The sequence below is a fragment of the Littorina saxatilis genome, linkage group LG12 (genome assembly GCF_037325665.1).
Source record: "Littorina saxatilis isolate snail1 linkage group LG12, US_GU_Lsax_2.0, whole genome shotgun sequence".
Lineage (NCBI taxonomy): Eukaryota > Metazoa > Mollusca > Gastropoda > Littorinimorpha > Littorinidae > Littorina > Littorina saxatilis.
Window position 1 is genome coordinate 40304125 of NC_090256.1, and position 144179 is coordinate 40448303.

The following is a 144179-nucleotide window of genomic DNA, read 5'->3' on the forward strand; positions in this document are numbered from 1 at the left end:
CAATGCTGCGACTTTTCGGCTATCTCTGAATATATATGCAGCGAAAGGCAATGTGTTTTGTAAGGACTCCCAGTGCCGTGCTGACGTCCTCGGTGATCCATCACCAGGCATAAACAAGTGATGCGCCTTCCCTTCCTTCAAAAGATGAGACTCGATCTGCTTGGCTGCATTTGCTACCTCTCCTCTGCAGCCCAGGTCCAACAGAGTTTCCCTGAAACTGACAACAATTTATCAAATCATTAGTTAGTGTACATAGTCTGAAGCCACCTGAACACACGACAGCCATTTTCCTTCAGTTCTCCACTTATTTATACTATAGGTACATGTTTTTAATTTATTTACACTCATCCTCATGGTACTGAAAAAGTGCCATGAAAGGCAGAAAATAAGAAATAGAAAGTCAAACAGAATGAGGCAGAGCGATGTTAAGATATCAAATAACCAAAGGGAAGTAATCGCTCAATGCATACGACATGTGTAATAGAGTAAGCGAGAGTTGTACGGAACCTTTTCTCCTGGCACCTGAGAGAATAACAACCATTGAAATGAACAAGCGACTTTCATCCTCAAAAAAGGATGATCACCGCAAGCTCATATGCTCATCATTCTCCAAGGCACTCCAACTAACACCTACGTACACAGTCATATACAAGAACCAGCTTTTATTCTCGACCGGACTTAGTCCTTAGATCAAGACTGGTTTTAATCAGAACAAATTCAATGTTCATTTCAATGCTTGTTATTCTCTCAGGTGCCAGGAGAAAAGGTTCCGTACAACTCTCGCTTACTCTATTACACATGTCGTATGCATTGAGCGATTACTTCCCTTTGGTTATTTGATAAGAAATAGAAAATAAGGAGCTCAATATTAGCTGATTCTTCAAAGCTTCCTTCACATACAAAGTAACACACACATGAATACAAACACAAAGCCTGTATTACAACATAAGATAAAAATCAGGGACACATAATTCAGAAAACTTCCATAACACAAACATTTAAACCAGGAATGATGACACAAAGTGCTTTCCAAGAGTGTTATTTGTGACTGATCATGCCAAAACATCTTGACAGTACAGGCAAATACTGTGAAACTTATCTTACGTCCGGACGGACGGACGACTCGGGTGAGTACATAGACTCACTTTTGCTTCGCATGTGAGTCAAAAATCAGGGACACAGAATTCAGAAAACTTCCATAACACAAACACCAGGAATGATGACACAAAGTGCTTTCCAAGAGTGTTATTTGTGACTGATCATGCCAAAACATCTTGACAGTACAGGCAAATACTGTGAAACTTATCTTACGGGCAGCTAATTGTACAGTGGAACCTTGTATTGAAGAAACTAGCTTTCCAAGTTTTCAGTTCACAATGTATTTATGTCTAAAAACAATTCCATTTAAAGATGGTTGCTCTCATAGGACGTGATCTGCTTTCAGTATATTTTTATTTTTGTGTTAATAGTCAAGATCTTTTGAAAGGTAGGTTCCATTGTACCCACAAACGAAACAAGTGTAAAACACAAACACTCACCAGTAATATTATTTGAGGTTGATTTGTGAAACTCTACAGCAAAGGAACACATGGAACGTAAGTGGCTGCCAGGGCTCTCAGTCTGACTTTCCTTGTTTCAGTGTCTCTCATTTGTGTTGACAGCATCGATTAGCAGCACCTTGATAAGCTACACAAAAGAAAAGAACATTGTCAATAAATAATATCCTTTTACATCAGTTGGTCTTTTTTACATGTAAGTTCACGGATAAATCTAAAGTGCATTTCAGAGCCGTGTTCATCCCAGACACAGAGGACAATCAGCCAGTTAAACCTGCATGAATTCAAAATATATGTGGGTCAATATGTTATGGCCAGAAAACAATGTTGGTCTCAGAAAACCTCCGAAAACCCCTGAAAACCCCATCTAGACTAACTAAATCTATCTTCAAAGTGAAGTATTGGACATGCCTGTAAAAAGTAAGCCTGACTCGTGCTACATGCACCCTTATATTTGTGTTGAGAGCCGGATTATCGACGAAATCGATGCAACAATTTCAATGCAAGGGAGCTAGGTAACTACTGTTACTCAAAAGCACAAGTACTGATGACGTCATGTGATTAGTGCTTTCGCTCCTTCGTAAATCCTCGCACAAACACGAAAATAAAGCCATGAACTGTGAAAGTTGCAAATATAAGTCATGATTGCAAACATTATGTAACAAAACACGATCTAAGGACAAATGTTCTTATTTCTGATGAGGTTTTCGGGGGTTTTCGGAGAGAAGTAGTACCGCAATTTTGTATCTACAGAAATTCCATGGGGTCAAAACTATGGACATTGAACATACAGGCCTGGAGTCTGCATACCTGACCTATTATGACGGAGGCTGAAAATACTGTCAGACTCAGAGCACAGTTTAGGTTCATAAAACAACAAAAAAAGGCATCCAATATTTGAAATGCCGAAGCTTTTTGTCGAATAACATTGGTGCACAACCACAGCAATAACCAGGAATCAAGATAATATTTACAGTCAAGATTGAACATCTTCTTAGGCCTGTAACTCTCAAGTCTGACTATCCTGCTGAAAGCCTGAATAGCTGAGAAAAACAAAACAAAATCAAACATACCATAAGTGAAAGCCGCAGTCAACCCTTTTGCGGAACAGAAACAGAAAAGATCTCTCCACAGGGAAACATCAGGATGGTTGGCCATAACGTATGTACTGCAATCATAAACAGACACACTGTTACTCATTTAAAATCATAACTACTCACTTAGATACAGATACCTACAGACATCACCATTAAACACAGTCACATGCGTGCGCAAGTCAAAGGATTAGCCTGTGGTTTAAGCATGACATAGAGACTTCTGAGCTCTACATGTTCAGTCCAAAACACTGGTACTGAAGTAGGGACAACTGCATAAGAAGATGAAACCAAAGAGAAAAAAGCAAGCAAAAGCATTACTTACCTGTTCACAACAACGCATTGGTATGACCAGGTTAGCAGATAAACACAGCACTGGACCATTGTAAATGCAGGACTTGAAGTTCAATGGGTCCACTGAAAAAGAGATTGTGCACTTTGAAAAATCATAAACCTGGTATACTGGTAACCTTCGTGATAACAATCCTCTCCCTGCATGAATTCAGTTAAATTGAGTTTAACTTTAAATAATACTTGTCCTAACTAACATTTCTGATATGGAGTTTATCAATCACAGTCATTTTGAGTCAGAACTTCAACCCTGAAAATTACTGACTACAAAGACATTCATTGATTCAAATTTCAGCAAAATATATCATATTTTGGCTTGTATGTCATGTAACTCTGAAAAGTGAAAGCATAAATTACTGAAGTTTCATTCACACACACACACACACACACACACATACACACACACACACACACCCACAGTGACACATACACAGAAACACACACAAAAACATTCATCATCAAAGGAAGCCTTAATCATACCTTTGCAGAACAGAAACAGCCAAGATCAATTCCCAATAGGAAACATGGTCCGAATGGTCAGCCGCTGTGTACTGGAAACATAAGTGGCCACACTGTTACTTATTTTAATGTAACTCAGAATTACTCAGATAATTCCACAACTTACTAACATCACATAAAACACGCACACACACACAAGCCACATTATGAGTCTGTATGGTTAAAGCATGGAATAGATTATAGAGGCAACAAAAAACCTAAGTACACATATACCTATAATATGCCGTTCTTCAGAAGTGTTCAAATTAGAACATAAAGCCCCCAAAACCATCAGATACACACATTTTTACACAAAAAAGTAACAGAAAGCCAGAGTGATCTTTGAAATTTAAACTGCACACACAGCACAAAACACATACACTGTGTACATGAATAATAAAGAGGCAACTGACCTTTTCCAATTCAAGACAGCTGTGAGTGTGATGTTTCCATTGTGGGTGTCTCATCTCAAGGTGTGACATGTTACAACAGGATCCAGCTGGTATGCATCTGTAATAATTCAAATATCCTGCATACATCAGTACGCACTGTGCAACACAAACACATTTTATTTAAAACTCTAAGCATCGCTGTTTAAATTATAATTTGAGTCTTATGAGACAGTAAAACACACACCACTAACTATATGCAGTGGAAAAAACCCACAAAAAATACCATTGAACTTGAAGCTCGATCAGTAAATGAAATGATTTCTTTTTTGCCTGTGCGCTGAATTCCAAAGAATTTGAACTTGAGTGTAAAGTTAAAAATAACATACTACTAGACCAATACTATTTTTTCATCAGTGAGCAAACTACTTTGATCGACCAGTTTGGGTCACAAATAAGCAAACACACATATATGGCATTTCCAATACCCGGAAAAATAATATCTACTCGATTCTTAACTCGACTAGAACAGCAAAATACAATGCGCCCCATTCAATGCACATAACACTCAACTTAGAAGTTCAACTTCAACTTGTTCAAGGATAAAAAAAACAAAAAAACAAGAAATGTAGGTTGTTGGAAAGCTTGTTATTGACAAAACAATACATTCCACTCTCCAGTCACAGATATTTCGACCCAGCTGTCTTTTCAGTGCACAGATAAACCAATATTAATTCAACAGTAAAAGACTGACCCTTTCATTGTTTCAATTCGCATCACCAAACACTGACAGACTGAGACTGATCGAAGGTCAACTTCACGAAACAATTAGATCTAACTTGGCTGAAAACGGCGCCTCTGCACTTACCAAACCTTGATACGCGGTGCAGTGAACAGAATGCTTCGATACTATGCCTGCAAATACTTTCTTAAATAATGAAAACGTCAAAAATAGTGAAGAAACTTACCTGTCAAGCATTCCTGTCGTCAGCTGATTTTTGTTGACCGTTTCAGTATCGGGCTTGCAAAGGAACGAAAACAGAGTTGTTTCCCCTCGTAATAGCAGACGACATTGTCACTGCAATGCTGCTTTTACACTGATTCTGTTACTGAAACGCAGTTTTGACCTTTGTAAGTGTTCTCTCACACTGTATGCTACCTTTTAAATGCAGATCTACAGATTGTGAATTCTAGAGAGTCATCTACAAGCAAAACCAGTCGTGAGATAAGATTTCGAAAAACCGGAAGTGAAGATGTCGGAGCAAAATGTTTCGAAAAGAAATTAGCGCTGATAAAATATAAACATGAGTTTGAGTTTTCTGTGGGATCATCATCGATTTTCTTTCATTTTTCTAACTGAGAATTTGGCTTTTCTTTAATTTAAAAAGATTCAGAGGGACTGTGAGCTAAAAGATTGCACAGGCTAGGGCATCGTCGCCAACAGTAATGACGTCAAATCTTGGACCTAATATGGAGGTCCAAGGTCAAATGCAATAGAGCTCGTAAGGAACGCGTCACACAATGACGAGAAATATAGCGTCATAAAAAGCATGCGTATCGCATGCGAGACGAGTTACAAAATCGTATGCGTATCGCATGCGTTTTCACGCATGAAAGCATGTCGCATTCACGTATGCGATACGCACTCGACTCGAGTGCAGAAATCCGTGTTCGATTTTGTGCATGCGTGACGCGCTCGATTCGAGTGCAGAAATTCGTGCCGAGTGTTTTACGCATGCGATCCGAGGGTGCAATGTTTGCTGGGTAACCGTTAACTATTTTTCAAAAATCTGAAATGACTTTTAAGAATCAAAGAAAGATTCGCTAAAACGGTTGACTTCAGAAAATAAGCAATATTTTTCTGAACCATGAAATAAAAATCGAAAACTCCGTTTGATCTTTTATTTTGGTAGATTGATGACAACAGCCGGAACTGAAAGTACCAGAACCAAAAATTAAGGGCATTAATCAGGTAAACTAAGAAGATTGTCGTTCCTGGCGCGCACTTCACATGTCCGTCAAACAGTGTCCGAGTGAGAGAAAAAAATTTTTTTTTCGCAGTTCGACAGTATATGAGGCCCTTCTTCATATCAAAGTGTAAAGGTTGCTGAACGATGTTTTTCCTTTTTGCTTGTTTAGTTACACTTTAATGACGATGGACGTTTAATAATAATAATAATAATAATAATAATAATAATAATAATAAATGAGCATTTATATAGCGCAACATCATAACTTTACAATTATGTTCTTTGCGCTTGACACATTTAAAATTAAAACAGTTATACAAGCATTCATAGTCATAGTCAGCAACGTTAATTAAAAGCATACACCATCAAACATACATTACAAAAGATTCTTCCACTAACTAAGTAATAAACACATGAATAAAATAGGTAGTGAAAACAAGGAAATACCTATAACGAGTTTTGTGAAAAGTATCAAATCAGAACGAATTTTTTTGTAGTTATTTAGGATGTGTGGGAGCAATTAAAAAATATATAAGAACGTTTGATATTGTATTGGAGAATAACAGTATGATTAATGGTATTAAATCCGTGTCAGTCATTCATTCCCAAATGAAAGGAGCAAAATTGTATTATGATAAATTATTACAGGATGGAAAGCGTCCAAATTGACAAAATGGGAAGATAAATTAGAAGGCGATGTTGATTGGAAATTATGTTTTAAGTATGTAAAGAACATCTCTGAAGTGAAACTTAAATGGTTTCAAATACGAGTATTGCATAGGATTTTGTCAACAAATGTGATATTAAAACAAATGGGAGTTGTTGAAGACGTGATGTGTCATTTATGCAGAGATGTGAGGGATAGTATTCAACACTGTTTATGGGCGTGTCAGTATATACAGTCATTTTGGAATGATCTGTTAAATTATATTAAAAATGAATGTCACAATGTTGAGAACATTTCCTTTAATGAAAAGTTTATTTTGTTTGGTATTGATAAAAAAAATATTAAAAGTACGCTTAGTACAGTATTTGATTTTATAATATTAAATGCCAAATTTTTTATTTACAAGTGTAAGTATGCAAAAGTTGTTCCTACACTGGTTGCATTCAAAAGAGATTTGAGAAAAAGATATTTGGTAGAAGAATATTGAAGTAAAATTAATTTTAAGTGTAATAAATTTTTTCTGGAGTGGTACCCATTTAAACCTCTGATATTGTCAAATCATTGATTTTTGTTTTATCTTTGTTTTTGTTGTTGTTGTTGTTGAACAAGAGAAGGATATTCTATAATTATGTTGATCGTTATAATTTTTCTTTAAAATCCAGATTATTAAATATGGAGAGAACAGGATTTTGTTGCTATGAGTAGTTCTATCAAATAATTAAATAGAAAGACAAACAAGTCGCGTAAGGCGAAAATACAACATTTAGTCAAGCTCAGTCGAACTCACAGAATGAAACTGAACGCATTGCATTTTTTCCCGCAAGACCGTACACTCGTAGCATCGTCTGTCCCGCACCGCTCGTGGCAAAGGCAGTTTGTTTGTTCGTTCATGGGCTGAAACTCCCACGGCTTTTACGTGTATATCCGTTTTTACCCCGCCATTTAGGCAGCCATACGCCGCTTTCGGAGGAAGCATGCTGGGTATTTTCGTGTTTCAAAAACCCACCGAACTCTGACATGGATTACAGGATTTTTTCGTGCGCACTTGGTCTTGTGCTTGCGTGTACACACGGGGGTGTTCGGACACCGAGGAGAGTCTGCACACAAAGTTGACTCTGAGAAATAAATCTCTCGCCGAACGTGGGGACGAACTCACGCTGACAGCGGCCAACTGGATACAAATCCAGCGCGCTACCGACTGAGCTACATCCCCGCCCTGGCAAAGGCAGTGAAATTAACAATCCAGAAAAGCGCGGTAGCGGTTGCGCTGAGAAGGATAGCACGCTTTTCTATATCTCTATTCTTTTTATCTTTCTGAACGTGTTTTTAATCCAAACATATTATTTTTATTTTCTTTTTATTATTTTGGTGAGCTTATATAGCGCGAACCACAATTAACTGTGCTCTCCGCGCTTTACATATTAATTTCTGCCGTGTGAAATGGAATTTTTTTACAGACAGACAGACAAACAAACATTTTTTACACACAATATATAACGCATTCACATCGACCAGCAAACCTCAAGCCTGTTAGGCGAGCATTCACCTTTCGCGGCCTTTATTCCAAGTCACACGGGTATTTGATGGACATTTTTATCTATGCCTATACAATTTTGCCAGGAAAGACCCTTTTGTCAATCGTGGGATCTTTAACGTGCACACCCCATTATAGTGTACACGAAGGGACCTCGGTTTTTCGTCTCATCCGAAAGACTAGCTCTTGAACCCACCATCTAGGTTAGGAAAGGGGGGAGAAAATAGCGGCCTGACCCAGGGTCGAACACGCAACCTCTCGATTCCGAGCGCAAGTGCGTTACCACTCGGCCACCCAGTCCATATGTCAATCTATATGTTTTTGGAATCAGGAACCGACAAGGAATAAGATGAAATTGTTTTTAAATCGATTTCGGAAATTTAATTTTAATCATAATTTGTATATTTTTAATTTTCAGAGCTTGTTTTTAATTCGAATATAACATATTTATATGTTTTTGGAATCAGAAAATGATGAAGAATAAGATAAACGTAATGTTGGATCGTTTTATCAAAAAATAATTTTAATTACAATTTTCAGATTTTTAATGACCAAAGTCATTAATTAATTTTTAAGCCTCCAAGCTGAAATGCAATCCCAAAGTCCGGCCTTCGTCGAAGATTGCTTGGCCAAAATGTCAATCAATTTTATTGAAAAATGAGAGTGTGACAGTGCCGCCTCAACTTTTACAAAATGCCGGATATGACGTCATCAAAGACATTTATCAAAAAAATACGTCTGGGGATATCATACCCAGGAACTGTCATAAAAAAATTCATAAAGATCGGTCCAGTAGTTTAGTCTGAATCGCTCTACACACACACACAGACACACACACAGACACACACACACACACACACACACACACACACACATACACCACGACCCTCGTCTCGATTCCCCCTCTATGTTAAATCATTTAGTCAAAACTTGACTAAATGTAAAAAGGAAACGAGGATTATGTTTATATAATTCAGAAATGTGTTGAATTTGGGCTATGTAATTGTACGTTTTAATTTGCCTTCCTGTTTTGTTTTTGTTTTTACATTTAGTCAAGTTTTGACTAAATATTTTAACATCGAGGGGGAATCGAAACGAGGGTCGTGGTGTATGTGCGTGCGTGCGTGTGTGCGTGCGTGTGTGTGTGTGTGTGTGTAGAGCGATTCAGACTAAACTACTGGACCGATCTTTATGAAATTTGACATGAGAGTTCCTGGGTATGAAATCCCCGAACGTTTTTTTCATTTTTTTGATAAATGTCTTTGATGACGTCATATCCGGCTTTTCGTGAAAGTTGAGGCGGCACTGTCACGCCCTCATTTTTCAACCAAATTGGTTCAAATTTTGGTCAAGTAATCTTCGACGAAGCCCGGACTTCGGTATTGCATTTCAGCTTGGTGGCTTAAAAATTAATTAATGACTTTGGTCATTAAAAATCTGAAAATTGTAAAAAAATATAAAAATTTATAAAACGATCCACATTTACGGTTATCTTATTCTCCATCATTTGCTGATTCCAAAAACATATAAGTATGTTATATTCGGATTAAAAACAAGCTCTGAAAATTAAATATATACAAATTATTATCAAAATTAAATTGTCCAAATCAATTTAAAAACACTTTCATCTTATTCCTTGTCGGTTCCTGATTCCAAAAACATATAGATATCATATGTTTGGATTAAAAACACGCTCAGAAAGTTAAAACAAAGAGAGGTACAGAAAAGCGTGCTATCCTTCTTAGCGCAACTACTACCCCGCTCTTCTTGTCAATTTCACTGCCTTTGCCATGAGCGGTGGCCTGACGATGCTACGAGTAAAATGGCATTGCGTTCAGTTTCATTCTGTGAGTTCGACAGCTACTTGACTAAATATTGTATTTTCGCCTTACGCGACTTGTTGTTTTTACATTTAGTCAAGTTTTGACTAAATTAAAACCCTTAGGCTGGTTGTCGCGACATATGTTGCGCTACTTTACGTATACTGTCACCTGGTTGTCATGTCACCTGGTTGTCACAACATATGTCGCGCTACTGGCTCAGTCTGTTTGGTCGGTTCCGATTACCTCCCATGGCTGCGAAAACCTATATGACCGTTTTTTGTTATTTTTCTCTCTGTTATTGTTAATTCACCAGTGGCTATGTAACGTAACGTGTTACAGAATTGCACCAGTGTAAGGGTTAAATGTTTTAACGTAGAGGGGGAATCGAGACGAGGGTCGTGGTGTATGTGTCTGTCTGTCTGTCTGTGCGTGTGTGTGTGTAGAGCGATTCAGACTAAACTACTGGACCGATCTTTATGAAATTTTACATGAGAGTTCCAGGGTATGATATCCCTGGACGTTTTTTTCTTTTTTTCGATAAATGTCTTTGATGACGTCATATCCGGCTTTTTGTAAAAGTTGAGGCGGCTCTGTCACACCCTCATTTTTCAATCAAATTGATTGACATTTTGGCCAAGCAATCTTCGACGAAGGCCGGACTTCGGTATTGCATTTCTGCTTGGTGGCTTAAACATTAATTAATGACTTTGGTCATTAAAAATCTGAAAATTGTAAAAAAAAAAAAAAATTTATAAAACGATCCAAATTTACGTTCATCTTATTCTTCATCATTTCCTGATTCCAAAAACATATAAATATGTTATATTTGGATTAAAAACAAGCTCTAAAAATTAAAAATATAAAAATTATGATCAAAATTAAATTTTTGAAATCTATTTGAAAACAATTTCATCTTATTCCTTGTCGATTCCTGATTCCAAAAACATATAGATATGATATGTTTGGATTAAAAACACGCTCAGAAAGTTAAAACGAAGAGAGGTACAGTAAAGCGTGCTATGAAGCACAGCTCAACCGCTACCGCGCCAAACAGGCTCGTCACTTTCACTGCATTTTGCACTAGCGGCGGACTATGTTCAGTTTCATTCTGTGAGTTCTACAGCTTGACTAAATGTAGTAATTTCGCCTTACGCGACTTGTTTTCTTTTATGTTTGAAGATGCATATAGCATTTGTTTGTTTGTTTGTTTGTTTGCTTAACGCCCAGCCGACCACGAAGGGCCATATCAGGGCGGTGCATATAGCATAGTCTTGTATGTCTGATGGTATTTGATGTTGATGTCTGATGTTGTTGTCATGTCATATATGTACCAAAAAGAAATAAAACCATGTTAAAAAAAAGTTTAAAAAGTTAAAAAAAAAAAAAAAAATCACACACGAACAGAGCGTGACACAGATCCAGCGAAGCAATTGAGGGGACAAAATCACACACACACACACACACACACACACACACACACATACACATATATCTATATATATATATATACGACTTGCGAATTGTGTGAGTGTGTGTGTGTGTGTTCGCGATGCACGGCCAAAGTTCTCGATGAATCTGCTTCAAATTTGGTGGGCATATTCATGTACACCCCGAACACAACCTGGTCGATGAGAATTCACACGTGCTCACAGCGCTGAACCGATTTTGGTTTTTCTTTTCATCTTCCCAGATCCATTCTCAGTAACTCTTCCTTATCTTCTCCAGTGTTTTGCGTTTATCTCCCTTCCTTCGTGTGGCGTCAATCCATATTCCCGTTACTATTTTTAGAAGGTCACTGTCCACAACGCTCAATCCATATTCCCGTAAGTTTTCCTTCGTGTGGCGTCAATCGCGTACGGTGCGCCACTCACCCGGCGTACGATGCGCCACTCACCCGGCGAAGTCGGGTATTCGGCTCTACTTCTTTCCGGCGAAGCCGGCTACCCGGCGAAGCGGGTATTCATCTAGTAGATACATATCTATATATATATATATACGACTTGTGTGTGTGTGTGTGTGTCCGCGATGCACGGCCAAAGTTCTCGATGGATCTCTTTCAAATTTGGTGGCCATATTCAGGTACACCCCGGACACAATCTGGTCGATGAGATATTTCAACACGTGCTCTCAGCGCGCAGCGCTGAACCGATTTTGGTTTTTCTCTGGATCCATTCCCAGTAACTCTTCCTTATCTTCTCCAGTGTTTTCAGCGTTTATCTCCCTTCCTTCGTGTGGCGTCAATCCATATTCCCGTTACTACGTTACTATTTTTAGAATGTCACTGCACTGTCCAGAACGCTTTCCTTGCACCCGTAAGTTGTCCTTACTGTAAGTGAAAAGGTCGAATCAATATATATCCACGCGAAAAATACACTGTCATCTATATCTATATTTATAGATATAGATATGTATATACGGCTTCTCTGTGTATGTGTGTGTGTTTGTGTGTGTGTGTGGGCAACACCTGTGGATTGTAGAGTTCTGTTTGTGATGTGGTCTGGCGGCTTTGGTGTGTCCGTATGTTCAGGCCTTCCTTCGAGAAGCCATAACAGTTATTCTCAATCCCGTTTGAGTGGACTTCGCCTTCAAAGGTGATCGATTGTGGTGTTTCGGCAGTCGGTTACATCTGGCGTCGTCGACAGCGATGGGACTCGACATGAAATGTTCAGGCCACTGAATCATTTTCGTGCTGTTCCCATTTCACCAAACTGTTTTTGGATGTAGTTAGGTTTTTTTAATTTAAGTTAATTTTCGCATCAACAGGCTCCAGCCTGTTATCCACGGACGACCCGGACCCATCAAGTAGATTGCCCTCATGTTTTGGACCGCCCATGAATCTCAGAAATTTCCCGTGGAACAGTTTGTAGCCGGTACGCCAGAAAAATTTGGTGTCATTACCATATCTCATTGCCCTAACTGTGCGACACGAAAAAAACCTAACTACATCCAAAAACAGTTTAAATGCGATATTATCTAGAGGAAAGTCGCCTGAAGCGACCAGTTCGTGGAAAAGAATATATGTATCCAACTGTCCACTTCTTTTTAGTTGGGTAATTACGTCTGGCAACAGTTTCTGAACCTGTTGTTGTGCATTTGCTTCTGTAGGATCTTCCTCATTTGAAGAATCGTCATTTGAAATGAGAACAATATTGTGCGAATCCTTTGCAACTATTCTTTGTCCGCCTTTCAGAACATCTGCCGGAATGACTTTATAATCGTGCCCTGCATACGATTGTTTCCCAGTGTTACTGTTGAACTGTTGACGGTCAAAATTCTAATTTTGAGCTGCTTATCGGGGTGTTCATTGACGTTATGGGCGATAATTTCATGGAAGATGGCAAAAGTTGTTCCACACTGGTAGCATTTATAATCCATACGTGCTGAAACACACAAATATTATAAAATGTGTTTATAAAAACAATACCTGAGTAAACACATAAACATGAGTGTGCAGGGTCGGTGGTCAAACACAAACGGTGGGCAAACACGGCAGCTGCGGGGGAGAAACACGGCAGCTTCGGGGGGCAAACACAGAAGTTGTAGGATAATTCTCATTCTCCGAATGCTTTTCGCTGTCTGCAAGGTTCTAGAAGCTTGAAACTCGGCCTCAGTACTGCAGAAAGGTTCAGGTTTTTGTGGAACTGATGGCAGTTCTTCACATTAAAGTTTACACCAGTAATTTGTTGCGAATGCTACGAAATTTGCTTCTGTGCAGTTACAGGCGTGATATTTGACAGAATCACGGCTATAATATATACAAAATATGCACCCAAAAAGTACATCGGCGTGTAGAAGAAACACTAACAGATCTAACAAGACATATCTTAATGTGCAAAGTTACGAAATGTTTATACAAGTCTACCTGTGGATTGTAGAGTTCTGTTTGTGATGGGGTCTGGCGGCTTTTGTCTGTCTGTATGTTCTGGCATTTGATAAGCCATAACAGATAACATAGGGCTTAGAAATAAGCTCTAAAATTCTCAATCCCGTTTGAGAGGACTTCGCCTTCAAAGGCGATTGTGGTGAACCGCCACGCTGTCTGTCTCTGTCTCGCGATTCCCCGGCGAAGCCGGGTATTCCTCTAGTATGTATATACATACACATGCGCACACACACACACACACATCTATATATATATACGACTAGTGTCTGTCTGTCTGTGTGTCTGTGCGCGATGCGCGGCCAAGGTTCTCGATGGATCTGTTTCAAATTTGGTGATCATATTCTGGTACACCCTGGACACAACCTGGTCGATGAGATATTTCAACACGTGCTCTCAGCGCGCAGCGCTGTGCGCGCTGAACCGATTTTGGTTTTTTTGGTCTGGATCCACTACCAGTAACTCTTCCTTATCTTCTCCAGTGTTTTCAGCCGCGATTATCTCCCTTCCTCCGTGTGGCGTCAATCCATATTCCCGTTACTACGTTACTATTTTTAGAAGGTCACTGCACGTTACTATTTTTAGAAGGTCTCCAGTGTTTTGCGCGTTTATCTCCTTTCCTCCCGCAGCCTGGCATTCGGCTCTACTTCTTCCCGGCGAAGCCGGTACCCGGCGAAGCGGGTAATCATCTAGTATATATATACACACACACACACACACACACACACACACACACACACACGATATCGAGATAAAAAGAACTCGAAGCCAAGTACCTCGAAAAAGTCGGTCCCTCTAAAACTCCGCTGAGGGAGTCCATGGATCCTCAAAAAAATCAAAGAGGGGGTCCCGGGACCCTCTAGCTGAGGCGTCCGTGTGGAGCCCTGGTAAGTGCTCTAAATGCATACAACTTTACAAGTGCATCATTATACGATATACACACACATGCGAAAATTGTATTTAGTTATGACGTGGGTGGTCTCCCCCACGTCCGTTTATACATAAGAAAATGTTAGCCTTTGTGTGTGTGAGAGAGAGATTTTGTGCATATGCATGTGTTTGAAAGAGACTAGAGGGTGTTTGTGTGTGTGACATTTTTAAAGACTTGTTTTTCGATTCAAAAGGATGGTGACTGGTTGCTTTGCCTACTTGGAAAGACAATGAGTTATGTGAATCTCCACACATATGTGATTGCTCCATGCAATAGGCGGCTACATGTATGACATAGTTTCTGAGAAACAAGTGGAACGTGAGACACTTCTGTCAGTTGTGTAAGTCTATGAAGATTCGCTGAATTGTGAGCCGAACAGTAGTATCCTGTCTTTAGATGATGGCATTCTTATTACACCCCCGTATATTTGTTTGTTTGTTTGTCTGTCTGTCGCTTTGTCCGGATTAAGATTTAGATTAAATCTGTGGTGAATGCAATTTGTAAAAATGATTTTATACGCATGCGTGCAAGTGTGAAGTATTTTACACTGTGTTTAATATTTATGCATCTTTGTGCAATATCGTTTTGTAATGGTTAGGCAGGCCCCTAGCCCTATAAAGGCGCATTTCTGTTTTGTAAAGACGGACAATAAAGTATTTGTTCTTGTTCTGTCAGAGTAACACTAACACTTTCAAAAATCTGGTGGATAAAGAAAAAATTATTATTGATTCACTTTATTTGTATGATGATAAATATTGAGGATCCGATTTTGAGCATGCTAAATATGATTAACCTATTATAAATCAGAAAATGAGACGCATAAAAAGCTGCGAGGAAAACCAATTTCCAGTCCCTACAACTACATGTCCATGTACTACTTAGAGTGCATATTCAGCTGCCAGCACCAAAGGGGTCTCTATGCAATGACAGGCACCAATGCGATAGCTACACACAAACATTTGGGGATTTTTTGTTTGGGGGGGGGGGGGGGGGGTTGCTTAAAAGTTCACACACATACATGAGAAACACTGTGACGCACACTCACTGTGACACACACACACAGTCACACTGTGACACACACACTGACACACACACACTCACTGTGACACTCACGCACGCGCACACACACACAGTCACACACACACACACTGTGACACACACACATACATACACACACACACAAACACTCACACCACACCCAGAATAACAGTGTAACATATAGTCGATTGTTGCTGGGTAAACAATTTATGCCATATTCACACAGAAATGATTCAAAATCAAACAAGGAATTAGACATATTGCACAGTCTAGCATAGTACAGGTATGTACCCTGTCACTCATGGGCACCTTAACCTTCACAAGCGTATTAACAGCACCCAGCTAGAGCTAGCTCAAATAACCTTGTACATGTATGAATGTGAACATACACAAGCGTATCAACAACACCCCAGATAAAGGAAACCTGTATATGTGATTGTACACTAGCAGGTATGAGATTTCATAGCTAATCTGTCAGTACAAATTACTCTACTGATTTTGCACCCTCTGTGAAGAGATGTAAATTCCTACTGAGCATGCACCTATAGTGAAAACAATATTGATGCAAAGGTTGCACAAAATAAACCTACAGAAATTTGACAAGTATCAGATTCAACCATAATCTAGATTTTCAAAACCATGAGACATTGTTTCTTTCAGTATAACTGTAAACATTGAGCAAAAAGCAATTAATAATAAATAAATAAATGCTAGCTGTGGTTAATTAAACTTAAACTCAGGCAAAAAGGAACGCAATGGCAAGACGGCTCAGGGGCGGTTTGTTTGTTTGTTTGTTTATTTGTTGCTTAACGTCCAGCCGACTACGCAGAGCCATATCAGGACGAGGAAGGGGGGGATGAAGGGGGCCACTTGTCAAGCGATTCCGGCTCAGGGGCGGTTTGTTTTCAACAATGTTCATGCACAGAGTGAATAATGCATGCTAGATACAATATATACACTAATGTACAAACTATTTAATTCATTGCACCATATAGTCTGGGCCGTTGTACGAAGACCTGTAAATGCAAAACTTGAAAAGATGAGAAGTAGTAGACAATGTTGGAAATATCTCTGTCAACTGTGTATGGGTTGTGAAAGAGTGAATACTCTTGTGTTTATTGAGTCTAACTTTTCCGCGGGACAGTATAGGCCAGTCATTAGCGAGAGGTGCATGTGTCTGAAACATGTGGACAAAAAACACATGTGAAAAGTTTTCCTCAATAAATACAAGAGAATTCACTCTTTCACAACCCATATACCAACAGAGTTATTTCCAGAGTTTGTCTATTATGTAAGAATGTATATGTCATGACTATCCTGCTCCAGCCTTCTTTCTCTCTGACTGCAGTTCTTACCAATGTTGCCCGTTTTCTATTTTGTTTGTTTGTTTGTTTGCTTAACGCCCAGCCGACCACGAAGGGCCATATCAGGGTGGTGCTGCTTTGACATATAACATGCGCCACACACAAGACAGAAGTCGCAGCACAGGCTTCATGTCTCACCCAGTCACATTATTCTGACACCGGACCAACCAGTCCTAGCACTAACCCCATAATGCCAGACGCCAGGCAGAGCAGCCACTAGATTGCCAATTTTAAAGTCTTAGGTATGACCCGGCCGGGGTTCGAACCCACGACCTCCCGATCACGGGGCGGACGCCCTACCACTAGGCCAACCGTGCCGGTGCCCATTTTCTATCCGGGCATTGATGCTCACAAAAGGTAAGGGGTATGTCAAGTTTTGCCCTGACTATAGTTCCCAGTAAAGAAGTTACATGTTTTTCAACTTGGATCAAGGCTTGGTTATTTCAATACTGAACGCTTTTGCTTATCTAGAACACTTCTATTGTTTGCATGCCACACTCAAAGCAGAATCTGGACAAATTCATTCAAATTATTAAAAAAAATATGAGTGAAACCCACATGCCAACTTTTTTATACTGTGCTTTCAATTCAACAATTCCTAGTTTAAAGAGAAAGAATGCATGCATGAACACACACACACACACATTGAACGATCTACTGGTGTATCATCCAACTTCTATTAATTACCCTTGTGCAAAAACAGTTTTTAAATGCCATTGACCTACAATGGGTTTTTTTAAATAACACAAAAGCAACATATAAAAAAAGTAAGAAATCAGTTTCCCGCTCATATGATTAATCAATGCATCATTTATGTCCTCTGTCTGCATTATGTGCACAATATTTTCATTACAAAAATGGTAGCTAGAACACATGAAAATTAAGAAAAATCTAAAATGACCTGGTTCAAAAACTAAACACTTTTGGACAAACAGTTCAATCGAGTATCCCCTTCTAAACAATACTCAAGTTAGAGCATATCCTCACCCACCTTTGTAAAAGACTGCAGACAAACACTCACACCAATTAACAGACCAGAATGATCGAGCAGCTCACAAAAAAGGTTCAACACGTAACAAACAACTCGATCCATCAGCATTAAGCTAAGTAATTGTCACCGCAAAACAAATCTCACACAGAGTCACAGCAAAACATTTATATGCTCACATTAGTACCCTGGACCTGTCTTTACAAAATTTACAATGGTGAAACTATACAACAGCACAATAGACTATAGTAGTCAAGGGATATTGTTTGACAGTCAGCAAAATGATGATTGAAACTTCTTTCAAAGTGAGAACATTTTGCTACCATTTTGGCAGACCTGACAATCTTCTTTTTTTTCCGCAGATTGGGAAGGGCCAGGAACGCAAATTAGGACTGCCTAAAACTTTGGAAAATGGCTGAAACATGGATTGCAATGTAAAAAATGTGGTGAAGAAAAATCCGAGCAAGTCTCTGGGTGATCATGTGACCCCTTTTTAGGCTAATTATGGAGTATGTACAATCATCCAGGATAATGTCACAAACCAGATTCCCCAGGAGGATTGTCATTTAACATGCTCAAATTCAAACACCAACAAGATGATTGGACAACAACTCTCGGTCTAGCACATATCTGTATCAGTTGGTCATTCAATACTGTGACGTGACAACCCGGCCAGCTCTGAACACTTGCACGCAGCAGTATTCACTACTCATCGCTAAACTCAACTACATCGTGAACTGGCCATGCCACAAGGGTAATTAATAGACGATTTTCGGAAATAACTCTGTCAGGATTTGCAAGCGTTTTGGAAGAGATGCACCCTGCTTACCTCATACAAACGGGAAACACGTGGTCAACCAGTAAAATCCACAATCGAAGTGAATAACTGACTCTGATGTGTATGTTATGCAGTGTCCAATCGATATTATTCGCTGCCATCGTTGTTTTAACTGGTCGACCATGTGTTTCCTGTTAGTACGAGGTTATCAGGGCGTCTCTCTTCCACAACGCACGTAAATCCTGAAAGTTATTTCTGTCAAACGTCTATTGCATAACATTTTTCAGACACAAGACTACAAATTATAGTCAGCAATACATACACAGAATAAAATTATTTACATATCTACAAGGTGACAATAGTTTAAGCAGGCAAATTAGGTCTGCACTCAGCGAAATGTGTCGGTGATGCTCTAATTAACACGCCAGTACAAAGATACAGTCAAATTCATGTCAGTGTTAGACATTTACAGAGAAACGTGACAGAGATGCTCTGACGAATCTGTACAAAGAACGAAACAGTGATAATTACGTCAGCAGTATTTACAGAAAAACGTTACGGAGATGCTCTACCTCGCCTGTGCAAAGATACAGTGATAATGAAGCCTGTCATATTCACAAAGAAATGCGATGGAGATGCTCTACCTCGCCTGTGCAGTGATTGCTAGTTAAAGTGGTAGGCATGCCGACAGCTTCATGTAGTGTTAGCAGAGTTGTCATGTTGAGTGAGTGACAAATAAGTCTAGCGCAATGTTCACGTCCCTCCAGAAACTCCTACCATGCATGGTGTGCATGAGAACAGGCCCGGCTGGGTGTGAACCACGTGCAGGGTCTGACTGGTTGAAACTGAGATTTCAACCGATCCAACCAAGTGCTGACTCCATTCATACAGTTCGGGCACTTCCTTGTGCACCACCCCAGCACAAGATCCGACAGTGACGGAGAGAAACAAGTGTGCCAGACCACTGAGAAGACACTCAACGGATTGTTTGCCACACAGTTAAGCAGCTGAAGAAAAGCAGAATCTCTGACCCCAAACCACACTAAAAAATGACTGCCAGTTTTCACATTCAGGCTTCTTCTTCTCGTTCGCTACACATGACGGACAAATTCAGGCTGCTCCAATTGTTTTCCAGCAATCCTGATTTCAGGATCCTCGGGCATCCACACTGGGCTGTTCTCACACCAAAAACTGTCAGAAGGTAGAGGCGGCAGCATTTACTATACAGGTCAACCAGTTGGCGTCCTTCGTTGCTCAGATCGGCAGTTCAACCGGATCACTCAGCCGGTGGCGACCACGTCGGCTGAAACACAGACAGCTGGAAAAACAGCGGTTGTAGTCCTGGCGCTGTCGCTGCTCAGGGTATTTGAGACGATCGTGCATCTGCCGCTCATACCGGTCTGCTTCCTTCAAATACCTGCACAAAAAAGTTATGGACTTTATTGAATATCAAGTGTCCCTCGAAAGCGGCGTATGGCTGCCTAAATGGCAGGGTAAAAACGGTCATACATGTAAAATCCCACTCATGCAAAAAACACGAGTTTACATGGGAGTTTCAGTCCAAGAACGACAAAGAAGAAGAAGAAGTATATCTAGTAAAATACAATGCAACCTTTTGAGCTTAAAACCTTGTTAGAAAGTGAAAAAAAAACTTCCACCAGCTGTAGTCAATAAATGTTGCAGTCTTTGGTTTTGACATGTGACGGACCCCCTCACTGTACCGTCTCTTCTACCGTCAGACTGCTGTTTGAGTGATGTTTATGTGTACCACCAATACTATGGCAGAGGTGCCTGTTTTTCTGTAACAGTCTGGAGTCTCACGTTGTTATGCCTCTAAAGAGGTACTGGTTGCACATGACCCATGTCATCCATTGTGTTGTCTTTCAAGTGAAATCTCTGATGCCGTAAGTCAAAGAAAGTTTGAAAAGATGTCATAACATGAATAACGTCGCACAAAGTTTGTCAATTTTCCTGCATTTTTCCCGAGGAAGTGACACTCACTGACAGACAATTTCGAGAACAAAATTTGTCTGGGTGAGTTCAACATTAATTGTAAGGTCACCGTCAGGCTTGTGCATGTATCGGTACAGTCGAACACACTTTTAACTCATTCGCTGCGTGTCGGAACTGGAAGACCGACACCTGTGTTTAGCGTTGGCCGCGTGCCGGTACTTGAGTTCCGACGGATATCACGAATTTTTAACGGTGTAAACGGTCCTGCTGACCAAGGGAAACAACCCCTGCAATGAACTTCTATCTGTCTACAGTGGAACCATTCACTGTAAACAGTTCCTTCCCTTCAATAGTTGGGATTAATTCGATTTTGTTGACGGTGTGCGACCCACGTGTTTTGATTTTTCCAAGATGGCGGATCGTTCTGCTGACAAGACGTAGTAACTTGAAAAGAGTGCTAGAACTAGTTATTCAGTACGGTTTTGATCTTGACCTAAGTCAGACATGAGACCAGCAAATGTTCCAAAAGTAGGAAACTAAGCCGGGGTCCAGGGGCAACGCCCCGGTAGGGTGTTCAGGGGGAAACAAAAGTGTAATTTATAACAATCACACACACACAAAACTTACTTGAAAACTTTCAGAAAAACACTCTTCATAGCCAACAGCACAACAAGGATCCACTCAAGTCTTACAAGCATTGTGAAGCAGGAGTATACAAGTTCTCAGAAGCATGAAGAGTGTCACCGTCAGGGCAAGTGTCAGCAATTCTTTTTACGTCATCACTTGCCATTGTCTTCGTTCCTCTAGAGAAAGTATTTTTTAATACGCAAATTTGGATTTTCATTTTGCTGTGTTGGAGTTGTGTTTTGTTCCTTCATATTCAGTTATTGCAATGCAAACAATACAATCGCTAGGCATCCACATACTGACACTGTGCTTTATCATCAAAACATTTATTTTTCGGGCTGTTGAAATATAGTATAGGCCTGAAATGGTACTAGGCTACCGAGTCAGTGAGAGTCAAGAAGAAGAAGAAGAGTGTGTATGGCTTCATTACGACGGAGGACCGGCGCCCAAATATTAATAAAGAAAGCTTACCTCGGTTGCAGAAACAACGGAGGTTGTTGTCTGACGTGCTTCCAAGAGCCCTCTGTGCTTCTTGCTTTCAATGTGACGAACCAACACATTTTTTTCCACCAAGTCCGTATTTCACCACGCAGTGGCCGTTGTCGCACCACGTGCACACGGCCTGACCAGGGATGGATATCTTGGAGATACTGTTGCCAATGAGCTGGCGTGCCTACCTTTCTTGTTGATAGTGACAGTCACTTCTTCTGACAGCCAGTTGGCTTTCCACTTGTTTTTCACACTTTGATGGTCGATCGTAAGAGCTTCCACAGCCGACTAAACAATACGGAATCCAGACGCCATTATGCTACCTTTTTCACCTTCGGCGTTTGGAGATCGGCAGCCAATCAAAACAACCCGCAAACCGCCATCGGTGAATAATTAAGCCTAGGCGATAATCGTCGGAGATCGACAGCCAATCAAACGCGATCCATGATACTGCTAGGGGTTCACGCGAGTGCTGGGGTGCTGGGGTGCGAATGCACTGACTTCAGACGCAGACAGCTTCAGCTGAACGGTTCATACCACCACCACCCCCCCCCCCTTTTTTTTTCTCAACGAATTTGCATCAATCTCAAGAATGGTCTGTGAGCTAAGGAAAATATCGGAATTCCGATAAAATTCGGACCAGTCCCATGTCTGCTAAGTGATGATGATAGTGGAGATGATATTTTAGATTTTGGTGACAAGTTTGTGCCAATGGACGATCATTTGGGTGATGATTCGGGCAATGAAAGTGTCGATCATGGCATTGTGTATGATGAACCCATGATGTAGAAAGTTGTTTGTCTTTTGCTTCAAAGAGGTAGTTTGACTGGATGTGAAGACAACAAAAGGTATGTTCTTTCAAATGTTTCATATATTTTGTAAAAGAGCAAGTTTCAAACTTTGCAAAAATGTAAGGTAGGTAAGGTTATTTTGTGTTGTTGATTTTTATTATTATTTTAAAAATGGGTCAAAATCGTCCGATTTGAGGGAACACAGAGAAATTTAACAATTTAGACGCGCCTCCATTATGCTTGACACTCACCAGTTCAAGTCTATTTAACAGTAATTTTTGTTTCTGATTCACCAGCAACACTCTGATTTACCAGCAACACTCTTGACATTTGAAACAGTGCATATCAGCTTGATTTTGTGAGAAAAAGTACTGCAACAGTGAGTTACTGGTGTTTCATTCAAGAACAAAAAAGTTGGGTTTTTTGCTTCAAATTGGATATTTTGCCTGGATATGAAGACAACAAAAGGTATGTACTTTCAAATGTTTCATATATTTTCTAAAAGAGTAAGTTCCAAACTTTGCAAAAACATAAAGTATGTAAATATCTTGTGTCGTTGATTTTTAATATTTTTTTCAAAATGGCTCTAAATCGCGCACTGGCAGGGAACACAGGGGAAATTTAGACGCGCCTTGAATGAGTTAAAGACCTCCCAATCAAAGACTTCCTCTCTCTTAACATTTTCTACCCCACCTATGTTGAGTAAGTTTTTTTTAGCCGAGACCAGCTGTGCTGCAGCGGGTCACTCATAATTGTGGTAACTGTGTAGAAACTGTGTATCAACACGATGGAATGCAGGCGTTAGATCGACGTTACAGGAAGCGACTGAAGTGACTGTGTGTATGGATATATCCGTACCAGGTCAGATAAAGCCATATGAGTGGGAGACAATGAGTTATAAGATCTGATTTTCTCAGATTTTTGTGGTCATAAAAGGGGGTTCCACTGTTTCTAGTATCATAAAACAGAGCTAGAATGGAGCAACTGCCAGGACTTACCACACCGGTGGCCAGCGTGTTTTTTCAATGGCCTCCTGTCGCTCTCTGGGTAGTGCTCGGAACAGCTTGCCATGCTCCTGTGTGGCTTCCTGATAGTGAGCGCTGATAAATTTCTCACACCAGTAGGCCAGTTGCATCGCATTGTGAAGCTGAAAGTCAAACAGTTATAATAAGCACTTTATTGGTCCAGGGAGTTATTCCGAGTTAGATTAATTAACCTAGCTGCCATAGAGAGGGTTTAAAGTGAAAGATGTGTTGTTTTCAGTCATCATATTAAAAAGTGCAATGTCTTTCTGAGTACTTAAAGTTTTGACTTTTCAGACAAAAATGAATACACCTCAGTTAATCTGATACACAAATACTTGTGTACAATCACACAAACACACACACACACACACACACACACAGAGTTTAATTTCCAAACTACACCTGCAAATAAACCCCTCATTGACATCAGGGCCTGCAACTCACTCCCCCCCCCCCCCCCTCACCCCCTTCCTCAAAACCAAATCCTCCCCTCACCCCACCCATCCCTCCTGCAACCCCCTCATCACATGCAGCCTAACATTCTGCTCCAGGTCAAAAAGCCTTGTTATAGCAGAATGCCACAGATTTAAATCAACAGAAGCCCAGATACGAGAAAACATAGCTACAACTGTTGCGCCCGCATACCAGCTGATGTTGGCCTTTAAAGCCTTCCTTCCATCACCCCACCCTATACCCATCCCCATTATTACCCCCACCCCACCCCCCCCCCCCCCCCACCCCCCAACTGACCTCTGCAGGCTCCAGCAACATCATAGCCTCTTCTACAGCATCGATGCCCTTGGTGTCCATGCACTGGAGATCCGACACAATGAAGGCCTCCGCCAGGCTCACCAGGTGCGGCAGACACAGGCGATTGGCCGTCTCCACCAGCGACAGCCCGTCGGCCGCGGCAAGGTGGGTTGCCTCCCCTGTGTAGAGGTACTCCACCAGTGCGCGGAACGTGTCGACGTTGATGTCGGGAAACGATACCTGTTTGATCCAAATGATCCATGTAAGTTAATATCAATTCTTACAAGTTGACACCCTAGTATTGTAATGTAAATGTAACATTTTGTTTTGTCAATAGTTAAACGTTCCAATAACCTACAATTCTTGTTCTTTTTTAAGACTGCATCCTTAAAATGGCAGGTTAAATAGGCCATACACTTTAAAGCCCACTTGTACAAAACAAAAAACACGCACACACAGTACACATGGAAGGTGAAACCTTTAACCTTAGCAGGAAATGAAAGAAGAGGGTAGATATGTTAAACCGCGCCCCAGAACTACAGATACCATGCTTTGATTCTTAATTTCTCTTTCACTCCAACAATGACTGGGATGGCAACTTTTACGGCACTGTTCCATGCAAAGCGGGCAACATCAGCTCCACAAAAACAATGACTGGGATGGCAACTTTTACGGCACTGTTCCATGCAAAGCGGGCAACATCAGCTCCACAAAAACAATGACTGGGATGGCAACTATTACGGCACTGTTCCATGCAAAGCGGGCAACATCAGCTCCACAAAAACAATGACTGGGATGGCAACTTTTACGGCACTGTTCCATGCAAAGCGGGCAACATCAGCTCCACAAAAACAATGACTGGGATGGCAACTTTTACGGCACTGTTCCATGCAAAGCGGGCAACATCAGCTCCACAAAAACAATGACTGGGATGGCAACTTATACGGCACTGTTCCATGCAAAGCGGGCAACATCAGCTCCACAACAAGTCGCGTAAGGCGAAAATACAATATTTAGTCAAGTAGCTGTCGAACTCACAGAATGAAACTGAACGCAATGCCATTTTACTCGTAGCATCGTCAGGCCACCGCTCATGGCAAAGGCAGTGAAATTGACAAGAAGAGCGGGGTAGTAGTTGCGCTAAGAAGGATAGCACGCTTTTCTGTACCTCTCTTTGTTTTAACTTTCTGAGCGTGTTTTTAATCCAAACATATCATATCTATATGTTTTTGGAATCAGGAACCGACAAGGAATAAGATGAAAGTGTTTTTAAATTGATTTGGACAATTTAATTTTGATAATAATTTTTATATATTTAATTTTCAGAGCTTGTTTTTAATCCGAATATAACATATTTATATGTTTTTGGAATCAGCAAATGATGGAGAATAAGATAAACGTAAATTTGGATCGTTTTATAAATTTTATTTTTTTTTTACAATTTTCCGATTTTTAATGACCAAAGTCATTAATTAATTTTTAAGCCACCAAGCTGAAATGCAATACCGAACCCCGGGCTTCGTCGAAGATTACTTGACCAAAATTTGAACCAATTTGGTTGAAAAATGAGGGCGTGACAGTGCCGCCTCAACTTTCACGAAAAGCCGGATATGACGTCATCAAAGACATTTATCCAAAAAATGAAAAAAACGTTCGGGGATTTCATACCCAGGAACTCTCATGTCAAATTTCATAAAGATCGGTCCAGTAGTTTAGTCTGAATCGCTCTACACACACACACAGACACACACACACACACACACACACACACACACATACACCACGACCCTCGTCTCGATTCCCCCCTCTACGTTAAAATATTTAGTCAAAACTTGACTAAATATAAAAACAATGACTGGGATGGCAACTTTTACGGCACTGTTCCATGCAAAGCGGGCAACATCAGCTCCACAAAAACAATGACTGGGATGGCAACTTTTACGGCACTGTTCCATGCAAAGCGGGCAACATCAGCTCCACAAAAACAATGACTGGGATGGCAACTTTTACGGCACTGTTCCATGCAAAGCGGGCAACATCAGCTCCACAAAAACAATGACTGGGATGGCAACTTTTACGGCACTGTTCCATGCAAAGCGGGCAACATCAGCTCCACAAAAACAATGACTGGGATGGCAACTTTTACGGCACTGTTCCATGCAAAGCGGGCAACATCAGCTCCACAAAAACAATGATACATTAGAACCCGCCTTTCAAGACCCTCCAGTTTAAGACTTCCTCCTTTTTAAGCAGATCTTGCTTGTTCACATGTTCTCTTCATAACCTGTGTAAATTTACCTCTGTTTTAACACTCCCTCCTTTTTTTAAAGACTTAATTTTCTCAGATTTTTAGATGTCTTAAAAGGGGGTTCCGCTGTACTGCAGGATTTCAGAGTGTCGAGAGTTACAACACAATTAATAAGGTTTCTGTGAAAAAAGGATCTTTCCATGCATACGTACCACATCAGCTGAAGATTCCAGAAAGCTGTTGCTGAACATGGCATTCATCATCTCACAGCCCGCCATCAACAACACTTTGTGTGCAGCCACCTGGCCATCATCCACCTCAAACACCACATCTGTACACACAGAAAAAACACAGCCATCAACAACACTTTGTGAGCAGCCACCTGGCCATCATCAACCTCAAACACCACATCTGTACACACAGAAATAACTCAGCCATCAACAACACTTTGTGAGCAGCCACCTGGCCATCATCAACCTCAAACCAGACATGGGATTCAGAAAAAGTGATAATTAAGGAAAAAGAAGGTGGGGGTCTGGGGGCCGCAGAAGGCCCCCAGTAGGGTCCAGGGGCAACGCCCCTGTTTTTAGTGTTTTAGACACACAAAAATTTCCCTGAAATGTATATTTCAGCTTAATCATAGAGCTTCTATATCAATGGCAATAACAACAATTCAAACAGCAGGGAAACATAATATGAAAGAAAATTGATTTTTTTTTTTACCTCACCTTGAATTAAAGCAGAACTGTTTTCCATGAGTAGAAAATAGTTTGTCAGAGTCCACGGCAAGTTGATTTTAGCAAAAGCATCGCCAACTTTCACGTCTTGTGTCTTCTGGCCTTTCTCGTCTTTCCAGCTCAATGATACAACTTCATCGAGCCAGTCGAATCTCCAGAGATTTTTCTTGTACTTCTGCTGGTCAATTTCCCGGGCTAGAACGGTTTCGTCTCGCTTTAGCTTCCTCATCATTTTGGCAGGTGGCTCGAAGAGATGTAAAAATGGCGCCGAATCATTCTCATACGGTATGCTTATACTGAATCCCCGATAGCTACGTTGAAACGGTGACTGTAGGAGACAAAGAGCGCGTTCCCATACGGATCGACCAGCAACAGTCTGACCGTTTTAGGAACCAACCGTTCAAGAATAGTATGGAATGGAGCGTCGCGATCAGCGGACCGGCCAAAAAACTTGGGTCTATACCTACATATACCCCCAAATTTTCTCAGCGGATTTGCACGAATCTCAAGAATGATCCCTGGAGCCTAAAAATTTACGGAATTCCGTAAATTTACAGAAGAATCCCATGTCTGCAAACACCTCATCTGTACACAAATAAAATTTTAAAAACCTAGAGTTATTCATGTGCAAATATTGTAAAAATCAAACCTCGGTGAAAATAAATTAATAAAACTGAAATTAAAATAATTTTCTCCTCTCGCAACCTCAAATAATTTCTTGAAAAACACAAATATTTCATCCACCTCCACCTGCCGCAACTCTCAGAAAAATAGTTGATCAAACCTATTTTAAACCTCAGTTGCCTCTGACACTGTGCCTGGAGGCAAAGCATGGTGATATTCTTCACAAAAAGTGACTTTCTGCTGAATCACTTTCACAGACTTGACACATATGTCATGAAAATAATTATGTCAGCAAATGTGTCTCCCTCTGCGCAAGAAGTACTCAGGATGCTGTTTTTGGTATGTGTCCAAGTGGCAGGATGTTCTTATCCCACAACTGAACAGATCTGTTTCGGCATACATGATCATTCACACAACAAGAAATGTATCTTAATTTAAACTGACCTGTGAGAAAGTTGTCTGGACTGAGGGCCAGGGTGCGGAGTCGTGCCTGTCGTTCCTCCCGAATCTTCTTCTCCACCTGGTCGCTGAGGTAGAGCTCTTCACTGGTGAAGCTCTCCAGACCCACCAGCAGGTTGCTCAACCCCAACAGCTCTGCCGCGCGTCTCACTTCCCTCGCTGACCCAGAGTCTGCCACCTGTTCACGTCACAAAGTTGGAAAAAAAAAACCCATTAAAAACAAGTAAAGATTAGGACCAGGCTACCTCCAATTCAGTAGCGGGTCACAGGTGGCGGATAGTGAATGGCCCTTACATGTAGAGGTTAGCTGCAAATAAGTAGTTCCGAACCAACTGGCAATGTTCCTGCCAGGACGAGGTGGGGTACTAGGGGGTGGCATCACTACTTCTACAAAATGCCTTTCATGTTCTATGACGGGCTCATCGTGGTGATTAGGAGCCGGCATAAAAGGTCTAGCTACGAGGAAGGCCACCCTGGAGAAACAAACCCGGGCAGACGATGCCCACCAGCCCTGGTCAGTAAATCCTCTATCAGAAGGAAACTGGGATAACGAGAAAACCAGGGGAGTTGAAGACGGAGGTACTAGGCCATTGGCGCTCTCCAGAAAACCAGGGTACCAGGCATTTACACACTAATTGTGTTGTCAGATCACACATAAAAGTAAAGAGAATACATGTACATGTACATGGGTACCTCTGAAAAAAGAATACACCTGGGACCAGGAACACACCCACATTTAAATTGGGAAGCTAGGGTCAAGATGAGACGTCTTGGTTTCTTCAGTGGGTGTCGCTTCTCGTTAATAATTTAACAAAAAGTTTATACAAATTTTACTTTAAAGTCCATGATTTTCATTCAAAAACTGAATCCATGCAGCTTTTTCTGATGATGGAACTTTATTTCACAAGGATAGAGGTTTAGGCTATGCCTTTTCATACAACCTGTCCTTACATATGAATAATACATCTGATAGGGAGAGAGGGTGCTGACTATGAAATGAACACAGATTTGCACTGATACTGTAACCAATAACGATATAAACGACACAACATACCTTACAGATCTTGCCGGCATAGAGAAACTCGAAGATGAGCTGCAAGGCAGCGCTGGTGATGTCCGAGTGCATGGTGACGAAGGTCATGAGGGTGGGCTGGCGGTGGGGGTGGTAGGGGTCAGTCCGATACTTGACCTCCACCGACTCAAATGCTGGGTGGTTGTGCACCACCCTCAGGGGGTAGACCATCAGCAGGTTGTCGTTCAGGTCATCGGGGTCCGCGGCTGTAAGGAGCGTGGCATTGGTTTTGGGGCTGGCGGCGTTTCCGTTAACGTCATTGTCCAGCAGACACTCGTCGTCACTGGTGACCGACTGGTTCCGGAATGGGTCAGGCTCCACCTCCATCAACGTAGACCTCTCCTGGCTTCTCCGGACCTGCACCGCAGCCAGCTCCGGGCAGGAAAACAAGTCTTGAAAGACTGTACAGGAAATGGCCAGGATGATGCGATGAGCCCCCACGCACACCCCCTGCGCCTCGAACGTCACATCACACTCACTCTGCTCGTACAGCAGGGAGGCCAGGCCGGAGGAGGGGGAGGGGGAGGGCGGGGCCAGCTGTATGACGGGGAGGGTTGGGGTGGGGATGTCCCTGGGGTGTTGGATGAGGGGCCTCTGCACCTTGCGTAGCTGTGTGTTCCAGAACTTGAGCTTGCGACGCTCGATGAGAGCGGCTCGCACGCTGTTGATGAAAATGTCACTGATGCCGAACTTTGTCAGGACGCTCGACTCGTAGAACGGGGCGCCGATCTCCTTGGCCATGTCATGTCCCATGGCCGGCGTCACGATGTCTTTCTCGTGAATGTTTCTGTTGAAATTGAAATAACAGGGAAAATGTCTTGAGTCACAAAGCACACTGTCACCTGAATTTCTATTTTATTTCTTGTTCAAAATCACAGTTAAAACAAATTAACACATGGGAAAAAAGGCAACTTTGGTAATATAATTGACAAAATCAGACAAAAAGAAACATTTAGATACAGGGTCCCCACTGGTTCTTAGAAACAAAATTCCATGACTTTTCCATGACTTTCCATGAGCCTCAATAACATTTTCCATGACTAGATCCACAGGTCGCCATTTCCGAACACGCAAACTTTTTACGTCTTGTCACTCCCAGTTTTGACACTGGCTTGCTTTGCACTGAATATGAGTTAGTTTCTACGCAGTGTCTCTTCGACAAGCAAGTCAAGCATTTGCTACGCAGTCAGATTATCGGTAATGTTTGCTGGTCCTGTCATTTCACTAAACTGGACCACAGGCGGTTGTATCCATCTGCACTTTCGTAAATTCCATCTCGTAACCGTCACTGTGACTTGACGAACTGTCATTTTTTTCACCGCGATACACAGTTCATTGCGAAGATCTTCCTTGGTAATTTGTTCCAATTCCGCATACTTTTTGTTGTCAAGAAACAACTCGAAAGAAAGTTTCAAACTCATCATCCTCCATCTTGCTTGTCGAAGCACTAAAGTACTTTATGGATGCAAAAACAAAAGCAGAATACTTCGACGAAACCGACTCAAATGCAGCGCAGACGACACGACGAGATAACGGAAGGAAGTGAGCCTCGCTTTGGCTCAAGTGCCGTTAAAAATACCGTTATTCTCGTATGCAAATATGAACGAGAAGTTGGTCATACGAACAAGCCTTGTGCTGGCGACGCAAATCGCTGCTGGCTGGCAAAGTGGGGGGGAGAATGGCTGGGCGACGAAAATAGCCGCTGGCGTGCTAAAGGTTAATTTTTTTTTCTTTCTTATTTTTGTTAAATTCCATGACTTTCCATGACTTGAATTGAAATTCCATGACTTTCCAGGCCTGGAAAATTAAAAACTTTCCAGGTTTTCCATGACCTGTACGAACCCTGTAGATATGCAAAACATGTTCACCTCAGTTTGACTGAACACACCTTTCTGGTTCTCTACACAAACAGGCATGCACAAATGCGCACACATTGACAGACAGACAGACAGACAGACAGACAGACAGACAGACGAACGCACGCACGCACGCACGCACGCACGCACGCACGCACGCACACACACACACACACACACACACACACACACACACACACACACACACACATGGCAGTACATGTCAGTTCCTGTTGTGAACTAGGGAGTGATCGAACTCTTAATTCTTTTGCACACCATATGCACACATTCCAAAACACTCAAACCATCAATTTCTTCAGGTCATCACAGAACTGTTCTCACCTGTACATGAGACCTTTCTCCATCTTGAGGTAAGCGTCTTCATGGTACAAGTACCTCAGATCAGCCTGGGTACCCACCAGAACGATGGGGGTGGTGGGACAGAAGCGCCGGATTTCAGGGTACCAGATGGTTCGCACATTGCGTAGAGAACTTGGTCGCACTGTACTGAAGCACAGGACAATCACATCCGCCCTGCAACATTGCATCATAATGACAATATTACTTCAATATTCGACGATAAATGTTGTTATACGCCCTCACAGTGAAACCATTAGGGGCATGTTCCCGGATGTTACCCCGACTTTAGATGAGACACACAGGTGTACGCGTGTTTAGATGTCATCTGAGCCACCTGCACTTATGGCAGAATGACCAAGGTCTTTTAAGTGCCACTGTGGTGACAGGGGTGGGGGGGGGGGGTTGGGGGGGGGGGGGGGGGTGGGGGGGGGTGGGGGTTGGGACATGGATACTGTCTCTGAGTCTGCACATAAAGTTGACCTGTGTCCATCCCAGCCTCGATTCGAACCCATGACCCTTGGATCGCAAGTCCGATGCTCTACCACCTGAGCTACCGGAACCCCTTCTCCCATATTCTACATGCCATGCATCATAACACCAGCTTCACTCAGACATTTTATACTGGTATACCAAGTGCACGAAACACTTGAGCTACTTTTGGAGGCAATTTTTAGCCAGTCAAACAGGAGTGATTTGGGCGAAATAAATAGCCCTATAAAAACTGTTATGTGGATGCAAAGGTTAGCAAGAGCATACTAGGTGACAACAGCAGTCACACCCCATCACAAACAGCTCTCCGCATCTCACGGGTATGCTGTCTTCCACCTACCAAAAATGTAGAGCTACTATAAATAGCTCAAGCTCAAGGCGGAGAGACAACTCTGTCAATGCAGAGCTACTATAAAATGTACAGCTACTATAAATAACTCGCGCTCAAGGCAGAGAGACAACTATGTCAGTGCAGAGCAGTTGCTGTGAAAGGGAGACTACTGCGACACCCTGTCACACTGGCTATAACTACAAAGACTAAGCATGTTCCCTGCCATCTCTTTTTTTGCACAATGTAGGTCCTGTTCAAATTAAAATTGCTGTGGGTTTTCTGTTTGCTCTTTTCTACGGCAAAAGTAGGAAGGCATGTGTATGTGAAGATATAGGATGATGGAACTGCAAACCAATAACAGCCACCAGGTTTAAGATTAAAATAAAACACAACAACAACAACAACAAAACACACACACCAAGAAACCAACAAGAACAAACTGGTAAAGACGATTCTACTGACCCCCTGTAAGCAAAGCGCCTGTCCTTGTCATGGTAGCCAAAAGTGTCCCACAGTCGCAGTGACACCTGTACCCCGTCCACCTCACACCATGACCTCTCTAGCACCTGTCATACAAACAAACTTGTTCAAAATCATCATCATCGCTGTCATTTAACTCATACCCACTCATATGGCTCTATCTGACCAGGTACGGATATATGTATCCGCTCAGACTGTTAGTTTCAGTCGCTTCCTGTAACGTCCATCTAACGCCTGCATTGCAGCGTGTTGATACACAGTTACTACACAGTTACTACAATTCTGAGTGACCTGCTGCAGCACAGCTGGTCTCGGCTAAAAATAACTTGGTCAACATAGGTGGGGTAGAAAGTGTTGAACAAACTTATTTTTTAAAACATCATCATCATCATCGTTGTTATGTCATCATTATTCTCATCATCACCTTGACATCATCATCATCATCATCATCATCAACATCATCATCAAAATTGTCATTCTGGAATCAGCTAGACAATCTTGGACTTCCCACTGTCTGTTGTTTTATTAATGATCAAATGATCACCATCAATTACAATGCAGTTCACCTCTTCCTCCTCCTCCTCATTAGAGAGGTAGACAAGGTGCAGTCAAGACATGTACCAGTATGTGTAGAGTGTTCATTTGATTCTTGAGCACATGCCAGAAATGAACCATTTTTCTTTTGGCATCTAACTGTAAGGGTCTTTCTTGGTATGTTCGGGGCAAGGACAGGTATGAATGGCAAGTAAGACTGTAAGTGTAAAGACCTCTTTCAAGTCCCCCTGAAATGACCAAATTCCTGAAATTCTTCGGGCTCTGTGGGAAAGGCTTGAGGATCCCGGCACATGACCATTTAGCAAATCTGTGTGAAATTCTTGAAACCTTTTTTCACTTGAACTTTAAAAAAAATGGTTTGGGGGGGTTAAATACCTTGAATTCTGCAAAGTTATGAAAACACACTTTTACAAAAATGATCACTCAAAACTTCTTTTTTGGGGGTGGGGGCTGTACAAAAACAAACACTAATAATAATGATAATAAATCCAGGGTGCTTTGCCAGGAGGGCCACTCAAAACGGAGTTTACAGACGCCAATAAATCATTAGCAGCGTTTCACGGGCTGAAGGATTAACAAAACTGCCTGTATGATCCAATGAGTAGCAACTTGAATGACACTTTGATGGATTGAGGAAGGAAGCATTACCGGATTCCCGTGCTGGATGTAAAGAATGAGCAATTGTGTGTATGTACGCACTGACTGACGCACACACACACACACACACACACACACACACACACACACACACACACACACACACATTCTCAGACAGACGGGACAGACAGACACAGATGAAAAGCGGGCCGATCACAGAATAATAGCAACAACAACAAAAAATTCCCCCGATAGGAAAAACACCCCCGTTGGTCAAAGGGAAATAACCATTCTCACTGCTCAGGATTGAGCAATTTAGAGCTTATCTCTAAGCCCTTTTGAACTGTTCTGGCTTCTCAAAGGAAGGCCAGTACATACAAATACACAAAAGCCGCCAGACCACATCACAAACAGAACTGAACAATCCACAGGTGTTGCCCACATAGAGAGAGAGACACACACACACACACACACACAAACAGAGAGAAGCCGTATATATAGAGAGATAGATGACAGTGTATTTTTCGCGTGGCTATAAATTGATTCGACCTTTGCACTTTTACAGTGAGGATAATTTACGGGTCCAATTTACGTTCTGGACACTGCGGTGACCTTCTAAAAATAGTAACAGAACGCCGGGAATATCCGAAGATGCCCCCTCATACATAGTGCACCATACGAAGGAAGGGAGGTAAACGCTGAAAACATGGAGAAGATAAGGAAGAGTTATGCCGTAGTTGATCCCCAAAAAAAACCAAAATCCACCAATAACTCCCTAACCGTGTGTTTGACTGGTCCCAATTTTTGTAAGGACCGTCTGAGGAATGTATAGAACCTGTTCACCAAGTTTGGTGATGATCGGTCCGTTCATTCTTGAGATCTACTTGCGAACACAAACAAACACACAAACATACAAACAAACAAACACACAAACAAACAAACACATCGACCGAAACCTATACACACCCCTATACCGGGGGTGTAAAAACCTATACACACCCCTATACCGGGGGTGTAACAAAATACATGTATATATACATGGTAGCACTCAGTTGGTATTGAGCACTAGACTTGCGATCCTCGGGCCGCGGAAGAGGGAGAGGGTGAGCCGGGGAGCTAGAGACAGTGAGGAAAACTGAGAGGGCGGGGGTGGGGATGATGAGTGTTCAAAAAGTGTACGTCAAATTATGTATACACACAGTAGTAAAATTGATATTACCTCACCTGTCCTTACTTCCACACCCATCCCAACTCCTCTCTCTACCGTCCCCCCGCCCAAAGCTCTCTCTCTACCGTCCCCCCACCCACAGCTCTCTCTCTACCGTCCCCCCACCCACAGCTCTCTCTCTACCGTCCCCCCACCCACAGCTCTCTCTCTACCGTCCCCCCACCCACAGCTCTCTCTCTACCGTACCCCACCTACAGCTCTCTCTCTCTCTCCCACCTCTTACTCTATCTCCTATCTCCATCCACCCTCTCTCTCTTCTCTCTCGATCTCTTACACTAGCTCTACCCCTCTCACTCCCCTCTTCTTTATCTCTCTCCTTCCTCCCTCCCCCCTCTCTCTCTTCCCCTTCTCTCTCTGTGTCTATAATGATATACATGTATAATTATATATATCTTCCTCCCTCCTACCCCCCCCCCCCCCCCCTCCACCTCCCTCCACTCTCCGGCTCTCCATCCATTTCCTGCTCCTCTCTCTTCACACCTACTTTGCTTGGTCAACTTCTGAGCGACTTCTCGTTTTGAAAGTTTCTGAAAGTCGGTTGAAAATCGGCCATGTGAACAGCAATTCATTGTGTTCACCTGTGAAGACAGAAGCTCTTGTCTGTACTATTCTCTCTACAGAGAACAGCCCGGTTCATTCACTTCCCCACAGTACTAGGTTCAATCCTTCATGAATGACAGCCTCCTATGGAAAACTGACAGTAGTGCTTGTCGACATGTCCTCATGCGATCGGTGACGTTCCGTACAGCTATTGGTCCAATCAAGTACGCGAATACTGTGGAACCCCCCTTTTAATTAAGACCCCACCTCCCCTCCATTTCAAGACCTTTCTTTCTGAGAAACAAAGTGAAGTCAGCGCTCTAAAATTAATGCATACGACATATATGCAATATAGAGTGAGGGGAACCAATCTCCTGGCACCAGTGAGAGAAAAACACGCATTGAAATAAACAAGCGACGTTCATCCACCTAAGATTCTGTCTTTCTCACATTTTCTTTTCATAACGTCTGCAAATTTACCTCCCTCGTTTAAAGACCCGATTTTCTGAGATCTTAAAATGGGATTTCACCTGTAGGCGTATAAGGCATGAAACGTTGAGTGATTCAGTCAATGGGACAAAATGTAGGACTCAATGCTTTCCTCCTTTTACGCCCATAAAGTGCACAGTTGTGTCCAGTTTACCTGGCTGGACAATCTGTCCTGCTAGGAGTGGGGTGTGGTTGGGAAGATTGAGGGAAGGGGGGGGGGGGGGCGTACATTTACTAAGAGTGTACCCTGTCGAAGACCCCCCTACCTCCTTCTCTTCAAACAAGTGTGCCGAAACGGACAAGCTTGGACCGTGTCCTGCAATGCAACTTACAATGCACTTGTGAAGTAAAAACCCATTATCGAGTGTTCGTGACCAGAGCCGGGAAACCTCGCAAAGTCACCTAAACCTATTCACCGACTAAAGGCAGACAGCGAGGACAGAGCGTGATGGAAGAGCGGGCTTGTAGCGATACGTGAAAAGGCCGGGGTCGTTAGAGGGCCACAGCAAGGCATTCACTCCCAATCACCGACCCCTCGATCGTCGCCCAGTGTAATCTGCGATCAATCACTTGATCGCGAAACCCTAAAATGCCGTGGTGTACACATGACACCATTGAAAGAATAATTGTCACTTTTGACACAGGTGTTAAATGAGTCCTAAACTGAAAATAAGTTTAAAGGCGTTATGAAAGGACAATCTAACAAAATAGGGTCTTAAAAAAGGGGGGGGGGGGTGTTCTTAAACTGGGCGGCTCTTACAAGCGGGTTCCTCGGTACCAAAGCCCGATTCACTGTGTACACAAAGATATACAAACACACAAGGAAATCGAAAGTATATAATATATATTAAAAAAAACCACAAACACTGAGATCCTTCTGGGGGCAGAAAGAACAAGTCGCGTAAGGCGAAAATACAACATTTAGTCAAGTAGCTGTCGAACTCACAGAATGAAACTGAACGCAATGCAACGCAGCAAGACCGTATACTCGTAGCATCGTCAGTCCACCGCGCACGGCAAAGGCAGTGAAATTGACAGGAAGAGCGGGGTAGTACTTGCGCTGAGAAGGATAGCACGCTTTTCTGTACCTCTCTTTGTTTTAACTTTCTGAGCGTGTTTTTAATCCAAACATATCATATCTATATGTTTTTGGAATCAGGAACCGACAAGGAATAAGATGAAAGTGTTTTTAAATTGATTTGAAAAATTTAATTTTGATAATAATTTTTATATATTTAATTTTCAGAGCTTGTTTTTAATCCGAATATAACATATTTATATGTTTTTGGAATCAGCAAATGATGGAGAATAAGATGAACGTAAATTTGGATCGTTTTAGAAAAAAATAATTTTTTTTACAATTTTCAGATTTTTAATGACCAAAGTCATTAATTAATTTTTAAGCCACCAAGCTGAAATGCAATACCGAAGTCCGGGCTTCGTCGAAGACTACTTGACCAAAATTTCAACCAATTTGGTTGAAAAATGAGAGCGTGACAGTGCCGCCTCAACTTTCACGAAAAGCCGGATATGACGTCATCAAAGACATTTATCAAAAAAAGGAAAAAAACGTTCGGGGATATCATACCCAGGAACTCTCATGTCAAATTTCATAAAGATCGGTCCAGTAGTTTGGTCTGAATCGCTCTACACGCACGCACACACGCACGCACACACGCACACACATACACCACGACCCTCGTTTCGATTCCCCCTCTATGTTAAAACATTTAGTCAAAACTTGACTAAATGTAAAAAGAAGAAGATCATAGAATTCATTTCCGCGAAAGCAACCACACCGCATTTCGACACACAAAGCAGAGATACTCTCAGTATCTCGCCACAAAAGGCACAATAACAAGATACACAAAATGTATTGCGTCTCTCTTTTACATTCTTTGAGTCCTCCTTTGTGAGGGTTTCAAGGCTGTTGATATAAATTATCTGTTGTGGGTTAAAACCTGTCCTACATTGCATTGTCACTTGGCGCAAAAAACGCGTAACTGCGTATTACTTCCTTGTTATTTCGCCAGTGTTTACAATAAGACAACTACCCCTCTCCCCCCCCCCCCCCCCCCCACACACACACACTTTCAACCCCTCCCATCCCCGTCTTGCCATTACTACCACCACCATCCCCTCCCTCGGCCTATCGGGATCTCTCGTAAATCATATACCATGACAGATTTTAGACTGCGACGAGGTAACTTCGTCTTCTATTTTCAGTACTACTGCAAGACATTTCTCGACCTCCCTGCTATTCGCGTACTCATCTCAAGTTATGCTTGTGAGATACCGGTCACGTCAACACACATACACACTGACACACACACGCACGCACGCACGCAAGCACACACACACCCACACACACACACACACTGACACACACACATACACACACACACACACACACAGAATAGCCAACTAGGTTGAAGGGAACTGAACAAACCAACAATCTTAGCCCATGTAAAAACCTGGACGTATCTCTGGTTGTTTACATAATCGCTTACACAGGAAGGAAGGTAGGTTTTACAAAGCCAGTGTAAAGAGCGTAACAGAAGCACAACTCTCTGGTTCTAGCCTCTTAAATCGTCACCTCATTCATTGGAACAACTGATCCTTCCATTTAGGACATACACCCCCCCCCCCCCCAAATGTAAGACTCCCTCCCTTTTAAGACCCTCTTATCTCAGATTTACTGGTCAAAGCCTCTAAAAGTTTACCCCATGTTTTGTAATCCCTTCCTTTTTTGAGTTAGACCTGATTTTCTCAGATTATTCGAGGTCTTAAAATGGAGGTTCCACTGTATTATGCTCGTTGTGAGCTACGGTGTAGGCCCTAAACACGTAGAACTGGATGTGAAAAGATTTCATGCTGCGTTTCACTACAACCCCGAACAAAAGCCGAGCCGAACTGCATCCCGTTTGGAGCTCAATTTAAAAGAGCACAAGTTCGTTGGTGGGATAAAGTCCTAGTGAAAGACCGTAGACACTAGAGCAGAACAGTATGTCCAACATGTGGAACAGATTTGGAACCTAACCCCCCTGCCCCCCCCCCCCCCCCTATAAACCCCCGGCCATCCCAACAAAAAAACAAAGAGAAAATCAAAACCCCACAGAAATGGACACTATCACAAGTCTTAAAACGTATTTAAATTTGTAAAAAAAAAAATCCCCCCCCCCCCCCCCCCCAAAAAAAAAAAAGAGAAACAGGTAGCGCAGTGGAATTCATACCGGAACATTGTTAAACGGGTAACAATGCAGCAAATAATACAACCCGACACCGTTCTACGTCAGAAATGAAGCCACTATGACCCGGACACAAGACTGTAAACATTGCTGAACTAAATTCTGTTCCCAAATAATAGCTTTCTTTGTTTAAAAAAGAGAAAGAAAAAAGAACAACAAAAAAATTAATAATAATTACAGCAGATTGGTCGTGACTGTAAACATTGCTGAACTAAATTCTCTTCCCAAATAATAATAGCTTTCTTTGTAAATAAACAATTTCTTTAATTAGAGCAGATTGTTCGTGAATGTAACCATTGCTCAACTAAATTCTCTTCCAAAAGAACAGCCTTCATTGTTATAAAAAAAATAAAAATAAAAACTCCAGCAATTTATTCGTTTGAAGGTGAAACGCAGTTGCACACGTTCTATTCAGTTTGTAAAGACATTTCGGTCAGGGCCAACCTTCATTCAAGTAGTGTAGTGTTACGTAATATCCATTCTCAGGGGTTTAAGCGCACTAAGCAGTGATTCTACATATATATGTATATCAATACAATACACTCGCGGCCGCAGCCACAGAAACATAGGTGCGCTCATGCTCGGACGAAGTGACATGAACACGCATTTACCCGTCCCTCATCTCATCAACATATCTCGATCCAACACTGAGAAGTACACAGAGAACCCCATCTCCCTATCCCTTTGACAGTGATTATAGCCTACGACGGTTTCCATCCCCTTCTTTAGATCGTACACATGGACCCCGCCCCTCCCCTCCTTCACACGATCAACTTACCTCCAACCCTACCCACCCATTTCCTTCACTCATCCCCTGTACACACGCGCGCACACACGCACGCACGCATGCACTCACACACACAAACACTGACACACACTCTCACACACACACACACATTTACACGCACACACACACACACACATTTACACGCACACACACACACACATTTACACGCACACACACACAAATACAGACATTTACACACACACACACACACACATACACATTTACACGCATACACAAACACAATTTACACGCACACACACACACACACACACAAACACACACTGATGCTTACCTCAAGCTCTCTGCCGCTTTTGACAATACCTTCACCCACAGTCCACACACTCCAAACCCCAACCTCCCAAACCAAAAATACCCCCCCCCCCTCCCCAACACACACACAAAAAGCAGTCACACACACACACACCACACACACACCACAGTGCCCCCCAAACACACACACACACACAGCCCCCCTCCCAAACCCTCGCACTACCCTCCTCCCTCCCCACCCCACCCCACCCCACAAACACACACGCACATCCACTGACCTCTCTGTCCCGCTGGTAGTGGTCGATGGCCCAGACGGTTGCCACGTGCGTCTTGACGAGCTTCTTGAGGTCGTAGTGCTGGTTGCAGGCCCAGGCGCACACCAGGCAGGTCTTGCCAACCCCCGAGTCCCCCACCACCACGCACTTCACCACCTCGTCGTTGGGGTTGGGCTGGCTCACCATCATGGCATCCACGTGACACCCATTTTCCCTGCAAGCACACACGTTACGATTGGTATTCTTTATTGTATCTACTGATTTTTTTGTCTTAGAAAACAGTTCCCTGTCGTGGTAACCACGTGAAACCAATTTCCACTGCAAGCACACGCGTGACAATAGACGATAATTCGAAAATGTCTCCGTCGGGTTTGTATGAGTTGTCAAAGAGTGAATACTCATGCTTTTCCTCTGACAAATAACTTCACACGTGCTTCTGTCCACATGTTTCCGACACCCCCCTCGCTAGTGATTGGCCCCTCCAATGTTTGTCCGTGTAAAAAAACAAGGGCATTCACTCTTTCACAACCCATACAAACCCGATAGTTATTTTTGGAATTCGTATATATTCTCTGTTAAAAGCAAACCAGTCACAATTCCCTGAAATGATATCCACGTAACATCCGTTTTCCCTGAAAGCGCACTTGTACCCTGAAAGCGCACTTGTACCCTGAAAGCGCACTAGTACCCTGAAAGCGCATTAGTACCCTGAAAGCCCACTAGTACCCTGAAAGCCCACTAGCACCCTGAAAGCCCACTAGCACCCTGAAAGCGCACTGGCACCCTGAAAGCGCACTAGTACCCTGAAAGCGCACTAGTACCCTGAAAGCGCACTGGCACCCTGAAAGCCCACTAGTACCCTGAAAGCGCACTAGTACCCTGAAAGCGCACTAGTACCCTGAAAGCCCACTAGCACCCTGAAAGCCCACTAGCACCCTGAAAGCGCACTAGTACCCTGAAAGCGCACTAGTACCCTGAAAGCGCACTAGTACCCTGAAAGCGCACTAGTACCAATCGCTGGTCAATGCAGGATCCATTTCCGACCTTATTTATAAATAAAAACTTCCCCCTCTCATGGCATCCGCGTAGCACCAGTTTTCTTTGGAAGCACACAAGTCAGACTCGCTATTCGGTGCAACATGCACACAGAAAATACTTTCCCCGAGATCAGGTCATTTTCTTGACATCCAGACAAGACCCGTTTTCTCTGGAATAAGCATCTTTTTTTTATCCCCCCCCCCCCCCGCTCCTTCTCTCACACACTCTCTCTCTCTCTCTCTCTCTCTCTCTCTCTCTCTCTCTCTCTCTCTCTCTCTCTCTCTCTCTCTCTCTCTCTCTCTCTCTCTCTCTCTCTCTCTCTCTCTCTCTCTCTCTCTCTCTCTCTCTCTTAATTATTTTTTCGGAACAAGACTACCGATCGTCCGGAACAAGCAGCCCTACAGCTGATTCCAAAAATCAGCCCGAGATGCGAGCATCGAAACCTTAGGGAAACGATGTCAGGACAAAAATCCTAGGAAAACCTCATTCGTGCAGCAGATCGCTCACGAGTGTGTGGTTTCAGGGGAAAGCGTTCAATCACTTTACTCCGCCCTTCTTTCCTAAAATAACTGACAGGGACAGCACAGCCGTTTTGTTTGTGATATATTGACCACATGCACAGCCTCTACTTGGACGCTCCAGTCGATGGCTCAACATCATCTGAGAATGACCAGACACACAAAATGCTCCCTCGGATTTCATTAGGGAGGTTTCTAGCGGAACCGACACAACCAGACACATATATAGGAAGCGGTATGCAATCGCCAAAGTTCAGACTGCTCACAACCGGAGCCACAGTTACCCCATTTTAAGCCTCCTTCCACTTTAAGGCCGGCTTTACTCAGAATTCTGGTGGTCTCAAAAGGAGAGGGGGGGGGGAGGGGGGCATTGTACGAGAGGCTGCAACAGTCCAGATCGATGTAGGGCACTGATCTGGTTTTATTGTTGCCAGAAGAACGGGGCTAAACCTGTCTGCTGTCGATGCATTGTACCAGAGCCGGGAGACATGGCAGTGCACTTTGTTTTCCAAGGGACAGACTCTGGATTATAAAGTTCTCCATTCCGACGCAATCCATCCCCCTCTACCCCCACCCCCCTCTGTGTGTGTGTACGTGTGTGTGTGTGCGTGTGTGTGTGTGTGTGTACGTGTGTGTGTGTGTTTGTGTGTGTGTGTGTGTGTGACAACCACACACACACACACACACACACACACACACTCACACATTCACTCTTTCTCTCTCATCGATGAAAGGGCACTTCCCAATTAAGGACATGTTTGTTGTTCCCTCGTCTATTAACTTGACCAATGCAACATATCACGGAAGAATATTTGCAAATTAGGGACGTTTAATATGGGCTTATATACATGTGATAGAGAAAGAGTTTGTACCTGTAGACACAATACACATACCCGAGCAGGTAATCATTCCACTCCTGGGACTGACTCATGACGCCGGTACACGGTCAGTGTCACACAGCCTTATAACTTGCAATGTCCGAGTGTCCAGTAGGATGAAAATCACAAATATATGTTGTCCCTATAGAGGGACAAACACCTTTGTTCAATAGTCCAGTATTACATAACAGGAAATAATACATGGTAAAAACTACAGCTAGAGTCCCAATAGAGAGACAAACACCTTAATTCAACGGTTCCGGAAGCATTACATTACAGGACGAGTTTAGTATTACACTCGCACAAAGTCTCCAGTTAAGGAACGAACACCGCTGTTCCAGGCTCAGTACTTCATGACCAGCCACAGAATGACAATCACAAAAAGTCTACAGTAAGGAATGGCCACCGTTGTTCCAGAGTTCAGTCAGTGTCATATTCTGGGATCGAAACAGTCCTGTATAAATGTCACAAAAGGTCTCAGGGTCGAACACCGCTGTTCCAGGGTCCAGTACTTCAGGACCAGAACAGTATAAAGATCACACAAGTCTACAGTGGGGAACTAACACCGCTGTATCAGAGACCAGTATTACATTAAAGGCCCAGTGCAGAATGCAAATCACAATAAGCCTTCAGTAAGGAACGAACACATCTGTTCCACAGACCAAAGTTAAATCATATGACCAGTTGTAAAAAAACACCCACCACAAACAGTTCCCAACGAGGAACCAAAACTGAAGCCTAGTGTTATTTATTTCAACAGCTCACAACCCATATGACTTGCATGTTTTGCAATGTAAACATAACGTAACCCCCTATCTCAAGCACATGCATGGTGACCTACTGAATTCCCACGACAGCGGAGCCACCGTTCATCGTATGTGACGTTTCAACGCCACATGCATGGCAACGTTTATTCCCACATGTCACATTGTGTGAAAGCTAACCCAAAACACCGGTCATCACTTTACATAACATGACAAAGTTCGTTCCAAACTTAACCAACGCTGTTATTGGTAACTGAACACTGTTAAACCTAACATGACAACAACGTTCCGACACTCCGCTCTGTGCGATAATCAACATCGTCATGACAGCATCAAGCCAAAAGATTACGAAAGTAATTCTATCAACATGAAGTTTGAACAATGCCAAAATGATTCTATAATTAAGTCACAATATTACCAACTTCATTCTGGACGCAAATGCTCTGATGTGGGAAAATATTTCGAATAACGCTAGAATATTACCGAACAGATTCTACGACGAAGTCACAGTATTACCAAACTGATCCTGCAATCCAAATCGCCAAAAGTGTGAAAAAAGGAGTAAAAACAAGCAATTCTCACCAACACACGCCAAGGTAAACTTTGCACGAGTGACGAGAGAGCTTGTCCTCTTAAGAACGCCAGAAAGACCAAACCAAATTAAGTCTTAAAATGTACGCTTTAGACTGACAATTTACGCTATAAACTTTACTGCACTATAACACAGGGACACAGCTGATGTTTTAATACACCGACGCCATTATTAAGTTGCCAACTTTCTAAAGGACTCAATGTATCTGAAGCGAAATACCACTGGTTCAAAGATCAGGAATGCAAATGTTCTCTACCACTGAAGGTCTCTGAATCCCTGAAAGTGGGGTATATAAGGAAGGCTAAATACACAGCACTTAAGATGCCACATTCACCAGTATGACATGACATTCCCCCCCCCCCCCCTCCACAACCTTGGCACCTTTACACAACCGTCCCTATCAGGCATGGTCAAAGGTGGCTGACCTCTCAAGCAACCCCCCACCCAAACACAATGGCCTTGCTCTAGAATTTTCAAAAAAACGGATTTTCCGTCTGCAGCCTCCTGAGAAAAACGGAAATTCCGTCCTAGACGGAAGAGTTGCACCCATGATTAACATCAGAATGTAATTTAGCGAAGCGCAAAATTGCGCTTTTTAAGTCGTAAGCTTTATTATTCAACGACTGACACAGATGCATCTGGTACGTAACACACACACGCCGATAACAACTGCACATTACTCAACATCTCTCGGGTATCCAAGCTATATAGGTCTGACAATACAAAAAGCTAAGATGAACTTTGCAGTGTGTTTGTGACAAACTGCCCTCATACGGTCAAATACACTGATAACCACGTCGGATGCAGTGAACTGTTGAAAAACGCGCTTTTGAGTCGCAAGAATTGCTCAGTCTGAAATCGTTATCTAAAATATCAAGGATAACTGAGTGTACAATGCAAAGAATTGCTGAGTATCAACTTATTCATTGTGAAATTTAAGCATCAAATTAACTGGGCGAAGTTGACAATGCGAAGAATACTTCAGGTGAACACAACTGCACCTCCGCAAACAAAACCATGCTACACACGTCGTCAATAATCATGTACTACGAACCTCTGTTAAAAGCAAGTTAATTAAAAGGCTGCTCTCTGGTTGATCTGTACCTGATATCTTTGAACTATCTACATCAGACGACTCTATTGTTTTCGGTTATCCACTGACGCAAGTTCATAACAGCTGCTGAACGCAACTTCAAACAGTACATTTAAAAGGCGTTTTGTGAACTCAACCAGATCATATCAGATCAATACTTGGTTATTTTTATATTAATCGTGTATAACCCAACAAGAGAAAGACCGAAATTCCTGCAGATGTTGACAGGTGTCAGTTGGCAAGCAACACTGACCAAAATGGTCAGCAAGGGGTCGCTACCGAGGACTCGACGACATCGGATCCATGCACTGCTGGACGTGGCGAAAAAGCATACACACGCTGCTAAACATGGGTTAGAATAACCCGGCCTAAACTTCTTTCTGAGTGATCAATACAAGGCACATTTTAACATTGCAGTTGAAACATTAGTACCTGGAAGGCTCACGAACAACATTCACATTGCCTGAACTGAGGCTTCAACAATACCTAGGCAATAACATGGTGATGTTATTTTCCAACACAAGAGTTGAGGAATACAATTCCGTATTTTCTTGGAGCAAATTGAACAGAAGAGAAATAATTGCATCACTTCGCAGAAGGTCTTCCCTGCCAATTTAACTCGTCCCGTTGGCCAATGAGCAGAACAGACCGTTCTTTCGTCCTTTCAGAACAAGGAACAGCACAAAATGCACACTCAAATAAAAAAAATAAAAATTCAACGACACCATAATCACTAACTACATCACCCTCCGGAACAGATTCGCATTTAGACATTCTTGTGACCCAATTTAAGGCAATCTCTCTTACGCCTTGGAAATGACAGTAACTAAACATATTTAAGATATATTAATTCTACGGATACCCATGCGTACGTCCAATGACTTACTCCAACGTACCAAAAAGTCGACGAATTCAGAAAATCAACCCCAACTCCAGAATGTGAAAACATCGTGTTTTCCAGCTAGCTAGCGTTCAAGTATTCAATGAATCGTGGGTGTTGCAAAACACGCCAAAAACCAAGAAGCGTAGATATGATAATCAACTTATCAACATCACAACCAGGGTGTCAGCGTGTAGCTTTTGACGAACAACTGATTGCAAGTGATTCTCTTGCATGGTTGTGGCTGGTGGTTGGATAGAAAACGTGTTTATTGTTCGTCGACAGAAATTATTATCTCTGAAAAATACATATTTGCTTCTGCTTCATCACGTATGGAACGAATCCGTTTAGTGACGGTTGACAGTGCTGATAGATGAAGTGTACAAACTCTTAGGTACATATACTTTACTTTATGAGAGAGAGAGAGAGAGAGAGAGAGAGAGAGAGAGAGAGAGAGAGAGAGAGAGAGAGAGAGAGAGAGAGAGTGAGAGAGTGAGAGAGAGAGAGGGGGTGGGGGAGAGAGGGAGAGAGAGATGAATGAGAGAGTGGGGACAGAGAGAGCGAGAGAGAAAGGGGGACAGAGAGAGGGGTAAGAGAAAGCAAGAGAGAGAGAATTAGAAAGAGAGAGAGAGAGAGAGAGAGCGAGCGAGAGATTCGAGAGAGAGAGAGAGAGAGCGAGAGAGAGGGAGAGAGAGAGAGGGGAGAGAGAGGGGAGAGAGGAGAGAGAGAGAGAGGGGGGGGGGGGAGTCGAAGGGAGTTGACAAGGGAGTTGACATAAAGATAAGAGGACGAGAGCTGACTGGCAGTCTTTGTTCGTAGCATCAGTACTTGCCACGAAGACTTCACAACGAGATCATATGAACACGTCGGTGTTCGACTGTTTAGTCTTATACCGAGCTATTTTAAGCTATATTTACCAAGGCAGAAGTCATTCTTTTTTATTTGCAAGTGAATTGAGCCATCAGTGAAGATAATGCACAGATCATAAACACACACCCAAATACGCACACACTAGTTTATTCATTTATTAAGGAGATTTCTATATACGCGCACACACATATCCACACACGCACACATACTCAGATGTTTACCTAAGCATAACTGACGAACAATGATTCATTCTTATGTATGAAAGAGAGAGAGAGAGAGAAAGAGAGAGAGAGAGAGAAAAAAAAGAGAGAGACGGAGTGGGGGGGGGGGGGGCAGGGGGAAGACCCACAGGAAGTCATACTTGACAATAATGCGTAAGACATTTAGTTAATTCAACGCTTTGCTGTAGCCGAACAAAGACAACAAAAAGTTATAATTTTCATAACGATGAAATTCGAACAGACAATCAAAAAAGCAACAAACAAAATTACATTAATTTTTTTTAAACAATCACCAAATCAGTTATACCACTCACCAAATTAAGTCCCAGCCAGAAGAAAAAAACCAGTTCAGTACACAGCACTGATCTCAGGTACACGCAAGAAAGCCAGCTGCATCAGACAAAAACTAAGAATGGTAGTTCCCTCCAAACACAGGTCTTTGTTTAGTCCTGTCTTCCTGGCCACGCGACTGAGCTATGCAAGGTTTACAGTCATACATGCCGGATAGGAGTGTGCCAGTTTTAGCACAGACGACTTGGGAGGGAGTTGGGGGGGGGGGGGGGGGGGGGGGGGGGCGACGGGGACAGATTTTGTTGTGCTCCGGGTCAAGGCGTGTGCGTTACATCACTCGTCGAGAAGAGGAGGACACGGTTGGCTCGTTCAGGCGTGAAAGCACAGGCGCCGGACAAAAGACCTTTCTTTTAGTTGGGGACGGACTCTCTGTCTCGATCTTTCTCTAACGCACGCACTCACGCACACACACACATACTGGCATAAGCAAACAAGCACGCACGCACGCGCGCGCACGCACGCACGCACACACGTACTGGTATAAACAAACAAACACGCACGCGCGCGCACACACACCCTCTGGCACACACATACACACACACATACTCGGAGAGAGAGAGAGAGAGAGAGAGAGAGAGAGAGAGAGAGAGAGAGAGAGAGAGAGAGAGAGAGAGAAAATCAAATCAAATTTTATTTTCGAGGGTTGTGGCACAAGCAATACAACGAGCTTTTTTTCAACCAGCCCTCGCCCAGAGAGGGGGCTAATCTATATTAACGTAGAAAAAGAGAGAGAGAGAGAGACAGAGACAGAGAGAGACCGTGGAGAGAGAGACCGTGGAGAGAGAGAGAGACAAAGACAGAGATCGAGAGACACAGAGAACAAACAGACACACGAGCACGGACGTAAACAATCCCCCCACCCCCCAAGCAGTACCCCAAACACACAATCAATCAGTGTCGACGCCAGATTGTTTTAATACCTTGTCCCAACAGAGCATGGACAGGCAACAATGCCCATTAGAGCCCAGCATGACGTATATATATGGGCATGTCTCTTTGGAATGTTATTATTTTCCCAACACAAAGGAATAAAGGTCACGCTCGCACACGTCTTGGGCTCGGTTATGAGATTCGGTATAAATCATTGTAGCTAAGAAAAACTAAAAGGTTATTTTCGTGAGACAACCCCAACCCCCACCTTCCTCTCTCTCACGTTTTGCTTTGGGCTGTGTTGTTTAATTCTTCTGTGTTTACTCCATCTTATTGCAATGAGCGTTTCGTACAACATCAACACTCTCTCTTTCTACCTGTATCCCCCCCCCCCCCCAAACCCCCTCCAGCTCATAAACTCTGTTACCGTGCAGACCCTGACCACTGAGTTGCGGTTAGTTATTGTACCCCGAGATGTTTGTAAATACAGTGGAACTTCTTTTAAAGACCCCCAATGTAGGACTCGCTCTTATTCAAGACCTTGTATTCTCAGACTTTCTGGTCTTAATTAAGACTCCCTTCTCCGATTTGTGGAGGTCTTACAGGGGAGGTTCCTCTGTAAGAGTACTGGACCACATTCAGGCCACGGCCCTTTCTCCCACCAAACCTCACGGCCTCTGATTCGTACTCAATAATCCTGAATGGGGATTCGGCGGGAGTTAGCCGGGTGGACTGATGCCATAATTATGGTCATGTCATCACTGAATGAACATTATCCGCAAAGAGTGGCCGACTATAGCATTAATTACTGAACTGACCGCGTCTCAACAGCAAACTGACCGGAGTGTTCTCCTCTCCCCCACATGACGTGGAACATGAAAGTCACAGTGTTCTCCTCTCCCCCACATGACGTGGAACCTGAAAGTCACAGCCAGCAGTGTTCTCCTCTCCCCTACATCACGTGGAACTTGAAAGTCACAGCCAGCAGTGTTCTCCTCTCCCCCACATGACGTGGAACATGAAAGTCACAGGCAGCAATGTTCTCCTCTCCCCCACATGACGTGGAACATGAAAGTCACAGGCAGCAGTGTTCTCCTCTCCCCCAATATGACGTGGAACATGAAAGTCACGGGCAGCAGTGTTCTCCTCTCCCCCACGTCACGTGGAACATGAAAGTCACAGCCGGCAGTGTTCTCCTCTCCCCCACATGACGTGGAACATGAAAGTCACAGCCAGCAGTGTTCTCCTCTCCCCCACATGACGTGGAACATGAAAGTCACAGCCAGCAGTGTTCTCCTCTCCCCTACATCACGTGGAACATGAAAGTCACAGGCAGCAGTGTTCTCCTCTCCCCCACATGACGTGGAACATGAAAGTCACAGCCAGCAGTGTTCTCCTCTCCCCCACATGACGTGGAACATGAAAGTCACAGCCAGCAGTGTTCTTCTCTCCCCCACATGACGTGGAACATGAAAGTCACAGCCAGCAGTCTTCTCCTCTCCCCCACATGACGTGGAACATGAAAGTCACAGCCAACAGTGTTCTCCTCTCCCACACATGACGTGGAACATGAAAGTCACAGGCAGCAGTGTTCTTCTCTCCCCCACATGACGTGGAACATGAAAGTCACAGGCAGCAGTGTTCTCCTCTCCCGCACATGACGTGGAACATGAAAGTCACAGCCAGCAGTGTTCTCCTCTCCCCCACATGACGTGGAACATGAAAGTCACAGGCAGCAGTGTTCTCCTCTCCCCCACATGACGTGGAACATGAAAGTCACAGCAAGCAGTGTTCTTCTCTCCCCCACATGACGTGGAACATGAAAGTCACAGCTAGCAGTGTTCTCCTCTCCTTCACATGACGTGGAACATGAAAGTCACAGGCAGCAGTGTTCTCCTCTCCCCTACATCACGTGAAACATGAAAGTCACAGCCAGCAGTGTTCTCCTCTCCCCCACATGACGACAGACGTGGAACATGAAAGTCACAGCCAGCAGTGTTCTCCTCTCCCCCACATGACGTGGAACATGAAAGTCACAGGCAGCAGTGTTCTCCTCTCCCCCACATGACGTGGAACATGAAAGTCACAGCCAGCAGTGTTCTCCTCTCCCCCACATGACGTGGAACATGAAAGTCACAGGCAGCAGTGTTCTCCTCTCCCCCACATGACGTGGAACATGAAAGTCACAGGCAGCAGTGTTCTCCTCTCCCCTACATCACGTGGAACATGAAAGTCACAGCCAGCAGTGTTTTCCTCTCCCCCACATGACGTGGAACATGAAAGTCACAGCAAGCAGTGTTCTTCTCTCCCCCACATGACGTGGAACATGAAAGTCACAGCCAGCAGTCTTCTCCTCTCCCCCACATGACGTGGAACATGAAAGTCACAGCCAGCAGTGTTTTCCTCTCCCCCACATGACGTGGAACATGAAAGTCACAGCCAGCAGTGTTCTCCTCTCCCCCACATGACGTGGAACATGAAAGTCACAGCCAGCAGTGTTCTCCTCTCCCCAACATGATGTGGAACATGAAAGTCACAGCCAGCAGTGTTGTCCTCTCCCCCAATATGACGTGGAACATGAAAGTCACAGCCAGCAGTGTTCTCCTCTCCCCCACATGACGTGGAACATGAAAGTCACAGCCAGCAGTGTTCTCCTCTCCCCCACATGACGTGGAACATGAAAGTCACAGCCGGCAGTGTTCTCCTCTCCCCCCTAGCCCCACCACCCCATTGTTTTCTGTGGTCTCAGAAGGTATACATATATATCATTAGCATACAGACCAACCTGCACTGGCGACCACCTCTCAAAAACGACCACCTCTCAATTACAACCACCTGCCCATCATCACCACCTCAAAGGACCCCCGACAATTTGTTCGCTACAATTCACCTTTCCATGGCGACCACCTGTCTATTACAACCAGTTTTAGTCTGTCCCTTGCGTGGCCCTGGGGGTTATAAATAGGTTCGACTGTACATATTCCTTACAACAAAGCATTTTGTTTTTCCCGCCTCAACAGAGCAGATCCCATCCCGTTCTTGACCTGTTTTCCCTGGCCCCATTGTCACCCATCCCCATTGTCACCTGCCTGTCTCAGTCACCATCAACAAAGGAACAGCTGTCAGGGTTACGAAACATGAGAGAAGTGGGGTAGAATGTGGAGGGTAAAATGAGAGCTGACTTTTCCTTCATGAGTACAAGAACACTGCAAAGCATCTGTTACATTTTGCAGTGTTGTACCTGATAGGACATTGAAACTACTTCTTGTTATGTCATGAAATAAAGAAAATAAACATATAATTATGTTTGATGATAGACTAATGGGCTGATCAACATGCTTGATGAATATTCAACTACATGTGTGAGTGCTTGCCTGCGTATATATCTGTGTGTGTGTTTGTCGGGGTGTGTGTGTGTGAGAGAGAGAGAGAGAGAGAGAGAGAGAGAGAAAGAGACAGACAGACAGACAGAGACAGAGAGACAAAGATAGAGAGACGGAGAGAGGGAGAGAGACAGAGACAGAGACAGAGACAGAGAGAGACAGAGAGAGACAGAGAGAGAGACAGAGAGAGAGAGAGAGAGATCAAATCAAATCAAATTTTATTTTTCGGGGGTTGTGGCATAAGCAATACAACGAGCTTTTTTTCAACCAGCCCTCGCCCAGAGAGGGGACTAGAGAGAGCTAGAGAGAGAGAGAGAGAGAGAGAGAGAGAGAGAGAGAGAGAGAGAGAGAGAGAGAGAGAGAGAGAGAGAGAGAGAGAGAGAGAGAGAGAGAGAGAGAGAGAGTGAGAGAGGGGGGAGGGGGGTGAGCGGGCATTTTTTCATGGGATTGCTAATTATAGAACATAACAAAATAAACTCGGGAGGGGGGGGGGGGGGGTTAACCAAAGAAATAATAATAAACAACAGAATTCAGAATTTTAACAATGCTTTTAAAAACATCAATAGTTGACACTTGTCTTGGTCCAAGTTCAAATTTCAATTCACGCATTCACGTAGTCAGTCAACTGTATAATTACGTATGTAACAGCCAAGTACGGCAGGTAGACAGGTGATCTTTCTACAGCGAAAACTTCAATTACGATCGATTCAGCAAGGCTTACTTGGTACACGAACACAACTGGAATACCAAAAACAATATTAGAGTGATATGGTTGCACATATGAATTTGCGATTTGGATTACGTGCTCGCACACACCGTCACACGGTCCACCACAAAAGCAACATAGTGGCTGTCAGTGTCTGCTCGAATAGCAGACCAAAACAAAGCAGACATGGTAAGCTTCGCGAAAGAAAAACTAAACTTAAACAAACGAGACATGGCAGCGGACAATCAACGTGAACAGGTAAAAGCACTGAAGACTGACCTTCGAAAATGTGCATGCAAAAACGACTGTCAAGCAGGGGAGAAACGAAAATCGTTTGGTGTTTTGTTGACAATCAGCTGATAATGTTGTCCTCACGAAGTGTGCGCACTTCCTGCATAAATAAACCGATGACATCATCAGAATTGCGGTACACACCATTTCTCGTGACGTATTACGCAGGCGGTAGTCATTCGAGCAGTCAGGATGGCGATCGACTTGAAGAAAAACAAAGATTCCTTGCAGAAAGCGTACAATGAAATTGTCAGTGACACTTGCAAGACAGATTGGTAAGTATCTTTTTTCCATTGATGAATCATCATACCGATTTTTAATCGCAGATTACCTGCTTTCACGGTAAAAATAAAATCGCAAGAGGCACACCTCCCCGTCGGCCAAACTTCCGGCTTGGTGTATGAGGCATAGAGTGGACAATTAATCATTTCCCTGGACAGACAGGGTTTATGATTGTGCTCATTAATACCTCGAGAACTGATGACAACAAGTGTAATGGGGGAGTGTGAAGATTGTAAAACAGAGAAAGAGAGAGAACTTGAACAATAGTCAAACTACATGCAATAAGTAAGACTTTTGACTGCCTTCCCCTTGAGATTCTACTTGAGTTGTTACAATCTTAAGATTCTATCTTGACGTAGTGTGTACTACCTACGGAGGCTAGGTACTGCATGGTTGAAGTTTGAAATTGTATTGAACCTATGACATGCGCTCTTTTTAAAGCATGACGTTTTATTCTCATTTGTTTTCCAGGGTGGTGTTTGGATATGAAGGACCAACAACATCATTTCTGAAAGTTGTGGAATCAGGAGGTATTTTAAATACGCATGCAAATATTCAATTACAATTAATGTGTGCGCATGAGCATGCATGTTTGTGCGTGTGACAGTCAGGTGAAAAGAAATAAGTCGCGTGAAGCGATATAAACATTTAGTCAAGCTGTTACTGTTAGCATCAAAGTTACATATTAATTACACATTAACATGCTTCCATTTGAAACTTTGAGGTCTTCATCGGGGATTGACGCCCGACCAAAGGTAATTGAAGCCAGACGGAGCGAAGCGATGGAGGGCTTCAATTAGACCTTAGGAGGGCGTCAATCCACGATGAAGACCGAGAAGTTTCAAATGGAAGCATGTTAATGTTATTGTAATTCAATCTGACGACGATCTCTTTCCTGCTTTCATGTGGTTGTAAACAGACAGAATTGGTTCTGTTCTGTTCACACACTACTTTCAGTCCACCTACCTGCAAGGGTCAAGTCCCAAGAAATATGTCTCTGTATTCCTATCGTATCACTCTGCTCCTGTTTTGTTTTCTTTCACACACATTTTCCCTTCTTTTTTGACGGGTTTCTGGACACCAAACTCTAAAACAAATTCTTTCATCACAAAAGCGATCTTTGGAATTGACTGACGTAGTCCGGAAGAATTCATGCATCAACTTACGTCACGTATTCGACGTCATCACTTCGCATACCTTATGGTCTCGGTATTTCGTTGGCCTTCATATTTCCCACTTGTAAAATGACCCTCAAAGCTAACCGAGACTAGTCAGGCGGTATCAATGCGCCTCGCCAGCAGGTTGTTAATGGAGTTTTTAGCGAGTGGCTATCGACAATTAGTCACCGGTAATTTTTAATGAGTTGGGGCATTCTGACCAATCACAGGATCTGTTTCATTAAAACGCAAACTTGATTGAATTACAATCTTTCAGTTCCACCTTTCTTTTTCTTACGGTATTTTTTCATCACTTTCCCTTGCTCTGTCCTTGCACTGTATCCTTCCTGATCTGTTGTCATGTTGTTGCTTTAGATGGGGGCATTGAGGAGATGAACGAGGAGCTGAACAGCGGCAAGATTCAGTATGCCTACTGTCGGGTGACAGACCCTAACACCGGTCTGCCCAAATATGTCCTCATTAACTGGGTAAGTCTCTCTGTCCTTTCTATTTTCGGTGTCAGTTGGTCTACCACTACAGTTTATGAATCCTGCACGGCTAATTGTTAGTGTTACACTGTATCTTACCGTTACAGTAACAAAATAAGAATAAGATTGTCTTCGGTAAAAGGAGGTTCCAATTACATTTTTGATTTATTGTGTTGTCAGCAAGGGGAGGGAGCTCAGGACTCCATCAAGCTGAAATGTACCGCACATCTTCGTGACATCCAGTCCTTCTTGAAGGTGAGGTGATTTTATTTTATTTTATAGTAAATACTTCATCGTCCCATTGCTGTGATAGAAATTCAGCTTGCATCCCCCCAGTGGTAAGCAAGCAGCAACCCGTGTCCTGTTACCCTGGGATGTATTGAAGAAAGAGGATCCTCTTACAGGGGCTCACATCCACGTCGGATATCGGACATACTCGGATATTTTTTCCAAATGTCCTATACATTTTTCATGCAAGAGAACATATGTCCTATTGTTTTTGTCACAAAGTGGTCATTGTCCGATCATGCCTTTATTTGATCCGGACATTGTCAGTACTTTCCAATTTACAGTAGTTTGATTTGCTATTTTATTGATGTTTTGCAAAGCGATGTGTCTCTCTAAGGAGACGAAACTTTGGGAGACTTTATGTGCTTTTTATAGAGAAGAGCTTCCAAGGGTCGCAACTCTGAATGCTCCGATCCGGTTGACAGTTGCCTCCCTTTGCGGGGTTTTTTCTCTCAAAAAAGCAACATGCCGCCAAAACAAAAATTGGTGCCAGAAAAAAATGTCCTATTGATTTATTTTTGTTCAGAACAAATGACCTATCACTTTTGCATTGTCCAGGACATTTGTCCTATGCCACCTTTCATGGATGTGAGCCCCTGCTCTTATTCCATGCAAAATCTGTGATGGATAACATAAGATACTTTGCTTATGAATACAGTGGAGTACGAGTCCGGGTACAACGAATCTCAAGGGAGATACATTTTAGTTTGTTATATCAGCAATTCGCTGTAGAGTTTTCAACCCTAAATGGCTTTAAGACAAGTTTTCCCACTCACCTTCAAATGATCGTCCCATCGATCTTTCCTTGGAGAGTACAATCTCTGCATGTTTTCAACAGCTTCATAATATAAACCATAGAGAGAGGCATAGTTCAAATGTTCACTTTACTGTCACAATTTTAGAAGTAAAATTTAAAAAGTCGTGTAAAAGCATGTTCATGTACATTCTGATCAATCTCTGTGTCCGTAAAAAAAGACACTGCACACACTGACACTGCCGCGACACACGTACTAAGCTGTTTTAAGAAAGTCCAGAATGTTTGTCTGACGCTGCTCAGAACTGGCACACTTCTCCACTGTACACTCCAATTCGGAGATCATATCCAAGTCACAGACATCGCTGCACTTTGCCTGCAAGTAGCGACGTAGGGTATTGGCAGCAACACATGCTTCTGTGGCAGTTGGTGTTGGGAGCGGTTCTGGGTCAACACAGCGGCGGTGGCTGTTCCGTGCACCTCCCGCTGTTTGTTCAGAGTTCGCTCATCACGCGATGTGCACTTGTGTTTGTGTATTTTTGTCTTTGGAGACAATTATTGACATCAGTTCGTTGTAGCCTTGTGACTTTTAGAGACAAAACGGCTCTGGGGCGATGAAAACGTGTTTGTTAAAAGAGGGGTTCGTTATGCAAATGAGTTCAAAAGGTTCGATGTAGCCGGAAAGTAACAAGTAAGAAATAGAAGGCTGTCTGCCGGGAAATCAATGGCAGTTTGTTAAAAGAGGGATTTCTTTATACCCAGGTTCATTATAGCTGGATTCCACTGTAATAACTATAACAACACTCTATTGTTCATTAGAATATAACATTAAAATGGAAATTTTTCTTTGGCACACCAAACGATTATAACAAACATTTCATAAAACTTATTAGGACATTCACTGATATGACAACAACACATAAAACACATAGGTTCACATATAATAACAAGCACACCTATTATATACAACTAACAGAGTGTTATCATCTTATAATATAATACAAAATTTCAACTAAAATCTGAATAAGGCCATAAGTCTTTATATCTATCACAATCAAATATAAGGACAGTATCTTTGATGTAATGTTGTTTTTTGTTGCAGACTATCCATATCGTAGTGAATGCTCGCACAGAAGACGACATCGACGAAGAGGACATCATCAAGAAGGTGTCCAAGGCGTCGGGTGCCAACTACAGCTTCCACAAGGAGAAAGCCAAAGCTGTGGATGCTCCCGCTCCTGTGGTCAGTGGATTAGGCCAAGAAAAAAATTCAATGGGACAATGACAATGTTTCAGATTCCCTAACCGACGCTATTTTTTCCTCCTGACCCTAGAATTTTTTTACCCTTCAACATTTTTTTTTGGATGTAACAATAACAAAAATTGATTTTGCAGACTTTACTTTAAGTTACTCTTCTCCAACACCCAAGGGACTCAGGTCTCACAATTTCGTGCCTGTGTAATTAATAAACAAAGTTCAATCACATACAAAAAAAACCAAATCGCGGAAAGCGATATCGAAACATTTAGTCAATCTGTTGGCCTGAAACTAAAAGAAAGGCAACACTGAAAATCTGGGATTGGTCATCATCGAGACTAGCAAGTCTTGGCTAGCTGAAACGTGAAGACCTAGATGAGTCGAGCCAGTTTAGGACCTAATTTTCTTTGATTTTGCGCACATTTTTAGAGTAAACGTTACAACATTTTCTGAGCAAACAAGAAGAAGAAGAGGAAGAAACAATTATTTAGATATATTTTATCTAGATATATTTTATCTAGATATATTTTGGTTTCAAGGAATGATAAAGAAAACAATGCTATCATTTTTGATCCCTTAATTTCCAATTTCAAAAAATAGTAATGAACAAACTGATGAATACATTATTAATCTTCCGGGTTGAAATGCTATCCAATTATCTGGACCTAGTCAAAAAATACTTAACCAAAAGGTGAATCAATTTCATGGAAAAATGAGTGCGCCCTCAACTTTTGGGAAAAAATGGGACATCATCAAAAACTGTGTAACATGTAAGTAATGGGGTTCGTTTTGATTATAACACCTAACTGTAGTAGTTGTTTTCAAGGGGAATTAATTTTGTTGTTTTTGAAATACTTGAAAACAAGTTGAAAGCATATTGTTCGTGTGTTGTAGGGCTCCAACTATCAACGCGTCATCCCTACGCGTGAACTAAACAGCAAGTCACGTGACCAGTTCTGGGCGCAGACGGAAAAAGAAGAGACCAGTCGACGCGATGAAGACACCAAAAGACAGCAGGAGGAAGCAAAGAAGGCCGACCAAGAGCGCAAAGAGAGAGAGGTAGGTTAACAATAAAGTGCATGATTTTTATAAAGCTCGTAAATCAAGGGAGACCCTGTTCAAAGCACTGTAGAGTCATTTACAGTCATGGTAAAAAGAAAAATATAGCAACAACAATATTAACAGTGTGCACATGCACGTTCACACACGCTCTCTCTCTCTCTCTCTCTCTCTCTCTCTCTCTCTCTCTCTCTCTCTCTCTCTCTCTCTCTCTCTCTCTCTCTCTCTCTCTCTCTCTCTCTGACTTCTTTATAAATGACACATATTGACAGCAGAACAAGTACATACATGTACTAGCCTTTCCTGTATTTCTGAAAGTGTACATACTGTGTCACAGTGTGACTCCGAATGTGCATTATCCCATTTGACATAATATCACCCCAAGATTAGCCTGTAGGGTTGACTAGATTCCTGTTAAGTCAGCAGCACCTTCAGTGGACCCCCTCGTTTAAGACCCCCCAGTTTAAGACTCACTCCCTTTTACCAACCTGCTATTTTTTTATTTTTTAGACTTTCTGTTCATAACCTCTGTAAATGTACACCCATTTTAAGAGTCCCTCCTTGTTAAGACCTGATCTTCTCAAATTTTGGGAGATCTTAAAAGGGGGTTCCACTGTACAATAAACCCTTGGTACATGTAGCTTGGCACCCACCGTCACTTTGATTCCAACCCTTAGTTCCATTTTCAATGACGTCACTGTGAATTTCACAAATGCAGCTTGGTTGTATACTGCTGTAACCATTCACGTTACCTTCTTCCTTTATCTTTCCTTGTTGATTAGACTTGTTTCACATGCCGCTTCACATTTGCAGAAAGAAGCCCCCCCCGCCCGATCCTCCCCTTCTAGATGCAAATATTCTACCCCATATTGTATACTTTAATAAATGACGATAGATAGATAAAAATTGGTACATCACTACAAGTGCATGATGATGATGATGATGATGATGATGATGATGATGATGATGATGATGATGATGATGATGATGATGATGATGATTGCTGTGAGGAGGAGAAGGCTAGGGAAGAAGGTGTTATTGAAGGCATGCTGATAGGTGTCTTTCTTTTCTTTTTTTTCTCTCTGTTGCCATGGATTTGGACTTCTATCACAGATTTTTGCTTGTCTGTATGTACATTACTGTGTCTTCTGTCTACAACTATGAAATTATGAAGTGTATAAATTTCAATTTGTCTTCCTCCTGTATATAAATTGCATCCTCTTTATATTTTCTTGTGTTTTCTTTAAAAAAAAAGTGAGGTTGTTACCACAATGTTGTAGAAAAAGAGGAAACGAAGAAAGAAAAAGAAAAAAACAATCATCTGGTTGTTCATTTGTAAATGATTTGCATTATTTTCATTCTGTTTTGATTTATTGGTATATATCTATATATATAAATGAGGAGTTTTTCCAGTTTCACATTTTGCTCATAATACGAAGTGGTTTTTTTTTACTCAAATCTTTTCTTAGGGCTTTGTACAGCAATTTAGTTTTCTCAACCTCATACATGCAAGCATGGAAATGTGGACTGTTGGTGCGATGCAATTGTGTCTTGCACCTACATGATTGTCCATTGATTTCATGTTCGTACCTGTGTCTGAATTCACTGTTCTTCTGTACACTCTCTCGGCCAGCTGCGTGAGGCTAAACAGCGCGATAGGCAAATGGAAGAGCACATCAAAACCGTCAGACAACAAAAAGAGGCTGAGATTAAAGCTAACTCTCAGAACAAGGAGGCAGAGAAGGAGCATTGGGTAACAAGGAAACGCTACTCCGCATCACTTTTCTTCTTCTCTTCAGAAATGCCAGAATGCTCGTTATTGTTCTATTTTCAGTAATATGGTGTGCGGCTGAACCTAGACTCCTGTATTTGTCATGACTTTCGCATGCTAATTTAGTATACTCTTGTGTTTGTTACCTCTTCTGCATGCTGACTGTTGTGCAGTTATCCGGAATGTACGCTAACACTGACTTGTTCTTTGTCAGTTACTTTCTTGTTTTCTGCTTCTTGAGCAGTTTATTGAACTACAGGCTGGTGTCTCTGGCTGGATGTTGCTATTCACAAATCTGCTTTTGCTCTCTTTGTCTTATTTTGTACTTCTAACACATTTTGTCCACACAGCAGCTAGCCTGGAATAGAAAACTCTAGATTTTGGTGTCACTTTGTTGTTGAACATTTTTAACCATTTCTGTAACACTCTAATTCAGGTTTTGGAGGAAGATCTTCTCACATGTTGTTTTACTTTTCTTTTTATAAGTACTGGAAAAAATGCTCTATTTTATCCATACACTTTCTGGTAATTTCCTGTAGTTTATACTAACCCTTCAGTGACAGTGGACCCATTTTCATTTTACTTTTTGAAAAAAAGTGCACTTAAAAAGTGCACTTTCCTGTAGTATGAGTTCACATTTGTCTTGTACTTCCGTGTAAAATGGGCTTGGTTAATTATAGTTAACATTTGTAAATCAATATTCCCCCACTACTGTTCTGTACTGGTTTATGACCGGTTCTTTTGACTGCGCTTTTATTGTGTGATGTCTGAGAAACTGCGTTATAGATTTGCATCGTTGCTGGCAAATGTTAATATGCTTCTGGCTAGTCATTAGTAGATGCGCTTTTGGAACAGTCATGTCAGGTTGTAATGAAGTTCTTTGTAAAAGAGATCATAGCCAGTTTTCCACACAAAAATTGTCAGTAACAAAATTGTAGAAAATGGTCAGAATAAGTACTGGTTAAATCAGTGATTTTGATTTCAAATGGAGGAGGGATAAATACATAAGTGATGTGCAGTTTAACTTTGAATTTAAGGTTACATCTTTGCAAAAGAAAATACATTGGTTCATTAACTCATTCGCTGCGCGTCTAAATTTCCCCTGTGTTCCCTGCCAACGCGCGATTTAGAGCCATTTTGAAAAAATTATTAAAAATCAACAACACAAGATAACCTTACATACCTTATGTTTTTGCAAAGTTTGGAACTTACTCTTTTAGAAAATATATGAAACATTTGAAAGTACATACCTTTTGTTGTCTTCATATCCAGGCAAAATATCCAATTTGAAGCAAAACAAAAAAACTTTCTACGTCATGGGTTCATCATACACAATGTCATGATCGACACTTGCATTGCCCGAATCATCACCCAAATGATCGTCCATTGGCACAAAATCGTCACCAGAATCTAAAATATCATCTCCACTATCATCATCACTGAGGTCAAGATCAGAACCGTACTGAATAACACGTTCTAGCACTCTTTTCAAGTTACACGATCCGCCATCTTGGAAAAGTCAAAACACGTGGGTCGCACACCGTCAACAAAATTTTTATTAATCCCAACAATTTAAGGGAAGGAACTGTTTACAGTGAATGGTACCACTGTTGACAGATAGAAGTTCATTGCAGGGGTTGTTTCCCTTGGTCAGCAGGACCGTTTACACCGTTAAAAATTCGTGATATCCGTCGGAACTCAAGTACCGGCACGCAGCCAACGCTAAACACAGGTGTCGGAATTCCAGTTCCGACACGCAGCGAATGAGTTAAACTAAAATGCAGAAAATGTGTAATTAAAATACTTGATACGTTTACAATGAGGAGTGTGATCAAAAAGAATTGGATTGGCCGTCCTGTCCGTGAGATTTTGTTCACATGCTTAAAATAGATAGTGGAGGTTTGCAAAAAATGCTAAGAAAGGTTTACAGTGGAACCCACCTTTTAAGACCTCCAAAATTGGAGAAAATCAGGTCTTAAAAAGGAGGGAGTCTTAAAATGGGGGTAAACTTACAGAGATTATGAACCGAAAGTCTGAGAAAACAAGGTCTTAAAAAGGAGGGAGTCTTAAATTAGGGGGTCTAAAAAGGGGGGTTCCACTGTACTTAATAGTCAATGTTTGGAAGCTTGACAAATTTGCATGGGTTGTGGAAGAGTTGCTTTCCTGTTTTGCATAGAAACACTGAGGCAAGCCTTCAATGTCACACGTAGCTTGCCTCAGTGTTTCTAGGAAGAAAAACAAGGGAAAGCAACTTTTCCACAACCCATACAAACCCGACAGAGTTATTTCTAGAATTTGTCTGTTCCTGGAAACTGGTTGCCTATAGTGAGCCGAAAGTGTTGTCAATGTGTGTTGCCATGTTTTTCCCCTTGTCTTTTATGCACAGGGTAGCATCATGTACTTGACTTTGCGCTTTTCTTATTAGCTTTTAGAGCATGGCCTTTGTCAATGGGCAAACTGTTGCTTTTCATTTATGTTTGTGAATGTGTGATTAGCTTGTGCTAATATTACCGCCACCTGTGTATGAATCCATTGCCTTGCTATGGACTTGTGATAAATAATAGTATTCAGCCATCATTGACAATCATTGTACAATATTCATAATTGCTGAAAGGAATCGTGCTTCTGCAAGGTTGTGTGTGCGTGCATGCGTGTGTGCTTGCGTGTGTGTGTGTGTGTGTGTGTGTGTGTGTGTGTGTGTGTGCGTGCATGCGTGTGTGCTTGCGTGTGTGTGTGTGCGTGTGTGTGCGTCCATCCACTTGAACACTTGGGCAATAGCCTGAAATAGGCTCACGGCAAGTTGAAACGGATTCCTTGCGTCTTTTTTTTTGCATTATTCTCAGGACCAATAATTATGCTTTAGCTGTTAGATCACAGGTCAATAAATGTTATGTTATAGCAATCCAGATTTTATTGGCTGTGGGGGCTTTTGTGTTTCCCAATTTTAAAGCTGAATCGGCTTTGTACATAACACAGATTCTAAATCCAATGATTCTAGTACGAGGCTTTGTTTGCTTTGTATAACAGGCAGATTCCAATAATTCTGGTAAAAGACAGTGTTTGCTTTGTATAAGACAAATTCACATGATTCGAGTACAAGGTGTATTTGCTTTGTTTATAAGACAATTTCACATGATTCTAGTACAAGGTCGTGTAATTTGCTTTGTACATAAGACGAAATTCACATGATTCGAGTAAAAGCCACTGTTTGCTTTGTACTTGTATAAGTCAGGTTCCAATGATTATAGTACAAGGCTGTAAGGCTGTGCGCATGCTCATGGTGATAATGCAAAGTACTGTGGTGGGTTGATCAGGAGAAGCAGCAAAAGGAAATGGCGAGAGACGAGAACGAAAGGGGTCACAGAAGCGACCATGTTAGGAAGGAACGGGCGGCTGTAAGTTTGCTTTCTGCTTCTTTTCCATTTAGTCTAGTCTGTGCTAGACAGTAGTTTAATTGAATTTGAAGACTGTACTGATCGCTCAGTGATTAGGCCCACAAAAAAGTGTTTGTTTCTGATGACAAGGCCAAACAAATTAGGGTCGGTAGGTTGGTTCCTCAGTTAAAATTTGTTTTCATTTACACAGGTGTATGTGGCTTTTTATTGGCTTGAAATTGTGCAAACTGTGTCCTGGATTTCAGAGATGAGCAACTTTCCTTGAAAAGTCTGCAAACTAAAATTTTGTCCAGGAGGAAAACATAACAAACGTCAACAAGTCACAGAATTATTTTTTTGTTTTGTTTAAGCAGAGATAAAAATATGTTGGTTTCTTTTTCATAGGAAGCAGCAAATTTGACAGGTGCCGGCACTGCGTCCAGTGCTAGAGAATTCTTCAAGCAGAAGTCTGTAGAGAGACCAGACGCTGATGCAAGACGGGCTCCCCCTCCTCCCAGGTAATGCTACTATATCAAGCATGCAAGGCTGTACAGTGGAACCCCCCTTTAGAGGACCTCCAAAAATCAGAGAAAATCAGGTCCTAAAAGGGAGGGAGTCTTAAAGTGGGTGTAAATTTACAGAATTTATTAACAGAAAATCAGAAAAACAGGGTCTTAAGGTTCCACTGTATGACATTGATGGGAATACTTTGTCCAAAAGTGTGACAGGCTACACCTCCTCTGATTTAATGACGCTCGGGAATGCTGCCATCTTCAACAAATTTGCAGAAACTGTCAGAAACGTTTCTGCAATTTCCAGAAGTTCACAACATTCCTTTGTGTCTGGTTACCTAACCACCCCCTGTGAAAAAGTGTTTTGGCCTTTTCAAATAAGTTTTGCCCCCTGCCAGCACCAGACGACATCCTGGATAATTTATAATTGCATGCATCTTTATTTATGTATTTTGATGCTGTGTTATATGTTATTCCTAGTTTAACTAAAAAACAAAACAAAACAAAAAACAACTGAGTCTAATACATAGCACAAAATACATCAATTCAAGCCTCATGTTTCCTTCCACCACAGGAAGCTGAAATCAGCATTCTCGGCGGAGCAGCAAGAACCCAAAGAGCCCCCACGTCGGGAACCCATTCAGCTGCCCAAGTCGGACCCAGTACCGGAACCAGAACCCACGCCAGCATCCCCAACATATCAGCCCGAGTCCCCGACGTATCAGCCAGAGTCTCCGTCATACGAGCCCCAGTCCCCACCATCCTATGAACCGGCTTCACCCCCTCCCAGCGCTGGGGTGCCACCCACACGCAACTTGTTGCAAGAGACTCTGCCTCCCAGGCAGGATTCCGATGAAGAGGAGGAGTATCAGAATTGGGATGGTGAGTTACAGTGGTACCAGCCGTTTGAGGCCCCTCCAATGAGAGGACTCTCCCATGAAAGGACACATTCTGTTGTCCCTTTGTTATCTTGTCTAAAGTATACCTGTCATGACAAGCCACCTGCACTGTAGGTACACTTTTGGCTGGTCCCAAGGGTGCCCTTTCATCGCAGTTAGCCCCGCACTGAGAATTTTACTCTGGGCAAAGATCCGCACCTCAAAAATGTGTCACTTATCACATGTTGCTGTGTCCTCAGAAGCCCCTCCCCCATATGAAATGTGTCACTAATCGATATCGTCTCATGTTGCTGTGTCCTCAGAAGCCCCTCCCTCATAAGAAATGTATCACTTATCCGTTGATGATGCTGTGTCTTCCGAAGCCCCAATGACAAATGTGTCACTTATTGTTTCATGTTGCTGTGTCCTCAGAAGCCCCATCCTCACCCCACCCCTATATAAGAAATGTGACACTTATTGTTTCATGTTGCTGTGTCCTCAGAAGCCCCATCCTCACCCCACCCCTATATAAGAAATGTGTCACTTATTGTTTCATGTTGCTGTGTCCTCAGAAGCCCCATCCTCACCCCACCCCTATATAAGAAATGTGACACTTATTGTTTCATGTTGCCGTGTCCTCAGAAGCCCCATCCTCACCCCACCCCTATATAAGAAATGTGACACTTATTGTTTCATGTTGCTGTTTCCTCACCCCACCCCTTATATAAGGCCAACAACAAAAAAATAGTCCGTTTACGGTATCCCGACCGACCCTATTTTTTCGTGCGACCCAAGACTTTTTTGGCATTTGGGAAAAAAAAAAAAAATCTTTGTTTTTTGGCAAAATAACTTAAAAATATGGTTTTTTGGAAGAAGAAAAAAAAAAGAACCAAAAAAAATCCCGACCTATGGACCCTCTTTTTTTTGCCTATGTTACCGTAAACAGACATTTTTTTTTTTTTGCCTAAGAAATGTGTCACTTATTGTTTCATGTTGCTGTGTCCTCATAACCCCCATCCTCACCCCACCCCTATATAAGAAACTAGAGAAATACCCGGCTTTGCCGGGTGAATCGCGAGACAGAGACAGACAGCGTAGCGGTTTGCCGTCTTAGAGTACGTGGGAACATTTTTATCCACCAGTTTGTGCCCACTCAAAGGAAGGCAAGAAAATACAGACAGACAAAAGCCGCCAGACCCCATCACAAACAGAACTCTACAATCCACAGGTGTTGCCTCCACACACACACACACACACACACACACACACAGAGACACAGAAGCCGTATATAGCTATCTATATATATACATATATAGAGATAGATGACAGTGGATTTTTCGATAAATAGATTCGACCTTTGCACTTTTACAGTGAGGACAACTTACGGGTACATGCAAGGAAAGCCCACAACTTCTAAGGCGAACAACTCTGCAGAGTCTGCTGTAAAGGGCGACGGTAGTCTCCCTGTCACACTCGACCCCTTTTGAATGAACTTTGTCCCCAAAGTTCCGAACCATGGACCCGCCAAGCTTTGGTCCCTCCCAGGTTGGTGGAATGGGAACAGCACGAAAATGATTCAGTGGCCATAATGCCATTCCTGAACATATCATGTCGAGTCCCATCCCTGTCGACGACGTCAAGTGTAATCGAGTGCCGAAACACCACAATCACCTTTGAAGGCGAAGTCCTCTCATATGGGATTGATCCCGCAGTGGGGCACTGCGGTTATGAAATTAAAGGCCCCTCCTGTTTTTGGAACCGCAGGAGCTTTCTAGTTTGCTGTTAGGTAGATTTTTGGTTCCTCTTTCCTGTCATGCTCTCTTTTTCTTCATGAATTCTTTTCTTTTTTCTGCCTTCTTGCTCATTCACCTGTATTTTTTCCAAAAATCTCTTCTCTTGCCGCTTGTCTCGCGATTCATGTATAGTTTAATCTGTTAGTGTTCTGATGTAAGTCCAGCAGTAGATAGGTTAAGCCTATTTTAACATACTGGAAACTGGTAATCTTCCAGTAGGTATTAATTTAGTTTTACTAAAGCCTGCTGGGACACAAGTAATGGGTTAGTGCATTTGTAAACAGGAATCGCTTGACAAGTGGCCCCCTTCATACCCCCCTTCCTCGTCCTGATATGGCTCTGCGTAGTCGGCTGGACGTTAAGCAACAAATAAACAAACAAACAATATGGGATTGAGAATTTTAGAGCTTACTTGTAAGCCCTATATTAACTGTTATGGCTTCTCAAAGGCCAGAACATACAGACAGACAAAAGCCGCCAGTCCTGAACATATCATGTCGAGTCCCATCCCTGTCGACGACGTCAAATGTAATCGAGTGCCAAAACACCACAATCACCTTTGAAGGCGAAGTCCTCTCATACGGGATTGAGAATTTTAGAGCTTATTTGTAAGCCCTATATTAACTGTTATGGCTTCTCAAAGGCCAGAACAGACAGACAGACAAAAGCCGCCAGACCCCATCACAAACAGAACTCTACAATCCACAGGTGTTGCCTCCACACACACACACACACACACACACAGAGAAGCCGTATATATATATGTATATCTATATCTATAAACATATAGAGATAGATGACAGTGTATTTTTTGCGTGGTTATAAATTGATTCTACCTTTGCACTTTTACAGTGAGGACAACTTACGGGTGCAAGGAAAGCGTTATGGACAGTGCAGTGACATTCTAAAAATAGTAACGTAGTAACGGGAATATGGATTGACGCCACACGAAGGAAGGGAGATAAACGCAAAACACTGGAGAAGATAAGGAAGAGTTACTGGGAATGGATCAGGGAAGATGAACAGAAACACCAAAATCGGTTCAGCGCTGCGCGTTGACAGCACGTGTTGAAAATTCTCATCGACCAGGTTGTGTCCGGGGTGTACCTGGATATGCCCAACAAATTTGAAGCAGATCCATTGAGAACTTTGGCCATGCATCGCGAACACACACACACACACACACACACACACACTCACACACACTCACACACACACACACAGACACACAGACAGACACAAGTCGTATATATACACAAAGAAAAACCCAAGCACCCCCCTTCAATTTCGCAATGACTGATTTTTAAAGTTCTGGTATGGAAACAGTAAGTTCAGGAGCTCGGTTTGACAAATGTTATCGACAAGAGCAACTCTTTGGAAATAACATCACACAAGAAAACTCCAGTTTTGATTGGTTTTAATCGTGATTTGGTACCTTGCCAAAAAGTGACGTTTTAACCCCAAAACAGTACCCCTGATAAGTATGGAGCTGCAAGCTGAAAAAGACAGGTTTAGGTAAATGTGTCATGAAAAAAATGTAATTGAGAGTGCTCAGATGGCATACGCGATTCAAAAGTTCAATATCGAGTGAAACCCCCGCAAGCCCGGCGTCAACCCTGCGTCTCATCCCTCCAGTCAAACGTCGGATCTGTTCACGGGTCACTTGCAACCACTCACGATGCAAAGCTGCCTCCAATTCACGTAATGTCTGCACAGGAGGCTGCAGAGCTTGTATACAACGCCCCAGGATGTCCCAAACATGCTCCAGCGGATTAAGATCTGGACTCATTGCCGGCCATGGGAGTGTTGTTACAGCGTTGTTCTGGAGGTAGTCCACTACTGCCCTGGATCGATGAGGCCTGGCGTTATCATCCATGTACACGGGTCTTGTGGCAAGTGGGCGGTTGTCAAAATGAGTAACGACAACAGGTTCCAGGACATGTCGCATATACTGATCACCCGTGAGGTTGCCACGTATGGTGACAAGGTCTAGCTTGCAGTCATGGGAAATGCAACCCCAAACCATGACTGACCCGCCACCGAATGGAACAGTTTGTCTGATGTTCCTGGGTGTATAGGCCGTGTTCCTGTGCCTCCATACCCTCAGTCGGCCGTCAGTGACATGGAGAAGGAATCTGCTTTCGTCCGACCAGTGGATCCTCCTCCACGTTCTCAGGTTCCATCTTTGCCGTGCCAGACACCATGCCAAGCGTCTTCTCTTGTGGTCATCTGTCAGTCGGGGACGCTTAATGACTCTTCGGGCTGCCATTCCTGCAGCTTTCAAGCGGTTTCGTACGGTCCTGGTTGACAGATGTCGATTTGGAAGCCATGCTCGTTTCAGGACGGTACTCGTTGAAAATGGCTCACGCCGAATTATTCGGAGAAGTGCTCGGTCTTCACGTTCTGACGTCACACGGGGTCGCCCTGACTGTGGACGGTCCTTCACAGCACCAGTCTGACGATGTTTACGTACCAAACGGCTGATGACGGTGTAATGGTAGCCAAGTTGACGACCAATCGCTTTGAAGGATGCTCCTGTAGCATGCATTCCTATAATCTGCCATCGGATCGCCTCTGATAATCGTCTTCTCGCCATGTTCACAGAGAATGTTTGCAAATTGTCGTCGCCCAGTGTTAAATACAGAAATTTGCAGCGTGAGCATACTGCCTTTTTTAACATTCATGGGTTGCATGCTGCACATGCTTCTCACAGGCAGTGGCGACACAATCTTGACGCGTGAACTTCCCAACCTTATTATGGAAACCCATGTATGTCATTACGAAGAAAAAAAATGGTAAAACAAATTTGACTCAATTATTATCACAAATTCATTCGGGGGGTGCTTGGCTTTTTGACTCACATGCGAAGCAAAAGTGAGTCTATGTACTCACCCGAGTCGTCCGTCCGTCCGTCCCCCCAGTCCGTCCGGCCGGCCGGCCGTCCGGCCGTCCGGAAAACTTTAACGTTGGATATTTCTTGGACACTATTCAGTCTATCAGTACCAAATTTGGCAAGATGGTGTATGATGACAAAGCCCCAAAAAACATACATAGCATCTTGACCTTGCTTCAAGGTCAAGGTCGCAGGGGCCATAAATGTTGTCTAAAAAACAGCTATTTTTCACATTTTTTCACATTTTCTCTGAAGTTTTTGAGATTTAATACCTCACCTAAATATGATATATAGGGCAAAGTAAGCCCCATCTTTTGATACCAGTTTGGTTTACCTTGCTTCAAGGTCAAGGTCACAGGAGCTCTTCAAAGTTGGATTGTATACATATTTTGAAGTGACCTTGACCCTGAACTATGGAAGATAACTGTTTCAAACTTAAAAATTATGTGGGGCACATGTTATGCTTTCATCATGAGACACATTTGGTCACATATGATCAAGGTCAAGGTCACTTTGACCCTTATGAAATGTGACCAAAATAAGGTAGTGAACCACTAAAAGTGACCATATCTCATGGTAGAAAGAGCCAATAAGCACCATTGTACTTCCTATGTCTTGAATTAACAGCTTTGTGTTGCATGACCTTGGATGACCAAGGTCACATGTATTTTGGTAGGAAAAATGTGTAAAGCAGTTCTTAGTGTATGATGTCATTGCTAGGTTTAGCTGAAGGTCATGTCAAGGTCAAGCATGTGAGTCGTATGGGCTTTGCCCTTCTTGTTTGTTTGTGTATATATATATATAGATGTGTCACTTATTGTTTCATGTTGCTGTGTCCTCAGAAGCCCCCCAGGAGGACTTGAGCCCCCCAGCCCAACATCATCAGGAGCAGCAGCAGCAGGAGGAGGCCTACACAGACGACCAGCATGTCAACTCAAACACAGGAGGTGGGGGAGGAGGTGGGGACCTGGGGCAGTGTGCCCGCGCTCTGTACGACTACCAGGCCAGTGAGTAACTCAGATCATTGATACCAAGCATGCCCCCCCCCCCCCCAGAAATCGGCACGTTGCTGTGTAAAATTGGTCATACAGATAAAAACCTACTTATGCAAAACTCAAGTGTACGTGGGAGTTTCAACCCATGAACACAGGAGAAGAAGACTCGTAGGGATGAAAGTAGGGAAAATAAACAGTAAGGAAATGGAAGCCGGGGGTCTAGGGTTCTGCCAAACCAATTGCAAGTATTTTAATGATTTTATTTATTGATTTTTTTTAACGTAATTTGGAACCATTACACGCAAGGAAATGCAAGAAATCTACATATTTAACAAGTTTTCACAGGATTTTTGTTTTGTTTTGTATAAATTTGAAAACTCATCATTCAGAAATCATGTTCAAAATATGGAATTTCGGATTTTCGGATAAGTACTTCCATCCTCTGACGCCATTATTAATGGAAGGGATGTTGTCCCAAAGTCATGAAGATGTTGTAATGCGTGTTGTTTATTTGTTTTGGCTGCCTTTATATCCTTTCCCCTAAGTTATGCAGTGAGTGGTGTTCGAAATTACAGTGGAACCCACCTTATAAGACCCCCAATATAAAACTCCCCTTTTTAAGACTTTTATTTTTTTGTGCATAGACCCTGTAAAATTGACCTCCATTCTAAGAAATCCCCCTGGCCCTTTTTTGAGACCTGACTTTCTCAGATTTGTATAGGTCTTAAAAGGTGGGTTCCACTGTACTTATCAGATCAGGTCTCCTCTCTTCACTAGTCACTCGGGCTCTGTTTGGGGCATTTGTCTTTTAAAAGTTTCAAGATACCCTAAAATGTGTACGTCTGTCACTTTCAGCCGATGACACAGAGATTTCCTTTGACCCGGACGACGTGATCACGAACATCGACCAGATTGACTCAGGCTGGTGGCAAGGGTTTGCGCCCGACGGCTCATACGGAATGTTCCCTGCAAACTACGTGGAACTGGATTAGTGAACGCAGCCCCTCGGGTAGTGAACAGTGACGCTTCAGTGTGTGAGAGGACGTGAACACAACAGAGGACTGCATTTGGGTTTGTTTCGGGATGGTTATCGCATCATGATGACTTTTATCTGACAAGTGATTGAAGTTATTTTAAGTATTTGATCATGTTATGATGTTTGAGGTGTGGTAGTAGGTTTCAATGCATGACCAAGATTAGATGTGTGTTAGGGGAGAAAGAGAGAAAGTGAAAAAATGAATCAAAAGGTCTAATAAATGATATGCATGAGAGTCTTATTTTGCGCAAAACACCCATGGTTATTAAGGAAAATAATTGACAATTGCAAATATATGAGTGTTAAATCTAATAAAAGGAGTGGTCATACTTTTTCCATTGAGTAATGATGTTTGATCATGAATTATAACACAAGTGTTCCAATGATGTTCATGAAGGTGTCTGTTGTGTGTACCGAGCTGTGCCTGGTAGGTTTTCTTACTGTTATTTTTTTTCATTTAGGGGTTATGTAAGCTGTGGTTTTGTACTTCAGATGCCTGGTATATATACAGCAAGTCTTCATTTGCTTGAAGTTGTCTGGTTTTATTGTTGATATTAGCATGGGTATAAATTGTTTTTTTCAAGGTGCCAAAGAGAGGCAGAAAATGTCACAACTGCTGCACTTCAGACTACATGTACTTAAAAATATTTTTTAACGAAATGAAGCATCATTAATTGAAAATGTGTGTTTTGATGCATTGTAGATTATGAGTTTTGATTTTCTTTTTGGTATTTTTTTAAAAAATATTCATATTGATTGAATATCCTATTACAGTACAATGTGCAAGACTTAGTCATTTCAAGAGGTGTTTAGCATCAGTTGTTATTTTAGTTATGTTCGGGAAAGTGCATGAAAATCAGAGATAACAACACTGGTTTTTTTCTTTGTTTATGAAAGATGAATTTTACTTGCCCCATACTCATCTCATCAGAACAGCTTATTGATCAGACACACACCATCAGAGACTGATACTAATTAATTAGTCCGACCGACCCAAAGTGGTTGTTTTAAACAGGTGGTGGCAATGGAAAGGTGTATCATAGAGAAGAAAACCTCATCTTGGATCCTTTGGAGTGGTCGTTGTGGGCAGGTGGTCAATTTTGAGAGTTGGTCGCGAAGGCTGTTTCAACTGTACAGGTACTTGTCAGCTCAATTGCATCTCTGTCCTGCCTTCCCTTGCCAAAGAGAATGTATTATTTACTGGCGCATTTGCGGCTTACTGAATCAGAATTGGATTTTGGTGGTAGCAGTTACTGACATCAGCATGCCGGCAAATTTTGGCTCTTTGGGAGGTTGACAACAATCCACCCAAGACGCTTTTTTTTTTATACTTTAGTTTTTCATTTGTTCCCGCTTCATTCTTGCTGAATATGTCCGTTTTTTATGACCCTCTTCCTGCATCACCTGTTTATCACTTATTGTGCAGTACTTGCATATCTTTAACTTATGACCCGATACACTGTTTTTATATGTGGTAGTGGTAATGTGCTTTGTAGTGACAGCAGCTTCTTTTTGATTGATTACTTTTGTGTCACAAATTGAGTTTTTACCCTTGCTTTGTACTTCATGTAGATTCTGCCTTGGACACGTAGAATTTAGGTGCTACTTCAACCTCTTGTGCTTTTTTTCTGCACTTGCGTTTTTGATACTGCAGTCTGCACTTTTTTAAACTTTTTTAAACTTTTTTCTTTTTCTTTTTTCTTCATTCTCATATATAATTCCAGTATTATTTGTAAATTTTGATTTTTAATTTGGTGTCGTGGGCAATTGGAACATAGTTCAGAATATTATGCATGAAAATAACACCAACTTCTGGCTCCAACCAAATAGTGCACACAGTGTGTATGCATGTCTGTCAGTGTCACTGTTCCGATGCAAATACATGTAGTTTTAATGTGTGTCTTCAATAGGAACAAAAAGCCTGTTTACAGTGGTATTGTATTCTATCAGTGACTGCACTATTCAATTGGGTCATAGACCATTTATTCTGGACCGCCAACTAGCTCTCTCTCCGCTCTTTCTCTCTATTACGAGGTAGCGGCCTCTCGCATTTAGGAACCTACGCTTACAAGCCTTTCAGAAATCAGGGGGACGTGATATCCGGTGTCGATTGTGAACATGGACGAAGTTGCCGAGGTAAGTTCTGAAAATGCTAAAATAAACTCAGCAAAAGTGCATATGGAACATGTTTTTCGAAGTTTAGTTTGGAGTTTTGGAAAATCCAGTTCATTGTCACCTCCCATTGTCACAAATATCTGGAGCGTGCTTTCTTTTCACCGTCTTCGAATCGCTGGCCTTTCAAACCGGACGCGACGCGCCCCTGAAAGTCGAGAGTCGTAACCTCGAAGGGTCACGTGACGAGTTGGCGGCCCAGGCTATTTGGTCTATGATTGGGTACAGTGTAACTGTAACCCCCCTTTTAAGACAACAACAAATCTGAAAACATGATGTCTTAAAATAGAGGTAAATGTTCACATGTTATGAACAGAAAATCTGAATAAGCCAGGTTTTAAAAGGGGGATCTGAAATTGGGGGTTCTTAAAAGGGGAGGGGGCTTTGATATCAGCAGGCGCGGCGCAGTATTGGCGTTAACCGGCAATTACCGGTATTTTACCGGTTGAGTTTTAGAACTACCGGGCCCGGGGTTTTTTTGCCAGTAAAACAAACAAAAAAACAGTACTTTGAGTTGGATTCTTACTGTTTCCAATGACCAGCCTATCGTTCTTTTCTGGACTGTTTGCATTATAAAAGTTTGCGTACCGGTTTGAAAAAATACCAGCGCCATCGCTGGCAGCGGTTGAACTGTTTGTTCTGTTGTTACAAAGCAAACCTGAGTTTTAAATTGATAGTTTCCTCACTAATCTAATCACTTTTGTGTCATCACATGTGACTGGCGGTGTTGGTATAAGATTGTTTAGTTTGTTTTTGAAAATCATGATCACGCTGCAAGCCGGATCATTTATAGCACAGCTGCTATGAGTTACTTTGCACGTTGATCGAAACATTGATTGTTCTCATATGTGTGCAATTTCACATGCTGAGTTTTTCTTCATATTGGTTTACAGTGTAGAGGAAAAATTGATTTACTGTACAGTAAAAATTGATTTACTGTAGAGTAAAATTGATCCACTATAGAGTAAACATTGTTTTACTGTAGAGTAAAATTAATTTACTGTAGAGTAAACATTTATTTACCGTAGAGTGAAAAATGCATGGAGGTATGGAGAACTGTGAACTGATTCATAATTTAATATAACATTCTGCTTTTGTGTCTGCATTTATGATGATGGGGGAATTGTTGTTGTTGTTGTTGTTGCTATATTGCTTCCACGAGGTTTGGGCATTTCTTAAACTGTATTCCTCTTTTTGAGTCCAATGAACAAGCATGCATACATTGTAAGCTATTTAATTTCATATAATTGCAGAATGCATTGACTGGAATGATGTGTACTCTTTTCAGAAACAAATGTGATACTCTACTCTGATTTTTTAACAAATAAATCCAAACAAAACTAAATGATGACTGAATTATTGATTTATTTGAGACATGTATTACAAATATATTAAAACACATCTGGATACTATAAAAGGCAACACCACGACTACATGTAATGATGATATCAAGAAAACGCACAAAACACAAATACGAACGGGAAAAACGACGAGTCAACAAATGCTCGATTCGAAAACTCGGGCACGTGGCAGTTATGTTGGCAGTTCAAGTCTTAGTTTTCACGCCTCGATTGTGTAAGCCTTGTGGCGCGATGGTAAGACGTTTGCCCCCAAAGCCGGTGGTCTCGAGTTCGAGTCCCCAAAGACTTTTTGTAAATCATGATTTTTACACTTTTTTTCTTTAAAAAAATAAGGCCTTATTTCTGTTAAGGCCTAGGCCTTATTCTGAAATAATGCCGTAAAGAAATAAGGCCTTAAAAAAATAAGCCCTTCTTGAAAATAAGCCCTTATTTAAGGAAAAAAGGCCTTATTCATTTAAGGCCTTATTTTGGGGATTTTTGACCCTTTGTGCCAAGGATACGTTTCCGTGTCAGAACTGGAAAAGTGTGGTAGAGTACGCAGATTGTATCGAGGCCGGTAGACGTAATGTAACACACACACACACACTCTCTCTCTCTCTCTCTCTCTCTCTCTCTCTCTCTCTCTCTCTCTCTCTCTCTCTCTCCTGATTTTGAACTTGTCCATTTTGTCACCACAGGGCACAAAGTCAGAAACTGAAGGACTGTTGACATCATGGTGCTATGATATACGTAGTTGATACGCAATGTGAGTCAAGGTATCACAAGAAAATTGGTTGATTAAAATCAACATGGCCGAAGCAATGTTTTCATAAAAGAATCGGTATTGTACGGGCACATGTTGAATTTGGGTTACATGTGTTGCAGAGTATTTGAAAATCCGTAGGCATAAAAACATGCAAAGAAGAGTGATAGGTCCCTGTTGTGAATATAGTCAAGTGCATAAATTGATTACTTATGTTTCACAATAGTTTTGCTGTTACAGCAGTCCCTCTCATGAACGGACACCCTTGGGCCAGTGCAAACCTGTCCGTACATTGCAGGTGGCCGGTCACGGGAGATCCCCCCCCCCCCCCCATCACAGGACTGAGTGAGTCTTTGCTACTGGTGAACGAGCTCTACTTGTCCTAAAACAATAAGGTCAAACTACTACAACTTATAACTGAAAGGAAAAAAACTGTCCTGTAAAAATGACGTTAAATCAACGGTGTCAGAAAAAGAGAGATAAAAGAAATCCTCAAATTCCTGAAGATACAGGCACCCCATGAAAGCAGCCACGAACATACTCACAGAGGCACACATGCTTGTGCAGATACTTTGCAAAAATATGATTTGAAAACCTGCATATGTGGAATTTCTTTTTTGTGTGTGTGGCTTTATTGAATACTTCAGGCAGTGACTTTTCCCTGTCCAGTTTTCTCTTTCGTCTCTCTTACCCCTCGCTTACCCACGTGACCCCCCACCCCCTTACCCTCCACTCCCTTTACCCAGCCCCGACAGCACAAATTTGTAATCTGCAAGGCAGAGTACACATTTTCTAAAAGGAAGGCTACTCCTCTTCAATTATATCCAGAGATCTTCCAGCTGTCTCCACCATAAGCCAAGTGGTCGGGTCTTTTACCCCCTTTCCACACAACCGTTCTAGGTCCCGTTCCCGTACCGACCAAGGAACAGTGCGGGCACGGGAGGGATCAGGACAGAACCGCAATGAACGTAACTGATCGTTAACGGAACTGCTTTGAACGGTAGGGTTGGTAGGGACGGCTGAGTTTGGGCTGCATGTTCAAATTTTTACATAATATTAAAGTATCTGAAATCGCTTGGGTTTTGTTTGTTAGCGCTGAAAAATAAAGTTGATGAAAAGAATCGAGGCTGTGACGTAAAACTGTTTGCCTAATGAAAACTTATTTAAGGAGCATTTTCGAGTTAATCAAAGCAGGTATGCCTAACGCACACCCAGGTTATTTCCATTGGGCTTCTAAAAGTTATATATAGTCCGCAGAAAACTGTTCCAAAAACGCCTTTATTGAGCGAGCCAGTCTGAAGAGTACTCAGGTCCAGCGCGAGCGTTTTTTATATCACAGATCGCCTCCATGGCTGGAAGCCCCACATAATTTTTACTATCTCCATACATATTACATGTATAAGCATAGTTAATATTCCAAGCAAATACCGAGGTAAGTGCACATGTATGCAATATATGTTTTACTCCAAATTCTCCAGACTTTCTGGTTACATGTATAACGAGACAGAATACTTTTAACAATAGCCTGGTTTGATCCACAAAAACAAAGTGTCAAATGCTTGCAATGAACAACAACAACAACAACAGACTTGCACAAAATTTATTTACAACATCCCTTTTATCACATACATCAAGGCATGTCTTTGAAAGAGCAAGTTGCCAGATGATTCATCAGACTACAGTGGAACCCCTTTTTAAGACCCCCCCCCTCCCCCCAATTAATTACTACCTCCCTTTTAAGAACCCGTTTTCTCTGACTTACAGTGAGTTTACCCCTATGTTAAGACTCCTCCCTTTTAAGAACCTGTTTTCTCTGACTTACACTGTAAGGGAGGAGTCTTAAAATAGGGGTAAACTCACAGTAAGTCAGAGAAAACAGGTTCTTAAAAGGGAGGAGTCTTAACATAGGGGTAAACTCACTGTAAGTCAGAGAAAACAGGTTCTTAAAAGGGAGGAGTCTTAACATAGGGGTAAACTCACAGTAAGTCAGAGAAAACAGGTTCTTAAAAGGGAGGAGTCCCGATTGTCCAGACAACTGAACAAGGTTTCCACAGCTGAAGACTCGCTGTCATAGTTATCTCCCTTCGACCGAAACCGGTATCAGTTGTACCATCCCGTAATCAGCACACCAACACCGGAAAACGTATTTTAGACTTTTTCTTATGCGTATTTTGTGCGTGTGTCGCGTATTTGCGTACTGATAATAATTTAACGTACAAAATACGCCCAAATCGTACTGGTAAACAGGTCTGTCTCTGACAAACAGTGAATTTACCCTATGTTAAGACTCCTCCCTTTTAAGAACCTGGGGTTTTTTTTGGGTTTTTTTTTTTAAATTTGCCAAGCACATCATTGTGGGGCTTTTAATCCAAAAAAATTCAAGCATCCGGCTACAACGTATCCTCATTCATCCTTCAGCATTTACACAATACTGAAATATCTCAATGCTAATTCATATCCTAACATCACATTCAAATCAATAGGTCTACCATATCTATACTTACTGATACACATTTTTGAAATGAGCAAAATATGATTAATAATTTTGTTTATGGGGGTTTGCACTTCTGGAGAGTATCCAAACAATACATCTTTTTCTGTTAATATAATATTTTCTCCCGTATTAACAAATATACATCTTCTAACATTTTCCCAAAACAATTTCATTTTACTACATTTCCAAAAGAAGTGTTCAATATAATCAATTTCATTACAAAGACTACATAAACTATTTTCTTTTAACTTCATTTTATGCAATAAAATATTTGTGGGCTAAATATTATGTAACCTGTTTTCTCTGACAAACAGTGAATTTACCCTATGTTAAGACTCCTCCCTTTTAAGAACCTGTTTTCTCTGACTTACTGTGAGTTTACCCTTATGTTAAGACTCCTCCCTTTTAAGAACCTGTTTTCTCTGACTTATAGTGAATTTACCCCTATTTTAAGACTCCTCCCTTTTAAGAACCTGTTTTCTCTGACTTACTGTGAATTTACCCCTATTTTAAGACTCCTCCCTTTTCCAAGACCTTATTTTCTTCTATTTTTTTTAGGTCTTTAAAGGGGGGTAACCCTGTATCCAGTCTCTGACAAGTTCATTGGTATTCAGCTTTCAAGCTGATCACTGCTCGCACAAATCCATCACTGTATGCAAATGTGAAACCCTCTCAGAACACTTTGACAAAGATCCGTTCCATTGTCTGATTTTCAGGCCGGCATCACAGTCTTGCATGAGGATAACTTGCTTACGTTCGTCACGATGCTTCTTCTTCTTCTTCTTCTTCTTTATTCATGGGCTGAAACTCCCATGATCTTGTATGTGTATGACCGTTTTTACCCGGCCATTTAAGCAGCCAAACGCCGCTTTTTTGGGGAAGCATGCTGGGTATCAATGTGTTTCTATAACCCACCGAACTCTGACATGGATTACAGGATCTTTTCCGTGCGCACTTGGTCTTGTGCTTGCGTGTACACACAAAGGTGGATAAGGCACTAGCAGGTCTGCACATAAGTTGACCTGGGAGATCGGAAAAATCTCCACCCTTAACCAACCAGGCGTGACCGGGATTCGAACACGCGACCTTCCGCATGTGAGGCCAGAGTTTAATCCACTAGGCCACTGCGCCTTTCACTCTCAAAGTCACCTCATGGTGAAAGTATTGCATGCCACACCCGATTTTACCCTGCCATGTCGGCAGCACGACACTGACTTCCAGGGTGACATTTTGTTTCATTTGAAGACTTCCTCACACAAGGAATAAATTACTCCAGTACACACGAAGATGATTGGTTGGTTATCGCTTGTTATCATCTCTTCATCACATATTGTGAATGCTATCCGAAACCGATGAAATTTGTTTCCTCTCTCCATGAACGAAGATCTCACAAGAGATTGACCGGGGTAAAGGCTTCACCGGACATCTCCCACAGTTTATGAGCAAGTTTCTGGCAGTGAGCAGCGATGTACTGGGGCGTGACCAAACCGACGTGCATGAGAAACATCTCATAGCAGTGAATGGCTCCCTCCACTTTGTGCGGAAAACACTGACGTCTCAGTCGTCTGGGGAAAGAAAAAGACAAATCATGAAGTAAAAGTAAAGACATTTCACAAATAATTGTCAATGGAATGAAGTAGAAATGAAAACATTTTCACCATTTCACTGCCATGAACCAGAAGTGAGAACATTGCACAAATACTTTCAATGGCATGAAGGAAAACCATTTCACAAATAATGTAAAAGGCTACCTTCTGCTTTTCAAACAGTTTTTTTACATTTACAAATGTGAAGTGCAAAATGGTACACAGCACGTAGTACCCCCACTTGGGATCATTCAATCACACCTTCAACCTCAATAAATCACACACTTGTTCCCACACATGTACACACACACACACACACACACACACACACACACACACACTGGAAACCACAATATGATCACCCTAAATATGAAATATCACACACACACACACACACACACACTCTCACAATCTCTCTGTAAATCAAAATTTGATGACCCTAAATAGAAAACATAACACTCTGGAAACCACCATATGATCACCCTAAATATGAAATATATCACACACACATGCACACAAACACACACACACACACACACACACACACACACACACACACAAAGAGATACTGACTTGTAAAATGAGCCAGTCAGTGTTCCAGGCAGGGGTGTCTCCACGTTAGGTTTGTATGGTTCCTGAACCGGCACTGGGTTTCCCTGCACATCAACATTTGCATAAGGAAGAAAAATGGAGTAAGAAAACATACACAGCCACAGCACTAGACAAACACACAGTGATCAAACTAGGGTTTTATACACTGATGTCAACCAAACGTAAAGCGGAATAGGTTGAACAACCAGTCAAATTTAAGTTGGTATGAAAATACACACACACACACACACACACACACACACACACACACACACACACAGAGAAACACACACACACAAACTCACCATGCTGTCTTCAAACCAGAGGAAGAAGGAATAGTAGAAGTCACCCTCTCGTAGCAACACAGAAGTGTAACCCTGCTGAAGCTTTTTCACCATGTAGCTATGCATTTTCCAGATCTGAAAATAAAATCTTTGAGTCAAAAATGTATAACGCAACTGCGTTTATATCCACTGAAAAATGTTCTAGCAGGCACGAGATCATGAAGTTGGAAACAAACTTGGAAACATGCAACCCTCCCCTCCACCCCCCAACAAAAATGTTTGAAAAAGTGATGCTAAATCAAACAATCTGGTGTGGTCTGGCAGAAGGGTCTCATACCTGTCTGGTGACGAAGTGATCTGTGCTTAGTGGCATGAAAACTCAATGCAATACATATATTTTACTTTCGACTGAATCTTATACTGACCACTGTGTACAAAGATATGACTACTGGAGTATAAACAACAGTTGAACCTCCCTTTAAAAAAAACAATGGGGCGGGGATGTAGCTCAGTCGGTAGCGCTGGATTTGTATCCTGTTGGCAGCTGTCAGCGTGAGTTCGTCCCCACGTTTGGCGAGAGATTTATTTCTCAGAGTCAACTTTGTGTGCAGACTCTCCTCGGTGTCCGAACACCCCCCGTGTGTACACGCAAGCACAAGACCAAGTGCGCACGAAAAAGATCCTGTAATCCATGTCAGAGTTCGGTGGGTTATAGAAACACGAAAATACCCAGCATGCTTCCTCCGAAAACGGCGTATGGCTGCCTAAATGGCGGGGTAAAAAACGGTCATACACGTAAAATTCCACTCGTGCAAAAAACACGAGTGTACGTGGGAGTTTCAGCCCACGAACGCAGAAGAAGAAGAAAAAAAACCAATATTTAAGACTTCCTCCTTACAAGACCTTGCTTTTTCATAATTTGTTGTTTATAACCTCTGTAAATTTAGCTCTATTTTAAGACTCCCCCCTTTTTTAGCCCTGATTTTCTCAGATTTGTGGAGGTCTTAAAAGGGGGGCTCTTAGACACTGCCAGAGACAAAGAACTGAATGACCTGTCATCCGCCTTGACCTCCCTGTGCAGAGCCCACACAGTCGTGCTGCAATGGGTCCCCTCTCACTGCAACATACTAGGCAACGAAGCCGCAGATACTCTGGCAAAGGAGGGCACTACGAAGGACCAGAATGACAGATCAACCACCTTCAAAGAAGCCAAGACCATCAGGCCGTGAAAAGTAGGATATGCGCCGAAATGGCTGCGATCTGGTGGCTGATGTGATTGCGTGATGTATTGTGTAAAAATAAAATTCCATCTCACACGGCATAAACAAATCCCTGCGCCTTGAATATGTGCGCGATATAAATTGCATAAAAAAAATAAAAAAATATAAAAAATCCCTGCGCTTAGAACTGTACCCACGGAATACGCGCGATATAAGCCTCATATTGATTGATTGATTGAAGACCATCATCAAGGCCAAGCAACACAAAAAAAGGTTGCAGCAGCACCCACACTACAACAAAAACGACGCCTTTCACCTGCTCACAAGGTCTGAGCAGGTCTTCATATTCAGACTGCAGACAGGCCACAACCGAATGAACCACCACCTTTTCACCAAGTTCAGAATTGGCCAGTCAGACCAGTGCCCTTGTCAAACAGGCAGCATGACAACGGAACACCTGCTGCAGACTTGCCCACTACACGATGGCCTCAGGAGCCAGATCTGGGCGGAGGCGACCACGGTGCAAGGGAAGCTCTATGGCAGTCTGGACGACCTACAGCGCACGGCAACATTTGCGCGGAGAACCGGCGTTTCCATCTGAGTGATCGACAAAAATTAAGAAGAAGAAAAGGGGGGCTCCACTGTATAAAGGTTAGGAACTAACGCCTAAAATGTGGGAGCACTTTATGCTGGTCCTCAGAGCACAGGTACCACTGAACTTAACAAATATAATTTTTCCACTCTACCTTTTCTTTCAGAAAGCGAGTTGCATCTGCCTTGCCATGGTCAATCATCATGTTCAAAGAGGGAGCAGTCATGTGCTGGAACTGGCGGTCCACGTATATAAAGTGGATGAGTCCAGGAAAATCATCCAGATATCTGACAGAGGTTAAGGTTTCTCAGGAAGACGACGCAACAGAAATTATATGTACTACATTCCAAAGCAACCCCTTTCACACACAGCCCTGACAATTCTCTCTCCAGCTGCTGGCATGTTCACATTTACAAGAAGTACAGTCGAACTCGCTTAAGACGAATCACTGGGGATCGGGAAATAAGTTCGTCTTAACCGAAATTCGCATTAAGAGAATTGATTGATTTTTTTACTGTCACAATTTTAGAAGTAAAATTTAAAAAGTCGTGTAAAAGCATGTACATGCACATTCTGATCAATCTCCGATTTCATGGTGTCCACCAGTTCTGGTGCATATGTACTACCCTGGCCAAGTTTCCTCTCAAGACATCAAAGAGACCGCCCCATAGATTAAACTCCCCATAGGTTAAACTCGGTCACTGACCCGGGTGCAGGAAGTGTTTCCTCTCTCATATGAAAGGGGAACCACCTCTCATAGCTAAAACTGGGTCAATGACCCCTGGGAAGAAGGTCAGTGTCTATAAAGAAGGCCACCCAGCCATCACAATGGACCTGCCTTTGACCTCGCCTCACACGCAGATCCTTGTAGCCTTGTGACTTTTAGAGACAAAGCGGCTCTGGGGCGATGAAAACGTGTTTGTTAAAAGAGGGGTTCGTTATGCAAATGATATGATATGTCGATCTCGGGACGAGTTTAAAGATTTCGCCATAAGCGTGAGTAAATTACAGACATTATGCATGCTTGGGAATCCAAAAAGTGCTCGTTATAAGCATAAATTTGTTACAAAGAATTCGTTTCAAGCATTTTTTTTAAGCATGAAGAAAGAGGTATTCAGTTGGGAACTTAAAACTAATACGTTATAAGTCAAAATTCGTAACTAGCGTGTTCGTTTTAAGTGGGTTCAACTGTACTCTATCAAGTCTTAAAGCAATTCACTGAAAGATAGATGGCCATTTTCTTACATAAAACATTTTTTATCTGCAGCAGGCTGAGAACTTCAAAAATGTTTCGACAGCTAGAATTACGCACTTTACAAATTAACGTCATTTCTCAATTCCAATGAATCTTTTCTACCAAACTCCTAACAGTATTTCCTGTTCAAAGTTTTTGCTTATCATCAGACGAGATGTCAACAAAATCCTTTCAAAATATGTAAACTAATTATCATAAAGTCTGTACATTTTTAAATTTCAAGTATCAAGACTCCAAAACCAACAAAAATCGTTGTAATGGTCCTCACCCCTTCATAAAGTCTGTCAAAATAACTCCTTTCTTTTTTTGTTACTTCTCCGAAACAGTTTTCCAACCTGATTTTCTTTGGTTTTTGGCAGTACAGTGGAAGCCCCTTTTAAACTCCTCCTATTTAAGACCTTGCTTTTTACATTTAGTCAAGTTTTGACTAAATGTTTTAACGTAGAGGGGGGAATCGAGACGAGGGTGTGGTGTATGTGTGTGTGTGTGTGTGTGTGTGTGTGTGTGTGTGTGTGTGTGTGTGTGTGTGTGTGTGTGTGTGTAGAGCGATTCAGACCAAACTACTGGACCGATCTTTATGAAATTTGACATGAGAGTTCCTGGGTATGATATCCCCGAACGTTTTTTTCATTTTTTTGATAAATGTCTTTGATGACGTCATATCCGGCTTTTCGTGAAAGTTGAGGCGGCACTGTCACGCTCTCATTTTTCAACCAAATTGGTTGAAATTTTGGTCAAGTAATCTTCGACGAAGCCCGGACTTCGGTATTGCATTTCAGCTTGGTGGCTTAAAAATTAATTAATGACTTTGGTCATTAAAAATCGGAAAATTGTAAAAAAAACAAAAAATGTATAAAACGATTCAAATTTACGTTCATCTTATTCTCCATCATTTTCTGATTCCAAAAACATATAAATATGTTATATTTGGATTAAAAACAAGCTCTGAAAATTAAATATATAAAAATTATTATCAAAATTAAATTGTCGAAATCAATTTAAAAACACTTTCATCTTATTCCTTGTCGGTTCCTGATTCCAAAAACATATAGATATGATATGTTTGGATTAAAAACACGCTCAGAAAGTTAAAACGAAGAGAGGTACAGAAAAGCGTGCTATCCTTCTAAGCGCAACTACTACCCCGCTCTTCTTGTCAATTTCACTGCCTTTGCCGTGAGCGGTGGACTGACGATGCTACGAGTACGAGTATACGGTCTTGCTGCGTTGCATTGCGTTCAGTTTCATTCTGTGAGTTCGACAGCTACTTGACTAAATGTTGTATTTTCGCCTTACGCGACTTGTTCAGATTCTTCTGTTCATAACCTCAGACTCCCTCCTCTTTAAGACCTGATCTTCTCAGATTTTTTGATGTCTTAAAAGGAAGGTTCCACTGTATAAATTGGGCACCACTGTACGAAAAGTGTAATCAGAAATGTGTCAAGGATACGAGGTCATGGTGATGTTGCGCTGTGCTTTGACGCTGAGGTAGTCGCGATAGTCCATCAGCTCCTGTTGCAGTTTGACTTTCATCCTGGATATCACCTCCCTCCCAGCCTCCCCCATCCCCTCCCCACCCCCCAGTCGTCCTGGCAACACGAAGAGCTGCTGGAAGAGGTCCTTCATGCGTCGCTGTAGCTCCATCAGCGGAGACTCCAGCCTGGGGACACACAAAGCAAAGGAGCATCGTTATAATGTTGACCTCTATACGGTCAACTTTTTTTTTAAACATGTTTTTAATATTTTTTTACATACATGTATAACAATACAACAACAGCACCACTAAGTGTGAAGGAAATCACGAATAACATTGACAGGCAAAGTTTATAGTGATAGCCTCCACGCTTTTAGAGCGCTAACCAGAGATAGTAGAGTGACGTAGAGAAGTGTATGGCACGTTCTGTGAATTCAACTCACTGGCCGAGAGAGTTGACTTTGTACATCGCAACGAAAGTATAGTTACACTTAACCACTGTCCAGCGACAGGGAGGGGTTGTCACGGGAATCGACCGGGAGAAAGGAAGCCCGAGTAGAGCACTTAACAGGTAAATGGAATAAGCATTTGAGTATCGTTAATGTTTATCGCATAAGTTGAATCGACTAACACTGTAACTTTAAACATAGCAGACAGGTATCTAAGACAAGATGTCCGCTATTTATGTTGTGCAGTGCGTCGTATAACCGGTCAGACAGGAAGGTAGCGACCAGATGACGGCACCAAGGATCTGAGAAGTCGCCGTAATTATCTTACCTATTGGCTAACCTAGCGGAGATTCGACGGGATTTATAGACGCTAGAGCACGGTTATTTTGTGTCCGTATAGTTGGACCCTAGAGGTCACTGGGCGACAGTTACTGCGTAGACCGAGGTCGCCAGTAAAAAGATTTAGTAGTAAATACATTTCCTAGTGTACGGCTATAGAAGCTGTGTGATTCTGTGTAGGACCAGAATTAAAATATGTCTACAAGAACTTGATTACTTAAGAGATACAGAATATTTAGTAGACAGAGTAGACGGTGATTTTTGACTATACAAGAGCCGTGAGTCGTTACACTTAAAATAGATATCGTGCGCCTATGAGGTCACGGACTGGTTGTATTTCTTTACCTGATTGAAGAGTAGAGAGTTTTGATAGCGCAATTGTACGAGATTGTCATCTCTAGTTGTTTTTGCTACAAAACTGTGAGTACCGGATTTTTTGAGTATCTAACCTTTATGTTCATGATTGTGTGTATTTGTGTGCATGCTGTCATAACTGATTAATACAGTGGAAAGAACTTACATTTGGAGTTGTGTTTGATTCCTGTATGACAGCGTACTAGCGCATTTGCATTCATTCACACTAAGAAATAAATAAAAAATACACTCATAAAACAACAAAAGGTGGACATCTTAAAATGATGACCTCTATACAGTCCAAACTCGCCCTGGCGACCACCTCTCGACAAAGACCTCCTGCCCACAATGACCTCCCCAAAGGATCCCCGACAAGTTTGTTAACATCCTGTAATAAATATGCCTGCTCTCACTTGTGTAATCATGAGGTTTTGTGCAGAAAATCTGTGTAGCAATCGTTACGAATACAAAATATTTGCCATCCAAACACTTCCATTTCAAAGGACAGAAAAAGAAATAATCCTTGTTATAAAGATGGCGAGAATCGTCATGTTTTTGATTTTACAGTTATGCTACTTACAGTCTGTTATCCCATCTTTCCTCCTTTCCATTTTATTGTTTGGCCTTTTTCTCTTCCCTCAAACAAGAAATCAACACTTACTCAGGATGCATTGGCTCGCGCTCCTCCTGTGACAGATAACTTATCAGTTTTTCTCGCATCTCTACGTTCTCCCACCGCTGCAGCACATCGCCGCTGCTGTTCTCTAAGCCACGTCTCTGCAACGTACACAAATACTTGAAGTGCAAAGTACACAAATACTTGAAGTGCAAAGTACACAAATACTTGAAGTGCAAAGTACACAAATACTTGAAGTGCAAAGTACACAAATACTTGAACTAAGTCTGAAATTCAAAAACAGATTGACTGCTATCGTTCCAAAATTCAGAATAAAAAAAAAAGTATGGTAAGTTTTTGGAACGTTTAATTTAAGACAAAATAAAACATTCACAAGTACGTCAACCCAATGGTCTTTTAATGGACAGAAAAACACTTATGGTACATATGTACTATTAGTACTCAAACCTATTCTGTTCCTAATGTCAGCATTGTACATATCTTTTCACTAATAATTAGTGTTTCGCGTGCGGTAGTGTGTGTGTGTGTGTGTGTGTGTGTGTGTGTGTGTGTGTGTGTGTGTGTGATCCTTTATTATCATGCAAGCTGATATGTATCATTGTACATATGTGCATTGTAACAATGTTATGGTTTGTGTTGGTGTTTTTCCAAAATGAGTGAACAGCGCTTTGAGCAGGGATTATCCCTGGATACATGCACTCTAAAAATAGTATGTATCATTATCATTTATGTACCATTTAGGTACATGCTGAAAAAGACAAAATGATGCTGTTCAGCCTTTTACACTGACCTTGATTTTCTTGACATACACTGACCTTGACTTTTTTGCATACACTGACCTTGACTTTTTTGGCATACACTGACCTTGATTTTCTTGGCCAGGTTGTGCACTTTCCGCAGCAGGTCTGAGATGACGTCATGCACGTGCAGCCCCTGCGTGCGGCCCAGTTTGTTGCGACGTCCCTGCAGCAAGTCCTGTACAATGCTGAGCACCTGACACAACGGGTCGGCTGCATTGTAACCCCCCATCTGTAATGACATGTGTTGGATCACTTCAGTTATTCAACAACAATCCAGCAAGGCTTGTGCAACGCTAAGCAAATGACAAAGTTGATCAGAAGTATTGTAGCACACAATCTGCAAAGACACAGTATATTCCTGTATCATTAATTATAATACACAGTATATTCTAGTGTATAATCAAGAATGCAGCAAGGCTTGTACAATGTTCAACAGATGACATAGAGGGTCAGCAGTATTGTAGCACATCATCTGTAAAGACACAGACAACTAACTGGGGCAAAACCCCTCTCAATCCAGATAATTTTCTTGGTTGCTGAAGCCCCCCCCCCCCCCCCTTTTTACCTGGCAAATGTACCTTTTTTCTCAAGGAGAGACACAAAACAAGTCGCGTAAGGCGAAAATACAATATTTAGTCAAGTAGCTGTCGAACTCACAGAATGAAACTGAACGCAATGCAACGCAGCAAGACCGTATACTCGTGGTCCACCGCTCACGGCATAGGCAGTGAAATTGACAAGAAGAGCGGGGTAGTGGTTACGCTATGCTGCATAGCACGCTTTTCTGTACCTCTCTTCGTTTTAACTTTCTGAGCGTGTTTTTAATCCAAACATATCATATCTATATATTTTTGGAATCAGGAACCGACAAGGAATAAGATGAAAGTGTTTTTAAATTGATTTCGAAAAAAAAAATTTGATAATAATTTTTATATATTTAATTTTCAGAGCTTGTTTTTAATCCGAATATAACATATTTATATGTTTTTGGAATCAGCAAATGATGGAGAATAAGATAAACGTAAATTTGGATCGTTTTATAAATTTTTATTTTTTTTTACAATTTTCAGATTTTTAATGACCAAAGTCATTAATTAATTTTTAAGCCACCAAGCTGAAATGCAATACCGAACCCCGGGCTTCGTCGAAGAGTACTTGACCAAAATTTCAACCAATTTGGTTGAAAAATGAGGGCGTGACAGTGCCGCCTCAACTTTCACGAAAAGCCGGATATGACGTCATCAAAGACATTTATCAAAAAAATGAAAAAAACGTTCGGGGATTTCATACCCAGGAACTCTCATGTCAAATTTCATAAAGATCGGTCCAGTAGTTTAGTCTGAATCGCTCTACACACACACACACACAGACACACATACACCATACCCTCGTTTCGATTCCCCCTCGATGTTAAAATATTTAGTCAAAACTTGACTAAATATAAAAACACCTTTCAAATGTTAAATTTCAATAGCCAGCTCCACCTCACCTGAGACACCACGACAACATAGTTATTTCCAGAAAACATCTACATGTATTGCCAATAACTTGCATCTTAACCATGGAGCCACATCCCCCCCCCCCCCCCTCACCTGAGACACGACGACAACAGATCTACATGTTTTGCCATTAACTAGCATCTTAACCATGGAGCCACATCCCCCCCCCCCCCTCACCTGAGACACGACGACAACAGATCTACATGTATTGCCATTGACTAGCATCTTAACCATGGAGCCACATCCCCCCCCCCCCCCCCCCCTCACCTGAGACACGACGACAACAGATCTACATGCATTGCCATTAACTAGCATCTTAACCATGGAGCCACATCCCCCCCCCCCCCCCCCCCCCTCACCTGAGACACGACGACAACAGATCTACATGTATTGCCATTAACTAGCATCTTAACCATGGAGCCACATCCCCCCCCCCCCCCCCCCACCTGAGACACGACGACAACAGATCTACATGTATTGCCATTAACTAGCATCTTAACCATGGAGCCACATCCCCCCCTCACCTGCGACACGACGATGAGCGTGATGCCGGGCAGGATCTGAGCGCAGTGCAGGGAGTGGGGGGCGTGCTGACAGGACCGTGTCTGCAGGAAGACAGCGTGCGGCCAGTAGTCCGAGGTGATGCTGGCCTGCGTCACGCTCGACTGCATCGACTGCTCCGTGCCGCTGCGAGACCGACCCTCCAAGTTGCTGCCCACCTCTGGCACCATGGAGCTGTGATCGCTGGGGGTCTGCGGGCATTAATAATAAATAAAACAATTTCATTTTTATATCAAACCAACCTATACAAATGTTTTCTAGAAATAACTCAGGATTTCCAAGCGTTGTGGAAGAGATGCGCCCCACTTTAGTGAGTAAACCAATAACACGTGGTCGACCAGTTCAAAACCAGTAACTGACTCGGATGTGTAGGTTATGCAGTGTCCTCTGACAAGAGTTATTTCCGAACATCGTCCATTAACAAAATAACCATTGACATTTTCACTGCAAGTATTTCTCCCTTTTGAAATATATCATTGGAAAACAAAACATAAAATAGGCAAAAAGGTTTTTAAAAACTTCCAACTGCTACTGCTCGTTGTGCTCACTGTACGACACAAATAACAGTACAGTGAAACAAAAAAGAACTTCCATAACAACAAACATCGCTGTTATGCATGCTCTCAATGAACACATAACAATCATGTCTAATTGTTGCTTCTCTCAGCATTTAGGAAAAATAGAAACTCTCCCTAAAATGCACTCAAGTTTGTCTACAACGACCATCCAAGGAACTGACAAAAAGTGGTCATTATAGACAAGTGGTCGCTATAGTAAAGTGAATTATATCGGTACAAAACTTTAACAAAAACTCTTGGGTCTCCTTCGGGGTGGTCAGTGTGGGTGGGTGGTGGTTTTTAGAGGCGACACCAGAGCAGGTTCCGATGTATTCGAGTAAAACAAGCAGACCATACACATTCACAAAACAGATGTCGCACATCTTATAAAAATTACCCCTCGACTGCCTTCACTGCGCTTGCCATCAAAAGGACTATCATTGCGTCGAAGGCCCAATTCCACCTGAGACTGTCGTGCTGAAAACAGCACTGCCGTCTGAGCGCTCATGTCCCCTGTTGTGTGCGATGAGAGGGGCGGGTAATCCGTTTCCACTGAAAATTCACAGAAAAGAAATCACACTGATAGTACACACTCATTGAGAGCAATGTAAACTAAGTAAGAGAGGACCGACATGGACGATCATTTTACTCTAAAAATAAACACATCTGAAATGGTATCAACCAAAATCCATCTTACACTTTTGAAAATAATTGACTCCCCTTTGCACTTAAAAAAAAAAAAAACTGGGTTTTTGATCAATAGCAAGCTGGCTTAACGTTATCGTATCAACGCAGTCAGTAGTTTTCTTAACCTTACCACCTTAATTTTGCTGACAACTGACACATGGCCAGAGTTCTCAACTTTTAGGATGTCATGATAAATCCAGACCTGTTTACCCAATTGGAACAGTTGATGGGTTTTCCACAGAGACTTCATGTATTTTCAAAATATTGAGTGTATTTTCTTACCAGGTAGAGGTGCTTGTTAATCCCGTGACTGACGTAAAACTGTTAGCAGTGAAATTCGTCGGATCACGTATAATCCTGTGAAAATGTAGACCAATCGTAAGCGCTAACTGAAGCAAACCGGATTTTATCCATGGCCAATTGCGTACACAACCCACATTCAGTTTATAGACGTAATAAAAAAAATTTTAAATGTAGTTTTATTTTTTTAATTGTTGTACTTTCTTATCAACCAGCGTATTTATCGTATTCTTGGAAACTTGGCGTACAAAATACTCCAGAATCGTATGAGTAAACAGGTCTGTAAATCTTACAGTGACACCATCACAAGAAGGTTTGTAAAACACAGTGACTGCACATTATGCCCAGGGATAGCGGTTGTCGTTCCTACAGCAAAATTCCTCAAAAACAGTAAATGCATACCGTATTTGACGGACTACAAGCCGCGACTTTAAAAAAAAAAAATTCGCATTGCGGCTTATAAAAAGATGCGGCTAAAACGTTACCTAAACTTGAATAGCATTCACCTAATGGAAGTCGCCGCGGATTTTCATTTCGCTCGATTAGCGATTACCGGTACTTTATTAGCTCTCTACTCAAGACTCGGCGCTTTTCTCTTTCTTTCGCGAATCTTCGTTTGTCAACAAGTCGTCATGACAAGATAGCGTACAGAGAAACACCGGATGTATCAGGATCTCGCACGCGCGAGATTTCGTTTTTTTGTGTCTCGCGATAGTTGGAGGAGCCGAGAGCCGCCATGTTGTGTTTTCGTCTGGTCGAAATGTGCGCAAAAGTCGTAAATCATCCAAAAAAAGCTTATTCCGGGCGGGACTACATGTGTGTGTTGGTTACAAATTGTGTGTGTGTGATATTTTTCTTCAAACTTTTTCACTTTTCTTCTTTGTTTCACTTGTTTATTCTCGGAGCCGATTTCGCCAAATACCGTACTTTCGTTTGCCTGGTTGTTTTGATTGATTGACACGATCTGATTATATTTTTTTCGACGGCGGCTAATATAGTGACGCGGCCAATACGTGGCTCGTCCCAATTTTGTTGTTAAAAGTCGGGGGTGCGGCTTATAAAACGGTGCGTCTTGTAATCCGTCAAATACGGTACTTCAAGTATACTTCACGTAGTCAACATGGCCCAGATAAGGACAGGCTTAACAAACCTGCAGAACTGCTGGTGGTGGAACCTTTATGCTCACTGGACGCTGACTCAGGACGGCCGTGAGAATCCTTTGATGGTCGAGACGGAGTCATCAACCGCTCCAACCCACCGTCATCCCCCTCACCACCGCCCTCTCTCCCTCCCTCCGTCTTTTCCATCACAGTTTCTTCCCTGGTGGTGTTTGTGGCTGTGGCAAGAAGCAGGTGGCTGACGGGACCGGCCACGTCACTTTCCACATCTGTGGCGGGAGCTGGTGACCTCTGGGACGGAGTTGTTGGAGCACTGTGAAACTGAACAAACAAGAAGATATGTTGTTTGTTTTTTGCAGTGGAAACCCCTCCCCCCTCTCCCCGTTGATAACATCTGTAAATTTACCTCCATTTTAAGACTCCATTTTTTCTGATTTTCTCACAGCTTTGGAGGTTAGAATAAAGCATTGAGATCAATACAAGTCTCTACTTTTTCAAGCTGCAAAGATGAAGTAAAGGACTTCTTAAAACTACTGAAAAATTGCTGAAAGTTTCAAGGCCATTTCCGCAAAAGCTAAATCCTAGCAAAATCCCTGTGTCAGCACTGTTCCCAGAATCAAAGGATAATACGTCAGTTGGATCTGGATCAAAAATATATATCAGTCCAAACGTTCTGGCAAAAGTAAGACCTCCTACGCCGTTAAAACTATAGCACGGTCGACCGGACATGGGTTGGAAAACTGTGTCAAATCAAGAAAGTATGTGCCAGTGACCGAAGGCTGAGGCCTGAGAAATAACACTGCTGTGTTATTTCTTTCTTTCTTTATTTGGTGTTTAACGTCGTTTTCAACCGTTCAAGGTTATACTGCTGTGTTATAATTATCGTCAAAAAGGAGAAAATAACATTTACCAAATCTTCTATTACACACAATTTAGACAATGTTATCAGTTTTCTTTAACCCTGATGTAAGAGAAGAAGGGCAAATGATTAACACAAGAAGAGTGTTGCCTACAGATTCAAAATCAAACTAATGTGCTGATTTTTTATATCAGATATGAACACCTAGTGAGGTTCTTCTTCTTCTTCTTCTGCGTTCGATAACCTAGTGAGGTTCAAAAGGAGGCAGATTCTCATGCATTGTTATGTTACACCCATGCATTGTGCCGTTCACCAAGATATCATACCTCTTCATTTTTGGCTCACGTAAGTGTAGCCTATGCGATGCTAACTTGTGTCTGTCTGTGCGTGCGTGCGTGCGTATGTATGTATGTCTGTGGTAGAAACTTTAACATTTGACTGAACACCGAAATACTAATTTTACCTGGTTATTATCCAAGCAACAGCTTCAAAATATTTAAGCAATGATCAACATTTCGTCGGCACGTATGTAGTTAAAAGTGTGTCCAAAGAAAACGGGTGGTGGGGGTTTTTGGGGGGGTAAAAACAAGTGACTGGTTTGTGTCGTGTGTGGTATGTAGACCAGGTCAGGGGTCAAGGTTAGGTCAGATCGCGTGAAGGATTGTGGTATAGATACAGTTATCACCGAGCTGCAGTTCGCCGATTCGGAGAAGACGATTTCACATTGTTCGGTTTCGTAGCTCCAGAAAAATAGATAAAGAAGATACCAAAGGAGATTTTCTACAGGTTAATCTGCACAGCGTGTTTCCCAGTGTCTGCGCGAGGAAGCGCTGTCAAAAGCGCAGTGTCGATCTGGCCATCTGGCAGTCGTGTCCCCGTAAGTAAAGTAGGCTACAGACAGACAGATCTAGATCTAGTGTCTCACACTCTTGCACCGTGTCACCTATGCTTACTGTGTGTGTGTATGTGTGACGGAGTGATTGAGTTTGTGTTACTGTTTGTCGATTTCTTACGTGAGCCTTGAAGGCTTCGCCTCTTGTCATAACTTCTTTCTTCTTTGTCCGAGAAATAACACTGCTGGATTATTTCACACCCAAGCTATTACAGTGGAACCTGCCCTGGAGACCGCCTGTCCATAAAGACCACCAGCCCATTAAGACCCCCCCCCCAAAGGATCCCGGACGTTTTTTACGACTATATCAATCACCTGTCTGAAGAGACCACTGTTGCTCAGTCCCTTGAGTGGTCTCTTTAGACAGGTTTGACTGTATACCTCTTCATTTTCATCACTTCTTTCTTCTTTGTCGTTACTAATGTCTGGCTGAGCGGCGTCAGGGGGCCGAGTGTCAGTGTGGCGCTGGTGGACAGGGTAGGTGGGGATGGAGATCATTAGGTCCTCCAAGGTGTTCCTGAACGGAAACATGTCCTGCGCCAGCAGCGTCATCAGCAAAATGTCCGCTGACTGCAGCTCAAAGGAGCTCCGTCTGTTTCCGACACAAAACACAGAGTTTATCACAGCGTCATCAGCAAAATGTCCGCTGACTGCAGCTCAAAGGAGCTCCGTCTTTTTCAAACAGAAATTACAGATATTATCCTCACCTGGCTGCGACCCATGAAGACGACACCATCACGTTGATTCGTTGATGACACAACCATTTGTCGAGAGTAGCGTAGGCACCCGGTCTTCTCCCCGCCTAAAAAAGGCCAGTGCCGTTCCGTCTTCGAGGGACTGCGTGGGTTTTATTTTGGAGTTTTCCTTCTCCTAGACGAGTTTCCTTCCATGGATGATGAGCATCCTCTACCCTCGTTTTGAATTCAGAGTGGTCTTCTCTTAGGACAGCTACCTGCCAGGGTTGACGAGCCTATCCTGCCCGGCTATTTGACCCATAGCTGGAGGTTGGTTCGTGGGCACCTGGGCGTTTCCACACACCGGTGGGCCCGCATGCCGCACGTCTAGGGGCCAACCTCCTCCGAGTCCTTGTAGTCTAGCCTGGGGCCTTGCGGTACCCAGTTTACGCCTGTCGCCGCGATGGAGGCCCTACATAGGGCTTGTTGTGGAGAGGTTATTGTACTGGCAGGAGAGACTGACGCATTCTGCTCTCTTTTCGCATTGTCCTAAAAAGGACAGACGGTGCTAGCCAGCGGTGAGGGCTGAAAGCGAGAAGTGACAAGCACAAGACACTTCGCCAACACACTAGACACGTCACACAACCGTTTGGCAGGCACAGATATTATCAAAATGTAATTGTTGGCAGCCGGGCTTCTGTTAACCCTCGGTCTAGATACATCATTACATGTCAAAATGATGCATTTCATCACAGGCCACCTGCAATGTAGGATCTCTTTTGCCTTGTTCCAAGGGTGTCCCTTCACAGTTCATGACAGGGAACACTTTATAAACAGCCAACAAATATGTTCCCTGAACAACCAACCGACCAACCAACACAAACATACAATTGTCAGCTTTTTCTTGTTTCTTTCTTCCTTTTCCCCCGAACTTCTTCCCCAGCTGGATCTGGATACCCACTGGATGTTGGTCGTGGGGTTTACATAGCAGGATATATGTGACGGGTGGAGTGCCCATACCATTTTAAAAGACCTCATCATACATGGTCATGAATTTTTCTAGCTAAAATGTCTTACTTGGAGTAGAGGGCGAGCAGCTTGCTGTTGACGAGGAGAAAGGCGTGCTGGGTGGGATGGTCGTGGACAGAGGCCTGCATCTTGTGCACTGTCTTCTCCAGCAACCCCACACACTTCTCGCTCACCAGCTGGTTCACGTGCAGACGCTCCACTGCCTGGACACACACACCAACTTTACAGTCTTAACAAATGTGCATACAAAATAATTATGGCATTCCTGTCTGCAAACACATATCCATGCATGATCAAAAAACAAGCAAGGTATGTTACAGGCACGTTTAATTACATATGTATATGAGTTGTTCTTTGCTACTGGTCACAAGTGGGGGTCAGCTCACACGGACGCATTTTTCAATACAGTCTAGGGGAGAAACTGGTCACAAAGCACCCAGTACATGCCAGAGAGATAGGAGAATCGGCACAATCAAAGAAAATACCAAAATCATTCAACAGATATGGAAATATTAAGATTTACTGTGAAAATGCTAGCAAAAATGGCGTCCAAAAACGGGAACGCACACTTGGTGCGTCTTTGAAGACTTACCTCCCGTTCTGTGTTGTTGATAATAGTCGTGTTTGTGCTGTTTTTGTTGAAATAGTATCTAATAAAACTGATGCAGTTCTTGAAATGTTGCGAATTATTGTTGTCTTTGTGAAATGCGAGAGTGTTCTGAGGCGTAATCTGCATACGGCTGATGTCCCACTTAGGGTACCCCACTTCGATCAGCGTTTCACTCCAAATGAGCTTCATAGTAGAAAAGCAGATACACTACCAAAACACTGCATAACAGATCTACAAGACTGAGCCAGAATCATTAAAATTTACTTCCTGTATAAAATATTGCAATCAAATTTGCTCACGCCGTCCCACATGCAACGCAGGTTACCTTCGCCTTCGATTCAAAGTAAATCCACGCTAACTGAATTACCATCGAAACGCAGATAACGAACTGATTCGGAGATTACACGCCACACATTTATGCTATTTTACACACAAATTTCAACTGTGTTGTTTCGCGATAAACAGCCATAAACAAACAAATGTGGCGCCGTCACTTCGCTTCGGAAGGAGAAACGCAGGTTACCAAGAGATTGTTTCCGATACCTGTCGGATTAAAATCATCGTTTTTCACGAATGAAGGCTCTTTGGCAGATCTGGTGAGTTGGAAACTGTCTATGAATGTTTCATTTAATGTCAAATGCGTACATTCTTGTCGATATTGTTACCTTTGGGCTCATAAATGAAGTCAATGGTCGTGTTTTCCTAAAGTGACTTTTGTCAGCATAGAACTTACTGTGCTTTGATCATTGACTGAGAAGAATCTTCCGATGACACTAGTTCATTTCACTACGCGACTGCAGATCTGCAAGGAAACTTATGGCAGGGGAAATAAGCTTAACTGAAGACGAATAAGCGGAGTAACTGTTCTTCAACGGATTGCTCTCACTGATCTAAATATTTAGATCTTGTCGTCTGCTAGTCTGCTAGTAAGTAGTCTTCGGTCGTGTGAAAGTCACATCTATTTCGACTGTGTGCATCGATCCGTGTAGTGAAATGTTGATCTTTGATGATTTGGCAACATAACTTCGCTACATGTGCTTTGAGTGTATCTCCCCGTTAACCATTTGAAAACGTCTTTTAACAAGACCATGTTTCGACAGCCCAGACGGGGAGGATCCTCGATAGCTCACAGGGTATATAATGTTTTCCGCCGTTTTTTAAAGAATCCTTTCAAATTTACTATTCCAAAAGTACCCTATGACACGACTCGAGTGGCAAAGAACATTCTCTGCAATTCCTGTCTCAGTCCGTGCAGCCGTTTCGGGTCCTATCGTCATCATACAAACATACACACAGACACACAAGAACCAGCTTTAAAAGTTAGATTATGTAAGAACCATGTGAACCAGTGATTTTTTCTTATGTACATCAGATACTACAGTATTTCTGCTTTATGAAAAGCTATATTTCAAAAACAAAACTAGAGATTTGAATTTTGACCACTTTTCCCCCTTTCTGTCACCAGTACTGAAGAACAACTCATATGTAAAGAGACGAAGGGGTTATTGAAATTAATTACCGTTTAATTTCATATTTTTGTTGACACATTCATACATGATTTTAATGCATACAGGGGCGGGGATGTAGCTCAGTCGGCAGCGCGTTGGATTTGTATCCAGTTGGCCACTGTCAGCATGAGTTCGTCCCCACGTTCGGCGAGAGATTTATTTCTCAGAGTCAACTTTGTGTGCAGACTCTCCTCGGTGTCCGAACACCCCCGTGTGTACACGCAAGCACAAGACCAAGTGCGCACGAAAAAGATCCTGTAATCCATGTCAGAGTTCGGTGGGTTATAGAAACACGAAAATACCCAGCATGCTTCCTCCGAAAACGGCGTATGGCTGCCTAAATGGCGGGGTAAAAAAACGGTCATACACGTAAAATTCCACCCGTGCAAAAAACACGAGTGTACGTGGGAGTTTCAGCCCACGAACGCAGAAGAAGAAGAAGAAGATGGATACATACTCAAAATGCACACAGGTACTAATACACCAACGTACGCACATGTACGCACCCACACACACACTCGCGCATAAACAGACACACAACAACAACAAAACAACAACAACAACAACAACAACAACAACAACAACAAAACAACAACAACACTATGCACAGAATGAATAGATCATGCAAGCAGTATATCATTTTAAAAGAAATTCCTCTCTTTTCCCTAACCCTCTTCTCGTTACACTCAATCCTCACTTTCACATCATATACAGTGGAACCCCTTTTTAAGACCCCTCAATTTAAGACTTCCTCCCTTTTAAGACCCGGTTTTCGTAGACTTCCTATTCATAACCTCTGTAAATTTACCCCCATTTTAGGACTCCCTTCTTTTTAAGACCTGATTTTGTCAGATGTTTTAGGTCTTAAAAGGGGGGTTCCACTGTATATGTACAGCTCACCTCTACGAGAAAAGACTGGTCTGACTTTGCCATGCGACTCCACGTGTTCATGAGACTCCTCAGGAAGGTCCATCGTGCTGCCCTTTCTGATGGGATGCAGTTCGCAATTCTGTAAACACACATACACTGTTAGAAAAGAAAAACAAACACAGGCGCAGACAGACAGACAGACAGACGGAAGTATTCATTAACATGAACACATATAACAACACATACATAAACAAGAAGAGCAAACGCTCGATCGAGTCACTTTCGCAGTTCTGAATATTATATGAGGCATCAGATGGACAGGAAGAAATTGCTATTCACAACACAATGAGTCACGTTCACATAAAATTTGAGCCCGGTCACTTTTATAGTTTCCGAGAAAAGCCCAACGTTAAGTTGTGTGTTGCCGAACAGAAAAGGCTAGTTATCTCCCTTGTTTTTCTGATAACGTTCGTAAAAGGCTACAGATGTAAATACTTTGATGTAAAGAATAATCCTACAAAGTTTCAATCACATCCGATGAACTTTGTCAAAGATATAAAATGTCTAATTTTTCCTTTGACGCTGACCTGTGACCTTGAAAAAGGTCAAAGGTCAACGAAACCATCGTTAAAGTGTAGAGGTCATTGGAGGTCACGACTAAACAAAATATGAGCCCGATCGCTTTGATAGTTTCCGAGAAAAGTCCAACGTTAAGGTGGTGTCTACGGACGGCCGGCCGGACAGACTAACACTGACCGATTACATAGAGTCACATTTTCTCAAGTGACTCAAAAAACCATTAAATTATTTTTTACAAAAACACAAGCACACATGCACACACACAAGCAAGCACACACACACACACACACACACAGATCAAGCTTTATAATATGCAGTGTCATCACTGAAGACTAAACTTCATCTTGTACAACCAAAAGCTCTCATTTTAAATTGTTCTGAAGCAGATCAACACATTAACACAAACAGCTAGTGGTCATACTTTGTTTCAGAGCAAGCAACTTACTCAGAGTACACAGGGCCAAACAGAAACTTGGTCAGTCGGATGAACACCAGAATTTTTCTTTGCAGAAAATCTTCAGTCTCCTCCCCATCCCCACTGATGGTAATGTACTGCACGTCGTCCAGCTGGAAAAAGAAGTTATCATAAAGCACAGCGCAACAGCAAGACATTTGCAGAATAACTTTCTTTTTGAAATGAAGACGAGGGGAGAATAAAGTAGTGGGGAGGATATGATAAGGTCAATTCGTCTCCAGAATATTGAAACCCTCTGAAATTTCAAATTTATGTTTAAAATGCAAAGTGAAAAAAACAATTTCACACACAAACACATACAGATTCTTCTTCTCGTACCAATAGACAAATTCCGAAAATAACTCTGTTGGACTTGTATGGGTTGTGGAAGAGTGAATACCCTTGCGTTTCCTCTGACAAACATTGTAGGGGTGAATCGCTAGCAAGGGGTGTGACGGAAACACATGAACAGGAACACATGTTTCCGACACACTCCTTGCATGGCCCCTCCAATGTTTGTCAAACTCAAGGGTATTCACTTTTTCACAATAAACCCATACAAACCTGACAGAACTATTTCCGGAAATCGTCTATTGGGGCACCGTGATCATCTTAGCTGAAAAAGTGAATGACATCATATTGCTCACCTTTTTAAACACCAGCAGAAAGCCGTTTGGGCAGAGGATGGATGTGCAGGGGTTTTGCACCTGGTCATCAAGGGGGACTTGCGACAGCACCAGTGGGGAAAATAGCTGGGTCACAACAGCTGTGTCTACCTCTGCACTTTCTGATTGCTGGTTTGGCTAAATACACACACAAGAATAATAGGTCAAACTCAGCTTTTAAAACTCATGTGATACTAACCATTTTGTAAACAAATAAACTTTTATTTTTATTTTAAATAGCATTGTACCTGCATTGCACTTCATATTACTTCTACTTTATGTTGATGATGTGCTTTCTCATGAATCAAATAAATGATTTGCATCAAATAAGAGAGATCGAGACAGATATCAAAGCTTACGGAAGGATAAGGTTATAGACAAAGAGAGGGAGAGGGAGGGGAGGGGAGAGGGGACAGAGCGAGGGAGAGAGAGAGGGAGGGAGAGGGAGAGAGAGGGAGGGAGAGGGAGGGAGAGCGAGAGAGAGCAAGAGAGGGAGAGACAGAGAGAGACAGAGATCGAGAGAGACAGAGATCGAGAGAGACAGAGATCGAGAGACAGACAGACAGAGATCGAGAGAGACAGACAGAGAGAGAGAGAGAGAGAGAGAGACAGAGAGAGAGAGACAGAGAGAGGGTTCGAGTGAGGGAGGGAAAGAGACAGTTACACACACCCACACCACACAGTGACACACGCACACACAGTGACACACACACACAGGCAGAGTAAAAGAACAAGGAGACAGACAGACAAGGAGACAGACAGAAAGAGACAAGACAACTAGCAGCACATTTTGCAATAACTTACATCTTGTAGTCCAAACTCCACAGCTCTCTTACGAATGAACCTTGTAAATTCTGCATCGAAGTCTAAAAAAATCGGATTGTTCAGCTGGTTTACAGCAATAAAGCACTTCATGGTGACGATTATATCTTCAGTCTGGGGCAAGGGGATGCCAAGCGGTATAGTCTCCCCAAAGCGTTACAAATAAAAGGCACACACAAACGCATGCGACATGAAGAGGCCCTGCCTGTTGTTGATATAATTTGTCTGTGCCGCCATGTCGTCTGCTGCACGTGACATCACTACTAAGCGAGCCGCATTTGCGTAATTTAGTACGATCGTGTGACATTATTAAAATCTTTTCCTACGAGAAAATATGTATTTATTTATAAATTAGTGTAATGCTATGCATAAAAGCATGAAGATAGTTGAATTCATGCAATAATCCAGCACAGATATCGAAACTAAAAGCTATATTTTACTGGCTAGTTCTCTCCCTTGTCGCGATTTTGCGCGAGACCCACACGGATCCTGACTAGAAATGCCGAAGTAAAAACAAAAACGCACAGTATTTACTGTTCATCGGGGAATATTCTGTTAAAGTCTGACTTTCAGTGACCCACAATGAATCCAACCTGTGCTGAGGAGGTAGTGTTAAGTTGTAAAATGTTCTGTTTTTGTACTCAAAGAGCATTTTTCGTGAGGGAAGTAAAATGTTCTTACCGTCTCAAGTTCTCAATCTGACTGACTTAGTAACTCAATTTTTTGAATTTCCTTTAAATTTAGTTTTCGATTACGATGCAATAATTCAGACCCCGATTAGATCTGCACACTAGCTAAAGATCAAACACCAATAGCAAAAACAAAAACAAATAGCCCTGTGCGAAATGACATTATTCTTTTGTCACTGTCACTGTCAGCAGTTAATAAGTTAAATACCCTACTAATTTTGTTGTACTTATATTTATAATTCACACAATTGCTGAACAACAGACCTTTTTTTCCAATTCATACACTTGGTGTTTGTTTCTGTCACACTTCATTCTTCATTTCACTGTTTTTCAGGCTTTGAAGATTCGCATTCGAGATATCAACCCCCACATTGTGTGCTCCCTGTGTGCGGGTTACTTCATTGATGCCACCACAATCACAGAATGCCTGCATACATGTGAGAGTGTAGATCTGTATTGTCTGTTACTGTTAGCACAGTGATTGTCATACCCACAGAACTATATAGTTTTGTATGCGTGTGTAATAATGGACACTTATTATAATCGCCCCTTCTCACCAGAGCTCACGGCGAGTGTGAGTTCAAATCCCGGCCGCGGCTGCCTGGTGGGTTGAGGGTGGAGATTTTTCCGATCTCCCAGGTCAACGAATGTGCAGACCTGCGAGTGCCTTATCCCCCTTCGTGTGTACAACAAGCAAGCACAAGACCAAGTGCGCACGGAAAAGATCATGTAATCCATGTCAGAGGTCGGTGGGTTATAGAAACACGAAAATACTCAGCATGCTTCCCCCGAAAGCGGCGCATGGCTGCCTAAATGGCAGGGTAAAAACAGTCATACACGTAAAAGCCGTGGGAGTTTCAGCCCATGAACGAAACAAACAATAATTGTGTTTCCCTGTATGTTTTAGTCTGCAAGACATGCATCGTCAAGTACCTCCAGACCAGCAAGCATTGTCCGCAGTGCAACCTGAAGGTGCACGAGACACACCCCCTCTTTCACCTCCGCGCTGACAGGACGCTGCAGGACATTGTCTACAAGTTGGTGCCTCACCTGCTAGAAAGTGAGTTATCACCCTTGTTCAGTGGAGCTGAAATGTTTAGTACAGTGGAACCCCCCTTTTAGGACCTCCAAAAAATCAAAACAAAACAAAATCAGGTCTTAAAAACGAAGGTTCTAAAATGGAGGTAAGTTTACAGAGTTTATGAACAGAAAATCTGATTAATCAATGTCTGAAAAAGGGGAGAGTCTGAAAGTGTTGTGTCTTAAAAGGAGGGTCCCACTGTACCAGGAAGAATATGTTGCTGGTGTCCATAAAGCTTTAATTTTACAGAATAAAATATAAAATATTTGCTTTGTGGTGGTTTTTTTTGCGTGATATGCAAGTTAAAGTTTCACTTACAGAAAAAGTATGGGGGATATTTTTTTAAACCTTCCTTATTTTGTTGACGGGGGTCTTGTTGAAGAATTCTAGATGCAACGCTTAAACTGATGTAGGATGTGATTTGAGGTCCTTCAGCATCTTCAGTGTGTGAAACACTCTCTTTACCTGTATGTGTAAAATGTGTAAGACTTGAAAAGTCCCTTTTTGAGGTGGATTTTAAGGTAGCGTACAGTGTTTGTGGGCATGTATTATTGTATAGGAAATCGGGAATTCCGAATTCCTGATGAAATAGTTCCAGGACTTGATTTGCTCCAATATGGAATTCTTATATTGTTCTGAGTGAAGGCTTTCTTTGCCCTTGTATTTGCTTTGTGAGAAATTTGTATAGAAGCATTCATGAGCATATTATTATCAATGAATTATTATGTTTTGCAAACAACTGTGTAGCACTAGCAAGTAGTTGTTTTGAGGTGTGAACAACTTCTCAAATAACCATTTTGACTAAATGTATCTCTCTCTTTCTCCGAACACCTGTATGCCTTTTGTTATTCTCTTAATCTCTATCTTTAGTTTGTAATGCTTTCCCCTAGTGTATATGAAGTTTGTTTTGCGTTCACCTAGTGTATATGAAGTTTGTTTTGCGTTCACCTAGTGTATATGAAATGTGTGGTCTGTGCAGATGAAGAGAAGCGACGAGAAGACTTCAACAAATCAAGAGGAGTCGTAACACCTAAGAAGCCTGGCAAAAAAACAGGTATGGAAGCTTTCTCCTGTTTAGTTGTGTGAAGTGGTGGCATTATTTACATTGAAAGCCAATTTCCTGTTATTGTATTTTTGAGACTTTACGGTGGCTGTTTTCCTCAGGTTTGCCCCCGGCGCCCTTTACTCCGGAAATGCCTTGTTTATAGACGATCTATAGATAGACGATCCACTATGTACTTTGTGCCAGCACCTTTTTTTTTAATTGATTTTTCTACATTTTGTTTAAAAAGTGGGGGTTGCCGAGCACCTTGCACACCCCAATATATGATGACTTATTTTTCAGTACAGAAAATACTAACAACATCTTCAGTGCTGATGCTTTTTTTTTAACGTATTTAATTTTTCTTCCTTTGTTTTTTGTGTGGTGTTTTTTGGTTACTTATTTTGTTTTGAGAGATCAGTTATTGTGATTTGTTGTTGTTTATTTTGATCCATTTGGTATTGTAAGCTCTGATATATCTTGAAGTGTAAAGATATATTGTTCTTCTAATTTTTCAGAGATTCACACGCCACCCAAGTTATCCACTATCATCAACACGCCTGATGGACACAAGTTTGCTCAAGATGAACACATCTGCCTCTGCTTGGAGCGTCTTGGGTCAGTCTGTGTTAGGATGTGTTTGTGTCTGAGCAATCATCAGGGATGGCCAAATCGTCCGCCCGATCGCCAGGGGCGAGTAAAAAATCCGCCGGGCTAATTGAAACCGCCTGGCAACTCACCCGGCTGGCCAATGAAAATTCTGGCCAAATGCAACACTTTTGGTTTTAAAATCAAGTTTTCAAGCCATATAAACACTGCAGATCAACTGTGGTATGTACCGGGCCAGTGACATTTCTGCCGGGCTAGTGACTTTCTTGAAGTTACTCGCCCGGCTGGCGAGTAAAAATGTTGAGATTTGGCCATCCGTGAATCATGAAGGTAATTTTCTACATATTTTGGGGGGGATTAGTTCGTTAAACTAAAGCAGAGTGAGCAGTACCAGTAAAGCATGTTTTAACAATCACTTGCCCATTATGAATTCCCCTAATGCGCTTTTGTCTGTATAAATCACTTTTCTATAGCAACCACCTGTCTGTAACAACCACTTTCTGTCAGTGCCTTGGGTGGCTCAACTGTACTGTGGAACCCCCCTTTTAAGGCCTAAAAACATCAGTGAAAATCAGGTCTTAAAATGGGGATAAATTTACAGATATTATGGGGCGGGGATGTAGCTCAGTCGGTAGCGCGCTGGATTCAGTATCCAGTTGGCCGCTGTCAGCGCGAGTTCATCCCCACGTTCGGCGAGAGATTTATTTCTCAGAGTCAACTTTGTGTGCAGACTCTCCTCGGTGTCCGAACACCCCCCGTGTGTACACGCAAGCACAAGACCAAGTGCGCACGAAAAAGATCCTGTAATCCATGTCAGAGTTTGGTGGGTTATAGAAACACGAAAATACCCAGCATGCTTTCTCCGAAAGCTGCGTATGGCTGCCTAAATGGCGGGGTAAAAACGGTCATACACGTAAAAGCCGTGGGAGTTTCATCCCATGAACGAACAAACAAACAAACAGATATTATGAAAAGAAAATCTGAAAAATCACTATTCAATACCAACCACCTGTCTGTAACAACAACTTGTTCCCGGTGCCTTGAGCGGTACATGTACAACTGTACTGTGGAACCCCCCTTTGAACTTAATTTAAGACCTGAAAACATCTGAGAAACACAGGTCATAATACAAAGGAGGAAGTCTTGAACTGATGGTAAATTTACAGAGGTTATGAACGAAAAATCTAAAAAGACAGGGCCTGTAATTGTAGAGGGAGCTGCCTTAAAGTGGGTGGGTCTTAAACAGGGATTTCACTGTCTCGTCCTTTGCTGCAGCCCCCAGGAGCGCAGCCACTGCGGTCAGCGGGTACCACTGCGCCAGCTGGAGAAGAAGTTTGTGCGCTGTTCCATCCGTGTGCTCATTTCTCACCTGAAGGCCATGCTGCACAAAAAGCTGTCTGTACCCCCAGACCTCAAGGTGGGAAGCTTTCATCGCTTGTCTCCCTTGCTGAGAGCGGAGTAGACGAATTGTGGAAACAACTCTGTCTGGTCTTGATGGGTTGTGGAAGAGTTGCTTTTTCACAGAGCTGAATAGATGAATTTCAGAAATAACTCTGTCTGGCTTTTATGGGTTATGGAAGAGTTGCTTTCCCTTGCTATAGCATCACTTAGGCAAGCTATTTGTGACATTGTAGGCTTGCCTTGGTGTTTGTGTGGGTTGTGGAAGAGTTGCTTTCCCTTGTTTTTCCTTGCTATAGCATCACTTAGGCAAGCTATTTGTGACATTGTATGCTTGCCTTGGTGTTTGTGTGGGTTATGGAAGAGTTGCTTTCCCTTGTTTTTCCTTGCTATAGCATCACTTAGGCAAGCTATTTGTGACATTGTAGGCTTGCCTTGGTGTTTGTGTGGGTTATGGAAGAGTTGCTTTCCCTTGTTTTTCCTTGCTATGGCATCACTTAGGCAAGCTATTTGTGACATTGTATGCTTGCCTTGGTGTTTGTGTGGGTTATGGAAGAGTTGCTTTCCCTTGTTTTTCCTTGCTATAGCATCACTTAGGCAAGCTATTTGTGACATTGTATGCTTGCCTTGGTGTTTGTGTGGGTTATGGAAGAGTTGCTTTCCCTTGTTTTTCCTTGCTATAGCATCACTTAGGCAAGCTATTTGTGACATTGTAGGCTTGCCTTGGTGTTTGTGTGGGTTATGGAAGAGTTGCTTTCCCTTGTTTTTCCTTGCTATAGCATCACTTAGGCAAGCTATTTGTGACATTGTAGGCTTGCCTTGGTGTTTGTGTGGGTTATGGAAGAGTTGCTTTCCCTTGCTATAGCATCACTTAGGCAAGCTATTTGTGACATTGTAGGCTTGCCTTGGTGTTTGTGTGGGTTATGGAAGAGTTGCTTTCCCTTGTTTTTCCTTGCTATAGCATCACTTAGGCAAGCTATTTGTGACATTGTAGGCTTGCCTTGGTGTTTGTGTGGGTTATGGAAGAGTTGCTTTCCCTTGTTTTTCCTTGCTATAGCATCACTTAGGCAAGCTATTTGTGACATTGTAGGCTTGCCTTGGTGTTTGTGTGGGTTATGGAAGAGTTGCTTTCCCTTGTTTTTCCTTGCTATAGCATCACTTAGGCAAGCTATTTGTGACATTGTAGGCTTGCCTTGGTGTTTGTGTGGGTTATGGAAGAGTTGCTTTCCCTTGCTATAGCATCACTTAGGCAAGCTATTTGTGACATTGTAGGCTTGCCTTGGTGTTTGTGTGGGTTATGGAAGAGTTGCTTTCCCTTGCTATAGCATCACTTAGGCAAGCTATTTGTGACATTGTAGGCTTGCCTTGGTGTTTGTGTGGGTTGTGGAAGAGTTGCTTTTCCATAGAAACACTGAGGCAAGTTACATGACATTGTATTCATAGGCTTGTGTCAGTGTTTCTATGGAAACGAGGGAAAGCAATTCTTCCACAATTCATAAAAACTTGACAAATTATATCCGAATAGTATCTATTTTTGTGACCTCATGGAAGTAATTTTGATTAATTTTTGTGATTGCATGAAAGTAGAAGGGGGTTTTATGAACGTATTGTCTTCTCCTACACTGCCACTTACATGCTAAGTGGTTTGGGTGTTTCAGTTCTTAAAGGGAGGAAATTCATGCTCTGAAAATGTAATAGAATGAAAAATAAATCTTTGTAATTTGTTTGCATGGAGAGTGATCCTGCTTGTCAGTGGCACAGTGCTGTCCCCTTCTGTGTGTGTTTTTTTTTTTTTAGAAACTTTTATACTTTACATTGTCAAACTTACAGGTTAGCTGCATATTATGTATTCCCTGGTTTTCCACTGACATTTTCCTTCTTTTTTCTCATCCTTCCAGTTTGACATTTTGTGTGATGACGAGGTTCAGGCTGAAGAAACATCACTCAAACAGATTTACCTTATGACCTGGTATGGAAAGGTAAGTGCATAAATCTACGAAGTTCACACTCATAAACTGTGGCATCTTGAGCTTTTGGTTTAATAACAGGCTGTTTGCTTCAAGCAAAGGTCTAAAAATATCTCCTGGAAATGACAGAACTGATTTCAGGAAACAGATTTCTTGAGATTTGACTGTCCTTATAAAAACAAAGAACATTGCAACACAATGTCAGGCAGTTTAAAACACAAAATATGTCACATTGAATTGAGAACTGCACTAAAAAGCATCCAAATATACATACAGTCACTCACATAACACACACATAACCTGTTTTGCTTTCTTGGATTTGGTTTGTAGACTGTGAAGGCACAATCCTTCCTGTGAAAACAGTTCTGCTTATTTTATTAGATTTGGTTCTCTTGTGTTTTTTTACCAGGAGATCCCCATGGTGCTGTTCTACCGGTTCGCCACAGACGATGACAAGGTTTCCTGACATCCCTGAGCGGAAGAAGCTACACAGGAAACAGATCAAACTTTAAACATTGTTGTGAAATGCAGCGGTCATCAGTGTTGATGCTGCACGTGATTGACAGTTGTGAGTGTGAGCATAGCTTTGTTGTTGCACATCGCTTGCACTGCAAATGATTGACAGTTGTTACACGTCGCTCGCACTGCAAATGATTGACAGTTGTTACACGTCGCTTGCACTGCAAGTGATTGACAGTTGTTACACATCGCTTGCACTGCAAATGATTGACAGTTGTTACACGTCGCTCGCACTGCAAATGATTGACAGTTGTTACACGTCGCTTGCACTGCAAGTGATTGACAGTTGTTACACGTCGCTTGCACTGCAAATGATTGACAGTTGTTACACATCGCTTGCACTACAAATGATTGACAGTTGTTACACGTCGCTTGCACTGCAAAGGATTGACAGTTGTTACACGTCGCTTGCACTGCAAATGATTGACAGTTGTTACACGTCGCTTGCACTGCAAATGATTGACAGTTGTTGCACATCGCTTGCACTGCAAATGATTGACAGTTGTTACACGTCGCTCGCACTGCAAATGATTGACAGTTGTTACACGTCGCTTGCACTGCAAGTGATTGACAGTTGTTACACGTCGTTTGCACTGCACGTGATTGACAGCTGTGACTGAGCATAGCTTTGTTGTTACACATCACTTGCACTGCAAGTGATTGGCAGTTGTGAGTGTGAGCATAGCTTTGTTGTTATGCTTGGCTTGCTCTGCAAGTGGTTGTCAAGCACAGTGCTTGTACATCGCATACATGGGTTGTGTCATTATCCTCATCAACATCCATGGTTGTTCAGGCGTCCTTTATTTCCGTGGGATCGATACCTAAAGGCAGCAGTTTCATGCAGAATCATCTCCACGTTAGAACTGCTTTGTGTTAAATATAAACAAAGGTAGTTCCCAAACCATTTTTTTGTGTAGATGAGCGAGGGGAATGGTGATCTTTTCACGAAGGAGGTGTAGGCTGAGTTGTGTGTGATACTTTTTATTTAGAGCTTGTGATGTATGTGTGCCAATGAATTGCCCCCCGCGGGTTAGGGGGAGTCCCATATTGGTTGGGACGAGAAAGAATTTACCCGATGCTCCCCATTAGAGGCGACTAACGGATTCTGTTTCTCCTTTTACCCTTGTTAAGTGTTTCTTGTATAGAATATAGTCAATGTTTGTAAAGATTTTAGTCAAGCAGTATGTAAGAAATGTTAAGTCCTTTGTACTGGAAACTTGCATTCTCCCATGAAGGTAATATATTGTACTACGTTGCAAGCCCCTGGAGCAAATTTTTGATTAGTGCTTTTGTGAACAAGAAACAATTGACATCACCCCCTTTCCCTCCGTCGTGATATAACCTTGAACGGTTGAAAACGACGTTAAACACCAAATAAAGAAAGAAAGAACTGAAAATTGAAGAATTAATTGAAGTATAAATAATACAGTCTTTTGTCTAGAGATATGTTAAGAGCAGAATTCCCCTAACAATGAGTTGAAGAAAAAATATACAGGCAGGCCTGGATAAGGTATGCATGCACTTTTTTCAGCTTGTTTTGTCAGTGTTAAGAGAGACCAAAATGCATGAATGGAAAGGCTCTTTATTTCTTTTTTACCCATTATTACCAATTCAGTGCCCCATATGGCTTTTTGACCAATCAGGACGGATTCTAGGTGACCTGTTAAATGTTATAACGTTCAGGCAGGGACCCTTTTTGTATATCAAGCTAAAAATTGACAAAACAAAGTAAAAATTTAAATCAACAAGATCAGCGTGATTTATTCTACAGAATGACACTTTAAATGCTGTCAGATTCTTCTTCTTCTTCTGCGTTCGATGTTTATTATCGTGGAAGCGTAGACAGCCGATTTTCTCCCCACGCCAAGTTGGCTGCTGTCTTCCGTCTTCGGTGGTTGAGGTTCTTACTCAGGGTTGCCTCCTCCCCAAGAGTAGCTGCCTTGCTGGGCTGTCGAGTCCACTCTACCCGGGTTTGTTGTCGAAGTTTTCCTTCTCGTAGCCTTTGCCTTTCCCAAGGCGCACACAAGGCAGTGCGGGTTTTGAAATCGGAGTTGTCCTTCTCCTAGATGAGCGACCATCCAAGGTTGACGAGCCCCATCTGCCCGAAGCAGCTGGTTTTAAGGCGCCAGGGACCCGCCTGCATCCCTTCTCCTGTTAGTCGAAGACAGGGCCCGCCACGTGAAGGCCAGGAGCTGGATTTGACTGTCAGAGGTGTTTGGAGACACGAAGCCATATGGAGCATTTCTTGGGAAGTAGGCGCTTATCTCTACTTCCACCCCGGCATAACAGTCCTTGGGCCCCGCTGTCAGATAATACTCTCTTTATCTAAAAAAAAATACCGAAAAGCGAGTTTTGTCGGTGGGTGCGTTACGGAACAGCAAGGTTCCGCCCATTCTCTGAGTGTGAAATGCTGACCCGCTCACTTGAAATCTAAATTACCTAAGTTCGAAAAATCAAGTGAAATTGCGTCACTCGCGTTACGTCAAATGTATCTTTACGTCATTTCCCATCCGTCTTGAGTCGGTTCGAAATCTGTCGCTCTCTATTCAACAAGAAAAAGCGAAGCAACCGAAACGCATGTTGAACATGGTTTATCTTGTGAGATTGTTGTGTGTCAAACGCATTTGATCTGTGAATATTCATCACGTCAGGAGTATTACTCTGATTGGCTGACCCAGGTCACGAGAATTCTTTGACTGACAGGCATAATCAGGTAGGAGCGCTCAAGTTCCCATTGCGGCTGTTCTGTCTAATTCGCGGGGTCGCTTCGAAATTTGTTTTGGTCGAATTAAACGGTAATAAAACCGTTATCTATATATATATACCACTTGTGTGTGTGTGTGTTCGCGATGCACGGCCAAAGTTCTCGATGGATCTGCTTCAAATTTGGTGGGCATATTCAGGTAGACCCCGGACACAACCTGGTCGATCAGAATTTTCAACACGTGCTCTCAGCGCGCAGCGCTAAACCGATTTGTGTTTTTGTGTTCATCTTCCCAGATCCATTCCCAGTAACTCTTCCTTATCTTCTCCAGTGTTTTGCGTTTATCTCCCTTCCTTCGTGTGGCGTCAATCCATATTCCCGTTACTATTTTTAGAACACAACGCTCAATCCATATTCCCGTTACTATTTTTAGAAGGTCACTGTCCCGGCGAAGCCGGGTATTACTCTTCCTTATCTTCTCCAGTGTTTTGCGCGTTTATCTCCCTTCCTTCGTACGGTGCGCCGGCGAAGCCTGCATACACCCGGCAAAGCCGGGTCCCCGGTGAAGCAGGGTATTCGGTCGGCTCTACTTCTTCCCGGCGAAGCCGTACCCGGCGACGCGGGTATTCATCTAGTTTCTAATATGCGGACTGTTAGCAAATGATAACAGTCATGTCTCACAAACGATATCAGCATTCGCCTAAAAGGCTCATGCTTGATATCTTTTTTCTCGACATGCCTGTTATCATTTGCTAACAGTCAGCATATTAGAAATAACTCATAATATTGACGGACTGTGTGATGATATCTTCTGCTATGGTCTGTTGTCGTCTGTCATATGAGCGTTGATGCGTTGAGCTGTCGTTATGCGCCATACATGGCCCAGCTCATCCGGCTTCAGCGTGTTTTTATATCGGAGTGGTCCTTCTCCTAGACTGGTGGCTTTACAGGGCTGTCGAGTCCAGTCTACCCGGCTATTTGGCCATAGCGGGCTGGTTTGTTTATCTGAGGTGACCTTCCCCAGGGCTAGAACTTAAGATGCGGCTCTTGATCGCATGATGCTCCCGTCATTGGAGACCTGGGGTATTTCTTGAGTGTAACAGTGCCACCTGTTACCCCGCCCCATCCTGTTGGAAGCACCGCCAGTTGGTCCGCGACTGCTTATCCGTCCTGGCAAGCCTGGCTTATTTCGCAGCTAACCTCCATATCTGAAGGCCATCTCACTATCCGCCACCTGTGAACGCGCCTGGTTGGGGGTGGTCGCCCCTACTGTCCCAGGCTATGGTCTGTTGAGACAGTGATATCAAAATCGAGAAAGGAGGTCGAGATTTTGATATCACTGTCGAAACAGACAAATAGCAGAAGATATCATCACACAGTCAGTCAATGTTAGATATATTGCTAATTCTCTGGACATTTTGTATTTACTGTAAAGAAATTACAAAAGTATTTGTCTCAGTTTTGGCTGTTCCATATCCCTCCCTCTGATTATTATTTCTTTTTGTTCACTCTTTTCTTGTACTTTTCAGTATTTTAAAAATGTCTTTTCTTTCAAAAAGTCTTTAGTCACTTGCTCAACTAAATTCTGGGATCATTACATTTTCATATACATTTGTTTGTTTTTAAATTCAGGTGTTTTTGTTTTTGAAGTGGGGAAGCAATAAAGAGGTCGTCGATATCAAAACTGATATCGACGGAAATGTCGTTGATATCACTTTTACAATGAGCTCAGTTTTGCCCAGTTGATCAATGGAAATCCACGTAACATATGAAATAGCAATATTTGGTGTTTAACGTCGTTTTCAACCACGAAGGGTTATATCGCGACGGGAATGGAAAGGTACTTGTGTGTGTTGATCATTGTTTCATAATAATTGTTACACTGTGTCGTAAAATTGCTTTAAAAATCATCATCCCTTAGTCTTCAATATTATGTATGATTTTGCTAAACTGGAAGAATTCAGAAAGCTTATAACATAGATATATGTATTTTCAGTTGACTGATGTAAACTGTTGCTTGTTTTGTATTCAGTATTAAATGGTTGACCTGTGGTTTAGCAGCTGAGATCTCTGTGTTTAATTTTAAGGGTAAGGCTCAGGCTTCTTGGTCGTTGTAATTGGTACAGTAGAACCCCCTTGTAAGGCCTCCAACAATCTTGGAAATCAGGTCTTGGTAGAGGGGGGTGTACCGAAATAAAGGTAAAGTTTTAGGGGGTTATAAATTAAAGATCTGAATAAACGTAGGCTTAAAAGGGTACAAACTTCAACCCTCAGAAGGGGCCCGGGTTCGACTGTAGAATTGATGCATCAACTTTCTGTCAAATTATCAATTGTTACTCTACCAGATTATTTTAGTCATGCTTTCTTTGTTGGAAATTTGTGTAAAGTTCCTTTAAATGTTTTGCTTATTTGTAAGCCACTGATGGGATATGTTTTGTTCCATTTATGAAAATTGAACTCTCAGTGGTACATTTGTGTATTTTCAATTGCATTACATTGTACTCTGTTTTGTTGGAAGGAAGCCTGGGGTCTCTGCATTTTATTACAAAATATTCAGTTTGTGTGAGGATGAGTCAAGCAAGTATGGTTTTGCGCAGTATTTAGTTCTGAACAAAGAGGAATTTGGGTTGCGGGCTTGGATTTTTCTTCAGGTCATTTTTCACATGAATAGAAAGAACAAAATTCTGTATCTGTGTGTTTGTATTTTCTTCAAGGGCTGGTTTTTAGCAGGAGGAATGCTATACATCTCAGTAGATTTACAGCAAATGCACATGAGCAGAGTTACAGAAAATATCTGTATGTTTGTGTTTCTGTTGTTTTGAAGGGTTGTATTTGGCAGCAAAAATGCTGTACAGTGGAACCCCCTTTTAAGACCTTCAAAAATCTGAGAAAATCAGGTCTTATAAAGGATGGAGTCTTAAAATGGAGGTAATTTACAGAGGTTATCAACAGGACATCTGAAAAAGCAAGGTCTTAAAAGGAAGGAAGTCTTAAATTGGGGTGTCTTAAAACGGGGGTTCCACTGTACCTCTCGGCATATTTCAAGAAATCATGTGTGTGCTGGGATATTGAGAGTATTCTGTATGATTGTGTTAGTGCACATAATGTTCACAGAATGACAAGGTCAGCAACACAATTGCAAGCAAACTGGGTTTTTTATAGTTGAAAAGGCAAGCATTGAGGAGAAACTCAAATGAAAGCCGAGTTTTTTTCAGACACACATCATATGCTTTGGAGTTTCTCATTGCTTGTCGATAGAGCTCAGATGTTGACAATAACATGTGAGTTTGCCTTCTCGTTCTTAGTTAATAAGGTCTTGTATATAATATAAAGTAAGAATTAGCAGCAGTACCTTTGTGCTTTTAATTATTGCACAAGATTGTTGTTGGCAGCATTAATATTTCTGTTCTCTTATTTCAGTCTTTTTCGTCTGTTCTCTTAGACAGGACAATTTTCTCGTTTTGATTTTTTGTATGTATGTCATAATCTGTCCTTGAAGTGTAATAATCTCAGTAAATGCTCAGAATGGATGATTACATTATTTTAGAGGCTGCTCATGTGAACAGGTTGAATAAGTTTTTGTTTCAAACAAAGATAATATATTTTGGCAAGGTTGGTTTTTCGATAATGTTTTTTTCGCTTTCTACCTTTTCAGCTAGTGGTAAATTAATTAATACATGTAATTCCAAGGTGCTAAGGAGCATAATAATTTTTGAGTTCTGCAGGCAGAACAAAATGTATGTTCTTTTTCACTTTTTGAGTCACTTGAGAAAAAGTGACTCTATGTAATCGGTCAGTGTTAGTCTGTCCGGCCGGCCGGCCGGCCGGCCGTCCGGCCGGCCGGCCGTCCGGCCGGCCGGCCGTCCGTAGACACCACCTTAACGTTGGACTTTTCTCGGAAACTATCAAAGCGATCCGGCTCATATTTTGTTTAGTCGTGACCTCCAATGACCTCTACACTTTAACGATGGTTTCGTTGACCTTTGACCTTTTTCAAGGTCACAGGTCAGCGTCAAAGGAAAAATTAGACATTTTATATCTTTGACAAAGTTCATCAGATGTGATTGAAACTTTGTAGGATTATTCTTTACATCAAAGTATTTACATCTGTAGCCTTTTACGAACGTTATCAGAAAAACAAGGGAGATAACTAGCCTTTTCTGTTCGGCAACACACAACTTAACGTTGGGCTTTTCTCGGAAACTATAAAAGTGACCGGGCTCAAATTTTATGTGAACGTGACTCCCAGTGACCTCTACACTTTGACGTCTGCTTTGGTGACCTTTGACCTTTTTCAAGGTCACAGGTATGTCTTGAAGGAAAAAAATTGAAATATCATATCTCTGAAACTATTCATCGGATTTGATTCAAACTTTATAGGATTATTCTTTACATCAAATTATTTACATCTGTATTGTGTTGTGAATAGCAATTTCTTCCTGTCCATCTGATGCCTCATATAATATTCAGAACTGCGAAAGTGACTCGATCGAGCGTTTGCTCTTCTTGTTAAAATTTTGTTGTTGTTGATGACATGTGTATGAAAACATAGCATAATTATAGATATTAAAAAATTCTCTGTCTTATGTGAAACTAATAGTCTATTTTTCCACTGATGGAAAGAAAATGCAGGTGAACAAAAATGTTATATTGAAATGCCAATAAAAAGGAAATATCAAATAGCAAATGAGCAGTGTTGTGATTTGCAAATGTGAATTATCAATACACTTAGCATTTTCATGCAAGCCCCTTTAAGTGTTGGTTGCTGGGGAAATCTTCCTGAACTGCAGTGGAACCCCCCAAAAAATCTGAGAAAATCGGATCTTAAGATGGAAGGAGTCCTAACAAGTCGCGTAAGGCGAAAATACATTTAGTCAAGCTGTCGAACTCACAGAATGAAACTGAACGCAATGCAATTTTTCAGCAAGACCGTATACTCGTAGCATCGTCAGTCCACCGCTCGTGACAAAGGCAGTGAAATTGACAAGAAGAGCGGGGTAGTAGTTGCGCTGAGAAGGATAGCACGCTTTTCTGTACCTCTCTTCGTTTTAACTTTCTGAGCGTGTTTTTAATCCAAACATATCATATCTATATGTTTTTGGAATCAGGAACCGACAAGGAATAAGATGAAAGTGTTTTTAAATCGATTTCGGAAATTTGATTTTGATAATAATTTTTATATGTTTAATTTTCAGACCTTGTTTTTAATCCGAATATAACATATTTATATGTTTTTGGAATCAGAAAATGATGAAGAATAAGATGAACGTAAATTTGGATCGTTTTATAAAAAAATAATTTTAATTACAATTTTCAGATTTTTAATGACCAAAGTCATTAATTAATTTTTAAGCCACCAAGCTGAAATGCAATACCAAACCCCGGCCTTCGTCGAAGATTGCTTGGCCAAAATTTCAATCAATTTGATTGAAAAATGAGGGTGTGACAGTGCCGCCTCAACTTTTACAAAAAGCCGGATATGACGTCATCAAAGACATTTATCGAAAAAATGAAAAAAACGTCCGGGGATGTCATACCCAGGAACTCTCATGTCAAATTTCATAAAGATCGGTCCAGTAGTTTACTCTCAATCGCTCTACACACACACACACACACACACATACACCACACCCTCGTCTCGATTCCCCCCTCTACGTTAAAACATTTAGTCAAAACTTGACTAAATGTAAAAAAAGGGGTAAATTTACAGAGGTAATGAACAGAAAATCCAAGAAAACAGGGTCTTGAAAGGGAGGGTCGAGTCTAATTTGGGGTGTCTTCAAGGAGGGTTCCACTGTATCATTCCTGCACTCACTTACAACAATCAGAATCACAATTTCAGGCAAGTGAATGCACAAAATTAATCATGAGTCTTGAACAATATTCATATTCACACTGGTTTATTACATTTCAAGTTTTGTTTTTATTTTTCAGTTAATACATTGAATTTTCTTCACTCTAAAAGAGACAATTGACTAGGGCACACTGGTTGTTAAAGTTCTTGGTGGTGTTGTTATCGCCGTTGTTGTTACTGCTGCTGCAGTGGAATGTTATTGACTCCCCTCAAACCAATCAGCAGGCGAGCAGGAGAAGACAACTCCATTTCAGGCATTCATGCAAGCTTTGTTGCACTCATCCTCGGACAGAAAGTTGTTGGAGTTACCCCCGCAGCCGCCATAGATGAAATTCTCACACATCTTTGTGTCTGTGTTGTAGAACCATCGCGGAAAGTACGCCAGACACAAGCCAGTCAGTTTGGGCATGGTGCAGTCTGTTGGACAAGAGACAAGAATTGAAAACTTACTGGGGGAAAACAAATGAGTTCTCTGGGATTTTTTTAATTACCTCTTTGACTCACATGCGAAGCAAAAGTGAGTCTATGTACTCACCCGAGTCGTCCGTCCGTCCGTCCCCCCCGTCCGTCCCCCCCGTCCGTCCGGCCGTCCGTCCGGCCGTCCGGAAAACTTTAACGTTGGATATTTCTTGGACACTATTCAGTCTATCAGTACCAAATTTGGCAAGATGGTGTATGATGACAAGGCCCCAAAAAACTTACATAGCATCTTGACCTTGCTTCAAGGTCAAGGTCGCAGGGGCCATAAATGTTGTCTAAAAAACAGCTATTTTTCACATTTTTCCCATTTTCTCTGAAGTTTTTGAGATTTAATACCTCACCTATATATGATATATAGGGCAAAGTAAGCCCCATCTTTTGATACCAGTTTGATTTACCTTGCTTCAAGGTCAAGGTCACAGGAGCTCTTCAAAGTTGGATTGTATACATATTTTGAAGTGACCTTGACCCTGAACTATGGAAGATAACTGTTTCAAACTTAAAAATTATGTGGGGCACATGTTATGCTTTCATCATGAGACACATTTGGTCACATATGATCAAGGTCAAGGTCACTTTGACCCTTATGAAATGTGACCAAAATAAGGTAGTGAACCACTAAAAGTGACCATATCTCATGGTAGAAAGAGCCAATAAGCACCATTGTACTTCCTATGTCTTGAATTAACAGCTTTGTGTTGCATGACCTTGGATGACCTTGACCTTGGGTCAAGGTCACATGTATTTTGGTAGGAAAAATGTGTAAAGCAGTTCTTAGTGTATGATGTCATTGCTAGGTTTAGCTGAAGGTCAAGGTCATGTAAAGGTCAAGGTCAAGCATGTGAGTCGTATGGGCTTTGCCCTTCTTGTTTGTTTTACAATGGACATGTGAACACAAAGTAACAGTGACTACACAAACACAAGGGCAATGAAGGAAGTTGAGGGAGGGGGGCTGAGAGGGGGAGACGATGGCGGCTTTTTTTTTTTTTATCTTTGATCTTGGTGGTAAATCGAAATCAAAATTACATAAATGCATCAACATGCCGCACAGATACAAATATGGGTCCACAAACACGGCGCATAGCATAGCGGAGCAGACAGCAGTCAAGTCCAGATTATATAAGGTCTAAACAAAAAAAAGACAACCCGTTTATCTCTCTCTCTCTCTCTCTCTCTCTCTCTCTCTCTCTCTCTCTCTCTCTCTCTCTCTCTCTCCCTCTCTCTCTTTCAAACACACACACAAACACAAACAGCGACAGGGTCTCAACGTCCCCAACCTCTCAACGTTTCAACTTAACAATCAAAATGTAGAATACCATACCTGTCTGGCAATGTGCCGCACCCAGCAAAACCATGACAACCAAAGCAGAAATGAAGAGTCTGCCCATGTCTACTGCACAAATGCTACCAGTGCTGTCACGAAAGTCAGCAGGGGAAATGCAAGATAACCCCTCTTTTGTCGAATCACTTCAGTCACTTTTGTGCATGCAGGTTTGGATTGGTCAGTCTATTTGGTCTTATCGCAGTATGTCCTGTGCATGCAGTGTGTGTTTGTGAGCGTCTTTGTGTGTGTCAAGTTTGTTTGTGAGCGTGTGTGTGTGTGTGCTCTGCCTGTCCTTCTGCCCAGTTTTTTTCAAACTTCATTCCCAGAACAGTCGCAATTCATGAGTACACGTCTCAAGCATCAAAATATACTGTCAGCAAACTGGGAATCATGCACTGAGGCTTTTACTGGTCCTTTTGAGGATGAAAGTCGCTTGTTCATTCAAAACTTGTCGTCATTCTCTCTTGTGCCAGGGTCCCGCATAACTCTCATTTAATCCTGTCGTCGGTTATTTCTGTTCTAGACCTGGGACTTTAAAAAAAATGTATTTAGTCAAGTTTTGACTAATTGTTATAACATAGACCAGGAATCGAGACGAGGGTCGTGGTATATATGTATGTGCAGAGCGATTCGGAGAAAACTACTGGACCGATGTTCATGAAATTTTACATACAAATTCTCCCAGGTGATATCCCCAGATTTATTTGTTTTTTTTTATAAATGTCTTTAATGGCGTCATTTTCGAGGCGGCACTGCCACGACCTTAATTTTAAACAAATTTATTGACATTTTGGTCAAATAATCTTTGACAAAGTCTTCACTATGGTATGCAGTTTAGCTTCGAAGCTTAAAAAATAATACATTTAGTTTGCTCATCCAAGTTGTCATTAAAATCGAATGTTCACTAACAGATTTAAAAATAATTGCATTGTATTCCTCGTCTTCTCCTGATTTAATTTTTTTTTATATGTATATCATATGTTATATTTACTCTGAAAATGTGCTCAGAATTAAAGAAAACCGGTGTATGAAAATAAGATACAGTGTACATGTACTGCGTTCGCATACTTCGCCGACGGACAAGCGCAATCCGTCTCGGTGTTCAGGTATGTGCTAAGCCAAGCCTTACTACTTGTAGTCTTAGTGATGACATGTTTTCAGTGTTGATGTTTTAATTTCAGGCCGAAAAGTTGACCAAATATGTTGATATCGCTTCACGTGACTTGTCAGTCATTCTTTGCCCCGGCACTGCCTCTGCAGGATACATGCAGGGAGGGGTTAGGTTTGACCTCACTCTTATCGTTGACTGACCCTGCTTCGTGTCATAACAGATTTGTTACAGAAGTGTAGGGTCATAGCTTATGTCAGAGAGAGAGAGGGGGGGGGGGGCAGAGAGAGAGGGACGGAGAGATAGAGAGGGACATACAGACAGAGGGGGATGGCACAGAGAGAGTGAGACAGAAAGAGCGGGGGGGGGGGGGGGGGGGGGGCAAGAGAGAGAGAAAGAGATACAGACACAGACAGGGGGAGAGGGAGAAAGAAGGAGAGAGATGGAAAGACAGACAGACAGACAGAGGGTACGTGGCCACAGATAGAGAGAGAGAGAGGGGGATGGGGGCACAGAGAGAGAAGGGCACAGAGAGGCAGACACAAACAGGGGGAGAGAGAGAAAGAAGAAGAGAGGAAAAGACAGACAGAAGGGGGTGGCTGAGAGAGAGAGAGGGAGGGAATACCTTCCCTACAAAAATAGTCACTCCTACGATAACATCATTTCATTATTTATCGGGGGGGGGGGGGGGATGAATAAAGTAAAGAAGCCATTCCGCTTGTGTACGTTCGTTTGTTAGTATGTTGGTTTTACGAACACACACACATACACACACACACACCGGCACACACACCCACGCACACACGCACGCACACATACACACACACACACACACACACACACACGCACACACACGCGCGAAACAATTGCATAAACCTGTACACAGTTTTTAAAAGAAAAAACACACACCAATTGCCAGCTCTTCTGCTCATCCAACTGCACCAGACTTCCCGGGAGATACATGGCTTGCGCCTGTCTATCTCATGGCTGAACTGCAAAGTCATTTCAGCATTGATTGTCAAGTTCTTGGTGCAGAACGCATCAAGTTCTGCTCCACAACACTAAACTCAAGGTTCTGGTTCAAAACACTCATGGCAAATGAACTGACGCTGATGATTTATTGCTAAATTCCATCTGTTGCACGTAACCCAACAGAAAACAAGTCGCGTGAAGCGAAATTAATACATTTAGTCAATCTGTCAAACTCACAGACTACTGAACGCACTGCATTTTACTCAACTTGACTAAAGTTAAAAAAATAACACACACACACACACACACACACACAGACTCACAGTGCACGCAGTCAGTGACGCAAGCACACATACACAAAGAAGAACACACACACAAAGAAGAACACACACCGGCGCACACAAACACACACGCGCCCGCGCAGCGCCGCTACAGACAATAACCAAGAAATAATCGGTACTGCAAGTGCGACTGTTAAGACAAAATGTGTACAATTTCACCGAATTTGTTTCTTCTCAACACTCCAGCAAGCAGCCAGAAATTGAATGACAGAACAGAACATGCAACAGGTGTCGATAACTATTCCTATAATTTCACACGGATTACGAAGCTTTGCATGCACACCGAAACTAATCCACCTTCTGAAACATTATCAGTATCACGCTGTCAATCATTCTCATAATGACAAAGAATTCTCGGGTTTCTTCTAGCTTTTATCAGTCATGCTTGCTGGATACACAGTGCAGGTAACATGTACGTACGTGACTCCGTACAAAAAACAACCGAACGAACATCCGACTATATGACACCATGCATCAGAATCAACAGCAAACACAACGTCCGTCAATGTTACATCATCAATATCGTCACAACTGTGACGTCATCAACGCATGGGGGTCATTTAGAAGTGGCGGTGATCACACAATCAGACACGCGTTCTTGCATTCCCCAACCGTCGGATAATTGTTGGCGTTGCCCTGGCAACCACCGTAGACGAACTCCACACACGCCTGAGCATTGGAATCGAACCAGAAACGCGGGAAATACCCCTTGCAATTCCCTGGCGCTTGAGGTTCCTCGCAACCTGCGTACACACAGACAAACGCGTGTGTAAATGTGTTTTCAGGCTTTATTGTGTTGGTAAATTCTGTTGTAAGTAGGCCCCCTACGGCTGTAATTAAAAACAAGTCGCGTAAGGCGAAAATACAACATTTAGTGAAGCTGTCGAACTCACAGAATGAAACTGAACGCACTGCATTTTTGTCACCAAGGCCGTATACTCGTAGTTTCGTCAGTCCACCGCTCGTGGCAAAGGCAAAGGCGTGCCAGAATAGCGCGATAGTGCCGGGTTGCGCTGAGCGGATAGCACGCTTTTCTGTATCTCTATTCTTTTTAACTTTCTGAGTTTGTTTTTAATCCAAACATATCATATCTATTATGTTTTTGGAATCAGGAACCAACAAGGAATAAGATAAACATGTTTTTAAATCAATTTCGGAAATTTAATTTTAATCATAATTTTCATATTTTTAATTTTCAGAGCTTGTTTTTAATCCGAATATAACATACTTATATGTTTTTGGAATAAAAAAAAAATGACGAAGAATAAGATGAAATTGTTTTTGGATCGTTTAAAAAAAATTAATTACAAATTTCTGATTTTTAATGACCAAACTCATTGTTTAAAGCCTCCCGTAAACCATCACAGATACGGTCAGGCTTTTACACACAGTACAAACACCCTTTCATTTAAACACTCACCGATTGAGAACATCCTAGGTGCCCTCCGTAAAGAGCGAACAATTTTCAAAGAATTTATTTTTGTGTGGTTTATCTTACCCCTGAGCCATCGTGAACCCGTGTGATCCAGTTTCCCTTTTTCACAATGTAGTCGTTAGTTAGTCATTTGAATGCGACTCGATGTGAGCTTATCTACAATACAATAGCACGTTTTTATGCACGAAACAAACGGCTGTGGTTCACAAGAACTCTAGCGATGGCTTTTGACTGTTGAGAGGAACGGCGATATGCATAAACCGTCGTCTGCTACGACCCTTGCGTGACCCTGCTTCCGGGCTTTTCTTTTTTCAAACTTTCACAACTTCGAATTGTACTGATCTTGTCTTGATGAAAAAAGAATTCTTTTGTAAGAATGTTTGTGTAACAAGCTGTCAATTTATTATTTAGATTTTAAAAGTTAGGTCTAGCGCAAAAACGCACCACGGTCCAAAAACATTCTGATAATCATCATCGATAGAATGAGACCCGAAGGGAAGTAACTCATTTTTGACCTGAGTTCAGGATGGGTCCAAAACGTGTTCGAGACAATCTGCAAAATTAATTCTTTAAAAATTGCTCGCTCTTTACGTAGGGCACCTAGGATGTTCCCGTTTGGTGAGCGTTCAAATGGAAGGGTGTTTGTACTGTGTGTAAAAGCCTGACAGTATCTGTGATGGTTTACGGGAGGCTTACTGTCCGGGCGTGATTTCCGGTATAGTATCATAACAGCCGTCCAACACCAAAACGAGGCGCCATTGTTGTAGAAAACCAAGTCCACGAAAATAAATTCTTTGAAAATTTCTCACGCTCGACAGAAAGCAGCCAGGATGTTCCCGTTCGGTGAGCGGTCAAATGGAAGTATGCTTGTACTGTATGTAGACGCTCTGGGAGCTATGTGATGGTTTACGGGAGGCTTACTGTGCCTTTAATTTCCAAGCCTTCAAGGTGAAATGCATTACCGAAGTCCGGCCTTTGTCGAAGATTGCTTGGCCAAAATTTCAATCAATTCAATTGAAAAATGAGGGTGTGACAGTGCCGCCTCAACTTTTACAAAAAGCCGGATATGACGTCATCAAAGACATTTATCGAAAAATGAAAAAAACCCATCTGGGGATATCATTCCCATAAACTCTCATGTACAAATTCACGAAGATCAGTCCAGTACTTTTCTCTGAATCGCTCTACACACACACACATACATACATACATACACACATACACCACCATCCTCGTCTCGATTCCCCGTCCATGTTAAAACATTTATTCAAAACTTGACCAAATGTAAAAAGGAAAAATACGAAATAACGAGGGTTTGGGCTTTTTTTACAGAGAGGGGGGCGGGGGGGGGGGGGGCTATAATTGGCAGGTTCGCATACAGACGGACACACAGAAAGACAAACAGACAGATAGACAGGCAGACATTCCACACGCACTCGACGCACGCGCGCGTACACACACACACACACACACCGTGCACTGACACACACACACAGGCACACGCCCCCCACCCCCCACCGCCACTAACCCCCCACACACTCACGTACACTGACAATCCAACATACCCTCTTTAGCAGCCGCGAAGGCCACAAGAACAAGGAAAATGACAACGACGCCTCTCATCTTCAGCTGTTATGATAATCACCACAAAAAGTCTAACGGACCTGTTGCTGCTTGCAAAGCGTAGTTCCAGTCAAATCCCAAATGCCGAAGAGTGCTATAAGCCTATCAACCAGAAAAGTGCGTGAACAGTCACAAACCAGACCCGTAAGGTCACTGATACTTGGCCTACAAAGTAGCAAAGACCGAGAACCGATATAGAATGCACTAAAAGAGTATTCCATGTCTGTGGAGAGTTTATGTTCTAGATAGTGATCTAATCAGTAACCGCTTCTTCTGTGCAGATAATGTAGCAACTCAGTTGCACTGGAAAGTACTGAGAGGGAAGGGGTGGAGGGTGGTGGGGGGGGGGGGGGGTGTTTGACTGTATGTGTGTATGTGTGTGTGTGTCACGTGACGGTGGTTTGTTTGTGTGTGTGTGTGTGTTGGTGTGTGCGTGTGTGTGTACGTGTGTGTGTGTGTGTCTGCACGTACGTGCGCGCGCGCTTGTGTTTGTGTGTGTGTGTGTGTGTGTGTGTATGTGTTTGTCTGCATGTACGTGCGCGCGTCAGTGTGTGTGTGCGTGTGTGTGTGTAGTGGCCGGCAAAAAAGCGCCTCCGTATATTTGCCTGTGTGTCCGTCTGTCTGTCTTCCAGCATGTCACTGAACTGCTGCAGCTCAGAAGACTTTTACCAAAGTACAATTTTATACGTGACATGACCTGCACAAGATGTCAGCTTATCCTGCCTTGAATTTCGATTTAGTCGACTACATTTCAGCGGGGAAAAAACACCCACTACGTATACGGTTTTAAATTCAAACGGGACATGTTCAGTCATCTGCCTTCGATCACACATGCACCTGTTGGTATTAAAAAACAAGTCACGTGAAGCGAACTTAATACATTTAGTCAATCTGCACGCCGTAGACGGTGGCACGCCTAGTTTTTTCCACCGCAGGAACAACACCCAATTCGTTCCCCCGCACGCGGAAGCAAAATTGTTATCTCGCAAAGGAATTGCCCTGTGAAGGTACGTTGTGGCAAATCACATTATCAAGTATAGATATTCTGAAGCAGAATTGCCCAGGCTATATGTATAATATGTAACTTATGTCTTGTTGTGTACTCGTGAACAGTGGCGTTCGATTTTCTGCCGAAGTCCGTGAAAATTATACAGAGAGGTCTCAATTTCGTACAAATTAACCTAGAACTACCATTTAAAGCACTATTTTAATACTCACAGTTTAATCTTCGATACCTTGCAGCCTTGTATGCGCGTTTTTGGGCACCAGCATTGTGGATAAGCTGCTCTAATCTAGCGTTATTTTGTGGTACTCGATTCTCAGTGGGTAAGGTCCCCCGCAGACACCAGATAAGGTCCCCCGCATTTTTGCCGGAGTGCCTACTACGCCCCCCCCCGCACATGCGCGCTGAAAAAGCACATCATGCACAGCAAAACTGACCCGTTTGAAGCGTTTTTATTTGACAGATGGAGACCAGCGACCACACGCTATCTGCCGGGGAGGTGTCTGGGGAAGTAATCGACAGCTACCTAGACATCAGTAGTGAGGTGACTATAGGTGAGACAGTCCCTTTACAGACTTCTACACCGAAGAAGGTTGGTCTCCTCCATTTGTGTGACGAATGCGGATCAGCATACAAACACAAGCGAACATTGGACAATCACAAACGTGAGAAACATGGCAACGAATCTCGTTTTGTATGCATAGTTTGTGACAAGAGGTTTGGTCGACAGGTAGATTACCAGTCTCATATGAACAAGCATGCAGGCACCAAACCTTTCCAGTGTGGTGTTTGCAAAAAATCTTACGCACACAAACGCAGTCTGGACAAGCATATATGTCTGGGTGAAAAGCCGGGGTTTCAGTGCCAAACCTGTCAAAAGTCGTTCATGAGAAGAAAGTATCTTCGTGACCACCAAATCACCCACTCTACTGGCTACGCTTATTTATGCAATGCGTGCATGAAGCGGTATAAGCATCGCTCTGGTCTTGCCAGGCATAGGCGTCGGGCTCAACAAGATGGAAACTGCTGTTTGACACCATGATTTCGTTTAGATTTATCCTGTTCTGTCGCTCCATTCACAGACAACACACAGACAACAAGGAATGTTGATGTTGTTTATTTCAAATGTAAAGCGTAAAAAGTATGTAAATCCCTTTTCTTTTTTAACAACACTGTGACACGGAAACATTCTTTTTAATTTGACTGGCAAGGTTGTGTTGAAAATCAACAGTTAACATTCATTTTGAAGTTCAAACAGAATGGTTTGACAATCACGTTCTATGATTGTTTATTTTTTTATGTGCGTTCTTGAGTTATACATTTTAAAGACAATTGTACTTGCAGAATGTGTGTGTGTGTGTGTGTGTGTGTGTGTGTGTGTGTTAGTCACTTAAGTGCGGTCAAGTAATTTGTGTGTGGTTTTGTTTGATTTCCTATGGAGTTGAACTGGGGGGGGGGGGGGGGGGGGGAGGTCGTTGTCTACTTTGAAAAAATATCAGTCGAAGAAAAGAGTGATACAGTTAAAAGAAAATTGTTCTCATTGACTGTGTGTGCGCCTGTGTTTTTGTGTGTGTGTATATGTGTGTGTGCTTGTGTGTGTGTGTGTGTGTGTGGGGGGTGGTTACACTTTATTGTGGCTGAAATACTATGATGTAAGGTATGATGTATGATTTTTACCTGGTAAAGAAATGGAAAAATACTTTTACATGAGTCACATTTTTGAGAAAAAAAATAAGTCTAAAAGAAGTGTGCAAACCCCACACACTGCACTATTGAGAGTATCTGTTTACATGGAACCGCATATTTAACATCGCTGTAACACACATAGGCTACTATAATGCCTACATTCACACACTTGCAGAGGAACAACTTCTTTTAATTTCCATAACATTCAAGAATAAGTGTGCTCGACAGTTTTATATGACACGCAGTTAATCAGGTTTGTTTTGTTTATGACCACAAAAAAAGAAAAAAGACAGAGAGTTGAGTGCTTTTTGTTTTTGTTTTATAATTCTGCTTTGTTAAAAAGCACAATCCTTCAAGTACAAACGATTCTCCTCATCATATGAAGTCTTGCATGCCTGTCAGAGTATATATCTCTGGACTCAAAGCAAAAAGTAACAACCTCACAGCTTCCTGTGTAAAGTGGACATATTTATGTGCAATTCTTTCACACACACACACACACACACATGCACGCACGCACACACACACATACACGCGCGCACACACACACACACGCACACGCACTAAAACAATGGTTAATCGGTGACTTATTGCTCGTGCCAAATGTTGGAGTACATATGAAGATGTCAGAGTCCAATCACATCCATAATTAGTGGATTTACACAAAAATTATAGCTGTATGTCATTTTTTTCTGATAAACATAACGGCGGGGGATCTTACCCTAGTGTTGCGGTGGGGCGTAGTAGGCAAATCGACCAAGCTGCGGGGGATCTTACCCCGTCAAATTTCACTGTTGATCTTTGAACCGATCGTGAGTCTAAACTAAGGTAAGCTTAAACTTAAAAATGAAGAGCAGTATCCACAAGTAGTTTGACTTTGACCAGCAAAAAGATTTAAGCCCTTCTGTTGACCGTGCTTTGTGTTATTTCAACATTTTTAACGTGGGAGACAGTATTTCTGACTTGTCTTGATGACATTTCTTCTCTCATGTAGTACACGAGAGTGTAAATGGTAAGACAACTAGCTGATCCAATGCAAAATAAAGTACCGAACAGTATGATATAAACTTCAATACTAGAAAGTCTGGTTATCTACTATTTTAAGGTATTAATTTGGAGACACCAACCATGTTGTTCGTCTTGCGGGGGAACGAATTGGGTGTTGTTCCTGCGGTGGAAAAAACTAGGCGTGCCACCGTCTACGGCGTGAATCTGTCGAACTCATAGAATGAAACTGAACGCGCTGTGGCATTTGCCGATTACTCGCAGCTCGCTGATCGCTTGAAGTGACAAGCCAGTATAGTGCAGTGACGTAGAGCGCTTCTGAAAAAAGTGCGCCTTTCTCTTTTCTTTTTAACTTGTTCAGCTTCTTTTTAATCCAAACATAACATATCTATATGTTTTTGGAATCAGGAAATGATACGGAGTAAGATGAAATAATTTTTGGGATCGATTACTAAAATTTCAATTTTAATTAATATGTTTAGATTGTTAATGACCAAACTCATTAATATAACATATCTATATGTTTTTGGAATCAGCAAATGATAAAGAATAAGATGAAATCAGTTTTAAATCGATTACTAAAATTTTTATCTGAAATACAATGTTTAGATTTTTAATGACAAAACTCATCAATTAATGTTTGAGCTTCCTAGCCGAATAATGCAATCCCGTAGTCCGGGCTTCGTCGAAGATTGCTTGACCAAAATTTCAATGAATTTGATCAAAAAAATGAGGGCGTGACAGTGTCGCCTCAACTTTCACTAAAAGCCAAATATAACGTCATCAAAGATATTTATCGAAAAAAATGAAAAACGCGTCTGGGTGTATCATCTCCAAGAATGTGCATGCAATTTTTCATGCAGATCGGTCCAGCAGTTTTCCAGTCGGAATCGTTTTATACACATACACACACATACATACACCCTCGTCTCGATTCCCGGTCTATGTTAAAACATTTAGTCAGAATTGACTAAATGTAAAAATCGTATGTAGCCAGCTGTCACGATAAAGTTATATGATATTATAATGTTATGATAATTAAAGTTATTCAGTTTCCTCAGCCTGCAGTCGTGTCCGGGTCGCAGCTCTACGTCTATTCTCAGGTTATCGTCTGAGACTACTCGAGGGACTCACCCACGGTGTGCCAAAGTCCTTCCCACGTCAGTTCGACTTGGATACTCAACTTTCTCAGCGTGGAAAACTTGTATTGTAATTCAGGCGTTATTTTCTATCAACGAATAATTATGTGTAATTTCAATGTAAAGAGAACATGTTAAAATCTGGTAAGCCTTCTGTGGAGCTCTGGAAGCGGGTCACCTGTGTCTAATGGACAAATTGTCCAGAAATGCTTCAGTGGAAACTACACGTTATCAATAAATTTAAGTAAGTAAGTAAGTTAGTGAGTGAGTAAGTAAGTAAATAAGTGAGTGAGTGAGTGAGTAAGTAAGTAAGTAAGTAAATAAGTGAGTGAGTGAGTGAGTAAGTAAGTAAGTGAGCCCAGTGAGTGAGTAAGTAAGTAAGTAAGTAAGTGAGTGAGCGAGTGAGTGAGCGAGTGAGTGAGTGAGCGAGAGAGTGGGTGAGCGAGCAAGCGAGTGAGTGAGTGAGTGAGTGAGTGAGTGAGTGAGAGAGTGGGTGAGCGAGCAAGCGAGTGAGTGAGAGAGTGGGTGAGTGAGTGAGTGTGCGAGTGGGTGAGTGAGTGAGTGAGTGAGTGAGTGAGTGAGTGAGCGAGCGAGTGAGTGAGTGAGTGCGTGAGTCAATCAGTCAGCCGGTCACGACTGAGTCAGTGACGGACGAGTGAGTGTGTGAGTTGGTAACTAATCAAATATAGGAACTTGAACTACAAACTGAGTGAGTGAGTTGGTAATTAAGTCAGATCAAATAACTAGAACTACCAACTAAATGAGCGAGAGAGTGAGTGAGTGAGTGAGTCGATGTCAGTTAGCCAGTCACTGAGTGGGTGACGGACGAGCGAGTGACTGTGAGTTGCTTACTTACTAATCAAATAATTAGAACTACCAACTGAGTGAGTGGTAGAATGACTTACGTACTGGTCGGGACTGACAGAATGATTAGATAGGCTACTTAAGTAGGCGCATTGCAGACAATTTTGAACATACTGTGCATGGCAAAATTGAATCGATTCAACATATGGTTCCCGTCCGAACTGAACTGAACTTGCTTTCTGTGCACAACAACAACAAGAACTAGACACACACAATAAACAAACAAATTACTGATTAAAAACGAAAAGAACCAACCAAACAACAAGCAAACAAAGAAGCATTAAATTAAACTGTGCAGTGTGACATACCGCCCGTGACAGACAAAAACAACAACACTTGAATCGGTCATTACTGATCTGACACTGTTCGAAGATTTTCATTTTCATTAATCTTAGTTGCTTGTACCATAAAATACCTTGTAAACGCCCAGTATCGACAAACGCCCACCCCGGCCTACTTTGGGTAAAAACTGAACTGTATATAGGGTATATAGTACCTTGTAAACCGTTTACCACCCCCCACATTTGGATCAAGGATGGCATTAGAAAAATGATTTGTTCTAGTATTTATTTGTGAAAATTCGCACGCAATATGGACCGAGCATTCCGACGCAAAATGACAAGATGCTACGCCGATACGGTCATACCGTTTATTTCATACGTTTGTCACTGCAGTCTCTGGATAGCCATGCCAAAACGCAATTATGTGAAGATCATAGTTTAGGAGATTCATCTGAGGTTGAAAAGGTCGAACTGGGGGGATATTTGGGGACTTACACTGATTTATGACACTCGTTTGTGCATTGTTGATGGTGAATGCATGTTAATTTATTTTTAATATACTTTCTTATGTGATAACCAATGTGCTGTATTTTCTCAGGACAAAGAACAAATGTTTATTTTGAATGTTTTATGTATGTTATTATTACGGACACAAACGCTCAGCAATGCAATTTCTCTTTTAGAGATTAATAAAGTTATTGTATTGTATTGTATTGTATTGTATTGTATTCATTTTGCGAGACTTTGTTTGTGACGGATCAGTTTCTGCACAGACACTTGCGAAACTTTGTTTGTGATCAGTTTCTGCACAGACACTTGCGCTGAATGAAGGGTATACAAAGCAGATATTGAGTCAGTATCAGTCTGTTAACGTCAAAGATATGAGCATATGTTCTTCAACCATCGGCCGCAAAGGGATTAATTGTGTGTGTGTCAGTGTGTGTGAGTCGGTTAGTTTCCAGGTTCCACTGACTCGGACTCAAGTTCTTGCACTGAAGATCAGAGGCCCACGTGCACACACACGAACGCTTGTGTGTCACAGAGAAAGATCCGTAGAGGGTAGACATTTTGAACAGAAACACATCCTATTGACATTTTTATACCGCTATTTCTCACGAGAAACCGGCTTGTGATAGGGGACAGAATGTACTGACTACGCCGCCCACCCCCTCGTCATTTTGAGCGAAATTTGGACAAGATAGTTTACGGTATACTTATTTTGTCAGCTATACCCAAGCGTATGCATAAAAAATATGTTAAGAGTGTACGGTAACAATCATCTGAGAGTTCGTCATCCGAAGAAATTAGCTGGCGGAGTACCTTATTGGTATTTGAGCGACTGGCTGTAGTACAACTCATTGTACCACAAGCAGACGGCGAAGGGAAATCACTCGCAGGGTATGGTGGCAACTCGGGATTGAGTGTTGACATGTGTTGGCTGTTGTGCAATACGTTACACAGGACACACTTGCTTTGGATGGTGAAACGGTGTCTCCTGATCCAAAAATAAACGAGCTAACATTGATAAAAGACAGGAGACTAAGGTGAGTGAGCCTATTCGTAACGTGATATGCGGTACTTCGATTACAGAATGAGAAACATATGTCATTCTTCATTTTTCGATTTACTTCATCAGTGATTAGTAATAGTAGTTCACATACATTTCACACACCGCGTTTTGCGTTATATATATTGCAGTTATGCCAGATTTAAGGAAAACATCGTAAGTACAAAAGTTTATCTTTTTAATATTAATATCTTCTTTAGTGTTCTTATTCTTCTATGTCATGGCTACAGTCATGATTGGTACGTGTCATTAGCATCCATGGGCTTTAATTGTGTGCGCGCGCGAACGTGTGTCACTGTGTGTGTGTTTCTGTTTTCTGTTTTTGTTTGTTTTTTGGTCAGCCTAATTAACAACTAAATGCTCTTTCCACAGAAAATCTATAGTCTCAGATATCATGGCTCAATTGTCGCCACGGAAACTCCCTCGTGGAAAAGCCAGCAGCTACTCATTGGTATACCTGTCTGATGACAAACTGTCAGCGCCACTGTTGACTGGCCTCAGCATCGCAACATGTAACCCCACAGTGGAGACTGATGTCAAACCAGCAACAGTGCAACACGCACATGAAGGTATACATTAAGATTCAGTCATCAGACCTGGGAATCCATACGTTTTTGCCGTATTGTGTACGAATGGTTGTCTAGAATATGAGCAGTGCGATCAGGGGAAAAAAATACGACGAGACAAATTCCTAGACTACTTTTCTTCACAAGCGCATCCTGAAGTCGATCCAGTATCTTGACACATGATTACAGTTTTTGTCAGTAGACATTGAAAGAAGCATTTAATTAAAAAAAAAAATGTATTGGTAAACTTAACGATGCGATGGATGCGTGTGAAAAATGTTGGAATCATTGATGTTCAAATGCTGTGTGGAGTACGCTCATTTTTTTCTGAACAAAACACCAAGTTTGCTTGAGAATACTCCAAGTGCAAAACAGGGGTTCCTAGGTCTAAGTCATTTTGTTATCAATTTCATCCTTTTTGTTTTCCCTTTTGACATTGTTACTTTTGTTGTAACGCTCACGTCAATGGCCTTGAAGCAGGTTTTACTTTTGTTTGTGTGTGTGTGTGTTTCTATTTGTGGTCATTAACTGCAGATAATATGTAAGCATTAAGGCGCATTTCAAGACACCCTTTTTAACCTTCACCGGACCAGGCTTTGGACTACACAGTCCGGATGATGTGGGTCGTGTACGACTCATACTTTAAAAGAAGGATTCAACGTAAAAAATATGGGTCGTACACGACCCAAGCCATCCAAATAGGGATAAAATCTTTATTGCCTATATATATGTAGAGTATGGGTCGTACACGACCCACGCCATCTGAATAAGGATAAACATTGTAAAATCCTTTTTAATTCCATATGGGTCGCCCACAAGCCACATCATTCGGACTGCCCAGTTCAAATTACGTCAGTTGTTAATTTGTTTGTTTACATAGATAATCCTTCATAAAGTGGTAGAGGGGGAGGGGGTACGAAGATTACATGAAGTCTTAATCAAACACTCCCAATAGTTTTAGAGATACAGACATTTTTGTGAGGCTCTGGGTCGTCCACGACCCAGGAAGCATGGCGAAGGACCCAGGAAGCACAGTGAAGGACCCAGGAAGCACAGTGAAGGACCCAGGAAGCACAGTGAAGGACCCAGGAAGCACGGTGAAGGACCCAGGAAGCACAGTGAAGGACCCAGGAAGCACAGTGAAGGACCCAGGAAGCACAGTGAAGGACCCAGGAAGCACAGTGAAGGACCCAGGAAGCACAGTGAAGGACCCAGGAAGCACAATGAAGGACCCAGGAAGCACAATGAAGGACCCAGGAAGCACAGTGAAGGACCCAGGAAGCACGGTGAAGGACCCAGGAAGCACAGTGAAGGACCCAGGAAGCACAGTGAAGGACCCAGGAAGCACAATGAAGGACCCAGGAAGCACAGTGAAGGACCCAGGAAGCACGGTGAAGGACCCAGGAAGCACAGTGAAGGACCCAGGAAGCACAGTGAAGGACCCAGGAAGCACAGTGAAGGACCCAGGAAGCACAGTGAAGGACCCAGGAAGCACAGTGAAGGACCCAGGAAGCACAGTGAAGGACCCAGGAAGCACGGTGAAGGACCCAGGAAGCACAGTGAAGGACCCAGGAAGCACAGTGAAGGACCCAGGAAGCACAATGAAGGACCCAGGAGGCACAGTGAAGGACCCAGGAAGCACAGTGAAGGACCCAGGAAGCACAGTGAAGGACCCAGGAAGCACAGTGAAGGACCCAGGAAGCACAGTGAAGGACCCAGGAAGCACGGTGAAGGACCCAGGAGGCACAGTGAAGGACCCAGGAAGCACGGTGAAGGACCCAGGAAGCACAGTGAAGGACCCAGGAAGCACGGTGAAGGACCCAGGAAGCACGGTGAAGGACCCAGGAAGCACAGTGAAGGACCCAGGAAGCACAGTGAAGGATCCAGGAGGCACAGTGAAGGACCCAGGAAGCACGGTGAAGGACCCAGGAAGCACAGTGAAGGACCCAGGAAGCACAGTGAAGGATCCAGGAGGCACAGTGAAGGACCCAGGAAGCATGGTGAAGGACCCAGGAAGCATGGCGAAGGACCCAGGAAGCACAGTGAAGATTCAATGAGGCCCTCTGTCAGCATATGGTTGCTTGTGGTTTATTCAAAGGGGTGAAGTAGTTTAGAACTTGATTATGTCTGGAGGTCTAGGGTTAAGAATCGTCAAACATCCACAGGTAGGAGTACAGTGGAACCCCCATGTTAACACCTTCACAAATCTGAGAAAACCAGGTCTTAAAAAGGAGTGAGTCTTAAAACAGGGGTAAAATTACAGATGTTATGAACAGAAAATCAAACAAAAATCAAGGTCTTAAAGAGGGAGAAGTCTTTATTTGGGGGGTCATTAAAGGGGGGTTTCACTGTATATTTTGTGTCCTGTGAGTGTCATACGTGCCGGCATCATGTATATTTGTATCCATTATGGAACTCAATTTTATTTCTCTCTAGGTTCTGCTGCTGATGGCGACAAGCTGTTTACTGTGTCAACCCGCATGTCCTGTAACTTTTGTTCTACTGTCTTCGCAAACCGTACAGAGCAGGTCAGTATTTTATTCAGCAGTAATGTGCTATGTTCTGATAAAGCAAGGGTAAAGATGTCTATCTGTTGGGGCCTATTCCTTAACATCTGCACACAAATAAAACACAACAGCAACCAGTTTGGGTAAGTTTGCCTAACATCTGCAGCAATTTTGATGAGTGTCTGACGGGCGAAGTGGCCCTGTTGTAAGACGTCGGCCTCCTAATCGGGAGGTCGTGAGTTCGAATCCCGGTCGCTGCCGCCTGGTGGGTTAAGAGCGGAGATTTTTCCGATCTCCCAGGTCAACTTATGTGCAGACCTGCTAGTGACTTAACCCCCTTCGTGTGTACACGCAAGCACAAGACCAAGTGCGCACGGAAAAGATCCTGTAATCCATGTCGGAGTTCGGTGGGTTATTGAAACACGAACATACCCAGCATGCCTACCCAACGAAAGCGGAGTGAAGCTGACTATGCTCTCAGAGTATAGTATGGGGAACCCAAATGGGCAAACAAGCTCACACGTCACCAGAATTTCTGGAAAGCTGATGAAGAAGAAGAAGATAAGTGTCTGGTGAAGTTTTATTCCTTTATGCTTCAGTTATTCTTTAAATTTATGCAAGAGCACTGGATGATGTTGAACAGTTGATGACTCTGCTGTTGTTGACAGAAAGCTCACTTCAAGTCCGACTGGCATCGCTACAACCTGAAGCAGCAGATAAAGGGAGACGATGCCATCACAGAGGAACAGTTTGAGGATATGACAGGTATGTATCCTATACTCTGTGTGTGTGTGTGTGAACTGTGCTGGATGAACAGTCTTCAACTCCAAAATCACATTGAGATTGTGTCTATTCATTCAAAGTTTTAACCGTGCAAACGTTTTTTTTATATGTAAAGTTCTGAGTAATCTCTGAAAGATCTATCAAGTGTCAGTTTTTAGTTTTTGTAATTATTTTTCATATTTGGTACACAGTGAAAATCCCTTTAAGTAAGTCAGCATGTCTTTTGTCTCAGGTGATGTGTCAAGCATCTCTGGTTCTGACGACACCTCAACTTCAAGCAGTAATGAAGACGACACGTTAGTTAAACTGACGCTTCCAGCCTCTCGCCACAAGAAGTCCCATGTGTACGAGAGCTCAGACAGCACGGACAGCGAATCGGAAGAGAATGCCTCAATCATGGCCGCCACACGCAGACATCCCAAGGTGTTCTTGAGGAACGGGGAGGGACAGCTGCTGTCGATGTATCGCTCCGTGCTCTATCACAAAAAGGTAGTTAGACATAGTTTTGAGGAACGGGGAGGGACAGCTGCTGTCGATGTATCGCTCCGTGCTCTATCACAAAAAGGTAGTTAGACATAGTTTTGAGGAACGGGGAGGGACAGCTGCTGTCGATGTATCGCTCCGTGCTCTATCACAAAAAGGTAGTTAGACATAGTTTTGAGGAACGGGGAGGGACAGCTGCTGTCGATGTATCGCTCCGTGCTCTATCACAAAAAGGTAGTTAGACATAGTTTTGAGGCGGTCCTTAGTTGAGCCCCAAGTCGACTTTGCGAAGACTTTGCTCAGTCTTTTTACTGAAAACTCAGTGCTAAAGCTTCATGTAGGCAGCTTCAAGAAATATACTTTGTGCAGTCGACTTCACGCAGTTAAAGGCAGGCTTTGCATAAGTTCACAATTTTCCGTCAATTTCAAAGCCCCAGCTGAAGGGTTTTTGTGTGTGTTTATTTTATCAACATCAGCGCTATAAAGCAAATATAAATGACAGCTTTTCTGACTATTAGTACTTTCTGTAAAAATAGAGATTTCAGAATCCATGTCTGGTACGGTGGAACCCCCCTGTTAAGACTTTCAAAAATCTGAGAAAATCAGGTCTTTAAAAGGAGGGAGTTTTAAAATAGAGGTAAATTTACAGAGCTTATGAACAAAAAATCTAAATAAGCAAGGTCTTAAAATGGGGGAATGCCCTGCAGTCCGGACTGACGATCTAACAGCGAACGACAAGAAGAAGATGAAAATGGGGGAAAGTTTTAGATTGGGGTCTTGAAAGGGTGGGTTCCACTGTACCGGATATTCCTCTCTTTTGAGAGCAGCTAGCTGTGTTTGCTGATTTGTTTGTATTAGTGAGGTGTTTTTTTTCATCAAGACTAGTGATTGTATTTTGTATATTATAAAATTGTGTTCTTTTGTTTTGGAAACAACCAGTTTTGTTTGATTTCTTGTTCATACTTCTATGAAGATCACTTTGTTTGTTTTCTTGCACTTGCAGTGCTACTTTGTCATGACCGTATATATCAGAGGAGTGTTTAATTCTTGATTAAGTTGGTGTACACCAGATTTAATGTAGACTTGATGGAATAATTAGGGTTTAACTTTGCTTGAATCATTTGCAAAGCCCAGAAAGGAATATTCTGACAGATATGAATAAAAATGATTGTAAAATGGCAAAGTATTGAAACATATTCCTGCAAATGAAAGGACAGAGGCGATGGGGAATGGTGGGATATTTGAACTTTGTTGAGTAGCAAGGTTGATTATACAGGATTAATTAATATTGGTATGAGTATTATTATTACTCCTTCTTTTTTTCAAATGATATTTTGTAATATGTATGGGTGTGCCTGCATTGTTTGGATGGTTTTATGAATTGAAAAAAACACATGAAAAAAAACCAATTTGTCAATTTTTGCAGAACGCTCCAAACACACCAGCAGAGTTACTGTCTATGGCAGAACAGGCCAAGAAATACTCCCATGTTGCCATGGTGATGCTAGCTGGCGGCCATTTTTCAGCTGCCGTCTTTGATGGGTAAGCAAAATAATACAGCAACTCTTATTGTGGAAATATCTAGATTTTATTTGGAGTTTTATGCTTCTTTGCCAACAGCGGTTTACGTATGCAGTACACCTGCTAAAAAGAATATTTTATGTGAAGTGGACAAGATGTGAACGCGGTATAATGTAGAGTATGTGTGTGTGTGTGTGTGGGTGTGTGTGCATGTGGGTGTAAGTGAGTGTGTGTATGCAGTTCTGTTAGCACTCTGTTTGGTTGTTGTGTTTGAATGTACTATGTATTGCATGAACTGAAACCAAGATATATTCCTGTGTAATGCACGTGGTTGAAATAAAATCTTATGTCTTATGTCTTACATACTTTGCACTTAGCTAAGGTATGAGGTATACGGCTGTAACGAACATTGGGCAATAACAGATTCTGTATTTTGCTTTCCATATTTTTTTCGGTCAACGGTTCTCTGTTAAATTAGACAAGTTTTACATGTTGTATAACTTGTAAGGCATGAACTATCAATGAGTTGGTACTGGCATTGAAAACAGTTACCAAGATTTTTTTGCTTGGTGTACCATTGAGCCTTTTTTTTCTCTGTGTGTGTGTGTGTGTGTGTGTGTGTGTGTGTGTGTATAGGGAACTTCAAATAACTTTTGGCTTCAATTTAGATTTGTTTATATTCTGTCTATTGACAGTCTGAAATTGGGGTCCTCTCCAAAGCTTTTATTTTCATGTTTGCGTGACGTTTTTTTTTAATTCAAACTGACATTAATTTAAATGTATATAAATGTACTGATATTTGACATACCAGCTACAAGATATCTTGTAATGAAATGTTATAGGACAACAGCAGTGGTACACAAGACGTTTCACCGCTATGTGGTGCGGGCCAAGCGAGGCACCGTGCAGAGCGTGCGAGACGGCCAGGGGTCTGCTCCAAAGTCGGGCGGCGCCACTCTCAGGAGATACAACGAGGCCGCGCTAGCACTGGTAATTGCATTCTTAGGGAATTTATGGTGACTTAAAAGGTTATGCAACTTTGCTTTACTGATATGCTTTGAAGTAGATTTCTTCTTGTGTAAGTGATCATGTTCGTCACAGATCTGTCCTGGCTTTTACTTAGAATACGAGCATCTTGTTACTTGCACACTTGCCAAAAGTAAGCAACCGTGTCTGAGGTGCAAGAAGTAAAATCTGATTGGTTGAAATCACAAACAATTTCAACCAATCTAAAAGCACAGCTTTGCACCCACCATTTGGGGGGCACCCAGTTTCGTTTCGCGCACCTCAGGCTTGGCTGATTTCTATGCACAGTGGGATTTGTTTTTTCATAATTAGTTTAGCATGTTGACGTAGGTCTGACTTACAAAATTAATGCAACAAAATTCCCTTACGAAAATCAGGTCTTAAAATGAAGGTAAAGGTACAGAGGTTTTAAAAAGAAAATGTGACGGGCGCAGTGGCGTGGTGGTAAGACGTCGGCCTCCTAATCGGGAGGTCGTGAGTTCGAATCCCGGTCGCTGCCGCCTGGTGGGTTAAGAGTGGAGATTTTTCCGATCTCCCAGGTCAACTTATGTGCAGACCTGCTAGTGGCTTAATTCCCTTCGTGTGTACACGCAAGCACAAGACCAAGTGCGCACGGAAAAGATCCTGTAATCCATGTCAGAGTTCGGTGGGTTATAGAAACACGAAAATACCCAGCATGCTTCCTCCGAAAGCGGCGTATGGCTGCCTAAATGGCGGGGTAAAAACGGTCATACACGTAAAAATCCACTCGTGCTAAAAACATGAGTGAACGTGGGAGTCTAAGCCCATGAACGAAGAAGAAGAAGAAAAAAGAAAATGTCAATAATCAAGGTCTGAAAAAGGGGAAGTCAAGGGTCTTAAAAGGGCTGTTTCGTTGTACCTTTATATCGATATTTTTTCTAAAGTCTCGCATTTTGCACATGGGTTTTTTCAATATTTAGGAAATACAGGAACTCCTGGCATCGTGGTCGGAGCAGCTGAAGGCCTGCCACCTCATCTTCCTGCGTACGTCCACCTACAGTCGACACATCTTCTTCAGCGGCAAGACCCCCATTTTCAGTAAAGACGACCAGCGCGTGCGCACTGTTCCCTTCACGACGGGCAGGCCTACTTTCAACGAGGCCAAGCGTGCGCACCAGTTGCTTATGGCTGTGGAGTGCTTTGGTAAGAGAGTCACTGTGACAAAACTGATTGTGATGTATGCCCTAGCAGGAGATTATGTCATGTTCAGGGATGAGATTTGTGCGCTACGGTTAATCTGTGTTGATACGCTTTTCTTGTCAATGTTAAACTCATGAAATAGTTCATTTTTGATGTTGGCAAGATCTGGCGGAAATGAAGAATATTGCATTCTGAGAAGGCCGAATCGAACCGAACGAGACCGAGCATAAACGAAGTTTAATATACGCGATTCGATTGGTCAGCAGCGAAAATTGCTCATATGGAATCTCCCGGAATCTTCATCGGTTCTCTTCGGCTCATTGGAATGTCTTCTAGTTGCTGTTACTAACGGCGCGAAATCCGTAAACGGAAATTCCCGTTGTCCGCGGTATGAACTGATCGTAGCAAAGAAAAGACAACTCATTCCAGTCATGCTAATGTGACCACCGTTGACGATGTGTTTGACTCGCAGTCACCTCTCAAACATACGCATTTTTTTGCTGTTTTGTGTTTGTTCAATACACAATTGCATACACATACATTGTTCGTTTAGCCGTTTTGACCGTTTATGATTAATTCTGATCTAAAATCAGTACATCAGAGTAACCAGAAGAGGTTCAAAATCCAAAATCAGAAAGAAAACGGAAATGACCAGGGAACAAAAAAATCACTTTTTTCACTGTGGTGTCTGCCCTTAAAAACAAAGGGAAGTAAGCGCTAGCTCTAACTGCTGACATGTGCAACAAGAGTAAGTGAGAGTCATGCAGAACCAGTCTGCTGGCACCTGAGAGAAAAACAAGCCTTGAAATGAGGTCCCAAATCATGGTCAAGTATCTCAGCTTTAGGAGGTTTTTTTATGAAAGGAGTATGCCCAGTAAGTTAGTTTTTTTTTACATTTCTGCCTCAGTCCCATGCCAGGATATAAAATAGAGTTAGAAATACAGTCTGTATGTCATTTTCAGAGAAACCTTCCTCAGTTCTTGTGTCTGTCGTTGAATGGGAAAGGCTTTGGTTTTGATCTGCTTTTCAGGTGATGTTTTGACAGGGGAAAATTTGTATTGTGGTTTATTTTTTACAAGGTGCACTCTGTTGCAAGGAATTCAGGTTTGTGCTTTTGTGTTTGAGGGCTTTCTTTTATATTATGTAGCCAAGAATCAGGTTCACATATTCATGGTTAAAGTCTCACACAGAGCCCTTTCCTCAAGCAGAACCTGCCTTTCTTAAATTGGTCTTCAATAGATTATCAGGAGGGAAAGGGAGGAACGGGCAAAAAGTACATTTAAACAATCAATTTTTCCAGGTAATTTTAAATACAGCACCCACACATTACATTCTGTTCTTTTTGTTGCAGGGGATGAGTCCCTGGCGACGGATTTTGTGCCAGTGTCGCCCCCTCGTCGCCTTCACCCTGACACTGGCCACCTGGTGGTCAGTCGCAACACAGCGCGGAACAAGCAAAAGGTCAAGGACAAGAAAGCTGACCGGGACAAGGCAGGAGAGAAAGAAAAGACTGAAAAAACGACAGAAGAAATTGGTATGCATACACTTTTTTTTAACTTTCATTCTTTGACATTACAGTTTTTGCTTGAGAATTTGCATCTCTGTGTTGTTCTGTTAAAATGTATTGATCTTTTGGCTCAGAATATTGGGATCATATTGAGGGTGTTGGGTTGGAAGGAGAAATCAGATTAGGGACAAGAGTCACAGAATGGTGGTTGACGGTTGTCGTAAATGTGGGTGGTTACTTTTTAATGGAATGGGGTATGCGTCTGAAGTTTGAATGTGTGTGTGTGTGTGTGTGTGTGTGTGTGTGTGTGTGTGTGTGTGTGTGTGTGTGTGTGTGTGTGCAACCTTGTGTGAGTATATGTTTGCATGCACATTGTTGCAGGTATTTTGTGTATGAGTGTGTTTGGCACTGTGTGTTGAGTTCTCTGTTTGTATTGTCTGTGTTTGTGTGTGAGTGTGAGTAAGTGTCTGGCTGTCTGTTTCTGTGACCACTTAGCGAGACACAGACTTTGTGTGATAGTTTTTTCTTCTTCTTGATTTTGCATGATTGTAATGTTTTTCACGCTTTCATATTTCAACAGCATCAGACAACGTGGGCGTGACATACGAAGCAAACGACGACAGCACCGATGATAATCAGTCCGAGGGGGGCGTGCAACTGGTGGAAACCCTGACAGAAATCAGCACAGATCACCTGCAGGAATACGCTTGCTCCGTGAACGCCCCAAAGCGTAACAAGAAGAAAAAGAAGAAAGCTGGCCAGAAAGACGAAGAAGGGGAAACAACTGCAGAGCAGTCTACTGACAGGAATTTTTCACAACTGAGTAAGTGGGGTCGAAGGAAAGAAGAATGTTTATTTCTATTGATTTATTTGATGATTTTATTCTTGCTCTTTTTGGGGGTTATTTTTTTTTGTGGGTGCACAGTACACGTACATGTATTCTTCTGTGTATAATGATGTAATGTAACCAGTGTTTTTATCTGCCATCCAACCAACATTCATGAGATATAAGACCGAGGATTTTCTTGTGTGCTAAAGTAGTTGAATGGTGCACTGCATGTCATTGACAGTTTGTCAGGTGCTACGTCAGTGTATGCACATGCACAGAGGAACCTTCCTCTTAATACCTCTTGATATAAGACTTCCCTCCTTTAAAGATGTTATTTTGGTTTAAACAATTTTATTCAAAGAATTACAAATAACAATGCAGCATACAATCAATTGAATAAATGGAGCACATCAAGCTAAGCTTGTTTGTTTGTTCGTTCATGGGCTGAAACTCCCACGGCTTTTACGTGTATGACCGTTTTTAACCCCGCCATTTAGGCAGCCTTACGCCGCTTTCGGAGGAAGCATGCTGGGTATTTCCGTGTTTCTATAACCCACCGAACTCTGACATGGATTACAGGATCTTTTTCGTGCGCACTTGGTCTTGTGCTTGCGTGTACACACGGGGGTGTTCGGACACCAAGGAGAGTCTGCACACAAAGTTGACTGAGAAATAAATCTCTCGCCGAACGTGGGGACGAACTCACGCTGACAGCGGCCAACTGGATACAAATCCAGCGCGCTACCGACTGAGCTACATCCCCGCCCTTCAAGCTAAGCTTATAAACATGCTCTTAAAAATCAGTATAAGGTTGGATAAGATGTTTATTTCTCTTTACAACGTCCGTTCTAAGACCCCATCCCTTCGAAGGCCTGATTTTCTGAGATATTTTGTGATCTTATGTTTGGGGGGGTTCTTTTGTATCTTTTCCTCCTTT

The 144179-nt window shown here is 42.2% G+C and overlaps 5 protein-coding genes and 1 long non-coding RNA gene across 11 annotated transcripts in view; 3 read left to right on the top strand and 3 right to left on the bottom strand.

Moving 5' to 3' along the window:
- Nucleotides 1-15919: 15919 nt before the first annotated feature.
- LOC138981935 (rho-related BTB domain-containing protein 1-like) lies at nt 15920-53707 on the bottom strand. Of its 2 annotated transcripts, none has more exons than XM_070355110.1 (10): nt 53585-53707; nt 41145-41355; nt 33135-33238; nt 31835-32026; nt 29619-30423; nt 28550-28742; nt 26957-27075; nt 24497-24736; nt 23720-23868; nt 15920-20278 (listed from the first exon to the last, which is right to left on the bottom strand). In XM_070355110.1, exons 2-10 carry the CDS (start codon nt 41328-41330, stop codon nt 20116-20118), a joined length of 2151 nt encoding a protein of 716 aa, XP_070211211.1. In that variant the 5' UTR covers nt 41331-41355; nt 53585-53707; the 3' UTR covers nt 15920-20115. The 2 variants fall into 2 exon arrangements, with proteins under 2 accessions (XP_070211211.1, XP_070211212.1); XM_070355111.1 differs by lacking the exon at nt 53585-53707 and adding an exon at nt 48310-48480.
- A 24-nt stretch (nt 53708-53731) lies between these two features.
- Nucleotides 53732-75651, top strand: LOC138981937 (drebrin-like protein B). Of its 2 annotated transcripts, XM_070355112.1 has the most exons (12): nt 53732-53871; nt 54350-54408; nt 55411-55523; nt 55704-55778; nt 57668-57808; nt 58718-58882; nt 60516-60635; nt 63968-64048; nt 64433-64545; nt 65114-65421; nt 70946-71110; nt 71954-75651. In XM_070355112.1, the coding sequence occupies exons 1-12, from the start codon at nt 53789-53791 to the stop codon at nt 72088-72090; spliced, it is 1560 nt and encodes a 519-aa protein (XP_070211213.1). In that variant the 5' UTR covers nt 53732-53788; the 3' UTR covers nt 72091-75651. The 2 variants fall into 2 exon arrangements, with proteins under 2 accessions (XP_070211213.1, XP_070211214.1); XM_070355113.1 differs by lacking the exon at nt 60516-60635.
- A 131-nt stretch (nt 75652-75782) lies between these two features.
- On the bottom strand, nt 75783-102407 carry LOC138981934 (BLOC-3 complex member HPS1-like). The gene is made up of 17 exons (XM_070355109.1): nt 102151-102407; nt 101329-101484; nt 100673-100794; nt 99679-99787; nt 96709-96863; nt 95339-95549; nt 93239-93527; nt 91499-91653; nt 90508-90735; nt 88549-88713; nt 87709-87824; nt 85882-86091; nt 83331-83463; nt 81386-81499; nt 81063-81145; nt 79257-80468; nt 75783-78714 (listed from the first exon to the last, which is right to left on the bottom strand). Exons 1-16 carry the CDS (start codon nt 102259-102261, stop codon nt 80291-80293), a joined length of 2535 nt encoding a protein of 844 aa, XP_070211210.1. The 5' UTR covers nt 102262-102407; the 3' UTR covers nt 75783-78714; nt 79257-80290.
- A 238-nt stretch (nt 102408-102645) lies between these two features.
- On the top strand, nt 102646-116864 carry LOC138981938 (polycomb group RING finger protein 1-like). Of its 2 annotated transcripts, XR_011460742.1 has the most exons (9): nt 102646-102774; nt 103192-103294; nt 103765-103917; nt 104918-104992; nt 105499-105598; nt 106865-107006; nt 108886-108966; nt 109364-113006; nt 113472-116864. XR_011460742.1 is itself a non-coding variant. In XM_070355114.1 (8 exons), the coding sequence occupies exons 1-8, from the start codon at nt 102751-102753 to the stop codon at nt 109418-109420; spliced, it is 735 nt and encodes a 244-aa protein (XP_070211215.1). In that variant the 5' UTR covers nt 102646-102750; the 3' UTR covers nt 109421-116864. The 2 variants fall into 2 exon arrangements, 1 of the variants encoding a protein (XP_070211215.1); XM_070355114.1 differs by having other exon boundaries at nt 109364-116864.
- Nucleotides 116865-122613: 5749 nt separating this feature from the next.
- Nucleotides 122614-125498, bottom strand: LOC138981939 (uncharacterized). The gene is made up of 2 exons (XR_011460743.1): nt 125257-125498; nt 122614-122999 (listed from the first exon to the last, which is right to left on the bottom strand). It is a non-coding gene; the product is annotated as an uncharacterized lncRNA (long non-coding RNA).
- Nucleotides 125499-130371: 4873 nt separating this feature from the next.
- LOC138981940 (tRNA endonuclease ANKZF1-like) overlaps nt 130372-144179 on the top strand; it is a gene marked incomplete at its 3' end in the record, with an annotated part of 18338 nt that continues 4530 nt past the window's right edge. Inside the window, 10 exon segments of one of the 3 annotated variants that reach the window (XM_070355116.1) lie at nt 130372-130391; nt 133232-133428; nt 135862-135953; nt 136601-136697; nt 136948-137204; nt 138625-138740; nt 139562-139709; nt 140687-140909; nt 142258-142440; nt 142994-143236. In XM_070355116.1, the coding sequence (XP_070211217.1) occupies nt 133254-133428; nt 135862-135953; nt 136601-136697; nt 136948-137204; nt 138625-138740; nt 139562-139709; nt 140687-140909; nt 142258-142440; nt 142994-143236 (1534 nt within the window). 3 annotated transcript variants of the gene reach the window in all.

Coding starts and splice junctions, on each gene's coding strand:
- LOC138981935 (XM_070355110.1), bottom strand. CDS start 41,330: ATGATGGTGAGCCAGCCCAACCCCAACGACGAGGTGGTGAAGTGCGTG. Junction 32,027..33,134: donor AGGCGCTTTGCTTACAGGGG/GTCAGTAGAATC, acceptor GCAATGTTGCAG/GGCGGATGTGATTGTCCTGT. Junction 23,869..24,496: donor TGTTGCTGGAGCCTGCAGAG/GTCAGTTGGGGG, acceptor TTTGACTTTCAG/CTTCACAATGCGATGCAACT.
- LOC138981937 (XM_070355112.1), top strand. CDS start 53,789: ATGGCGATCGACTTGAAGAAAAACAAAGATTCCTTGCAGAAAGCGTAC. Junction 53,872..54,349: donor GACACTTGCAAGACAGATTG/GTAAGTATCTTT, acceptor TTTGTTTTCCAG/GGTGGTGTTTGGATATGAAG. Junction 55,779..57,667: donor ACATCCAGTCCTTCTTGAAG/GTGAGGTGATTT, acceptor TTTTTGTTGCAG/ACTATCCATATCGTAGTGAA.
- LOC138981938 (XM_070355114.1), top strand. CDS start 102,751: ATGAATCCAACCTGTGCTGAGGAG. Junction 103,918..104,917: donor GGTGCCTCACCTGCTAGAAA/GTGAGTTATCAC, acceptor TGGTCTGTGCAG/ATGAAGAGAAGCGACGAGAA. Junction 104,993..105,498: donor GAAGCCTGGCAAAAAAACAG/GTATGGAAGCTT, acceptor CTAATTTTTCAG/AGATTCACACGCCACCCAAG.
- LOC138981934 (XM_070355109.1), bottom strand. CDS start 102,261: ATGAAGTGCTTTATTGCTGTAAACCAGCTGAACAATCCGATTTTTTTA. Junction 90,736..91,498: donor GCAGTGAAGGCAGTCGAGGG/GTAATTTTTATA, acceptor TAATGCCCGCAG/ACCCCCAGCGATCACAGCTC. Junction 86,092..87,708: donor CGCGAGCCAATGCATCCTGA/GTAAGTGTTGAT, acceptor GTGTGTCCCCAG/GCTGGAGTCTCCGCTGATGG.